At 45.3% G+C, this 144179-nt stretch overlaps 2 protein-coding genes across 13 annotated transcripts in view; one reads left to right on the plus strand and one right to left on the minus strand.

The window, feature by feature from the left end:
- Positions 1-6377: 6377 nt before the first annotated feature.
- On the plus strand, positions 6378-75053 carry NMNAT (nicotinate/nicotinamide mononucleotide adenyltransferase). 9 transcript variants are annotated; one of them, XM_087378051.1, is made up of 12 exons: positions 6378-6567; positions 6759-7172; positions 7372-7464; positions 7684-7735; positions 7882-7955; positions 31950-32035; positions 56282-56365; positions 56536-56620; positions 56914-56993; positions 57259-57360; positions 62331-62386; positions 71814-72168. In XM_087378051.1, exons 3-12 carry the CDS (start codon positions 7380-7382, stop codon positions 71911-71913), a joined length of 804 nt encoding a protein of 267 aa, XP_087234177.1. In that variant the 5' UTR covers positions 6378-6567; positions 6759-7172; positions 7372-7379; the 3' UTR covers positions 71914-72168. The 9 variants fall into 9 exon arrangements, with proteins under 9 accessions (XP_087234177.1, XP_087234182.1, XP_087234183.1 ...); XM_087378056.1 differs by lacking the exon at positions 71814-72168 and adding an exon at positions 74580-75053 and having other exon boundaries at positions 6378-7172; XM_087378057.1 differs by lacking the exon at positions 71814-72168 and adding an exon at positions 74628-75053 and having other exon boundaries at positions 6378-7172.
- A 17602-nt stretch (positions 75054-92655) lies between these two features.
- LOC147899401 (uncharacterized) overlaps positions 92656-144179 on the minus strand; it is a 63969-nt gene continuing 12445 nt past the window's right edge. For all 4 annotated transcript variants that reach the window (XM_087378619.1, XM_087378616.1, XM_087378618.1 and 1 more), the window contains exons 2-4: positions 140117-140445; positions 93220-93322; positions 92656-92949 (exon numbers count right to left, since the gene is read on the minus strand). In XM_087378619.1, coding sequence (XP_087234745.1) covers positions 92879-92949; positions 93220-93322; positions 140117-140389 — 447 coding nt within the window. In that variant the 5' untranslated portion in view covers positions 140390-140445 and the 3' untranslated portion in view covers positions 92656-92878. The remainder of the gene's footprint in view (positions 92950-93219; positions 93323-140116; positions 140446-144179) is intronic.

Raw genomic sequence — 144179 nt, forward strand, 5'->3', positions numbered from 1 at the left:
ACACGTGGTTTTACAGTGACAACATGGACCATACCTAGAATATATGCTCCTCGATCAGAAATTCCCCAACCAGAGTTCCACAAGTATGGCCAGTAGCATGTGGAACCAATCTTGCTAGAGGATGAGATAAACTCCCTAGAGACGGGAGGATTTGTTCTACACAAAGTGATGATAAAGTGTCATTCGAATGCATCTACACCAAGATATCGACCAGGAGTCTCGGAAGCTACAGCCTACAAGGATCAATTCCGCCCTTGCTCTAGAAGCAATAGTAAAGGACCACACAATATTGAAAGCCTTAAACCATGAATTTTTAAAGATAGAGACTAAAAACTCTAGAGTGATGGGGGAAAGTTATAATGTCGATGTTGCCAAGAACCCAACATGTAGTTGTTGGGATTTCATGGATCGAGTAAGGCATTCCTTGCATGCAAACATTTGTATTTTGTGTACCTCCATGTGTTTGGGATGGATGCCAATGCAAACATGTTCATACACCAACCCATGCTTTCAAATTACAATTTGAAAGTCATTTTCGGCAATAGGAGAACATTTCCCAGAACCCCAAATATGTAGCAAAACTATTTATTTGCTTTTTTCCTTGGAACATAATTCCACGCGCAATTATGTATCATACACCAATATCGTGGAGAAATTTGGAGTATTGTGTCCTTTGTTATGTTGGGTTTGATTCACCAAAAAGATGTGTGATTAGCATGGACTTGAATGCATTGCTTGTTCTTCTTTCATAGAAGTATTGTTGTTCTTAATGGTTTCTTCTTCTTACACAAAACTCAAGCACAAACCCTAAACCATCATTATTAATTGGCCAATGATTGTTGCAAAACCCATCATGCAAAAATAGAATGCAAGGCTTTTGAGTTTACAAACCACATGCCGTGTACAATTGCTAAATACCAAAGAGAGAGAGAGAGAGAGAGAGAGAGAGAGAGAGAGAGAGGAGGGAGGGAGGGAGGGAGGGAGGGGGGGATAGAGTTATATGCACGCACATGCATGCATGCACACACATGCACACGCATGCACACACACAGTTTCACACACACAAACGCATACACACAAAGGGTTGGGGGGAGGGGAGAGAGAGAGAGAGAGAGAGAGAGAGAGAGAGAGAGAGAGAGAGAGGGGGGGGGGGGGGAGGGAGGGAGGGAGGGGGGGGAGAGAGAGAGAGAGAGAGAGAGAGAGCAATTTTAATCTGGTAGGAACAATCCCAAGATGCCTCAAAGGCATATCCCACAATCTGTGTTGAACCCAGGTGGACTCAACCTTGAATAGTTGAGAGAGAGAGAGAGAGAGAGAGAGAGAGAGAGAGAGAGAGCAATTTTAATGTGGTAGGAACAATCCCAAGATGCCTTAAAGGCATATCCCTCGATCCAAGTGTTGAACACAGGTGGACTCAACCTTGAATAGTTGAGAGAGATGTCACACACACACACACACACACAGAGGACTAACTGGAATAGGTGGAATAAGAAATAGTGGGTTGCCCAAAAAAACTTGCTCCTCGCACATACTCGAGGAGAAGAAAGAAATCGTTCCAAACACCCAAACCTTTGAGGAGTAGCTCCTCTAGGCAGACCAAGCCAAGATGGATGAGGGAGGTCCAGTGCAAGAAAGACACCCTGTTAGAAAAGAAGAAAAACCAATAGTCTAGAGATTTGAGTCATAAATAGAGAAATGATTCTACTCCCTTAGAGCCAAGAAAAAAAAGGAGACTTTCCAAAGGGTTTTGTTATTTCGCCCATGGAAAGTCTGATTAAATTCAAGAAAAAAAGGAATCAAAACACCAGCAATAATACTTCAAGACAACTCAAAAGATCAATTTTCTTTTCTCAATTTGAATGTACATGGCCTCACAAATGATCTTAATCTGATTATTTTAAAGAGGTGGCTCAGGTTTTTAGAAGTTCGACCGAATTTTCTGGCCTTATAGGACGTCAAGGTAGGAGGAGATAAACTTAGATGGCCACTAAGGTAGGTAGATAGAAAAGGGCTGTGGTTTATATCCAAGCACACGGCTAGGAAAGGTGGAGCGGTACTAGGAGTGGTACACAGTTTGGAAGATTTTGTCGACCGACCCATTCCCATATTAGGCCCGAGCAAAATTGAAGACATGTATTCACCTCCTCTCTCTAATCTCATGACTTTGATCTTTATGCCTATTTGGTTCTCTACCATGGCTTTGAATTCTTGAAATCTACAAAAGACTTCAAAATTCTCTTTCAGAAAGTAGAACCAACAATATCTATTGTAGTCGTCGATGAAAGTCAGGTAGTAAAGTGAACCATTAATGTTGTGGGTCTATGCATAACCCCATACATCTATATGTATCAAATCAAGAATACATCTTGCTCATGAGGTGCTTCTACCAAAATTAGTTCTCTTTTGTTTACTGAAGCAACACACTTCGCAAACTTTTCCAAGAAATTGTACCATTAGATGATTAGAACTTCAGGCCTGGGATGAATGTAAGGAATGGGGTGGGCTGGTCAATGCTTTAGTTGACACCTCGTTCATGTGGTGCAACAATCAATGTGGGGATTTTAATAGGAAGGCCAGGATTGATAGATTTTACTTACCAAAAAGTATTATGGATGATTCCTTGCTTAGTAGGTGTGTAGCCTTTTCCTCCCTCCCCATTTCTGACCACCACAAGCCCATTTTACTCAGATTGGATAGGGTGTAGGCAAAAAGTTCAAACCATGTCTCAAAGGAAACCCTTTCTTTTTCCAGCTCCCTTATGTCAAGGAAAAGATAACTAAGATTTGGAGATCAAGTTTTGGAGGGACAGCTACCTATACAGATAAATGGGTAATAGCAATTGAGAGGACTACAGTCTTTCTTAAATTGCCAAGAGAGCTAATGGAGCCCTCCGTGATAGGAGAAAAAATATGAAGGATAGAATACAAGCTTTAGAATATGACTCTTGTGTAGAGGGTAAGGCTAAGCTAATAAGATTTTTTGCAAGCTTCAATTGAGGCGGCCTAACAAGCCCGACTATATACTAGAGAGTGGTGGCCCTTGGACAGGGAAGGAAGACTCGCCAAATGAGGACATGTTTAAAATTCTGAAGAAGAAACACGCTTAGGAGAGCATGGAGGAGCTTATAGTCGAGGGAAGACTAGTAAGAGAAGAGACAGAATTGTTGAAGGTAGTGTCATACCGTTTTAAAGGTATTTTGGGGGAACCAGAGGTGTTAACAATTGAGAAATTGGTGGGCTAGAGACCTATGTCAGAGCAAGGCCCTCGATAGTGTCAAATATTGATTCCCTTTACCTGGATAGGGATCTAACACTAGAAGAATTGGAGGGACCTGTGAAGGAAATGGCCTGGAAAGGGGAAGATGGGCTACCTATAGAATTCCTTCTTTGGCAAGAATCCCTTCAAAAAGGCCATCTCGACCCTCGAATTAATATGGGCATGATCAAGCTCATACCCAAAGGGAGTCAAAAAGAGGACCTAAAAAACTGGAGGCCTTCTATGCTGAACACTTGCTATAAAATTTTCACCAAGGCCTTAGCACTCAAATTAAAGTAAAAAATGCAGGACCCGATTCGGGAGGAACAGAAAGGTTTCATAAAAGGAAGGCACATTGTGGCCAGGTCTAGAATATGCAAATGCATAGGGACAATATATTTACTTCCTCAAGCTGGACTTTGACAAAGCATATGATAGGATGGAATGCAGTTTCATTCTGGATGCTCTTGAAAGGATGGGGGTGAGACCTCGATTTCAGTTCTTTGTTGTTGATGTGCTTTTAAGGCAGACAAGGGCTAAAGTGGAGATCAATGGCATCTCTTCCCAACCTTTTTAGCTTAAGAGGTCTATCAAGTAGGGTTGCCCGCTCTCTCCTCTGTTGTTTGCCATTGTAGCGAATGCTTTGGGGTGGCTTATCCAAGACGTCGAAGTGGATAGAGGAGATATCCAAGGCATTGTTGTTGAAGGGGGGAAACTGATTATTAGCCAACAGTTTGCAGATGATACAAACCTCACCCCCTGAAATGATCCTCAGTCAATTGGGGCGGTGCTCCAAAGTTTACCTTCTATCTTGCTTCACCGTCGAAGATAATCATAAGAAGGCCAGGTACTATAGGACAAAAAATGAACCCTCGAATGTCTTAATGAATGAAGGGTGTTAATTACATGAATGATTAGCAAAACAAGTCAAAAACATTTCTTTGTACGAGAACTCATTTTATTAGCATTGCCGCCATAGGGGGTGGGCTATTGCATAAAAAAGGCTAGCCCTTGAAATTTGTGTTGGCCATCACATGGAAAGCATCCACCTTGTTAGCACTGTAGCTGTCTATGCAAGCTTTCACTTTTACGCGTATACTGACTTCCACACAAACACACAAAGTTGGTAGACTAATTGCTAGCTTTGATGTTTGATGTGTGCCATATATTTCTTTCTTTTGTAGCCGTAGGGCATTGAAATCTGAATTATTAGATTCACCGAAGGTGTCAGTACTGACACTACTTGTGGCAACCACAATGTTCTCATCATTCTTGTTGACTTCACACGGATCTAAAGTGCTCTTGACCTATGCAAGAAGTGGTGAGATTAAGCAAATAGATGAAGCTCACATTGTTGGAGCTATAAATGCACCTAGAATGAATGTCGACAAATGAGAGTTAGGGGATAGCACTAGAATTCCTAATCAGTAATGAAACCTTTAGGGAAAATGTGAAGTAGCTACTATTTACTTCACCTGCCTTCATCTTGAATGGCAATTGCCATGGGTTTAGGCTCTCATCGTAAGTGCAGCATCGAAAGAAAGAGGGTTCATACTTTACTACCTACAACAATAAAGAAAATTAAGATTTTTAAAGTTCTGAAACTTTGTTCCAGAGAAGAACATATCCATTTTCGTGTCACTCTTGAAGGGAAGAAAGTCATTGTCATAGTGTCATAGTAATACAAGTCATCAGTATCGTCCATCTACAACATAAATTAAGCAAACAAGGTCGGGATAGTAGCACAACTTCTTGATGGAAAGAGTGCCAAATTAAATTTTGAATATTTTTTTTTGGAAGATAAGCCATTTTGTTTGGGTGACTTAATTAACAACCTCACTTGGGTGTCGCTCAGATTATGTGTGGATGTCACCAACATTCACATCATCTTGCAAACAAATTTTCTGTGGAGTTACAATAACAAAATCGCTTTGTGAGTTATTCGAAAAAGTTATTCAATCAGAATCTACAAAAATGTGAAAATCGGTTTCGACTTATGTGAATACCTCACCTTATTTATCATCATGATTCAGTTCCCTAGCACCAACTATCAAGGTCTTGCGGTTGCATCCTTCTTTTTCCATTTGCAAAACTACATCTTCTAGGAATAGCCAAGGGTTGGCATTCTTGTTGCCATAGCCCGCCCCTTTTACGAGTAGTGCTAAGAGGTTGCTCTCGCTCATGGCTAGTTGAACGGGAATGCCTTAAAATGCATGCGCTCGCAATGTGCCTTAAAATGCCTGCACCACATTGTGGAATTGTTGAAGATGGGAAAAACAGTCTCCAATTGTGCATTTCGGGACTGGCAATTTGTGTCCACCTTTCAGCTGGTGGACTAGCAATTCTCAGAGTAGGAAACTTTCTAGCCTACTCGCTTCAATGTAAAAGCTTCCTACATTCAGAGCCAGTATTCTCCCAGCCGGTGGTGTGGGCTCCATTGCTACCTTCACGGTGTATTTTGCAGGAACATGGATGCAGCGGGGATGGACATCCAAATATGCCAAGAATTTTTGGTGGACGTCCTGGGCTGCTCGGCCAAGCGGTGAACCCTCTGCCCAAGATTATCCACAAAGACCCATTAGACCCTTAGGGTAGGTTCAGATAGGGTGGTGAGTGATTTGTAGCAAGCTCACGTGACATAGAAGATTTTCGTTTTGATAGAGAAGCTTGTCCGGCTAATCAAAATTCGAGGACATGAAACTCTAAGGTATGGGATGAATGATCATCCTCTGGCAATATCTGTAGTCGCCCCGCCTCGTCTGAACATGGAACAACGATGACCATCGTGCGAAAGGGGGCTTGGTCGTGGCCCCCATCTAATGTTGAGTTTTCACACCGACCTGTTGTCGGCCATCCTCCAAGAGGTAAGGATAAGCCACTGAGACAAATGACACAAAAGATTTGGATGACCTCCCCAACACGCAAGGTAGGGATGAGTCACTCAAGGACATAAAAGATTTGTGTGTCAAGAGCAAGTTCGGGTGACACATTCCATGTAGGGAAGTGACACATTCCAAGTGGGGGAACTCACACATTCCACCTGGTGGAAGTGACACATTCCATTCCATCTACACAAATCACAAGTTGGTGACATAAATTAGCTCCATGGACCCATACATTTATCAATGTATTGGTTGGGGACATACTACTTCTTCTTCTTGGGCCATACTCACGAACCTCAATGAAAAAGCTTCCTTTTCAGCAGACAAGCTTTCGTCTCCCCAACGATTTGCAGCCGAAACTCACACAGATCGCCTGCTGCCGTCTGAAAGAAGCTCTGATTACGAGAAACTACTTCCGGACGTCTGTGCGGTGAGCTATTGAGTAGCCAAGTCGAAACCTTTCTATTGCAGCAATGATTGCTTGGTTTTCGCTTTCGTTCATTCAATCATCGCCCAGCAACGCTTTACCTGGAAATCGAAACTGAACGTTCGGTGGCAGCCTGGAATATAGACACTCGTTACGCAGGCCACTAAGAGAGATTCTGCTTGCCTTGGCCATAGCTGAGGAATAAATTTCAATAGGTTTCATCGATGCAGTCTGGAGAAGAGGCCATTGCACAGCGGAGCACTACCTTTTCCGGATTAGACCTAAGCAACATAAAGCAAAGCTTACTCTTTTCGGAGGACGCGCTTTCAAACCGTTTTTGAGGCCTCAATCCCCCGATGCTCCCACTGCAAGCTTCAGAATCGATTCCTCCTTCCTTAGGATTGTGCCCTGCAGCTTCTCCAACATCGATGCTTGATTGAGACCTGAAGCCCTGCACGAACTTGCAAGGCGATGCATCATTGTTACTCTCAAATGCGACAAGCTTTGAGACACATTGTTTAATTCTTCTTACCTTCCTCTAAAGGGGTCCCTTCTCTCCGCCAACCTACTCTTGGGAGAATCTTGCAGATTTGGTTGGATTTCAGATTGTGAGTTTTTTGCTCTGCTCATTACAGTGTTCAAGTAATTTTGGGCCAACTTTTCTGCTCTTTATTTATAGGATTTAGGAATAGAGAGGGGATTTTTCCGTTGCTACACACGTTACTTATCGAAGTAGGATAAATACATAATATGATTGTTATTGACCACATCAACCTGGAGTTGATATGGCGTTTGAACTGGGTGCAGATTTCAATATGGAGGTGAAAAGTGGTGGGTGCTCACATATTGTGGAAGGGCTGGAGGAACAGGGGAAGGAACTGGTATCCTTCGAAGATGGAGGTGATAGAGGCCTACTTTTTCCTAATAGTGACAAAAAAGTGTGCTTTGAGTAAATATTAGACTGACGATTTGTGTTTAGTTTTTGCGAAGGACTTGAGGTTAAATATCAGTCTAAAACATAAAACAAAGTTAGTTGTCTTTTTTTCATGGTGATATTAAATTCAAGCTAGACTCGGCTTTTAAGCAGTAAGTTGTTGTGTATTTCATTGCATCGGTCAGGTCTACATGTTCCATTGCCAATCAACAAGCTCAATCAATCCAGCTTAGAGGGGTAATCCTCTTGATTCATTGAGTCTTCCATACATTGAGATAAAATATCGCTATCGGACATGGCCTACTCGTTATGATATCTTTTGTTTGTTCAAACTTCAAAGTCCTTTGTATCTACATGCTTTTTTGAGCTCATATGTTGTACAGAACAAAATCGCAAGTAGCTTTGGTGGCAACAGGCAGTTTCAATCCACCAACATATATGCATTTGCAGATGTTTGGTATGTTGACATATCCTACATTTTAGCTATTTATTTCTAGAAATCTTTTGCTTTCTTTTGCTCCTTGTTAAAATTTCATCGCATAGCACTTCTTTTTTTTTTTCCCAAGATAGCACATCTTTTATCATTCAAGCAATTAAATAAATAGGTGACACCTCAACTCTGTCTTACTCTACTTAAACTTGCAGACTTAGAAGCTTAAATGAAATAAAACATAACAGTCTTGCTAAATTTTCAGATCGACTACAGGATCAGCATGACCATTTAGTATATTAATTTCTGAGATGATGAGGGGTTTCTAATAGCGAGCTGATAGCTCAAAGTTATCCATCCAAAACATAGATAGTTACCCTGTGTCCATCATGATATTGTCAGATTTTCCAATCTTGGGGTGCGACTTGACATTTCCATGAGACATTGTAAGGTCTGCCTACCTCTGCCCTTTTTGTGGGCCCAGCTCGTGGGCTGTCACGATCCCCCATGTTGGCTTCTGACTCTGTAACCCTTTCCCTTTCCTCCCCTTTCCCCCCTACGGCAGCCTTGCTTCACTTAGTTCTCCTTCCTTTTACCCCATCCTCTCTCCATCATTGGTAGCAGATAGCAGTTGTTGTTTGTTTAAGGGAAAGATTTTCAGACAGTGGCCAACTGTCTAGCCAAAGGAGCTCTTATGGCAGCATCTTGGAATCCCATCACCATGTGGATCTCCCTTGTTAGCAGGCAATTCAAGGACTATAGGATAGTGCCAGAGTGGGTTACATGTCAATCTCACTCCTACACAACACCGATGGCTCATGTAATTGGCACTTGAGGGTAAAACATCCAAGAGGTCACCATTTCTGAGAGAGGGGTCTTCCTTTTCAGCTCACTTCACCGGATATCTTGTCATGTAGAGGCCCATGTGCCTCGGCCCACACGGGCATTTTTCATCCCCTAGTACCATGGTTTCACTATGGATGATATGAATCGACACATCATGTACCACAATTTCCAATCTTGGTCTCCCTTCCAAGTGTCCCCAAGGACTACCAATCCATCCTTCCACCCATGAGTGAATGCTTTGGCATATTTTAGAGGCTCCTACGACATTGTATTCAGTGGTCTATGAGGGCGAGTACTGAAGATATGCTCAATTGTTGAGGATTCTTATTCCTGCTCCAAGGAGGTGATGCCGAAGACCCTGAGCGGAGTGGTATTTTACCAGCGAGTGGACGTCTCAAGATTACCATGGCACTACGTACAGTGTAGGGAGATGGGAAAGGCCTACCCTCATTCTCCATGTAGGAGGTGACTATAACTGATCAATAGCTTGTTTCTCTCTTGGGTAAAACACTTCTTTGATTTGAAATGGACCATAATACTTGACCACTAGCCTTACATGCTGAATGTAGTGGCTTCCAAAAGTCCATATATGCTCCATTGATGCCAAAAGCATAATTTTTTAAATGAAAGAATTGTTTAAATGCTCGAGTGAGATAGAGGGAGAGTGAGAAAGAGAGCTCTTAAGGGGGGGGGGGTTGGGGGGGAGAGAGAGAGAGAGAGAGAGAGAGAGAGAGAGAGAGATGTATTAACGTCTGCGGAAGACTTCACGTTCCTATGGGACAAGGTACAAAGTACACCAAAAGGATGATCTCATACAAGCCGCAGTGGGCAGGAGCAAAGGGTGCACTAAGGCCCTTGCTGAGTGCTAAGACTGCTAAACTGATAAGCTGATAAATTGAGAACTCTACAGAGCTCAATAGCTCGAGCAAAATCAGATATATAACCCGGAGACTATCTGAGAGCTGTAATATGCTGAGATCTGAAATTTGAGACTCAGGCTCAGATACCAAAGCCCGGGACTGTGGTGGCTTGCTTGTGAGCGGTGAAAATGTCTAGGATCTGCATTTGTCGGGCTGTGTCATGTGGTGGCGGAAATGTAGCGATCATGTGGATTATCCGTGAAAGCAAGAGAAACTTGAAGCCTCTCCACTCGAGTCCAATCTGTCTCTGAGGGGTTTGGCCCCAACAAGGGCTGCCATACATACCTGCTTGGCAGACCAAGGAGTTAAAGAGAAGAGACTTGGTCCAGGGATCCTAGAAATGAGAGTGAAAGAACTGTTGCTAGAGTCTAGCAAGTGTGGCGTATCCCCTGCTTAGTCAGGGATGCATTAAAGATCGTAACCTTGGTTTACCAAGGTTGACCTTCAAGTCATGTGTCTCATAGAAAGTTTGAAATGCATGCAAGAGCTAGTCCGCCCTAGGGTCACAATAAAAGTCTCAAGTTCGTCTATATAGAGGCCAAACAACCTACACCTGTCCGAAGCTTGTCTAAGACTCTCTCATAAAGTGCCATAAATGCCCATATGATCTCTTGATCATACCCCATCTCTTGCAGACATCTGATGAGTCGAGCTCTCGACATTGTGTCAAAAGCTTTGCAAAAATCCACAAAGCAACAATAAACCCAGTCTTTGTGCCCTAGCCTCCTCAATGAGACCTCTAAGTGTGAGTATGTGATCCATGGTCCTGTGATCTCTCCGGAAAGCAACCTATCCCACGGATCTGAGTACTTGAAGTTGGCTAACTCTGTGTCAAGCACTTATGCATAGATCTTGGACATAACATGTCCAATCATAATGGTCCTATAGTTTTCTGGGCTCATGCGATCCATTGCTTTGTGAATGGGGCGTGATGGTGTTAATAGTCTAGTTGTGAGGAAAACTAGTGCAAGTTGCTTCGTTAAAAAGCTTTGCTAAGATGGGGCCAAAGTATTAATTCCATAGGCAGAGCTCGGTACTAGTCCCTCATGATCCTTCGCCTGGCCATTTCGAAGCTTCAGGGCTGCATGCTTGGCACCACTGGCTATGAAAAGTGTGCATGTAGTAGGGCGTGGTGAGTACAAGAGATCAGGTGCTGGCTGGTTAGGGACATCGTATAGCGTGCGTGCATAGGGAGTGACAGAGTTTGGTGTCCGTGGGAGGGGATGGGGCTCGTCGCTTAAGGAACTTCCCACCAAAATTCTTTAGAGTTGCTACTAAACAAAACATTTATTAACTCCTCATTTTGGCTAAGGAAAGCATGCTTCTTCTGGCGTACTAGACGACCGTACTCACGCATTGTCGATGATGCTTAGCCTCGTATCCGAGTTCTTGGCTTAAAGCCTTACACTCATAATCATATCTGTTACAAGTTACCGAGCCAAAAGGCAGCGGGCGTGTGGAATGGGTGTGTGCAAAAATGTGTAGGATGGCTGACACATCCCAGCACTCCTGAAACCCCTGATCTGCAAACAAACCACACACAACATCAGATCTGAGCAGGCTGCTCACCACCCAACCATGACATCTACGGGATGTGTTCCCGAATTAGAAGATGTCCCCTCCGAGCCACGAGCTGAGCTACTGGCACGAACTCCCAATCAGATCCAAACCAGCCTGGTGTCCCATACCACCCGGTGGCGCTGTGAAGCCCTGGATCTGCCACTGGGCCTTGGGCTACGCTAAGAAGCAGGCGCGCGTCCGCGACTCAATCCAGGATCAGACCTTGCACCTGGGAACGAGACTTGCTCCCAACTGCACACTGATAACTGAACCCCCTGGGCCTCTTTTATAGACTCGGGCCCCGACGCCAAAAATAGCGAAGACCTAAAAATAGTTCGTACCCTTGCCACTCAACCCGAGAATCAAGCCTGCCTAGCTCTAAGCCTCCCCAGGCTAACCTCAGCTAGTTCTGTGTACCTAGTACATGTCAGATACCAATCCGTGCACATGACATACTCCCCCTCCTCTAAGAACTCAGTCCTGAGTTCGCTAAGAAATCTGGAAATGTTCTTTGGAGGTTTTGTAATGTCTCCCATGTTGCATCCTCCTCAACACGATCCTTCCACTTGATCTTGTAAACTTCTCAAATACAAGTGTCCAAAAGGTACTTGTAAACTTTGAGTCCCTGTCACTGACTATGTCAGATGGCAAACCATACAGCTTGAACAAGTGGTCCACAAACTCGTGAGCCAACTGAACAGCTGAAATGGTTGTTCTTGTAGGTAAGAATCTAGCCATTTTTGTCAAATGGTCTACTATGACCCAAATAGAGTCATGACCCTTGCGCGTTCGAGGCAAACCAGTAATAAAATCCATGGAAATACTTTCCCATTTATTACCTGGAATCTGTAATGGCTGTAATAAGCCCGCGCTTCTAAGGCGTTCTGCCTTAGTAACCTGACAAACCCGGCAACCTACTACATAGTTCTCAATAAATGCATGCATCTTAGGCCAATAAAAGGTATGCTTCACAAGAGACAGAGTCCTATGTATACCTGGATGTCCCGCACTAGGAGCATCATGACACTCCCAGAGAATCTTGGATTTAAGGTCCAGAACATCAGGCACACAAATCTTTTCATTCCGGAACAGCAAGCCGTTCCTAATCATCCACTGACCTCCCGCCGCCTGTATCCTAGGTGGCACAATCCCTGAGTCTTGGTCAACCATGGAGCTCCCATCCTGGACTCTCTGCCAATAAGAACTGAAATGACTATCAGTTGCGTATAGCCCTCTCAAGGATTGAAATAGGTCTGAGGATATTTCCGTAAATGACAAAGCATTTACAAACTTAACTCTACTTAAGGCATCCGCCACACTATTCAATGAACCCTTACGATAACGTATTTCGAAATCAAAATCCTGCATTAATTCTGCCCATCTAGCTTTCCTTCCTCTCAATTCTGAGCCATCACACACATACTTAATTGACTGATGATCAGTCAATACAAGGAACTTCGAACCATACAAGTAGTGTCTCCAAACCTTAAGAGCATACACTACAGCATAAAGTTCCTTCTCGAGTGTGGGCCAACGATATTGAGCGTCGTCTAGCTTCTTACTCTCGAAAGCTACAGGTCTGCCCTCTTGGAATAGAGCTGCCCCAATTGCATAATCACTCGCATCGGCCTCCAAAACATAAGGCCGGGTAGGATCGGGTAATGCAAGAACGGGTGCTTCCTTGATAGAAAACTTAAAGGTTTCAAAAGCCTTGTTCATTGCATCATTCCAAGAGATTGGCTGGGTAGACCTGCGTCCACGACCTTTCAATATGTTGGTTAAGGGTGCCGTGATATGTGAATAATCACGCATTGACTTCCGAAGAAATACCGTAAATCCTAGGAAAGAACGAAGTTGTTTCACAGTCTGAGGGATAGGCCATTCTAAAACCTTCTGGATACGATCCAGATCAATGCTAATACCTTCAGAAGAAATCTTGTGTCCTAAGTAAATGATCTCCTTCATAAAGAAGTCACATTTACTCATCTTGGCATAAAGCTTATGCTGTCTTAGAACAACTAAGACAACCCGGAGGTGTCCTATGTGATCCTCAAGCGTTTTACTATATACCAAGATATCATCTAAGAACACTGCAACAAATTTGCCCAGATAATCTATGAACAAATCGTTCATCATCTGCTGAAAAGTAGCAGGAGCATTGGTCAAACCAAAAGGTAATACGAGGAACTCGTAATGACCATACCTAGTCCGGAATGCGGTCCTATCTATGTGTTTAGCATAGATACGGATTTGGTGATAACCCGTACGCAAATCAATCTTAGTGAAATACTTCGCTCCGGCCAAACGGTCTATCAAATCATCGGAACGAGGTAAAGGATAGCGGTTCTTAATTGTGACTTTATTTAATCGTTTATAATCTATACACATTCTCCAGGAAGAATCTTTCTTCTTTCTTAAGAGGACAGGTGCACCCGAAGGTGATTTACTTGGGCGGATATAGCCCATATTCAGGTAATCCTGAAGCTGGGTAGCTAACTTCTCCATAAACTCGGAAAAGATCATGGGAACCAAACAACGAAGTATTGAAAGTACAATTACAAGAGAGTGGGCAGGTAATGACATTTACTGAAATACCTGTCATCGCGACTTGGTTTGCTCCCTTGGCTGCGGTACGTGGACCCGCCTGGAGCTTCGGTCCTAGCACCAACTTTTGGTTCTTCCGCTTAGGACACTCATTCTTTGTGTGGCCCCGCTCCTCGCAATAGAAGCATCGCCCTTCTTTCTTGAGCCTCAGAGTGCGAAGGAAACGGGCTTTATCATTCTTTGTTGGAGTTAAGCTTTTCCTGGAGGCGTTGTCCGTAGACTTCGTCTCCGCAATACCAGTCGTATGTTGAAAGAACTTGCGTTTGTTCTTTCCACTCGTATCGGTAACTGTGGTTGCCTTGGTACCGGCCATGGTATCATCATATATGCGTGCATATGTCATGGCCTCCTGCAACGTTGTGCACTTATTGTTCTTTATCTGCAACTTGTAGGAGTCTGGCAAACCATCCACGAAGAAACCTAACAAGGTCACTGGATTTATTTTAGTGGCCCTGGTTTGCAGATCCCTAAATCTTTGAAGATAAACTTCAAAGGTCAAGTTTAATTTTGACATATCGAGGGCCTTGAGCTTGCCAACGATATCGTAGTCATCCTCCTTCTTCACTCAGGAACTCCTTCCTGAAGATGCCCTCAAAATTTGTCCAAGTATCAGGCTTAGGCTGGAGTTCTTTCCACCATAGCAAGGCTTTACCTGACATAAACCCTGCTACAAGCTGGATCTTTTTCTCATCTGGATAGGGGTGGAATTGGAAGTGTACCTGCCACTTTTGTAACCAAGTGTCAACTACCTCCTTTGTTCTTGACTTTTGGTCACCCGAAAAAGGATCTGGAGTTATATTCGGGCCTAGCACTGAAGCCATGGCATCCACATGCGTGAGTACCTGTACAGTGCTAGCCAGAAGGGTGAGAGTTGCTTGTATCCCCTGGAGTTGCTGTGTCAACCCCGATTGATTAGCATTGACCTGCTCGAATTTGCCATGAAGAGCAGTCGTAAATTCACTGAAGGCCTTTTTGGTTATCAGGTCGTCATAGAGACCCTGATCCTCCTCTCCCACAGGAGTGTAATCCAAGTCCTGCTCTCCCATGGTGAACTCGGGATTTGGAGCATCAGACATGGCTGAAATCTGATTTGAATACGAACTGAGAGAAATAACTGACTGAAACGAAGCACAGAGGAGAATGGAGCAGAAGAAAACCGTCCCGAAAGATGATGACGGAAGGAGATGCTGGAACCTGGCGAATCGGAAGCCCACAAATCCCGAGACCCCTCCGAACCCGCAACCGTATGCGCGTGCTGCTGGAGTAGCTGTACGGTCTGCTGACGCAGGCCGTATGGTCTGCTGACGTGGCTGTACGATCACTGACGTGGACTGTACGGCTGCTGATGTGGCTGTATGGCTGCTGACGCAGGCCGTACAGATGCTGACGGAGGCCGTACAGTTGCTGACATGGCTGTACGGCGTCCGTACAGTCTGCAGGTACAGGTGCACAGATAGGGTTCGCAGCAGCAGATGCAGGGCTGACGCAGGTATTCCATACAATTCCGTACGGTGTTGATGCAGAGCCTACGATGGCTGTCGGAGGCTGACGCTGGCTGGGTACGGATGCAGAAGACTGCTCGATGCAGGGCAGCGCTGGCACAGGCAGGGTCGGATGAGGCAGGCTGGCGCTGAAATCGAGGTGCTGCCTCGAAGCTGTAGGCTGGCTTGTGGGTAGGCTGGTACCTTGCCCCCACCTATATAGGGTGCAGGGCAGCTTATTTGGAAGCTATGCTTCCAAAAAAGGCCAAGCCCCCCTAGCTTTGGGGGGGTGCTTTTTTCGAAAAAAGCACCCCCTGCGCAGGCTGCACGCAGCCCTATGCGCAGGCTGTACGCAGCCTTCTGCGCAGGCTGTACACAGCCTGTTGTGCAGGCTCACGAGCCTCTCTTTGCCCCAGCCTACTCCGTACCATCACAGGCGCCTGTTCCACGCCTCCCTTGCTGCTCTTTTCCGCCCCTCTCTCTTGCTTTTCTGCTCTCTCTCCCCTTCCTCTAGCCTTCTCTCACAGGCCTTCATGGATCTCGATTTTTCTCTCTCCTATTCTTCTTTCTTTTCCAGATATCTCTCCACCCCTTCTATCCCAGGTAGCCAGCAAAAACGCAGCATCAGATTTCGAAATTTAGGGCATACCTGGAAGAGAAATCCGTCAAAAATTCTCGCATCAGAAGTTCCTACCTCAGGAGTTGGCTCTGATACCAACTGACACATCCCAGCACTCCTGAAACCCCTGATCTGCAAACAAACCACACACAACATCAGATCTGAGCAGGCTGCTCACCACCCAACCGTGACATCTACGGGATGTGATCCCGAATCAGAAGATGTCCCCTCCGAGCCACGAGCTGAGCTACTGGCACGAACTCCCAATCAGATCCAAACCAGCTTGGTGTCCCATACCACCAGGTGGCGCTATGAAGCCCTGGATCTGCCACTGGGCCTTGGGCTATGCTAAGAAGCAGGCGCGCGTCCGCGACTCAATCCAGGATCAAACCCTGCACCTGGGAACGATACTTGCTCCCAACTGCACACTGATAACTGAACCCCCTGGGCCTCTTTTATAGACTCGGGCCCCGACGCCAAAAATAGCGAAGACCTAAAAATAGTTCATACCCTTGCCACTCAACCCGAGAATCAAGCCTGCCTAGCTCTAAGCCTCCCCAGGCTAACCTGAGCTAGTTCTGTGTACCTAGTACACGTCAGATACCAATCCGTGCACATGACAATGGCCTCATGGAGGGAGAGTGTGACCAGGGCGGCTTGATCCTTTAGGAGCGGTATGTGGTTGATGTATGTGAGTAGAGTGGAGAGGCGTGCATTGTACTTGGGTTTAGGGTTGTGATCAAAGTGTATGTTGTGATAAGTAGTGTGTGTGAGTGGTGTCGTGGTGTGTGTTGTAAGCCATGTGATGGATATACTAAAAAATAAATAGGTGTGATTTGCTCCTGGGGACGGTGGTGAGACAAAAAATATGAGACATGTTGAAATGGAGGCAGGGGATTCCATGAGATAGTTAACTACATTGGAGACCCCCCCCATGTGGGAAACAAGTAAAGCCACCAAGGAGGGCCAACGATCCAGGCCATTATAGATGTGTGCCCTACCCATGTGTAATAGTGCATGACCATAAGTTGTGACTAGAGCTCGTTTGTCTATGGAGACTCAAGGCATCACAGGCTTGTCTAGATTAAAATCTAGTAATAGAATAGAATCACACGAAAATCTAGAAGTGATACTCGGCATGTACCTGTCCCCGCGTTGAAATTCCCAACAAGGAGAACTTCCCCGCGAAATCCATGATGTCTGGGTAGAGGGCTGTGTATGATGAAGTCTCAGCCTTCTCACACAGGTCTCAAGCAAAGTGTAAAGTGTTCGGAGGGAGGTAATAGACTGCAATGAAGAGGTCCTCTCGGGAGGGTGTCGGATCTGAATCTATAGAAACCTTGCATGTGTTTCTTGCCTCATGATGGATACCACCTTGGTAAGGGATGATTTGTATAGTATTGCTGCTCCTCCCGATCCTTGGACTCCTTGGACTCCTCCTGTCTCCCCAGTATCATCCCGCCTCCCATGTGTATCCACTGACTATCGGCAAAGGCCGCTCTTGACTCTGATGTGTCACTGTTTAAAAAGCTATGTCTCGACCTATGTAAGATTCCGAGAAGTTCCTTGGATTTTTACAGTTTCAAACACTACAAGTTAGGGTGTCGGTGCTCTGAATCTCCTATCTCGCTACTATGTGAGGGAATGCCTCTCCTCTACCATAGATGTGTAAGGTCCTCATCCAAATAGATCTTTGGGTAGTCATGTAGGGCTGATTGTCTACGTAGTGCTGCAAGGCAAGCCTGAGCGTCCTTGAAGCGGATGATGAGAGGCTGCTCTCGGTTGTGGTCCCGCCCTATATGCGAAGCCCCTGGATCCCATGCTCTTGGACTCCTAGGGTGGAAGTCACGAAGCTGGTCGATGGGAGTGGCAGGTGTGCGGGAAATTCCTCCTACACCGACATTGAGGGCCTTACTAGCTCTCTGTTGCTGCTCCAAAATGGTGCCTAAAACGGTGCCACTGTAGGCTCCCATTTCGTAAAATCCACCCATCTAGAGTCTTTGCGATAGCCGACTGCATGGTGGCAATGTGTGCCTCTACTACTGGCCCACTGACCACCAAAACCTCTCCCCCCCATGTGTGTTTTTGCATTGCACATCGATGTCTTCAAGAACCCCGTGATTTCTGGGGATTCATTTCCCTTGTGCTCAAATGTTTCCAACACTATGAGTATGTCTATCTCCAACACTTCATCTTCTAATGCAATGACCTTGTCTAGATTCCATCCTTCCACATTCCATATTTTGATCCTGAGGGTCTCGTATTCCTATTTATCCTTTTGTTTCTCTCCCCCTTTGCTCTTTGCTGTAATTACTGCTTTCCCATCCTTCATATAGGCATTCTTTCCTTCCTTTTTTGCATTCCCAATGACTTCCAGCTCTTTGAGTTTTTGGGCATATTGATTTCTCGTGAGGTCTTCGTTTATCCATATGGAGTGCCCTTTGAGATGATGCTTGCAAGTCAGTACTTTGAGGCGGGACTGTGCATCTTGAAATTTCACTATGATTTGTCTTGGTTTTTCTCCCTTCCTTCCCACTCTGAATGCATCTTGCCATTTTGTGGCAGATATGTGCATGATCCTTTGAAAGACGTGTGTGAGGACCTGTTCAATGTCCTCGTTTTCACTCTCTTCCACCCCCACAATTCTGATGTTTAGAGCTTTTTCTTGCTGCTCTTTTTGCTCCCTCATTCTACTATTGACCAACTCGTCAATGGTGTTGATGATGTCTTCTTTTTTTGGCATCTATTGTGCAAGTTTCTGCTTTGTCTCTACCTGCCCTTTTTGCTCAGATATTTCCTTTTCTATTTTCAGTTCCATGCTGTGAACTTTGGCATATCCTTTTTCTAACTGGCTGTCCATTTTCTGTTCTATGCTCAGAACCTTTGCATATCCCTTCTCTATCTTGCTGTCATGATTAGCATTTTCTAGGCCATCTCATTCATGTTGTTCTTCAACTGTTGAACCTCTTGGTTCAGCAAGGTAATTTCTTCCTTCATCTTGACCATAGTCTCGTACATTTGCCTTCTTGTAGTCTTGTAAAAACTGGAAAATGGGGGCATTAGGGGCCCAATCCTCATAGGGGATCTTCTGGGAGTGAACATTTTAGAAGTTGGGGTAAACATTGTGTGAACACCCCTCTGTGACAGTTTCCTCTGTTTTAGTATCTCCTTTGTGATGCACCCTTTTGTGTAATATCCGTGTACTTTGATCCGATACTAACTGAAAACTAACTGCCTGTAATTCCGATTACGTTTGTGCTGGAGCCTATCTGCGTGGGTTGGTCGTCAAACGTCAAGCACCAAGCACCAAGCTATGCATGGAGATGCATCGATAGCGCTAAGCGATTGAAGATTACTTCGTTAGCTTCTGCCCTTCCCACGCGTCGTTCCAGCAAGTTCCAGCTTCCTCCGTTAGCCCGTTGCTTCTGCCGTTTCTTCCGTCACTCCTTCCATTAGCCCGTTTGGAAAAGCTTGTCGCTCTTCCCGTTAGCTCGTTATCATGTCAATCGTCCATCTTTGATCAACCATTGCTCTCTCTCTGATCGTCCATCAGGGCCCATCAGCTGCCCACCTGATCATCCGTTGCTCGTCACTGTTGTAGACTGAGAGAGAGTTGCATTAACGTCTTCGGGAGGCCTCATGGGCAAAGTACAATCAATAAAGTAACTCATACAAGTCATTGTGGGCTGAAGAAAAGGACTCACTAAGGCCCTTGTTGAGTGGTAAGCTAATGATCTCAAAATCTCAACAAAACTCAGACATGCAAAGCTAGTGCTCCAAATACATATCCAGGGGAAAAGGTGGCTCTTTGATGAGACACGAAGATATCACGTATTTGCGTTTGTCGAGCCGTCTCTCATTGTGCAGGGGGCATGGTCTCAGTGATCTTTGTATCTGGTGGGCCTTATCAAGAGTGACATATCTACTCAAATGGTCTCTTTCGAGTAGAGCAGCAATGGGTTGGACCTCTATCATGCGTGCTCTGGTCATCCGCTGTGTCGTTGACTCCACTGCTCCGTGTCGTTCTTACAAGTTCCCGCTGATCCATGTTGCCCTCATGGCAGCTATCTCCTCCTCTACTCAATGTGCCTTGGGGCTGACTGGAAGACATAGAGATTGGTGGCATGTCGTTGTCCTTGATCTGTCTCCTATGTGTTAGAAATGACCCAACAGAGGGTACGCACAGCGGAAGACTGATAGTAATGCCCAGGAGCTCACACAGTGTGATGTGAAGACATAGAGATTGGTGGCGTGTCGTTGTGCTCAATCTGTCTCCTATGTGTTAGAAATGACCCAACAGAGGGTACGCACAGCGGAAGACTGATAGTAATGCCCAGGAGCTCTCACAGTGTGATGTGGGTTGTGGAATCACAAACTTCTTAACTTATGTGCATAGATGTGCAAAGTAGTAAATAGACAATGCTCAGAGACAAATATAGAAGCAACACTTTATATTTCCGTCCGTCCAGAAACTAGGACATGATACCATACCAAAAGGTTCTTCAACTACAAGCCTGGCACTTCTAGATCTCTGAGCCCCCGTGCTCCACCTCGAGCATATGTAGACTCTCTGTCTAGATCCCTTCCGCCTTGCTGTCTGGAAGCCAGCCTAGGTGGGCAGCCACGCTAGCTCAGTCTGCAGCTTCTCCTAGGTCACCTTGTCGTCCTGAATGTAGGCCTCCTAAGGGCTGCTCCAAGTGATATGTTATGAGGCCAAATGCCTCTCCTTTTATAGGCCCCAAGGGGGCTGGCAAAAACCGACCAGCCTGCACCAAAATGGCCGACCAGTCTGTGGCTGGTCCAGCCCTATTAGGGCTCACAAACCGGGGCCTTTTGGGCCCACTCTTCTAGGGCCTTGGCTCTCCAATCAAGGCAAAGGCCCAGCCTATATAAAGGCAGGTCCCTGCCTCATGGCAGCCTCCTTTGCTGCTCCAACAGGCCTCATCCAGCCCCGTACTGCTCCGTACAGTTGTGCGCCACCTGTCTCGGGTCTGCACACCCTTGCTGATGTCAGCACCACCTGTCTGCCTCTATTCGGGGCCTGTTCCAGCCCGTACAGACGGCCCTTGAAGTGCCTCTGAAAGGCTGCTGTGCTGCGCACATGACAGCTCATGTGCTGCCCATGTGGCAGCCCCTTATGGCTGTCTTTTCCCTGTGAGGTGCTGCCTATGTGGCAGCCCCCTCCCTTATCTTTTCTGCCTAGGTTCACCCCCCCCATGCTCTCCTCATATGGGGGCTTACAAATGGGGAGGTGACCATTCCAACACTATGGCACTGTCACCTCCTACTGTTTGATCTGCTACAGTGTCTGTGATGTATGGAGCTGGAGTAGATCCAACTGTATGATACGGTTGATCTCATCTCTCGGGATTTGGAGGGACGGGGCATCCGAGCTGTACAGAAAGGGGGGGAGGTGATCCATCTGAATACCTTGTTTGTCAAACCATTTGGATATGCGTGCGTATCAAGCTTTGCTAAACCCACTGTCGGCTAGTTGTCTGGATGAACGATGTCATCAATCTAAAGTGGTGTCGTAGCAAACTCTACCTGCATGATTTGATGGGGTACCGAGGGCCTACTCCGAGTCATCCTGGATCCCATAGTCACCTGTAGCCTCTCGAATCCCTACCCCTCGGTCGCTTAGGTCACTCCCCTAGAGGGGTGATGCATGCATGGCTGTCAGCCTCACTAGTGTATCAAAAAACCATCCCTTTGTCGGAGGGTCCTAGAAGTGTGCATGGAAGCACTATCTCTCTAATCGAGCTAGAGCTCCCTGCCCTCGTGTGAGTCGTGCCCTAGCTGTGTAAGTCATCCTAAAGATTGGCCCTGCGAAGACTGCTCCTAGATAGGTGTATGATTGTACAATCTCCACCGGCTCTCCTCGGTAAGTGAAGTTGTGTCGATGAAGCACTGTCCGTAAAGTGTTGAAGATCATAATCTTGGTCTTGCCAAGGTTGACCGTCTGGTCTCTCTTTGTGTAAAATACCTCTAGGGCATCTAGATGTCTCTATAGGCTTGCTGTTGAAGAGGAGATGAGGACTATGTCATCTACGTATAGCAGCATTTGTATTATCAGATCAGCCAGCAAGGATCCCTCCCCTCCTAGGCGATCAATGGAAGTTGTGATTTCATCAATGTAGAAGAATGTCTGTGAGAGGGGGCATCCTTGCTTTCCTTTGATTATGCGTTCAATCTAGTCTGATGTGCCACTAAGGGCACACACTCTTCCTCTGTCTGACTCATATAGGCTCATCACCCACCAGATCATGACTCCCGATATCTCCTGGAGTCTCTAAATCATGCAGGCTCATACCTCAAGTTGGGGTAGATTCAGCTTAGTTTCTCACCTTTTGCTTCATTGAATAATATAATTGTTAAGCACAGGTATCCGATGGCTCGGATCGACGACTTGCTAGATGCATTACATGGAGACATAATTTTCAGCGAGATAAATCTTAAGTGTGGCTACTATCAGATCCACATTAGAGCCGAGGGCGTGCATAAAATCGCTTTTAGAAGGAAGTTTGGACATTATGAGTTTTTGGTAATGCCATTTGGACTTATCAATGCTCCAGCTACATTCATCATGCTTATGAACAATTTACTACGCCTGTATATAGGGAGGTTTGTAATACATTTTATCCTTGTTTTCAGCAAAAGTATTGTTGAGCATCATGAACACTTAAGGATAGTGTTCAGTACTTTGAGGAAAGCCAATCTGTATGTAAATAAAAAGAAAACTATGCCGTGCATGGTAAGACTTGAATATTTTAGGATTTATTATTACTCCTGAGGGGTGGAAATGGATCCAAAGAAAGTGGCTGCAGTACTGACTTGGCTTGTCCCTCAAAGTTTGACTATTTTGCGATTATTCTTGGGATTTTTTCAATTTTATCGAAGGCATATCAAAAGGATATTTTGAGATAGTATTGCCATTGATTGATTTGATCTCAGATAAAGTACCTTTTATATGGAGACAGAATCGATAAGTTTTAACAACATAAAACAAGCTGTGATCTCAGGACTGGTGTTAAAAATAGTTGATCCCCAGAAACCGTTTTTCATAGAAACCAATGTAAGTGGCATTGCAGTGAGAGCAGTTCTCCTCCAAGAGGGAAGGCCAGTAGCCTTTGAAAGCAAGAGGCTTTCTCTCTCTCAACGAAATTTGTCAACTCATGAATTAGAGTCGTATGCCATTGCCCATGCTTTGAAAACATGGAGACATTATTTGTATGGTTCAAAGTTTTATGTTGATGTTGATCATGATACTCTAAAACATTTATGTAAACAACTTGACTTGAGAGGCCACTAAGCTAGGTAGGAGAAGTCATGCAGGAGTTTAATATGACGATTCGGTACCGACGAGGGAAGGAAAATAAAGTTGTTGATGCATTATGCATAATATGAGTTTCACGGTATAGAGAGTGCTCTAATGGCCGAGATTAGAGAAACTCTAAAGGTGGACGCGTTCGTCCAGAGCCTTTGGCCTAAGGCTTATGTGCTTAAACCCGAGGAAAAGGATGACTTGACTTCAGAAAAGGACAAACTTATGGAAGATATACCATAGCGGATGGTATGCTGAAACGAAATGGCAAGGTAGTAGTACCTAATCAGAATGATCTCAGGCAGAGACTTATTCATCAGTGCCATGATAGCTCGTGTGCGGGACATCTAGGTGTCAAGAAGACATACGATCTCATTAAGTGAGATTTCTTTTGGCAAAAAATAAAAATGAATATGTGACACGTTGTTTTTCGTATGAAGTGAGTAAGGCAGAGAGGGTGAAGCCACCTGGCCTTTTATAGCCCTTGGAATTACCACTAGGTGGGTGGGAGAGAATTTCCATGAACTTTATAGTTGGTCTTCCTACGACACGTCACACAAGGTGGATATGATTCTATCCTTATGGTGGTTAGTTGTCTTACCAAGATGGCTCACTTCATTCCGACTAGGGAGTTTGTTAGGGTCGCGCAAGTGGGCGGATTTGTTTATTAAACATATATTTCGTCTGCATGGATTACCCAGATTCATAGTGTCAGACAAGGATGTTAAATTTACCAGTCGTTTTTGGATTGTAGTGTTTGAGGCACTAAGGACTGAGTTGGGAATGAGTTCTGGGGATCATCCTGAAACGGATGGTCAAACGGAGAGACTTTAGAGGATATCCTTAGAGCATATGTTTCATGGAGGCAACGTACGTGGGACAAGTGGTTGGCACTATTAGAATTTGCCTGCAATGATATAAAACATTTCTCTATAGGAATGAGTATGTTCGAGTTGAACTATGGTTATAGACCAGTAAATCCAACTACAGTTGGATTATGTTGCTCAGATGCGGGAGATGCTAGCACTTGTGAGAGCTAACATCCGTCAAGCTATGGATAGAGCTAAGGTGTATGCGGATGAAAATAGATCTGCTAGAGAATTTAAGGAAGGAGAAAATGTTTTTCTCAGAATTCTTTCACACTCTTTGACTGCAGGAGAGTGTGCTAAGTTATCATCCCGATATTATGGGCCGTGGTTAATTCTTAAAAGAATAGGCAAGGTAGCCCATAAGTTCTAATTGCCACAGGGTTGTAAGGTGCACCCAGTAATTCACGTTTCTCGTTTAAAGAAGTTTTTGCATCCAGGTGACTCACTAATCGAAGGTGTTGTCTTGTTTCAGGAGATAGAGGATAATGTAAGGCGCAAACCCACAAGAATCTTGGACCGAGGAACAATGCAATATGCAATTGGAAGATACCCATGGTGTTGGCTGCATGGCATGGTCTACCTCTATCTGAGGCTACCTGGAAATCCGTGTACCAGATGCGGAGAGCATTTTCAGATTTCATCATCGAGCCTGAAGAGGGAAGGAATGATATGCTCAAGCTTAGATATCATGACCTCAAAAGGGTCGGTGGACATGTTTGTTTAGAGGACCAACTTTCGTATTAATTTCATTGCGCTTCAAGCATATGGTTAAAGGAATCAATGTCAAGGTCCTTGGTGAGGGCTAGATGATTCTAAAGGTCAGGGGTCTAGGGGCATCAAATTATGTAATTGCCAAGGGAAAAATGGAATTTAATGGTACTCCAAGAGAGGGGTAAATGGTGCACCAAGGATTGACCCTAGAATTGTGACATGTGGCATGTAGAATCATCTGGGGCTTTGTGGGCTTTGTGCATAGCATGCAGCTGAACCACACGTAAGTGATGAGAGAATACGAGCTTGTTGTCATAGAGATTGGCAAGGTGGAACAATTGAGTGTCATAGCCCGTGATTTACTTGAATTTAGTTGTGGTTTGTGTCAAAGGATGTCTTGGCTAGTGATCTATTTGGTGAATTTGAGAAGGTGTGCCTTCCCTCTATTAGCCAGGCCACCATCCCCCAAGTGAAAACTCGACAGATTCTCGGTACCTTTGGCTAGGATCCTAAGGGAGCCCAACCAAATCCTGGAAGCCGTAGGGCAGCTTCATTAGCAGCGTGCTATCATCTCCAGGTCCCATGCCTCGCACACCAATGATATGTCTCATCCCTTGGCAGATGTATTAGGAAAATGTTGATGGATAGGCCTCCATGGGTTGAAGCCAAACATAAAAGGAGATCTTTTTTTGTGAGGAGGTTGGTCCAAAGTTGAGACCCAAATTTGGAGATAGCTTCCACGGAGATTTGTTGCTCCACTTGGTGGCGCTCTCCGGATGGGCTCCCTGTATCCGTGTGGTGTAGGAAAATAACTCTCTTACATCTTGTCAAAGCTTCCCACTTAGGAAGGCCGAAACCACTCCTTAGGATCCCACTAGATCTCTCGCAAACATGCGGCCCTCCGAAAACCACAAATGCCACTGAAAGAACTTCTCCTTGTGGCGGGGAGTGGGATTAATAGCCCAACATGTCCCTTCTCACCTAGCCACTAGTATCCTTTGCCACCCCAAAGAGGCAAGTCAATCATTGTCTTGGTGGTCAGTGTTCATTGGATCTAACTCTAGCAATAGTTGTCTGACATGGCCAAAAACTAGTTAAGGATCACCATGTTCGTCCTTATAGAGTACTTTGATAGTTTTGTGAATTGATATCTTCCAAGATGTAGGATGTTGAATTGCCTAGCGATGTTAGCTACAATAAGACTAATTCTTATGTAAACTAACATGTTCACAAAAATCTCACCTCTTCTCAAGCACATAATTTTTATAGATTTAAGTCATAGCCGTAAAGCTTCTTTGGTAATCCATGGGACTAATGACTCATAAGAGCTACGTGCTTTTAATGACAAGGTCTTTCATTTGGGCGCACATCAAAACCTTGGTTGGATCTAGTGCATCCACGATTGATCTGTGTCGAGGAGAGTGATTGGGCACCATTGTTGGATGTAGGTGCCATCTGACAAATCCACCCACGGGCTTGAGACTGAGGTAGCTGCCCCGAATCATAGATCCCTTGAAATGTTAGACCCTGTGGGGTGGCCACATGCTCCCAAAAGGTGTAGAGGGAGAGACTATCTTCCTAGGCGCTTTTTTATCGGGGTGGCCTTGAGGGACTCCAAAAGCTCCTCATCCTTGAAGGGGGTCTCCAACATCCCATCATGTGAGGAGAGACCGTAGAAGGGATGTGGGAACACCTCCTCCCTCGCAACCCGCATTGTAGGGGCTCCTCTTTTGCTTGGAAAAGATAGCTATAGAAAGCAGTGGACAGCTCTGGAATCTCTGGGCTATCTGAGTGAACACATTCTCCCAGGACGTGGTCTTGAGATTTGGTCCCTGGCAATTGGACACAGTGGTGGAGTTTGCATCTCTGTGGGTCTGGCTTGGCTGTAGAAAGCGGTGGACAGCTCAAGAATCTTTTGGCTATCTGAGTGAAGACAGCCCCAAAGACATTTATTCCCAGGATGTGGCCCCGCGATTTGGTCCCCTGCAATAGGACATAGTGGTGGAGTTTGCATCTCTGTGGTTCAAGCCTTGGCTTTAGAGGTTTTTGACCAGGGTGAGTTGATTGGGTGTGGATGGGCATTCAGGTAGGGCATCTTTGTATTGGGGTCCTCAACGCTTATACATTAGTAGAGTGGCCGTGTGTGAGATAGCTCTTGGACTGTCTTCCAGAGGTGGACTTCTAGATTGTTGGAGGAGACAATAGGCAGGGACGAGCTTCCTTCTCTGGGAGGTAGCATATAGGGATGACACTCGGGAGGTAGGACTCGTCCGAGGATTGGGAGGAGTGGCAGTACTATATTGATCATCCCTTAACTGGGATGATCTTCATTGAGAGACGAGATCCACATGCCATGTTTCTATGGGTTTGGATCCGATGGCCTCCCCGTGATGAGGACCTCTTAATTGCAATCTACTACTTCCCTCCCGAGATCTCACATTTTGCTAGGGACCTACGTGAGTAGGCTGAGACCTCACTGTATGCAGCCCTCTACCAAGACATCATGGATTTTTCGAACCGTTGGGGACTTCAATGCGAGGATCTTATTACCAGAGGTGGATATAGATGAGGCTGGGATGCCTCAAGTCTTTGCAAATAGACGGGCCTTAGTCACATCCTATGGACACACACCACTAGACATGGGAAGGTTTCATGATCTTATAATCTATAATGGCCTGGATTGCTGGCCCTCCTTAAGTTGGTTCACTTGTTTCCCACGTGGATGGAGCGCCAGCTTTCTGATCACACGATCTCTCCATGAGACTGCCCTATACACTTTCTCGCACACCACCTGCCCCCTCTTGGCTCAGTACCCTGCAATAGCTGGTATGATGACAAGTGTAAGGCTTTACATTGACAACTCCGACTCAAAACTAAGCATCATCTCCCGACTGAGCCAGAGAAGATGTATGAGTACCACCATCTGGATCACTGGAAGAAGTAGGTTTTCGTTCTCCGAAACGAGGAGCTAATAAACATTTTGTTTAGCAACAACTCTAAAGACTTCTAATGGAGGTTCTTTGAGCAGAGACCCCCACCCCCTCTCACGAACATCAAACCTGGCACTCCTATGCACACACACTATATGATGTCCCTAATCAACGAGCACCTGATCTCTCACATGTACCATGCCCCACTTCATGCACACATTTCACAGCCGGTGGTGTCAAACACGCAGCCTTGAAGCTTCACAACAGCCAAGCAAAAGACCATGAGGGACTGCACACTGAATTCATTGCATACGGGATAGATACCTTGGCCCTGATAGTAATGAAGCTCTTCAATGAAGCGGTTTGCACCTACTTCCCATACACTTGGATCCTTAAAACCAACACCCCCATACACAAGGCAAGAGATCCCATGAGCCCGGAAAACTACAGGACTAGTATAATTGGACATGTCATGTCCAATATGCATCAATACTTTACATGGAGGCTAGCCTCGTTGCAGAGCTTCAGGGATTCAAAGCCATGGGCCAGGCAAGCTTCCGGATAGATCACATGACTGTGGATGATATACTTACACTCAGGGGGGTTATCGATGAGGCCAGGGCACATATATAGAGAGCCTTTTGCTGCTTTCTAGATTTCCGTCTCATCAGATGTCTACAAGAGTTGGCATACAATCAGGAGATCACCTGGGCAGTGATAGCACTTTATGGAGAGTCTTGGGTAGGGTTAGGACAGGTACAGGGTGGACAAAGGAGGTCATGACTACTATTGGGGTCAAACAAGGTTGTTCGTTATCACCAACCCTTATTCGGACTCTACATAGATGAGCTTGAGACCCTCTATTGGGATCCTAGGAGGGATTGATTGCTCTCTAGCCGGATCCTTGATCCAGATTCTCTTGTACGCAAATAACGTGGTTCTATTGTCTTCCTCAACAGAGGGTCTCCAGCGGCACTTAGATGCACTCCAGACATTCTGTGAGACACATGACTTGAAGGTCAATTTTGGTGAAACCAAGGTCATGATCTTCAATGGGTCTCAGGCAGCCCTTGGATGGGTTGCATGTGGAGGTGGTTGCATCCTATACATACCTAGGGGTCCTTTTCTCCGGCCCGATCTTCATGATGTGACCAGCATTACAGGCTTGACTGAGCAGGGAGTATGCCGCATTGGTTAGACTCAAGTGAGTTGAGAGGCTTCATGTTCTCATGCTTTTACGGGTAATTCACAGTAAGCCTTCAGTCCCACATTAGATAGTCCTGGCTGAGTTCGAGGCATCCCCACTACAGCTCGATGCAGCATTTCAGGTCATCACATATCTTTACCGCATTAGACAGCATGGGTCTTGCACGACAGGGCAATGTAGGCGTCCTTGGTTGGCCTTTTCCTCATCCATGGCACTGGTGGCAGAGGGTGACTAGAGGTGTTGGTATGCATGTACATGCAGTTGGCTTGAGAGTCCGGGGCTCCACATAGACATGCTACCTCCCTTCTAGTACATTGTTGAGGCCCGCTCCATCCTGCTCACATATCACGAGGTGAACCAGGTCATCTGATGGGATCTCTTATTCAGGACTTGGTTGGCACCTCGTGAGCTCCCTGTGAAGCTCAGCTTTTACGTAGACCACTGCCTATGAATTCGGATACACACGGATTCACCTCCCTCACTGCACCCTATGCGATTACTAAGAGATTGAGTCAGAGGAGAACTTGGCTTTCAGATGCCGTGTGTACTATGAGATTGGAGGTGGCTGGCACTGTCTTTTGTGGGGATGGTTTCAGACCCCTATCCAGTCTTCTATCCTACCCAAATCAGAGATGCGTGTTGGCCTTCCTCCATGAGGCTGTACAACACATGGCACATAGGGGAGATCAGCAGATTCCACTCATAGCATGATCACGGAGTTTTTCTAGCTAGACAGCACCAACCAGCAGGGCTAACGGAGTTGGTGGCTGCGAGAACCCGAGCCAAAGCCAGAGATACGTAAGAGTCGCCAGTGGACCGTGGCACTTGTTCGCTGCAGGGCTATAGCCAGGAGACCACAGTGGACCACACGTGTCGACAGTCAGCAACGCTCTGTCACAGGTTTTATGCCACCACAGCAGCCTCACACATCAACGCTCCCCTCCCCGTTTCCCCCCAGCCCCCACTCGATGAGCTTGGAGAGTTTTATCCCTATGTATCAATGCGGATATTGCTTTTGATCAGAAACTATCAGAATCACAATTCACTGGTGTCACAATTTAATTTAAATCCTCTAGGAATTGCAGTCTCGCAATAACCCAACTGCAAGCTTGCTGACTTCCATTTTTTCTACTGCAGCACTTTTAGCTTTGTGGCCAGCTAACTGATGCCTACACAAGCTCTAGGGTTCGGATATGATATACCTTAACAGGAGCTGATGCTTTCTGATTCCAGCTGATACCTGATTTCGTTTTTTGTTGCCTCTATCCCAAAATTGTCCTGCAGGAGGAACACCGTCCTCACAGGCATAAACTCTCTAGCTGGCTTCATCCTCACACAACTCTGTGTGAAGAATCAATGTTCATGTTGCCTCCAATTGCAAATGGGAGAGCCAATCTCAATTCCAATGGTGTTTTCCAGAGCTATTTCACTGTTGAGTCAAGATCTGTCTGTCTAGATTGTGATTCCGGAGCTATGTTACTGAAAATCACAATTTTGACAATTCTGAAGGCCCACAAGATGAAATCATTTATTGGATGAAATTCGTAAAACAATCGAGGCTGAATCTTATATTCAGGGCGACCTTCTTGAGTAGGAGTCTGACCATGCAATGCCATAGGCTGCATAGAAGACGTGTTTGCAACATGGAAACCCCAGAATGGGGAATCCACTACTAGAGGATATGCTCTTTCATGAACAATCCTTATGGAGGGGAGTATGGAGCAATGCAAGTTTGAATGCATTACTCAAGTAAGCTTTTAGTTTTGTAAACATGGTGAATTATGCTAATGGATCAATTACTAGAATACTTTCTCATTTACGATCTTCATGTGTAGACTATTGTCTAAAATGCTTTCGAGGGAACTTTCATCCATGTGAGAAAGGTTATTTAGTGCTTTCTTCTCTTCTTGAGAGGAGAAAATTCTATTCATTCCATTGGGATTTGAGAGCTGCTTGTTTGAGAGCATTCCAAACCATTTATGAGTGCTTAGTTGTTTAGGATTGAGAGAAAGAGCTAGTTTTCCGAAAGAGATAGGGACTCTTATAGACATCTCTTTGAGAGATCATTACGGAGGTGACCATCTCGACTTGTTTCTCCATTAAGTCTCTCTACTCCAACAGCCCTTGGCACCTGCTAAGTCTCACAGCGCATCAAATGACTGACTGTAGTAGCCTCTACTCCATGCTGCAACAACCTCTAGCTCTCTCGATTAGCCAAGCTCCTGCAGCCTGAGCCATAGGCCTAGATATGAGAACCATGTCTGAGCTTGAGGTCTAGTGCGTCCATGGGAGCTCCCCTCACAGTGTGTTTTCTTGTGTTTTATAGAACAAGAGTTCTTAGTGTTGTAGGTAGTGCTTTGAGAATATCTTGTTCCTCCTTAGGCAACCTTGGGAACCAAAGGGGTCAATGCAAAGCGCAGGTCATGTTGCTTCCTCTCCATGTCCATGACTATGAAACCTTAATACCCTGGAAGTTCAAAGACTAACTCAGAATCCAAGTACACTGAGCTTCATGAGAGTCAAAGCGGGGTGGTCTTCCCCACAAAAGGAGGCGAGAACTCCACCCCGTACAGTCTAGAGTTTGGACTAAAAAAAGGGCCTTGTCTTGGTCTAAGCGGACATCCAATGACTCTGATTTTCTACCATTCTTGTAAGTTTTGATCTGTGCCATCAATGAGGTGGAAGAGCCTTAGATGCTGGCTTTAGTCTAAGAGAAAAAATGATGAATCTGGCCAATGCCTTAGGAGAGGAATGGGTAGACCAAATAGAAGTGTGTCTCCTTCAGCATTTGAGCAAATATGTACCTATTGACTACTGATTGCACCTTGGATTTGTCATTAGATGAACTGTCTTTACTATAGGAAGGGTCACATTTCATAGTATTCTAGGTAAACTTACTTTCCTTTACTGTACCTTTGATATGAATCGATTGTCTTTTGTCTTTCACCAGAGTTAGGAAGGGACACACTCTTGGCACATGGCTTTCAGGTATTGGGTGGTTATATGTCACCTGTCAATGATGCTTACAGAAAACCAGTAAGGTCCAGTTTAGTGTGAAAATTTATTAAGTTTGGATAAAAAGCTCTTTTAATGGCACATCCTTCAATGTGATAAGCTTCATCATTAGTATTGTTAGTAACATCCAATTAAATGCACTTATGGATCATGACACTATTTTAAATGAATTCATGTGATAAGGTCCATCATTAGTATTGTTCAAAAGCAAGAATGGATTACCGCACTATTAAAAATGAATTTGACAAAAAAATTCAGTGTTTGGACTTAGAGAATGTAGTCATTTTAATCTAATCATTGAGCTATGTTTGGCTAACCAATTTTTAGCTAGGCCAACACAAAGAGGAAAATTGATAAAGGGATTGAATTGTCATAGGTGAAGATTTTTCCCTTTAATTCATCTCTTGTCTTACTTTATTGTTTTTCCATGTAAGTAACATTTTTACTACCTCTTTTCTTTTAAAAGTACAATAGGTTGAAGAGCCACACTTTGCAAACAATCTGAGGAAAACAATGGTCATTGCTGTATAAAAATTGATTTCAAGAATGTACATCAAGCGGGGGGTGCCAACTTCTTTGAGTTTTTGTTGTTTGTGAACCAAGTCCTTGTGAATAATTAATTAGGAGATTTGAAATGCCATACTTCAAAAGAAATAGCATGGTGTAATAGCTTTGGAAAGCCTAAAATTTGATGCCAAAGAGCTCAACTAGCATGTTTATGATTAGGAAATGTTGGCCATTGTACATGCCTTGAAAAACTGGCATCACTACCTATACGGGAGCAAAATCAAGGTCAAACGTGATCATAGGACACTTCAAAATTTTCCTCACACAGCCCAACGTGTTCGCCAAGAAAAAGAGATGCTTGGATTCAATGCAGTCCTATGATTTTGACATTGAGTACAAAAAGGGGAAAGAATGTGTGGTTGCAAATGCCTTCTTCTCCAGGATGTGGGCTTGCATGTTGTTTGCAGCCTCTACCATTTACCACGATTGGATACATGGCATTCAAGAAGATTACATGCAGAATTCAAAGACGCAGTGAAACTTTTCAGAATTGCAGGATCCCTCATGCCAGGCTCATCCTGACTTTAAGGTGCATGACCGGCTGTTGTGGTTCCGAAACAAAATCTACTTGGTTCGAGACTCACAATATAGGTTGGGGTTGAGGGAAATGCATTCTTCCCCTATGATAGGACATACAGGTGTCACAAAGACGTATGAGAGGGTAAGGCAAAGTTTCTTTTGGGAAGGTCTATGGAGAGTGTAGTCCAATATCTTGCTGAATATTTGCCATGCCAGCAAAACTAAGGGGACAGCAAGTTGCTAGCTGGTTTGTTGCAGCCGTTACCTATTTCAGAGGGCAAATGGACATACATGCAGCATCTATGTAGTGGTGGATAGGCTGACAAAACAAGCCCATTTCACATCCATTAAGACCCGATTTCTGCATCACAGTTTGCTTGGCAGTTCATTGGTCGGGTGTTTAAGCATCATGGATTCCTCACGAAATTTTCACTAATAGAGATGCAAAATTTATGGATCATTTCTGGCAGGAATTATTTACAGCAGTGAGACTACGTGAGGATGAACACTCATGGCAGCTAGAGAGCATTGTCCAGGACTACGCCTATCTTTTATCATGCTGATCAGCATCATTTTGCTGTCTTAGCACCCTTCTTAACAGCCTCAACATGTAATTTTGAAGGCAAAATTCTATGGGAAGGGATGGCTGTAATGCAGGGTGGGAAAAAGGCAAAATGTCGGTACCCTATTGGGAATTGGAGGGAAATGTGGATGGGTTGTACTCTACACCATCCTTGGAGGGGACATCGCCATCATCTCTAGCTATGGCATTGTCAGGGGCAGCAGCAGATTTTGTTGTACATCACCACCGTCAGTGTTTGGACTGAGGTGAGCTCCTCTTGGCCCAACCCACTATGACCCTCCCCCCCATTATACATCATCCATGTCACCTTTACCCCTTGCCCAACCACCTTTCGCCTCATCAGTCGGCCTCACTACACCCACGTTGCAGCTGTTTCCCCATTAGTCTCCACTTCCAACCTCCGCTATCCAGCCCCCCTTCACACCGCATCCCTACACACGTCATGGCCTCACGATCCCATCAGACTCTTGGGATCATGTCCTTCTAGAGATACGCCGCCTTCGTGGGACAGCTCCACACAGCGAACCAGTTATAGAAGCACAGATAGCTAGTATGTAGTTAGCCATTGAAGAGACTACCAGGTGGGTGGATGTTGCGAAACGGGAACTTGCTAAGGCCATTATTTCAACCATAATTCTAGAACAGCAGCAGAGGGCCAGCAAGGCTCTCAATGTCAGGGTACGTGGGATCCCTTGCACAGCCACAACCCCCATGGATGATGTGATTGACTTCGTGACCTCCACCCTCTCGATTCAGGAGCAGGGATTGAGGGGCCTGACGCATTGGGTGAGATCCCAAGCAAGAGAAGCCTTCCATCATCTGCTTTTGAGACACCCAAGCTTGCCTCACGACACTACGCAAATGCTCAGCTTTACGTACCCACCTCGAGATCCACTTAGATGAGGATTTCTCACCTCTTCAGGTAGAGGAGAGGCGTATCCTCTGACTGCAACGAGATGTCGCCGGAGTGAGGGAAAGTGGTATGTAGTTTGAGATGGATGGCTTTTGATTGGTCCATGATGGGCACCTACTGGCCTCCTTGCGTAAGGGAGGCGGGGTCTATGAGACCGAGACCCTGACTTGCAGTGTTTGGAACTGCAACAACGGCACTTTATGGTTTGATTCAGGGAATTTCTCGGAATCTTACATAGGTCAAGACATAGCTTTCTACACAAACACACATCAGAGTCTAGAGCGACCCTTGCCTATAGTCAGTGGATACATGTGGGAGACATCATACCGAGACGGGACCCAAGAGACAGGAGTAGCTCGGAGATCGATCGGGAGGAGTAGTAGTACTATATCGATCATCACTCACTGGGATGATCTCCATCTAGAGGCGGGATGCACATGCCAGGTTCTTATGGGTCCGGATTCAACGACCTCCACGTGAGAATCTCTTCATCGCAGTCTTCTACTTTTCTCCAAAGACCTCACACTTTGCCAGAGACCTACGTGAGCAGGTTGAGACCTCCCCATATGCAGCTCTCTATCCGGATATCATAGACCTTTCGAGCCGCAGGGAAGTTCTCCTAATTGGGGACTTCAACGCGAGAACAGGCACTCGTCATGTATTTCTTTTGGATTTTCATGACGATTCTATCTTACTACCAGTAATTGACGTCGATGAGGGTGGGATGTCTCTGAGTTTCTGCAGACAAATGGGCACCTGTCACCTCCTATGGGCATGCACTATTAGATATGGGTAGGATACATGATCTTATCGTATATAATGGGCCGCATTGCTGGCCCTCCTCAGGTAGATTCACATGTTTTCCTCATGGAGGGGGTCCAACGTAGTTGACTATCTCATGGGATCTCTTGCCTTTGTTTCACATATCATTGACTTTTCCGTCTCACCACCACCACCAAGAGCAGACCACACTTATCTATTCTTTAGTATATCCACTCCTCTACTCAGCTCACACACTTCGTCGCTACCCACATACACCACTTACCGTGATATACACTTCGATCATAAGCTAAAGCCCAGCGACTCCGCATGCCTCTCAAGCATGCTTAGAGACATTGCCCGTGTACCACTGCTAGAGGATCGGGCTGCCCTGATGACACGTTCTCTTCATGAGGCTACCTTACACACTTTCCCATATACCACCTGATCCACATGCCCTCCACCTCTTGGCTCAATTCCTTGCAATAGCTGGTACAATGACAAGTGTAAGGCTTTACGTTGACAACTCCAACTCGAAATCAAGTACCATCTCGCGGGTGAGGCAGAGGTGGTATGTGAGTATCACCGTGTGGTTTGTAGAAAGAAGTAGGCCTTCATCCGTCGGAACGAGGAGTTATTAAATGTTTTGTTTAGTAACAACTCTTAAGACTTTTGGCGGAGGTTCCTGGAGTGACGAGCTCCATACCCTCTCACAGACACCAAAATCTGGCACTCCTATGCACGTACACTACATGATGCCCCCGATCAAGCCTACACCCAATCTCTCGGACATACCGTTCCCCACCTCTTGTATACTATTCCACAGCCGATGGTGTCAAGCAAGCAACACTGAAGCTTCATAACGGCCGAGCTAAAGATTCTGAGGGACTACGCACCGAATTCATTGCGGGATAATTGCCCTAGCCCCGATCTTAGCAAAGCTCTTCAATGAAGCGGTTTGCACAAGCTTTCCGCACACCTGGACCCTCAACTCCATCACTCCCATACACAAGGTTGTAGATCCCATGAGCCCAGAAAACTACAGGACCATTATGATTGGACATGTCATGTCCAAGATCTATGCATCAGTACTTGATACAAAGGTTAGCATGACCGTAGAGCTTCGAGGCCTCGGAGCAGTGGGATAGGCAAGGTTTTGGGTAGATCATGGGACTATGGACCATGTACTTACACCCAAGTCGGTGATTGAGGAGGCCAGGGCACAGAGGGTTTATTGCTGCTTTGTGGATTTTTGCAAGGCTTTTGACACATTGAAGAGAGCCTAACTTATCAGATGCCTAGAGGAACTGGGGTATGATTAGGATCTCACTTGGGCAGTTATGGCACTTTATGAGAGAGTATTGGGTAGGGTTCGAACAGGCATAGCATGGACACATGAGGAGGTTGTCCACTATCACCAACCTTGTTTGGTCTATACATTGATGAGCTTGAGACTTTTATTAGGACCCTCGGAGGGGCTGGTTGATCTCTAGCCGGATCTCTACTCCAGATTCTCCTTTATGCAGATGACGTGGTCTTATTATCCTCCTCAATTGAGGGCCTCTAGTGGTGTCTAGATGCACTCCACACCTTTTGTGAGACACATGACTTGAAGGTCAACCTTGGTAAAACCAAGGTCATGATCTTCAACACATCCCGGACAGCCATGCACAGAGAGCAATTCACGATGGATGGGCTGCTAGTGGAGGTGGTTGCCTCCTACACATACCTAGGGATCTTGTTCTCCGGCTTAATATTCATGATGCGACCAACATTACAAGCTCAATTGAGTAGGGGGTACGCCGTGCTGGCTAGACTCGAGTGACAATGCTTTCACTCTCATTTCAAAACCCTCAGACCAAGGCTCTTCTCTTTGACTTTGGTCCGACTAGTAGGTATGTATGGGAGCTTGTGTTGGGAACCAGACCTATTAGATATAGATTGGGTCCATTTTGAGAGGCTTCAGGTCCTTATGCTTCACGGATGATTCGTAGTAAGCCTTCAGCTCCACATCAGATAGTTCTAGCCGAGTTCGGGGTATCCTCACTACATCTTGATGCGGCCTTTCAGGTGATCACATATCTTTACCGCATTAGACAGTATGGATCCCACACCATAGGACGATGGATGCTTCCTTGGTTGGCCCTATCCTCTTGCATGGCATTGGTAGCAGAAGGTGGTTAGAGGAGCTAGTACGCATGTATGTGCAGATAGTTTGAGAGTTTGGGACTGCACATAGATAGGCTACCTCCCTTCTAGTACAGTGTTGAGGCCCCCTCTATCCCGCTCACCTATCATGAGGTCAACCAGGTCATCCGAGAGGATCTCTTGTAGTTACACACATTCAGGACTTGGTTGGCACCTCATGAGCTTCCTGTGAAGCTCAGCTACAGGGACCACTGCCTACGGATCTCCGTTGAGGGTTTTTTCCATCGACCAGGGTATACACAGATCCACCTTCCTCGGGCCTTGAGGATATCTATAGGGCAGTTCCGAGTATCGTCACATCGCCTCTGTATTGAGAGTGGTTGAGTAGAGGGGATGCCTAGAGAGGGCCGCATCTGCTTCCCGTGTTCACCAGACCAGGGGACCAAACCATAGGAGTGACGTTAGAACTCGTTTATCACAGGGCTACAACCAGGAGACCACAACGGACCACACTTGTTGATAGTTGCCAACAACCTATCATAGGCTATATGCCACCACAACAGCCTCGTACATGGACGCCCCCTCTGAGAGTTGATGCTCCTTCTTGTTCCCACTCCAATTGCCCATAGAGCTCTCACTATGTCTTGATGCTATTATGATTCATTTGGGTTTCCTTTTGTACTCACCATGGGTGTTGATGCTTGCTTAGTGGCTCCACCCTTGGCTCATTGTATCAGTTTCTCTATTTGTCTCATAGACCCGTCTGGTCTTCCAAAGACTTCTAATAAAATTTCTTTCTTTCTTTCTTTCTTTCATTGTCTCATAGACCCATTGGTCTTCTGAAGACTTAAATAAACTCTCTCTCTCTCTCTCTCTCTCTCTCTCTCTCTCTCTCACTCACACACACACACTTTTTTTTTTTTTGTGAGAAGAAATATTTTATTGCTGTGAAATAACTACATTCATAGTTACTTCCAAAGTGGAGTAACTACTACTCAACTGAAAATCTCAGTATAAGCTAGATATATACATCATGATCAATCAAACGAGTCTAAAAGCAATCATAGAATGATTGCCGCAGAGATCGTTTAAAAAAAACAAAAGATGGAAAAGTAGGATCACCAAAGACTCTATGATTTCTGTCTATCCATAGAGTCCAGAGTGCCCAGTAGCGCACCCAAACAAAAAATAAATCAAAACCCTGTCTAGCTGGATGAAAACCAAATATAACCAGAAGAACCTGCCAAAAGTAGCAGTAGGAAATCTTGTCGAAGCCCCTGTCATATGAGAGCGAGGAAATCACAAGTGTGGGGACAGTGCCAGAAGATGTGAAGCACAGATTCGGCAGAATGTAGACATCTGTGGCAAACTGCCGGAGCAATATGTCTATGTGCGAGTAACTGCTACAGATTTCCATCTACCATAGGATTTGATTGCATGTGACAATTCCCTCTTAGTAAAAGGTTCCTCCAATTCCAAAGATTGAGTAGTAGATAATAGGAGAAACATGCTGTAAAAGTAAATTTCTGACAGACAAAACTTGCTGCAAGGGAGGATCTGCAGAACCAGACTGCTGAGAGAAATGATGTACACAAACAGAAGCAAGCTGTGACCGTGATGTAGTCCATGAACCATCAGGTAGAAGCACCCTGCAAATGTTTGTTTTTAATCTCTTTTGATGCAAGCTTTTAAAAAATTGTTTGGAAGAGCAGCCTTTATCTGTAAAAGCTCTTTGTCTTGCTCTAGTCTCCCATTTACCCAGTTTCCTTTGATCATTGATTTGAAGACAATGTTTAGCTTGGCATAGTGTTGTTTGCTCATGCAATGACAACAGATAAAGATGACTGAGTTCAATGAGGTCTTATGCATTATCAATATCAAAGTGGCTCTGAGAAGACAGAGAGTGAGATGCTTCAGTAACCATGGCCTTGAAAGCAACATGCTGCAAATAGCTATTGTTCACAATCAGATGTCGCCTTTGAGGCAGTCTATCATCTGGCATATCATAAAAAGATAGCCTCAACCATAAAGGTGCATGATCTGAATGCACAAAGGCATAGTCAATCCACATTTTGCATGTAAAATCATCATTTTGTTGTGGAGCTACACTATACCAACGATCCAGACGTGCCTGATGCAAGAGTGAAGCCATACATTGCGGGAAGTCTACAACTTCAACCCAGACCGGACAGTGGTGTCGGATGAAAGCCTAAGAATCCCTTGTGGGAGACCATGGCAAAACGTGCACCATTTGCTGCCCAAAAAAGAGGGGCGAATGTTCCAAAAGCATTTGCCTGTGAATCTCATCTACCATAATGACCTCAAAAAAACCTCTGGCTGCATAGTGTACCTTCCGAATAAACGAGCCAGCCAGTGTGCGGGTCAACCAGTTGCCTACCTCTGCGGCAGGTGGCATCCGACCTGGGAAAAATAAAATAACTGCATTTTTGGCATATTCTCTAACTGGATCCACAATTTCATCCACTTCAACCATGAGACCAACCGAGGGAACATAGTTTTTCCACTCTTTCCTTGTGTCTGCAAATCCTTCATGCATGACATCATAAACCAATTGTGCTTCAACAGAATCATGCATTGGGTCATGCTGACCTTTAACCTGCTTTTGCTTTTTGCATTGAACTAATCGATCCTTTTGAAAAGTTTTTTCATAAGAATATTCAGCCATTTCTTCAGAAAAGGATAGAACCCAAAAAGGGGGTACCTGTAAAGTGATAATAGAGAAAAAACAGTCCCAAACAAAAAAACTGCCTACAGAGAATAGAAGAATAGTGTATTTGCAAGGAGAGTAAGGGGAAAGAGAGATGTAAAAGACAAGTTCTGTAGAAGAAAAAGAGAAAAAAACCAGTAAAAGTTCCCAGATGAACTATATTTCAGAATAAGAGGGGAGAAATCGGGCGATGGAAAGAGTACACAGGACCCAGAAACCCAAAAGGAGAGAAAGGGGATCAGAGAGTCTTCAGAACCAGCGTGTAAATGCAGTCTGTGAGCAAAACCCAGCTGTTAGAGGCAGCCCGTAGGTAAACCCGGTAGAATCAGCGACCCACGAGCAAGAAAAAAGCCGGCAGCAGCAGCTTGGAGAAGGCGGAATGGGCCGTACAGTATGTACACCTGTACGGAACTGTGGCGAGCTGTATGGCTGGTAATAAATGCTCCAAAACACCTCTTATTTTGACACTGATAAGGCGCAGCAGGTAGCTGAAGCAAAAGGGCTGGTCTGGAAAGGCTAGGGAGTTGATGGGAGGGCTGGAGCAAGGGCTTCAGGTCCTCTCTCTCTCTCACCACTCTCTCTCTCACACACACACACAAATCCAATGAAGAGGCCACCCCTCAGCCACCCGCGCCAGCCTTTAGCCACCCTCCAACTACCCCCGCCATCCCTCAGCTACCCCTCAACTACCTCCACCACCTATCAGCCACTCCAGCCTGATCTCCGACAGCTCTCAGCTACCCCTGCCAGCAACTAATCAGCTCTCGGAGCTGGCTCTAGCGTGTGCACCTTCAACGAACCTGTACTAGGTACCCAAGCCCCCCCACAACTTGCAAGCAGGGCCCCAAGGACCCCGGGCTGCTCGCAAATAGCGCTAGGGCTCTATGCCCCCCATGAGCTCCTTGTGCGATCGAATCCGGGGCTCTATGTGTTGGGATATCTCAAGGTGTATGCCACAGGCACACCTTGGGTTCTATGTGTGTGTGCTAGAGGCACAGTTAGGTGCCCATAAGCACTGTTAGGTGGTGGTATTGCCCTCACCCTTCTTCATTCTATAAGCATTCTCTTGTTTTGTGTTCAGCTCCATGCTTTCCTTTCACTTCTCCAACATGGTATCAGAGTGTTATGATCCTCCTTGAGCCCATTTATGCCACGTCATCACCATCTTCTTCTTCTTCCCCACCTTCCTCTCCATTTTGCCCCTTTCTGGCCAACCACTTGGAAGACTGAATTCTCCTCCTACAGGCAACCTCTTCTAGAGTCCTTTTGGCTGGCGAGACCCTTCGTATAGACGACCTTCCACATGCAAGGAATTAGAGAATGATCGTTGCTGCTGGTCACCATTCCCCGAATTCTGTCGAAGCTCTCTTTCGCGAGAACGGAGCAAAAAACCAGTCGACGTTGATGAAGTTCCAGCTAGCAACCTGCGCGACCATTCCATACACCCTCTACTCCAGAAGTGCGCCTATATTAGAGCTTTCATTTGAGCCAAAAAGCCCTATTTTCTTTGCTCTAAAGAAGGAGATCTAAGCTCTCCAAGATCAGGCCTCTGTTTTGGACAGTTTTGACAGTATTATGAATTTGGTGCTACATTAGATGCTACTTTGGCATTTCTGATATTTTAAAGTATTGAATAGCATCAATACAATTGTGGCTACAACTTTCCTTTAGGTTGCTATACCTGGATTTGCTTGGAATACTTTCATTTAGCCACCTCTATGAAGCATGCAAGTTGAAGTATCATTTCCACTATGATTTTTATTATGGAATTTGGTTACAAATCTTTGCTACACCAAATGCTTGCTTTGAAGCTTTTCAGTTTTTTCTAGCCTTGTAAGAGAGTAGACACTGCCCAATTCTTGGGTTAGACCCTCTCATGGTTTGCTTATGCAAAATATGTGGAAAGCCAAATCATGAAGCAATGTTTTGTTATGCTCCAATGGAAGAGAATGCCAACATGGCTTCCTTGTTGCAGATTGCCAAGATAATAGTTGCCAAGAAGGAAGCAACTACAAAATCAGAAACTGCCAATTTACTTTCGGTTGATGTGCCTTCACAAGATGAGGCCTCCTATGATGATTATGCTTTTTGAACCAGCTCCACATATGCTCGTATCTCTCTTTTATTTTGAGTCAAGGTACTCTGCCTGGATAGTCCTCCAAAATGAATGGAATAAACTATTGTGTTCTTTGTAAACACCTCTAGTCACCATATGATGTAGGCCATGTGTATGTGTTTAGCTCCATGGTACCTCCTGCAGACATTGTGTGCATGTACATGCAGGGGAGATAACCATTGGGGGGTCTTATGTATCCCTTTGTTTGCCTCACACCCTTGGGAACCCTTGCTAGCATGAGATCCTAGCCATAGATTTATCCTTGACCACCATGAGATGGCTTGAGACACTATGTGACTAGATGTATCCTTGACATAGCCTGAGGCATTCCCTTGAGGGGGGTTTGTTGGGATATCTCAAGGTGTATGCCATAGGCACACCTTGGGTTCTATGTGTGTGTGCTAGAGGCACAGTTAGGTGCCCATAAGCACTGTTAGGTGGTGGCAGATGCCATATAGGCTGATTGAGAGATTCTAGGAGCTGATTGAGGAGATGATTGTGGAGCTTGGTGGCTCATGTAGAGGTGCCTACATATGGACCTCACCCTTCTTCATTCTATAAGCATTCTCTTGTTTTGTGTTCAGCTCCATGCTTTCCTTTCACTTCTCCAACACTATGCCCCTTGTGAGTGCAGTAACCTGCGCCAGGGCTTCCAGCCCCCCCTCCCGTGAGTTGCTGCTCCCGACTGTTTTCTTGGCAGCTCAAGGGTTGCTATGGGCAGCCCTTAGGTCGTGGACAAACCCACAGAGTCCAACCAAGAAGGACTTGCAAAAAAGAGTAGAAAAATCAGTAAAATCTGCTTTTTGAAATTGCCAGAGAAGAGGACATTTGGGATGCTATCTTTTCCTTAATTATATCTTTTTGGAATATGAGATAAACATTGAACAGTGAACAGCAAACGCTCTATTGGATCATGACGACACGGAGCTATGTAAAAGCTCTTGAAAGTGCAATGACAGTCTACATGGCAGGTTCACCACCCAAGAATACTTCCGAGGTCTTGACTCACCTCGGTAAGAAATCATCAGCTCTATTCAAACAGCAAGAAAAGTGAATTCTTCTTGGAAGAAATCCATTATTTGGGGCATATAATATTCAAGAATGGGATACACATGGATCCAGCAAAGATCCGTGCCATTCAAGAAGTTCTTACTACAAAAGGTTTATCAGGCATTTTGCGGATATAGCCGCTCCACTCCATGATCTTACCAAGAAAAATGCAGCTTTCAGATGGGAAATTCCTCAAAAGACAGCCTTCACCACACTCAAGAAGAGACTGACTACAGAGCCAATCTTAATCATTCCAGATTTGTATCAATCACTTGATGTGGATTGTGATGCTTGTGGGGAATCTTTTGGGGCTGCATTGCATCAGAATGGTCATGTAGTGGCTTATGAGAGCAGGAGACTCCGGGATGCAGAAACCTGGCCTAACTTATGCCTCTTCCCGTGCCTCAGGCACCATGGGAAAGTATTACAATGGACTTTATTTTTGATTTACCAAGATCAAAGTCAAGGAATGATGGGATTTGGACTATCATTGATAGATTCAGCAAGCAAACTCATTTCATTCCGGTTCGCAAAACTATAAAGGCAGATCATATGGCTAAGCTTTTCATGGCACAGATCTTTAAGCATCATGGTATGCCTAAGTCCATTGTCAGTGATCGAGATCCCAGAATGACCAGTCTATTCTGGAGAGCTTTATTTGATAACATGGGGACAAATCTGAATTTTTCTTCTTCTTTCCATCCCCAGACAGATGGTCAAAGTGAAGTAGCAAATTCTACAGCATTGGATATGCTGAAATGCTACGTGGGTGACCAAGGTTCAGACTGGGAAAAGTACCTACCATTGGTAGAGTTTGCTTACACTAATACAGTACACAGCTCTACAAGGAAAGCTCCCTTTGAGGTCATTTATGGGAAGGTGATTCTGCCACCTATCGTGAGGACCAAGGATGAAATATTTGCAGCTGATCAGTTTGTGAGAGACCTCTAGACAGCTTACAGCCAAGTCCGGACAGCAATCGAAAGGTCTCAAGAGAAACGTAAAAGAGCTGCAGATAAGCATAGGAGACAATTAGATCTCAAGGAAGGGGATTGGGTACTTTTGAAGTTTGAAAAAGCTAGGCTCCGCAAGTTTAAAGGCAAACAGAAAGTGTGTGCAAAGTTATCTCCCAGATACTATGGCCCTTTCAGGGTTACAAAAAGAATAAATGAGGTTGCATACATGTTATCATTGCCAGAGCATTGGTGGATTCACAATACATTCCATGTGAGTCTTCTAAAGAAATTCCAGGGGCCAGAGCCTACAGAGCCAGTATCAGAGGATCCACCAGAAGTGGATGAGCTGGAGGAGGTCCTTTAGCCAAAGCAAATTGTGTACCATACTGTACGCAAAGGCCCTCAGGGCAAGGAGTTTTACAGGTATCTTGTAAAATTCAAGAATTATACGGTATCAAATGCCAAGTGGATGGATGAAGACATGTTGTCCGATCATCCACAGCTTTTGGATGTTTACAAGGAAGCTTTTCAGTTGAGGTCAATTGAATAGAAGCCGAGGGCATGGCACCATCATGTAAATATCCTAAGTCAAAGTACAGTTGCCCATTTATTTGATCATAATTAAAGAGTTTTCATATGTATTAATTATGGTCAAAGAGTTTTTTTTATGGTCAGGGAATTGACTACGGTCAAAGATACTTGACTCTGGTCAAGTAAGCCTGACTTCGGTCAGGAAGACTTGGTTTATTACCAAGAGGGTTAACTACGGCTAACCAAAGAACTACAGAGCTGACTACGGTCAGAGAGTGTTGACTTCGGTCAACGAGACTTGGCATGCACCAAGAGGGTTAACTACGGTTAACCAAGATGTGCCAACTTCGGTTGGAGAGACTTTGCTATAATTAAGGCGCCTCGACCCTTGGTCAAAGCTCCTTAATTATGATCAAGAGCATTGATTTCGGTCAACTAGAGAATAAATATATATTTTTATATTTGTTATGTGTGCACATGTGTTCAGTGGGGACGCCCACCGTGACTAGAACTAGTCCACAATGTGTTGTTTGCATGCAAAGCGCTAACAATTAATGGGTGCCATGGTGGTGCGCTTTAATTAATTGTTGCAGGTACTAGGAAGAGTTATTTTCCTAAGCGCTACGGGAGCCTAATCAGAGTCTGGGAGGCGGTTCGCGTGATCAAGTGCTTCGAAGACTCCAGAGTTGCCCTTAGTGGCATGTAATTAGGAAAGTAATGTAGAAATTGACAAGTGGCTTTTTGCCAAGAAAGGGAGCTTGAGAGCTCATGTAATGATTCATTCTTTTTTTTTTTTCATGTATGAACAGCTCTACGCTGAACTATGTACTTCATCTTCTCTCAAGTAATAAAATCCTTCGGGGGGGTCCAGCCCGAGTGTTGTCCTAGGCCCTAGTGTCTCTGTTGAGAGAGGGAGAGAGGGAAAGAAATGAGAGAGTCTCTGCTGTCCTTTTCAATGGAAGGTTTACAGAGGGCTGCCCAATGTGACAGGATACACATGGGAGTCTGCCCATAGGAGGGAACTGAGGAGGGATAGTGGAGTACGAGGCTCTTGGGGTGTGGCTGTCCTCTTCCGACTCTCAGGCCACTCCTTTCAATGGTTAGAATAGAGGAACATGCACGGCACATGTGGATTAGAGTTCAAATACCAGAGGCATGACCGATCTTCATTGCGGTGTGCTACTTCCTCCGGATACATCATCCTATGCACATGAGGTTGCCACAAAACGGAACAGCCTGTATGAGAGTATACATGATGATATCACAAACAGGGTGACACCCTCCTCCTTGGTGACTTCAATGCACGCACAGGGGACAACCAGATGGGACTACTTGACTTTGCATCGGATTCCCTCATAGTACCAGAGTTAGATGTAGTTGAGCTCGAGATAGTGAGACACTCGGCAGATGCTCCACACGTGACAGGGTATGGGCGGTACCTACTTGCTATGGGAGCTGTATATGATCTGATCATATACAACGGCTTTCAGAGATGGCCATCATCCGGTGGACTTACTTGTTTGCCACATGGAGGGGGGACAAACATTGGACTACCTGATGGGCTCCCTTGCCTTCGCATCTCAGATTCACGACTTTGTAGTAGCCCCTCCCCCACTCGGGACTGATCACTCATACCTAACATTCTGTATTTCCACTACCAGGCCAGTCACAGAGAGAGTCCTCCATGCGCCCACTCGGACCTTGTTCACTTTGACCGGACTCTCGATCTAGTTTACGTGAGTCACTTAGCTCAAGAGCTTCCAACCTACACGGAGCGGCAGTAGACCTTGCTCAGGTTTCAGCCACTTTGGCTTTAGTGGTACACGAGGCTGCCATCATATCTTTCCCTACGACTCGACCCACACATGCCCCGGTTGGGAAGATGTCTCGAAACCCTTGGTGCAATGATGTGTAAGGAATTGAGAGCTCACCTCACACATGAGCAGGCCTTGGGACACCTGACCTCATCTGAGGCGCATCGCATCTCACGTCGGAACCCTTGGTATGATGATGAGTGTAAGGAGATGAGAGCTCACCTCACACGCGAGCAGGATCTAGGACACCTGACCTCATCTAAGGCGCAATGCATCTCACATCAGATGACACGACGTAAGAAGCAAACTTTTCTCACTCGTAGGATTGATGAGGTGGTGGGATCTTTTCGAGGAGGAGACCCGACTATCGGCTATGGCGACTCCTATCAGAGGGGAAATGGTTCATTCCCATCAGGCACCTAGAGATTTGGCACAGATATGCATGCTTCTTATATGACATCCCAGGTCAAATGCCACTAGATATGTCCTCTATGCCCATACCCACTACTTGTCACTTGTTCATTGCGCAGAACGTTGTGTGGATAAAATTGTAAATATGTTTTTCACTTGTTGCATGCTGACGAGTAGGTACATAGCTATGCACATAGCTAGTGGGTGGTGGCTTTGAGTTATGGACACTCTCATAAAAACTCTATACTGATGTAGAAATCTTCTTGAGATTGTAGATGATTTTGCAAGGACTCTCGGGATATGATGATAGAGCAGTGTGGGTGCATCAGGCACTCCAGAGCATTTGGTATCCATTGTGAGGTGTTTTTGTTGTGGGATGACATGTCTTTCATTGTTGTCCTGTATTATGTTTATCTTGCCATGAGTGGTTTCCGATTTGTAAGTCATGTGAGCATCCATATCATGGGTTGTGGGCTTCATGAATGTGCGGTCATATGTGGCAATCAAGCACTAAAGTCTTTGCTCAAAGGTTGTGTATACAGGTGTGCTTAAAGCCTAACGTTGGGGATTAATTGATTGGACCTAAGGTTTAAGAAAACCTTTGAGAGTACTAAAAAAGCATTGGATGACGTGGCAATTTGTGAGAGAAGGCAAGCCATGCATGCAAGGGTGGTTACGTAAAGGTAAGAGGAGCTTCTGGATCGACGACCAAGTCACATACGTGGAGATGGAGGGGGTGCATAAAGGAGGAGAGTGATCTTAAAGGAAGGGGATGCTGCCTTAGAATGGTGGTGAGACAGAGACGGACGACGGAGGCTGGAGGATTTTGATGGGGGCGCGGTCGTGATTTGCTGAGGGGGTATTCCACTAGATAGCCGTGGGCTGAGGCTTTTGGAAGAGAAAGAAAGAAAGAAAGAAAGTTTATTGAAGTCTTCCGGAGACCGTGAAGGTCTATGAGACTAAAGAAAACAGATACAATGAGCATAATGGTGGCGGTCTCAAAACGGGCCAGCCAACCGTTTCTACAAAAAAGAGGTTATGAAGGACGGTGTGTCTAGTCCTGATACAAAAAATATGTATCTACCTCCAGATGATACAAAAAAGAAGGGGGGGGCACCAAAAATGGGGCAAAGGGGGGAGATACAATATATATGTGCAGGTGGTGATCGTCAGAGACCAATCATAGAGGGGCCGTCAAATGGGAGGCCGGAAAAAACCTTGCGATAGATGATTGGCCTCTGACGTCACGCGGCAGCTCGGTCGTCGGGGGCGGCGGGTGGCCCTATGGATGAGGGCAACGGTAACCCCGGTGGGGTGGGCAAAGAGCAGAGACGAGATGTCATGGACCCGGATGTGTGAGTCTGTCCGCTGGCGCAGCTGTCGTGGCTCTGGCTCTCGCTCACGTTCGCGTCGTCGGCTAGACTGAGGAGAGGTATCCTGTGACTGGAAGAAATCAGTGATGGGCCGCTAGGTGTCCTCATGCTGTGTGTGCTGTGCGTGTCACCGTGCTTGGAGAAAGGTATCTCGGTGGCGAGTCATCTCATGTAAGAAAGCGGCTAGGCATCGCTGATCCGGGAATTGCAGCATGTGTGGGAGGGGGCTGAATCAGTCGCGGAAGAGGCAGTGGTACCGGCCTCGAATGGCATAATAGATAGGACATTTGAAAGCAAAGTGCTCCTTCGACTCGATCTCCTGCAAGTCGCAAAGTGGGCAAAGGCGGCCCTCTCGTGGGATACCCTCTGCGCGTCCGCTCTCGATCCGTAATCGGTGTGACGAAATCCTAAACTGACCGAGGGAGATCCGGAGCGCATGTGGTAGATGAAGCTGTGTGTAACCCGAAGGTGTGATGAAGCCCTCCTGTGAGATCTGGAGGTAGTGTCGGCGGTAGAAGTCGAGCTTCATAGGAAGCTCGGGGTGAAGAAACCATGTCCGCTAGGTGTGGAGCTGGAGTAGATCCGCTCAAATGAGCCGGTTGACCTCCTGGTCAGTGGGGGAGAGGGGAGATGGTGGAGCGTCGAGGCTATATTGAAAAGGAGGACCAGTCTAAGTCGAGGCCTAGTCAGGTGAACCAACTGGAAAGACGACTATACTAGCATCGCTGGTTCCCATCAACGGAGTGATGGAGCTGTGGGCAACAGAAGCGAGAGCTCTATGATGCAGAGGAGAAGCTGCAAGGATGCAATTACTGTGTGAAGGCAGAGAAAGTCTATGTGTTGTGAGAAGACGAATGTGCAAGCTTGGGCGACAGAGAAGGGGAACTAATAGCGACAGGCTGGGAGAGCTTCTTGTGCGAGCTGAAGAGTACCTTGGGCTATAGATAAGTGGCGATCTCCATGAGCAGGAGGTTGTGATCATTACGTGAAGACCAATATCAGGTGATGGGAGCGCTGCAGCAGAGAATCTAAGCTATGGACTGTAGGGGGGGAGAACTACCGACGACAGAAGGCAGGGTCAAGAGCTACTGTGGAGACTTTGGCTGTGGGAGCTTGGAGAAGCCATGAAGGGCTAAAGGATTCGACGGAGGAGGAGAATGAGAGAACCTTGGAAGGCGATCCCCGAACAAAGGCAAGAGGTGGAAATGAAATAGGGGGTTGGCCCTGTCCCAAGGAATGGGGCCGGGTATGGTTTTTTATATCATTAAGAAGAATAAAAATGAAAAAAGATTATCGTATAATAAGAATTAAAACTCCAGATGTGGGGCGAAACGATTGTAAGATGGAGACTCTAGGAATCACAGCGTGAAGAGGGATGGCGAGCTGTGATACGGGAGCTTAGCGCACCTCAAACTTCCGTGAATCCCTCTGGGAGCTTGTGGGTGGTAGATAGTATTGCCAATAGGTTGCTGGCAGTACGGTGGTTAAATGTGAAGGCAGATAGGTCGTTCATGACTTGTGTGAAGCAAGTTGATCAAAGAAGAGGTCGGGCTGTTTGCTCTTGCTAGAGTTTTGAAGAGTCTTGGCTATGGCGTCGCTAAGAAATAGGCCGGAAGTGTCTTGATTGTAGGCAAGGGTGGATCTAGGTGCTTCTGAGCATTTGGATGGGCACGGGTCTCTTTGATACAATTTTGGAGGACCATGGCAAGGAGGGTGCTCTATGAGTAGAAGAGATACTATAAGGCAGATATGATTGCGTGAAGGAGAAGGGTGATGGAGCTGCTGTATGGAGAGCAAGAGCTGGTCGCGATCTGTTTGGTGAGCCCACAGGGCTGTTCTACAACATATGCTGCTGCGAGATGCCTTGAGTAGTCTCCTACAGGTTGGGCGACAGCAATTATACCCTGCTCGCTGGATTTCGCACATGGCTGACCTAAACATGAGCTGTTTGAGGCTTGTTGCTGCATGAATTTGCTGTTGGGTGTTTTCAACCACTGCTTGGAGGCTAGACGACTGCATATATGGCTTGAAGCAGGCCGATTTGCTTGCTAGTGTATGCCTGTGTACTTGCTGGAAATTGCAAAAGTCAGAACTGATTTTGAAGATTGGAAGTGCTACTGACTGGGAGAAGAGATTCTGAGCAAGAAGTGACCCAGAACAGGAAGAAAAGAGAGGATTTTGAGGCTGATCTGTTGGCTGCAGCAAATCAGAGTTTTCTTTGTGCTTGCCTGAGAAGTTTGAAGTGAAGTTAGGGGAAGGAAAGCTGAACTGAGTTCCCAGTGTTAGTAGAAGAAACTCAGACATGTTTATTGTCTTCGAGGTGGACAAGAGGGGTGTACAGGAGATACATTTTGGAGCTAGTATGCATGCTGAAATGTATTTCATTCTAGATATAAGTTCTGAGATAAGACAAGTGGAGTTTGGATGGACCTTTCAGTATGAGACAGTTTCTCTGTAAAGGCAGATGGTATGTGGCATCTTATTTTGCATGTGGATGATGATGAGTGGGCTGATCTGAAACTGTGGGATGAGGGAAACCTTCTAGAGGAAGTGTACTACGTGGGTTCGTGTAGAGACGATGAACTGGTATAAAATGTGCATTTTTGTAGTGTCTCTTGTTTTCAGTAGTATGAAATGTGTTATAAAGGCATATTAGGCTCTGCTGTTTTTGTTCATCCAACATGAGGAATGCCCTCCTTTGTCTGCACAACTGGAGAGCACTAGACCATGAGGGGCTACGTACAGAGCACTTCGCACATGGATCTTGGCCCCGGTTGTAGCGCAGCTGTTCAACCATGCAGTATGTCACGGGTTCCCACCTACTTGGAGCAGTACCACCATTGTACCGATACATAAGGCAGGGGACCCCATGGACACTGGGAACTACCGCACTCTCATGATTGGCCGCACTTTGGCTAAGATTTGTGGATCAATACTGGAGAGGGCGATCAGTAGTCATACAGAGGATCATGGACAACGGGCTCTTGGGTAGGTAGGCTTCCAAAGATAGCACTCCACACTGGACCATATTTTTACCCTGAGAGCCATCATCAAGGAGGCGAAGTCGAGACGCCAGAAGGTCTACACTTGCTTCGTGGACTTTCGGAAGGCTTTTGACACAGTCCCTCGCTCTCGCCTGATCAGGCGACTACAGGAGCTGCATCTCCCAGAGGTCATGATCTGGGGAGTGATGAGTCTATACGAGTCCGTTAGAGGGCGAGTCTGCGTTCCTGGGGGGCTATTAGATTGGGTTGAGAGCACCATAGGGATGAAGTAGGGTTGCCCTCTCTCACCAACTCTCTTCGGGCTATACATTGATGAGGTCACATCCTTTGTTGATCACCTAGGAGGAGAGGGCTCCCTATTGGCTGATTTGATGGTACAGGTACTACTATATGCAGATGACATAGTCCTCATTTCGTCCTTAGATGAGGGTTTGTAGAAACACTTGGAGGCCTTGGAGATGTTTCGCAGAGAGAGGGACCCGATAGTCAACCTTGCGAAAACCAAGGTTATGATCTTTAACACATCCCAAGCAGTGTTTCATCAACATCGACGTCAACATAGTTTCACTTACCGTGGGGAGCCAGTGGAGATAGTGTAGTCCTACACGTACCTAGGGGCGGTATTCACGGGACCGGGCTTCACAATGACCCATGCCGCCAGAGTGCGATTCATGCGAGGGAAGGGTGCCCTGGTCCGATTAGAGAGACAGTGCTTCCAGACGCATTTCCAAGATCCGCCGACGAAGGGCTGGTTGTTTCCCACTCTCGTGAGACGATTACCATGTCAACACCTTTTTGGGGGAGTGACCTTTTAGCTACTGAGACTGGAAGGGATTCGAGAGGCTTCATGTGATCATGGGATCCAGGATGATTCAGAGTAAGCCTTCAGCTCCCCATCAGATCATACAGGAAGAGTTCGCCATGACACCGCTCTAGGTGGATGCCTCTTCCAAACCGTGACGTTTCTCTACAGAGTTTGGGCCCTGCCTGAGTGGAGATCACCGAGATCGGCACTGGAGTCATCCCGACACCTAGCAGAGAGAGGCTTTGATACAGCATGGTATGCGTGAGTGTTCACATGGTTTGATAGTCACGGTAGCCAGATGGATAGGCTCCCTCCCTTTCAATTAATCATGGATGCACCAATGGAGCTCCTTCCACATGATGAGATTAACCATATCATACGGTTAGACCTTCTCCAGCTTCACACATCTCAGGCTTTGGGGGGGATCGAGAGTTCCCCACCAAGACCCAGTTCTATCATGACCACTTTTTGAGGATATCGGAGCATGGTCTCATCATCAGGCCCCAGTACCTCGAGGATAGGAGAGTCTCACACGCCTTGCGGATTGCTATCGGACAGATACGAGTCTCGTCCCATCAGCTCCGGATTGAGGCTAGGAGAGCAGCCAGCATACCTAGAGAGCAGCAGGTCTGTAGACTATGCACGATGGGGGAGGTCGAGACAGAGGAGCATTTTCTATGTGTTTGTCCGGCCTACTATGAGATTCGAGGGTGATACCACTGTCTCTTTCAGGAGGGGCTCGGCTTCGGACCACTCACATGATTGATACATTTCCCTGACCAAGTTTGCATTGGGCTCTACCAGATTGAGATGCGGAGACACAGAGATTCCCTTGTGCGGCAGGCCAAAGAGCAGCTACAGTCGATGCCTCAAGACACCGAGCTAGATAGAGCACAGAAACGCGTCATTGATTTTTACGCAGTCGAGCCAACGCCAAATGAGATCGAGGGGAAGAGCTCGAGGAGACCAGAGCACTATGAATCAGCAGTGAGACCCATCGTCACCATGATATGGCTGGACGAGAGATGCGGAGACCACACACGACACGTGGGGCGAAGAGAGCATGCACGATTGAGGCTTGACCTATCTCAGCCCTCCTCAGAGGGGACAGCCAGAGATGAGGCATTACTCTCGATGTAGCCCATCGGATACAGAGATCTAGGAGAGTGCGCCCCCCACTACCACGAGAGACAGCCTGATAGACACAGATACGTGAGCTCTTTGCATCACATCAAAGGGCCATCAGGGAGCCGGGCTATATAGAGCCTCCACATGTACTTGGAGCTCTGGTTATGAGCAGTTGATTGCTCTTTTTTCCTACTGTTTTTTGTACTAGTTGTACTAGTTTTTTGCATTCTTAGCACTTAGCACTCAGCAAGGGCCTTAGTGAGCCCTTTGCTTCAGCCCACAGTGGCTTGTATGGGTTACATATGTCTTGTATCTTGTCTCATAGACCCGCGAGGTCTTCTGAAGACGTTAATACACCTTTCTTTCTTTCTTTCTTTCTCCCCCCAACCCCCAAGCGATGTATGCAGGTCTATCTCTAGTTCAAGTTTGTAGCTGAGGGCCCAGTTCCCAGTTGAGTTTGGCAGCCCACAAGAGCAGGTCTAGTTTCTTAACACCCACTCCGGGTTGGGCAGAAACCCCTCAATCCAACTAGGGGGTTAACGATAGTTTTCCAAATCCATATGGAGTTGCCCAAGTGGAAGGCTTTGTCCCCTCAAGGCTTTCTTACTCTACTGTTGCACGTTTTGCCCGACTCTTAGCCCATATGGAAAGACATCTCGAAGAATGAAGCCTATTTTAGATCCATGTGAGCGGTTTATTACCTAGAGCTCGAAGTCCGAGAAGTCTAGCTCTGGCTTGCAGCTCCTGAAAGGAAAGTTCATGATATGGAAGGGCAATGAAAAACGGGAAGTTATCCATGAAGTACTACACAAATGTAATGCATCTCTAGCAACACCACAACTGGTTTCTAAAGACCCACTGTATAGAGGAATCTAGGGCAAATCTCAAGATCCTAGTTTGAAGATGTTGAGTGAAATCAGTAGTTTAATGGCCAACATTTTATTTATTTATTTTTCAAAAAAAGGTAATTCTATTAATGCTTGAAAACACCATACAAATAGCTTCCAAAAGGAGCTGTTGATGAAAATAAAGGAGAAAACAGGTTGACGGCTATAGGAAAGCCACCTGTTTTTGGATCTCACGGCTCACTGACTAGAGAGATTCTGAAACAGAAGCTAGCAACCACGACTGTGATCCATACATCCAGCGAATACCCCACACGGAAAGGGTGTAGAAGATTCCTGCCGGCCACACTCCCGCCTTTCAACGGCCACTCTTGAACTTGGAGTACCGCGCTCTCAAATGGCGCACAAAGTGAAGATGATATCTTGCCAGATGGCTCCTAAGGTAGCCGTTGGAGAAACTGGCTGGCCTCCCATCTCCTGGCCGCACTGAGCGACTCAGATGTTCCAAGCAGTAATGCTGTGTTGGAAAGGTTACCTCCCCATTTGTAAGCCCCCAAATGAGGGGAGGGAGACCCAGGGCAACATGTGCCCGGAAAAGAGACACATGGGCAGGGGACAACCCCAAAGTATTTCCCAAAATGTTGCCAGCCCGAGGGAAGCACATAAGTCCACTAAGGAGGTGTTGAGGCCGGCTGTCCACTCTATGCCAGCCCAAGGTACCGAGGTCACACTTTGCAAAATGCCTTGACGCCCAGTCGTACCCCCACACCTTGCTGTAGCTAAATGACACCCTGCCCGCACAGTGGGCAGGGCCTTGGAGGTTGCTTGGAGCAAGGATGCCGTCGCGGCAGCACGGGCTGGGAGTGTAGGACGAGCAGGGCCGGGGGGGGAGCGAATGGGAGCCAGAAATGGCCAGACAAGGCTGAGGGGGGGGGGCGCAACAGTCGCGCTCCCTTCTTGCAGGGTCACGCTGCCGCACACAGCCCCGGTTAGGGGCTTGGAGACAAGCAGCCCCACTAGGGGCTCGGAGCTGATGGGGAGGAGAGGGTCGAGGAGGGGGAGGGGAGGGGGTGCAGCATGCAGGTAGAGATCAGCCTTGAAGTTCTCAGCTGGACTTATGTTAATATGGCCAACATTATTTATTATGGTATGTAAGCTTTTGTAAGTTATTTTACAACACTTTGATCTGAATATTTGAAGCTAGGAAGGTCCATATATTATTTTGACAATTGCCTTGTCTTTGTAATGATATAATTGGTCTAGGTGTTCTTAGTTCATGACACCCCCGTGTCGAACTTGTGAAATAGTACATCTGGATATATAGCTATTACAGAGAGTAAACAGTCCTCATGCTGCCATCCTAAACTGTCCTTTGCCATAACCATGGAGTACTTGCTTACTGCTGTGGCAATAATTCCCATCGTGCCAGTGATATGAGCTTTTCTACATGTTTAAGCAGTGCATAATAGAGCCAGAAAAGTTGGCACACAAATGTTTTGTCACACCCCAATCACCCTGGTACATCGCCCAGAAAATGAATCATCCACTCAAGTATTATCATCCAAACAATAACTCTTGTTGTAGAATGCCATTTCGATTTGAAGGCCAACCGGCTTTGTCCTGCATGAGTCATCTAGCTAAGAATAGTTTGCTTTTCTCATGTTATAAAATAAGATGGAATGAAAAATGGCCATGCCCTGTAGGAAAGATGCTTCAATATCCTGCACAGCCATTGAGGATTATATTGCCTGCTGCAGAAGAGAATTTACTAATGTGAAGAGGTTTTCTGATACCAAACTTTTTTGAGCAAGATGGTAGCGAAGGTTTCCAATGCTCTTGGGTGGGGGAGGTTTCACAGTGGACTTTAGGCTGCCTGCTGGATTTTTGGATGTTCCTTTTTGGTGGTGAATTAAAAATAATATAATCTGAAACTCTTGCTTTATTGCATATGAGTTTTCCTTTGTTGACGTATTAATGACATGTTAATACATATGTATTAATGCGTTTTCGAAATAGGGTTTGGTCTCTGCAGAGCACAGGATTAGAATGTGTCAGCTTGCAGTTGATGGATCACCTCTGATCATGGTGGATCCTTGGGAGGTATGCAGACAAAGGGAATCTGTCTAAATATTGCATTTTTGCAGTTATCTGTTCATCATTTCTCTTCTATACAGTTGTAGTTGATCAGGTATGCATTTCTCATAGTAGCTCCTTCCTGTGGGGAATACCAAGGGTTTGGTTCTAGGTCTTATGAGGGGTATTGGATGCAGGCCTTGCAGCCAGATTACCAACGGACATTGGCTGTGTTAGCTCGAGTGGCAGATGCATTGCGCCATGTCGAATATGTGAATGCTGGTAGATATAGATGTGCATATCATTTTAATGCTTTGGTCTTCAGCAGTGTAGATTTGTTATCTCATGTACTGCAATCAAGGTTGACCAATGAAATTTCTGGTAATACACATAGGCAATTTGTTTAGAACAACAGGCTCTATGGCTGAGGACCATGACATGTTAGGTTCTTGGCTCATTTGGGGCATTGTTTAAATTTTCTGATTTGTGAGGGTTGAGCTTTCTAAAAAACTTGTCCCAGTATGGGGGTCTTATTTTGGTTGTGTTAATTCCTGTCTATCATTCTGTGTTTGTAGAAGACGTACGCGTTATGCTACTTTGTGGTGCTGATCTTATAGAGTCTTTCAATATCCCAGGGGTTTGGCTCCCTGATCAGGTGAGAAATTTGCCAATCTTGAGCTGCTAGATGAGTTTTAACTGCCTTCCTCATGATCCTGACCAGGCACCCAAAAAGGAGAAAAATAAAATAGTGAAAGAATGAAAAAGGAAACATTCCCTTCCATCTTTGTTCAGAGGATCACTCCATCAATCACTCTTTGATTATCAAGCTACACGAAGGACACTGATTTTCGATTGAGGACCTACAAAACTGTCACGTGCAGAACTCTGATTGTTGTGTGGCTTTGTGGATGGGCTTGCAGGTGCAAACAATTTGTCGGGACTATGGCATTGTTTGCATTCATAGAGGGGAGAGAGATATTAAAACAATGATTTCCAATTGTGAAATGATATCTGAGTATAAGGTACAAATTTATGTCCTTTCTTAATGGTGGCCAAAGCAGTTGTTCGCTTAAATTCCATTTCATTATACTCTCCTTGACATTATTGAATCCTTTCTATTGCAAGGTTTCCAGTATCCCGTTCATATATTTGCATTTTCTAAATCCTGCTCTGTTAACAACTGCTCTATGGGTTACTGATCTGGGATCCAAGAAAGGACCCCCCCAACCTCAGAACGATACTCCAGCTCCAAGATCCTGCTTAAAATCCAAGGCAGAACAGTTGAAATCCAAGAACAGGACCCCTCAACCTGGAAAGTCGACTCCAACCCCAAGAACCTGCTTGATTTCAGTGCCACCAGTCCTAGACCTCTGCAACTTGTTTCCTGGCTGTTTTCTTGGCTGCTGGACCTCCATTTGGCTGCTGGCCAGATTGCAGGAGCCCTCTTGAGTCCACCAGATCATCAAATCATTCCCACTCAAACGATGGAAGGAAGAAGGGCTGTACACCCTCTCCCCTTGCATGAATTTCAGCAAGAAAATATTTTCTGTCAAGCAAAAAATGGGAAAACAGAATAGGAGAAAGGAGAAATGGCGAAAGGGGATAAGGAGAAAGAGAAAAATCAGGAGGAGGAGAAGCAACAGAAACACTCGTGATCGAAGATGTGAACAAGTGCAACAAGTTGATAGCACTACCACACAGAAGTCAGCCAACAAGGTCTCTGCCAGAGTCTAGAGCGCCCTTTGCCTATAGTCAATGGATGCACATGTGAGGCAGCATATTGGGATGAGATCCAGGAGACATGAGAAGTCTGAGGATTGGGAGGAGTGGCAGCACTATATCGATCATCCTTTACCAGGACGGTCTCTCGAGAGCACCTCTTCATCACAGCCTACTACTTCCCTCCCTAGATCTCACATTTTGTTAGGGACCTACATGAGGAGTTTGAGGCCTCACCGTATGCAGCCCTCACACACGAGGCAGCATACTGGGATGAGATGCAGGAGACATGAGAAGTCCAAGGATTGGGAGGAGTGGCAGCACTATATCGATCATCCTTTACCAGGACGGTCTCTTGAGAGCACCTCTTCATCACAGTCTGCTACTTCCCTCCCTAGATCTTACATTTTGTTAGGGACCTACGTGAGGAGTTTGAGGCCTCACCGTACGCAGCCCTCTACCTCGACATCATGGATTTTTTGAGCCGCAGGGAAGTCCTTCTTGGGGACTTCAACGTGAGGACAGGTACACACCACTTCTGGATTTTCATGATGATTCTATCTATCATGAGTCTCGAGTCTCCACGGTGAGACGGGCCCCAGTCACATCCTAAAAACGTGCACTACTAGACATGGGCAGGATACATGATCTTATCATCTATAATGGCTTGGACCACTGGCTCTCCTTAGGCGGGCTTACTTGTTTCCCACATTGGGGGGACTCCAACGTAGTCAACTATCTCATGGGATCTCCTGTTTCACTTAACATATTACCGACTTTTTTGTGTCACCACCACCTCTAGGAGCGTACCACACCTATCTGTTTTTTAGTATATCCACCGCATACTATGACACCACTACCACACACTACTTATCATGACATACACTTCGATCGCAAATGAAAACCCGAGTACTCCGCATGCCTCTGAGATTTACCACTCTTAGAGGATTCACAAGATGCCCTCATCACATGCTCTCTCCATGAGGCCGTGCTACAACATTCTCACACACGATAGCTGGTATGATGACAAGTGTAAGGCTTTATGCCGACGACTTCAACTCAAAACTAAGCATCATCTTCCAAGTGAGGTAGAGATGATACATGAGTATCACCTTCTGGTTTGCTAGAAGAAGCAAGCTTTTGTTCATCGGAACAAGGACGCGTTAATAAACGTTCTATTTAGTAACAACTCTAAAGATATCTAGCGGAGGTTTTTAAAGCAGCAAGCCCCATCCCCTCTCACGAATACCAAACCCGGCACTCCCTTGCACGCATGCTATATGATGTCCCTAATCAGCCAGCACTTGATCTCTCACATGTACCACGCCCCACTTCATGCACACATTTCATAGCCGGTGGTGTCAAACACGCAGCTCTGAAGATTCATGACAACCAAGCAAAAGATCACGAGGGCCTATATACTGAATTCATTGCATGTGGAATAAATACCTTGGCCCCAATCTTAGCTAAGCTTTTCAACGAAGAGGCTTCTCACGCACTTGGACCCTTAATACCATCACCCCCATCCACAAGGCTGGAGATCCCATGAGCCCGGATTATGATTGGGCATGTCATCTCCAAGATCGAGTTGATACAACACGATTTATTTTCAATTTGTGCAACAAAGATTCAATCAAGTCATTCCTAAAAGATCTCCATTTGTAAGGATTTCCAAAGGGCAACCAAAATGGGCACATATAAACTCCTTGAGAAATGATGCCACCGTTGTTGCTTTGTTGTTGAGAGTAGCTTTTGCTTCTGCCTGTCTAGTTGCATAATCAGTCGCAACTAATATATAATACTTCCCTTCTGAAGAACGAGGAAGGGGACCAACAAAATCCAAACCCCACCTCTCAAATGGACCATATGTTGGAATGGGATTCAAGGGCCCAAGAACCAATTGCTTGCGTCCATATGCTTGGCATACCTCACAACTTCGGCACCACTCATGGACATCTTTGTTGAGTCGGGGCCAATAATACCCTGTGTTAAGGATCTTTCGAGTAGTGCTAGCTGAAGCAAAGTGACCTGAACATTCATGACATAGCTCCAAGGATTGTATAGAACATCCCCAAGGATTGTATAAGGACGGGCCTTCCTTATGAGCCTCTGCTTTTGTTGAGGGGTCAATCCATGAGGAAAATATCCTTCATCCAAGTAATATTGAACATCTTGGAGCTCTGGCCAACCTGTATCTGTCAATGCAAGAGTAGCTTCAATCAAAGATATGCATCAGTTTTGACACAGAGGTTATCCCGTCATAGAGCTTCGAGGACTCAGAGCCGTGGGATAGGCATACTTCCGAATAGATCACGTGACCATGGATCTTATACTTACACTCCACATATTCCCTTCCAATACATTGTTGAGGCCCCCTCGATCTTGCTCACATATATCGAGGTGAACCAGGTCATTCGAGAGGATCTCTTACAATTACACACATTTAGGACTTGGTTGGCACTTCATGAGCTCCCTGTGAAGCTAATCTTTTACAGATACCTATGGATTTCAGCAGAGGGCTTCATTGATATGCTTGGATACACACAGATCCACCTCCCCCAATTCTTGAGGATATCGATGGGATAGTTCCACGTCTCATCACATCGACTCCGTATTGAGAGTGGTCGCACAGAGGCCATACCCAAAAAGGGTCGGATCTGCACCCTCTGCGATCACTAGGAGATTGAGTCAAAGGAGCACTTGGCTTTTAGATGCCTTGTGTACTATGAGATCAGTGGTTGCTATCACTGCTACTTCAAGGATGATTTCGGACCCCTATCCAGTCTTCCTTTCATATATCAAATCATGATGCATGTCTTTCTCTCCAAGTTTCTAAGACATTTGGATAAAGATCTAATTGTAAAGTTGGGATCGCTTGGCCATAATCCCACTGCAAAGTGTCTAGGACCATGTGTGAGCATGCCTGTCAATGATATTGGAAGGGTCATCACTTGGCTAAGTGATTTAGGAACTGGAGCCACTCGTGGCATGCATGTCAAGTTTTGGTCCATTTTGTCATGAATGATACATAGATATTTTGTTGGATAGAGCTCTGAGTACATCCTCCAAGCATAGTAAACATTTTGGCAAGTTATTTGCTGCAACATATGTGTCCTTTCTTGCAGCGAGACTCAAGCACTGCTTTTTCCTATCACGGATTGGGCAATAGGACAAGGCAATGGAGGTTACCCTTCTTCTCCTTTAGTATCTACATCGATAGTAGAGGCCGGTCGAGAGGCAGGACCAAATCTGGGCAAGGATGTCACATGGCAATTGTTGCTTCAGTCAATGCTGCTCTCGTGGAGGGCCTTGGGTATGACGAGGTGGGACATGCCATTGCTGCAAGACAAGAGGCCTGTAGATGATTGCCCATTGCTATCATGCGGCTCAAAGATACGGTTGTGCTCACTCAAGATTGTTGCTAGGACATGGAGGGTTTGGTGAGCACTGAGTATTCACCTGGGTCTGGTCACCTAGCTGACAGATAGGTGGCATGCCTATTTGGATGATCTCCTGGCCTACTTGATAGTTGGAGAGAGCATCATTAGTCTGGATATCTAGGATTCGCTGCCTCCTTCCCATCGGTGCTTAGAGTGGGGCTAGCGTATGGGAGATTGTTGTGAGTTCCGTTTGGAATAGTTGGACCAACACATTTCGGCCTAGTGATGGGGGGGTAGTAGGTTAGTCCTATGGCTACCCTTGTCAACATCTGGCATGACATCATTTGCACACTGCCAGCCGTATGGACGCAGGGCACTAGGAAAACCACTGAGAAGTAAGAGCATTTATGCAAGGCCTGGCCTACAAAGTATCCTCTACTCCTTCACGGACTGAGGAATCCATTGGTTTTATAGGCCTCCACTCTAGGTACTTGAGATGGAACCCCGAGAAACAAGCTCAATTAATGCCTTACAGATAGCTGAGGCTTTTGTACAAATTTCAAACTTTAATAAAAGCTAATTTTCTATGGCAAAAAAGGAACAACTCACAGAATATCTAATATCAACTATCATATCATCTAATTACATGTTTCATATTTGTTCAACCAGCATGATTAAGAACCCAAATATATCAATAAATATAATGATATAGTGGCAAGGTTTGTTGGGTCACGTCTCTATCACCGGGCTTCTTCAAAACAACATTTTCAAATGTTTTTCCCCCCAATGTCAATTCTAGCTCATAAGTACTCATGTTATCAGAGTTGAATGTCCCTCTAAAATTGTGGAGAAAATCTTCTAATGTGGAAAGCTTGTAATTGGAAATTTTGCAGGAAAATATATTTATTGTGGATGGTTTTGAGTGGGATATCAGCTCTACTAGAGTCAGGTTTGTACATCTTAATGAGAGTTTATGCATTAAATAAATGTTTCTTATGATGCATTTGTATCCCATGCTAGGTTCTTGTACTAGTGTTAGTTTTGCTAATAAAGCATTGGTATGATGAAACCATACAGAGGACTGAGGAAAAAATACTACCCAGTTTTAAAAGTGTTTGAGAAAAAACCTAAAGACAAGGGATTTGATGTGCACTATTTAACGTTGTGTCAGAGATCAAGTGCTCACTGTAGCACCTGTATGCCGCGGAAAAACAAACGTCATAACAGCAGAAAGAACTTGATCAAATACTCGTCTATTCATCCACTGATGTGGAAAAACAAACTTCATAACAACAGAAAGAACTTCATAAGATAGTCAGTCTATTCATCTGCTGATGTGGGACCAGGAGTAGCTCAAGGGTGAGTACAAAAGCTCCAACTGTTGCTAGGTAAAGCATAGCTAAGTGTGGCTCACCAAAGACTGAGGGAAGAAGAAGACTGCTGCTACTTGTATATGCTTATGCGTTCCTCACAATGAGGGATTTGGAGGGACATGCAAAGGGGCAAATGCCTCCTTTATATAGGGAAGGCCAGCCCTAAACCTGGCCGACTAGGTTCAGTCAACCAGGCTGTAATAAGAGCCGACCAGATCCAGGATGAACCATCCAGGTTCAGCCAACAGATTATGCCGACTTGGGCTCAGCCAACCTGGTCAAAGGTTTGGCTCGATCAGCAAGTCAGATATGCTGACACTATCAGATCTGCTGAATGCAACAGTCAATTGTACATGCCTTTCAAGTGCATGATCCTGCTGCAGGTCTGATCTAGGTCTGATCTAGGTCTGCTCCTGCGAATGGCTGCAAAACTGCAACCCTAATCTGGTGCCAATCGCCTCTGTCTGATGTCTGTAGCAGCTGCTAATCTTTGCCTACTCTACTTAACCCTATAGATCTACTGCCCTTTTATCCTCCTCATATAGGGGATCACGTGGGGTCAGCAATCTTTAACATCCTCTCTCACTGACTCATTGCCCTCAAGTGTTAAATGGCATCCTTCATCTTATCACAAGAAAGAGCTTGGGTGAATAGGTCAGCAGCGTTTTCTTTTTTGGGCAATAGATCGACTTGACCTGTAGAACCTCCATGGCTTGAAGGATTTATTTGAGCTATAACGACTCACATAATACCATGCAGGCTGCTCTGTATTCCGTCAAAGTGTGACCATTGGCTGCTTCGTACTGAGCCAAGAAATGATTCCTGACCCTAGCAAGAAAAGTAGCCAGTTGTGGAATGTTGAGTGTTCCTGTTATGTCCATAACTGGACTAACTAGGGCCTAACTGAGATTGGATTTTCTAGAATGAAGGCCAGGCTATCCTATGATCTTGGATTTGATCTAGAGTTATGGCGTAGTCTTGCGAGCGGAGGGTATTGCCATGATCTGGAGGATGGCGTGACAATGTAGATGTGCCAAAAGGTGTCTGCCAATCATGAAGCAATCGAGTAGAAAGGGACACCCAGGAATGCGGCCATGTAGATGTCCAAAAATAACACCTGATATAGCAAGAATCCAATGGCCAAAAACATCAGTAAGAATTGAGACAATCAGACAAGAGAGCATAAGTGTCCATAGCTGACGCTGGCGGCTGCTCCAAAAAAGTAAGCGTGCGTGCACACACACACATTTTTTCTTGGGGGTGAAATCCATTTGTTATTATATTACAAGGAACAGTCCCAAGGAAAGGGACAAACAGCTACAAACATAAGAAGATGTCATTATATGACAAGAAGGCAGGATAATCTAGATCTCCCGCATGTAGACAATCATGAAATGATTGTCATAGAGATGCTCGGAAGAACTCATATTTAGCCAGAGAGGGATCACGAAAGACGCAATGATTGCGGTCTTTCCATAGGGTCCAAAGTGCCCAATAATGTACCCAATAAAATAGAAGATCATTCCCTGCCTCACATGATGAAAACCAAGCAGCCAGAATTTCTTGCCAAAGCAAGCACTAGGGAAACGAGCCTGAAGCCTCTGCTGCAGCAAAAGCAGGAAATCATGAGACTCTGGGCAATGCCAAAATAGATGAGGCATACCCTGGCAGTCCAAATTTGTAAGACGATAAGTAAGCTCTGGCTTTGGTACGGGTAAAAAATATTGAAGCATGTGGGTTGAAATCACACACACACACTCTCTCTTTTTTGTTGTAAAAGGAATTTAAGCATTTACATTCATAGCTGCCCCAGAGTGGGACAGAATCACTCACACACACACGCACACCCCCCTATGTGTGTACGTGCACATGTGTGTGCATGCACATGTGCGTGAGCATGTATATTGTTATTTAAACATTCGAGTTTTTGTCCACTGGTTTGCATATAAGTATTTGCCAAAATCTAGGTTTGCCTCTATTATGCAGGTTCAAATTGTAGCTAGACAGCAAGTAATGAACAAATTGATAAAATTACGAGTTGTGCTTAAATGAGGAGTGGGTAGTGGATTTAATAAATGAAACCTTACAAGGAAACGATACCAAGATGTTCTACTAGGCCCTACGATGATTTGATCACATGCAATCTAAAATTACTTTTGAGGTCCTAGTATATAAGTAGTAGTAGCAAAACATCACAAATTGTCACTCAAGACTATGGTCTCATGCTTGGTGCTCATCCGTGTTCAGCCTCTCAAGCTCATCTACACTCAAGCTCTCAATTCGGTTGATGAGTTATGAATCATATAATATGCAATATATCAGCTCTCAACTGCATTCAGATCTATAGTATGTACTGAGTGTTAAATTTATCTGGCCTCATCCCTCATGGATCAAGGCATTTTACATTTTAATAGTGCATGCTGATCAATGATGGCAAGTTTATTATCCTGACTATCATCAAGCTCTCAAATAGATTCCATTCCACTGTGTAGAATAGTTCACTTAATAGAAGAGTTCAGTGCCTCAACTTTCGAACCCCTTCACAAATGTAGAAAACCACTGCAATTGATTGGCCAGCCATGCTAGCTCCACTTCCACATTGAAACCATGCAATGCCTAATGGACTTCATGCTTTTGTTAGCTGCCACGAACCAATCAGAGCACACCAATCACAGTGCACCTAAATCAAGAGGCCCGGTTCTCCATAGCTCCCACATGATTAACCATGCCCCCCAATGAGGATTTGCCAACATTCCCCTCCAAAAGCGAAAGGGGGGGGGGCAGATCAATCAACAATACAATGAAAGATTATCGTGGATTCTCAACACTCTGGCCACCCATAAAGGGCCAGACCAAACAGGAAATTCTACTGTCAAACACAGGATAATTGAGCCAAACAAATAACTCGAACAGTCACCAAAAATGATATACTCACTAAGAGTCAAGATCATAACAAAACTACTGCACACCCACTAAGAGCCAGAGCAGTCCTAAAACACTATTGAAGTTCTAAAATGCTCCATCCGGTTCATTCATATCAGCTGCAACAATGATAAGCGGCTCCAAAGATCACAATATTGTGCACCGATTGAAAATCGAAGAAAGGCTTCACGCCAAAAGCACAACGTCCAATCGTCATTTGAAAACTTTCATCTGCAACTGCAATAAAAATCATGAACTCTGTCGATGCGAAAAATCTCCAATCTTCTGCGCCAACTCAAGATTAAAAATCTCTGACAAAAATAGTGTGGCTTGTTGAATTGATTTACTTAACAGAGAACGACCCCAGTTCTTTTGCCAAGTTTCTTCCATCAACCGCAGGCCTCGATATGTATACTACAACCACAAATCTATGTCTCCATTCAAACAAGTTGAGTGCCTTCAGCTAAGGAGGGTACCGCTGCACGAGAACCAAAACCACAAGCCTCTTGCTCAGAGCTCTGACTTCCAAGGTCATAGATTCTCCACTATTCACAGATATTCTCAAAATTTCAAAAACCTCTAGAGCCAGACGTTTAAACTCTCAACATCTCACAGATCCTCAGGTCCTCTAGAATCAGGCACTCTGATGCCAATTGTTGGATTAATTGACAAGTAGCCCTATCGGAATAACCAATTGAATCTTGCATAAAATAATAGTTACAGTCCGCTCTCTCTCTCTCTCTCTCGCAAATTCATACACAACATATGCTCATCTTTTGCAATTAGAATCTCACATGGAAAACAAAAGGATCTCATATAATTCTCAGGAGGGACAAGCTCCAAAAACATAAACCATCGACTACTGCTGATGCCTACAGGCCTTGTCGCAGTTCACATGTGATACGACTCAATGCAAACTCGACTAAGGACTACCTACAGGGAGCTGCCCTACTCCAACACTTGACACCCAAGACTACGCTGAAGGAGATAACTCTCGTAAGAGTAGCTCTCACACACAAGCTCGCGGCCTGGACAAAAAGAAGATTCCACTGTGTAGAATAGTTCACTTCATAGAAGACTTCACCACCTTTTGCCCAAAAAAAAAAAAAAAAAGACTTCACCACCTCCCCTTCACGCATGTAGAAAGCCGCTGTAATTTGATTGGCCAGCCATGCTAGGTCCACTTCCACATCAAGACGCCAAATGGACTTCATACTATTGTTAGCTGCCTGAACCAATCAGAGGACACCAATCACCGTGCACCTAAATCAAGAGACCTGGTTCTCCATAACGCCCCACACGATTAACCAAGGCCCCCCAATGAGGATTTTGCCAACAAGGCACATGCAGGAATGGGAGGTGGTCATCACATCGTGCACTGCTACAGCACAATAGATTACGTAAGCAGGATTCCAGGGCCCAAATACTTAAGTGGTTTTGATACTTGCATCCACTGGTGTGATGCATTTATCTGTGTTTCAGCCTTTGCTGAATGGGATGTGTTTTGCAAATAGGTCCACAATCAGCATTCTCTGATCGCATGTTAGCAGGACTGAAGAAGAAAAGAAAAGATTTTAAAGACTTTGCCTTGTGAGATATATGGCAAGGAGGAACTACCATTTTTTTCTATGATAAGAGAACATTTGTTACTATTGTTACTAAGCCACTCTTAGTGTTTCAAATTTCCACAGAAAACTAGAAAATCAGCTTTCTGCAAGTGGACCCAACATCACTAATGGCACCACTTTTAGGCATTAAAAGACATAAGAAAAGTGGACCCAACATCAGTAATGGCACCATTTTCAGGCATTAAAAGATCTATCATTCCAACTCAAAATGTAGAAAGATTTAGACCTGTCACTCATAATCAAGATCTAGAGAAGATTGTTTGTGCTGTTGCATGAATAACCCCTGGAGCTAGGGTGCCTTGAAAATACAAGGTTGAAGATATTCCAGTCTGGAAACCTAGTGATCAAGCTCTGCTCTGTTGACAACCCCGTTGTCCCTCCAAAATATCTCGTCAATTGGGGCTGCAAGCAAGAGCAATTGCGAATGCTACTATTGCTACTTAAAAGTTGCTACTTACACTAAACACACTATTCATATTAGATGATACTCTTAAAAGTCGCTAATGATATCAAACTCACTGTTCATCATGGTTAATAGCTTAAGTGCTATTTGTTTCAGTACTAATGATATTAATCATCCTACCAGCCGAGGAGAACCCTAACCTGTGGAAGCATGGACAACAGCAATGAAGAAGAGGAGATTCCGGTTATTGGGAGGAAGGAATCTTCTTTTGGAAAAAGATCATTGCTGGCTCAAATGGTGACCTGCTAGAACATCCAGTGCACCATCGAAGCAAGAAGGGGGTAGCTAAAGCAAAGCACTCAACATGGACAAAATGAACCAGCAACAGAGACCAAGAGTGCTTGACCAGCTCTCTGAGAGGAACAAATCAGAAGCCATGTAGGCATAATGCCAGGAGGTATGGGCTAAAAAAGAGCGGTAAACAAAACGCAAAGCAGGATGCATTAAGTGGGAATACGGATGGAACGAATTGAACGAACAAAAGTATAAGAAAGGGGTAATGGTTCCCATGAGTGCAAGACATGTAAGCATCTCAAGAATGAGAGAGTGGTGAACACTTGAACTTAAAAGCAGTATAAGGTGATGGCACACCATTAAACAAAAGTACTGATGCATGCCTGTTGGTCTGTGATGGGGCAACCTCCTAGCTGCTGCTTGCAATCAGAAAAACCAGGACTTTATTATTTTCTGTCCCGAGCTGCTTTCAATAATACGACCTCCTATCTCGAGTCTCAAATGCACATTCGATTCTGCCAAAACTGCTGACGCTGAATTACAGCATGCTTAGCATGAGCACAAAAATGGTAAATGCAGCGTTTGATCACAAGTATGGAAGAGAAGCTAAAGAGGAGGGGAGAGAAAGAGGGGAGGAGGGTGCCACCAAGCTGGGGCCATCCAGGCATCCAAGATGGCCAGCGTAGTGCACGCTAGTTGCAAATAGAAAGACATCACAAAGAGGAATTTGTGACAGCATTGACCAGTGATGTAGAGCAATGTCAATTTATCTTTGATCCTTAACAGTAGTTAATAAAATGCACTACTCAAAAGGTCCTCAACTTGGCATCTCATTTCTTCTTGTTGAGGCTGTGTGAGACAGGTAAGGAAATCACTCTGACAGTATCTCAAGGAGTTAGTGTTGACTGACTACTGCTTTGGAAACAGGGTTGACTTCAACAGCATACTTATGAAAAATCAAACAGGCATGGACACTTTGTCAGAGAATCTTCGTTTCAGTATAATTTCCCATAGAAATAGTTTCTCTTTACTCCAGCCTGGATCTCCACCGGATGTCAGCGATGTCGGATCTTTGTCTTTTTGCCAAAGCATGCCAAGGATCACATATGACCCCTCAAGATTTGCAATAAGAAAATTTTCTTAGTCCAGATAGCCTAGGAGCTTGAGTCTCAATTTTCCCACATATGGAACCATTGTCTTATGTCGTGAGGTAAAGGTTTCTTTAGTACTTCATGGGTTTTTGGGTCTTTAGTTCCTATTTCAAAAAACATATTCTATAAATTGCACCTTCCAGTGCTCCTCCAATTGAAATGTTCGCTTCCTTGAGCTCTCCGACATGTGTCTCAATTTCAAAAAGCCTCAAATTGAATTCATACTCTATTAGTAAGAATAGTAAGTACAATTGAGTTCTCATGCACCCCCCAAGCTATGAGTAGCTCCAATGCCTTGTCATATTTTTCAAGGGAAGCTTGTTAGTGCAAAAAACCTTGGCCAACTCATTCATTGGTTATTGGCTAAAAGTATGGAACTCCATATTCCTTAAGAGCTTCCTAATGGTTCCTTCTTCTCATTGAAAATGACATTCTAGTGTAGTATTATGCCACTAGCTAAAAGCAGTAAGGTATTCCATGGCAAAGTTATCTTGGCAAGGTTGCACCTAGGGGGACCTATAACATCGAGCCTTAACACCTTATGAACTGTGTTGGTATTTATCCGTTAATTCTAAGATACGGTCACACACCTCAAAACCCTTACCCAATGTGGATGCACCAAATTAGAGGCTATCTAGCGATACCACGTTTTGGTGCTCAAAGAGATGTGTAGGCAAAGGTGTGCACTTGGTAATTATCCCAATTACCTTATAGGTGCTAACCCAAATAGCCTAGGCCAGTTGGGTCACCTAACTAGATTTCAACCCCAAAGTTACCAATGGGTTGGATAGCGAGTCTCCAAACCCATATAATATACATTCAATTCAATAAGAAAATTTTAAATTAATTTTAGAAAAACAAATACTTGAAAAGGATATCTTTTCTATCTAGTTCATGACATAATTCTATAACAAATATAATTATATGCATCACACTCTTGCAACCTCAAGTTATATTTATGAGTTGTCAATATTTTATTGAAGTGAAGGCTCTTTGGTGCAATACTTATGTTATGTCATTTGTTGAAGGCAACAACAGAATGTTATTAATAGGTTGAGATACGTGTTTTAATAGATGAATTATGTTTATTGTAGAACTTAACAATTAATTGGATGCAGTCAATTGATTGAGACTTGTTTAGCATTTTATGTCATTTTTTGGGTAGGGAAAACTTGGTAAAGGGCATCTCAGTGGAGCATTTGACACCACCTGGTGTTATGAACTACACCGTACAATGTTAATGCTCATTAGGTGGGTGGCAGATTATACAACATTGTGACTGCAGTTAGCATATGAGAGGTTTCTATACTTAAATCAGATTCATAACAATATCTCTAGCAGTTCAAGCCCACTAGCCAAAAACCAATCTCACACGTGTGCATGTGCACATGCATGCACGCGCGTACACACTTTTTTTTTGTGAAATCTTTAATTGATTATATTATATAAGTGGCAACCTGAAAATAAGATGCTATAATTACATCAACTAAAAATTTCAGTACATGCCAAAAAGACCTCATGATCTATGCAGCAGGTCTGCAAGCAATCAAAGAAACATTGTTGTAGAGAACGCCTAAAAAAGCCAAATAGAGAGAAAGTAGGATCACCAAAGACTTTACAATTCCTATATGTCCATAAAGTCCATAGTGTCCAGTAGCAAACCCAAACGAAGAAAAGATGAAACTATGGTCTGGATGGATGAAACCCAAATAGCTAGAACTTCCCAAACGAAACAGATGGGAATGTCGCTCGCAGGCGTTGTCGAAGCCGATCAAAAAACTCACGAGAGCATGGACAATGTCAAAACAAGTGAGGTAAAAGCAGTAAGGTATTCCATGGCAAAGTTGCTTTTAAGGGTGGATTTGGACAAAGTCCATGGGCACCCTTGTGCACTTAAATGCGGCATTAAATGTGCAATTAAATGCATAATCTTGGCGAGGTTGCACCTAGGGGGACCTATAATATTGAGCCTTTCCACCTTATGAAGCGTGTTGGTATTTATCTGTTAATTTCAAGATACGGACACACACCTCAAAACCCTTACCCAATGTGGATGCACCAAGTTAGAGGCTATCTAGCGATACCACGTTTTGGTGCTCAAAACGATGTGTAGGCAAAGGTGTGCAGTTGGTAATTATTTCAATTACATTGTAGGTGTTAACCCAAATAGCCTAGGCCAGTTGGGTCACCTAACTAGATTTCAACCCCAAAGTTACCAATGGGTGGGATAGCGAGTCTCCAAACCCATATAATATACATTCAATTCAATAAGAAAATTTTAAATTAATTTTAGAAAAACCAATACTTGAAAAGTATATCTTTTCTATCTGGTTCATGACATAATTCTATAACAAATATAATTATATGCATCACACTATTGCAACCTCGAGTTATATTTATGAGTTATCAATATTTTATTGAAGTAAAGGCTCTTTGGTGCAATACTTATGTTATGTCATTTGTTGAAGGCAACAACATAATGTTATTAATAGGTTGAGATATGTGTTTTAATAGATGAATTATGTTTATTGTAGAACTTAACAATTAATTGGATGCAGTCAATTGATTGAGACTTATTTAGCATTTTATGTCATCTTTTGGGCAGGGAAAACTTGGCAAAGGGCATCTCAGTGGAGCATTTGACACCACCTGGTGTTATGAACTACATCAAGTCAAAAGGCCTGTACAATGTTAATGCTAATTAGGTGGGTGGCAGATTATACAACATTGTGACTGCAATTAGCATATGAGAGATTCCTATACTTAAATCAGATTCAGAACAATATCTCTAGCAGTTCAAGCCCAATAGCCAAAAACCAATCTCACACATGTGTGCATGTGCATGTGCATGCGCGCACGTACACACTTTTTTTTTGTGAAATCTTTAATTTTTTCCCTGTGGGCAAGAATATGCATATGAATATCTGTGATGTTCAATCCACCATGCATCTTGGAAGAACAAATGTGGTGCATCGAAAGCAGCCTGAGACTTTTTCTGCCATGTTTGGATCGCTAGAAGATTTTCATAAAGACAGACATGAAAGATGTAAGATCTGTCTTATTGAACATGATCAATGGCAAGTAAAATTGAATATATGCCACAAGGATGGACTGCACAATTCGAAGACGAGCGTTCAAAGGCCAAGTTGCCAGTTTTTAATACTCAAGCTTTTTTCGAAGCTTAGCCAAAATCCAATCAGTTTGTTGTCAGCGAGTGAGTTTCCACTCCAAAGGGTAACCAAGATGACGAGCAAACTGAGTAGGTGGAATGATATCCTCGGGCCATGATAGACTGTCAGTTTTTGGAATGCAAAGGGAGCAGCTTAGACTTCCGAAAATTAACATGAAGACGAGTTCCAAACCATAAACAGAGAGGGCTTGCATCAAGGCACCAAGATCATGGGGCGTATTGTTCAGAGTAAAGAAAGAATCATCAGCATAAGCTTGAGCAACCATGCTGCAATTAGCATCCAATTTCAAGCCATGAAGTGATCCTGTAGTAATAAGATGATCAATATATTAAAGCTTGTGTGGAGAGAGAGAGAGAGAGAGAGAGAGAGAGCATCCTCACCCACGTGGAGAAAATGCCCTCCGTAGAAGACCATCTTATTATATGCTGTTGCAAGGGGTTTTTATAAATGTGTGCCTTTCCATTGGTCATTGCAAATGATCTGATAAATATCTAGTTATGTGAGATTTAAGAAAGGGATATCTCATAGGCAATAAATTATTAATGGACATGTCTTGCAATTGAAACCATCTAAGGCACTTGTGTATACTTATTTATAGCAATGTTCATCCACCTCAATTGCATGTTGCATAGTTGATAATAAGATTGTCCATGGAAGTCTTTATGGGCTTATTTGTCTAGTCCAATTGTCTAACTCGATCTAGGTAAGTAATGATCTAAAATGAGGCATTCGTGTGACCTAAAGTCTCTCAAACCAATCCATTAATCCTCTTTGAGGCTAAGGGCTTGCATATAGAGCAACTACTCTAGCTAGAGTGTCAAAGAGAAATGATTTTGTGTTCGCATGTTGAAAGTGTGCTTGGATACACTCTCTCTAGTCTTCTAAGCATGCGTGTGTTATTGGTTTCATGGTGAATTTGGGGCTTGTGAAAATGCATCCTAGGTAAATATGAGATTCGATTATAGTGTGAAAGCCCTCATTGAAGCTGAGTGTCACTAGTGTTGAAGATTATAACCTTGGTTTACCTAGGTTTATCTTTACGCCTTGTTTATAAAAAACCTATAAAATTGTCAAATACATTTGTAGATCGTGTGTCATATTGGAGATCAACAATACACCTTGCAAATATGTGAATTTTTGGTTGGTTGGAGGCGAATCACCCTTATGCCTGTCATTTACAAGATCATCACTAAAATTGTGGTGGATCGAATTAAAGGATACTTACATAATGGCTTGCACAATATGGTTTTATTCCTCGTAGGCACATCACTAATAATATTGCAAAGGCCTACATGGGAATAGAATATGCTAAATATACTCAACGGGAGGTTTTATTATTGCAAGTTGACATTGCCAAAGCATTTGACACGATCAAGTGAGACTTTATTTCGCAGACTATGCATGCATTGGGCTATGGGTCGAAATTGTAGCATATCATTTATTGGCTCTACAGTGATAGCAAAGTTGCTTGCATACTGTTTGGCGATGTTTTTGAAGTGTGGACTCTTCGTTGTTCGGTTCAGCAAGGCTGTCCATTTATTGCACTTTTATTTCATAGCCACTCATCCCATGCTTCAATACATGCATCATCTCATAGCATCTGATGAGCTTCATGGTTTGGAAATTCAAGGGAGCAATACTTTGATTACTCAAGCTTATGCAGATGACTTCTTTTTACTCCTTAGAATATGGAGTAGGACCTATCTTGCCTAATAAGGTCTTATCTTTATATGGGTTGGTGACTGGTCTTCATGTTAATTTCCAAAAATCTAAGCTGTTGCCTTTGCATTCTAAAGAGTGGCATGCTCTCTTATGGTTTGGAAAAATTAATCCACCCAATCAAATAGCTCATCATTTGGGCTATCCCTTGGTTTGGTCCATTACTCATCCCCAACAAGCTAATTGGATTTTAGCAAAGATGGAAAAAAGCTTGAATATTGGAAGCTGGCAACATGGCCTCTAATGTCAGGCTACGAATTGTTCAATCTATTCTAGTGGCTTATATTTAATTTTATTTGCCTTTGATAACGTTCAGCAAGGTTGATCTTTCTTCTATTATGTCTACTGTTTTGGAAACTTTTTGGCGTTCAAAATATAGCAAGAAGAGTTTGAAAATACTTTCACTACATTATCTTTGTTCATAAAAAATGCATGAGGGATTGAATATCCTTAATATTCAGGTGCATATTCTTGCTCACAAAGGAAAGATGATGATGCAGTTTTGGCAGGGTTCTCAGCCTTGGATTGCTATGATACACCATTGGCTTTTACAACTCACGATTCCTGCTTTTGGATGTTGGTAGCCTACACAATGGGATTTTATTTTGGGTTGTATTGATGGAAGAATCAAAGGTTGCCCTTTCGTCTCTAGTATGTTACTGGATTGGAAGCATGTCCTCTCTCATTTGGAATGGCATGGTTGAGATTCCTTGCAAGGCAACTCTCTCAGAGCAAAGAGTATTCATTGGTCGAAAGCTTCTGTTCCTCCATTGGCAGTGGAAGAGCCTAGATGCTCAAATTTTCTTAGTTTAAAGGGGATCCACTCAGTTGAAGATGTCATTCGGGATGATGGATTTTTCCTTCCTTTTCCTTTGGTTGCTGTAAAATTTAGTCGTGGTATGCATTACAGATCCATTTGGCAGACTATTACTGGCATGCTTGAGCCTTTTCAATCCATAATACCTTTGGAACTTCAAGACCATCTTTAAGACTGGACTCTTTCTTCTTTAGGATCATCTTTACGTCCTCTACGGTTGTCACATATTACAGTCTCTTCACTATTTAACGTGCTTTTGCCTCCACCATGGGTTTTTCACAAGCTGAATTAGATTTGGCAAATGAATCGCACAGCAAAGTGGTGGCATAAGAGATTGAGACAAATTTGGATTTTTAAAATTCCACTTCGACAACAGGTCTTCTTGTGACAAAGTTTTGTTGGGAGTTTTTTGATCTGGACAACTTTTGGTACGTAGGAATATTGCTCCAGCTGCTTGTCGTAGATGTTTCGCTCCACGAGAGTCGGTGTCCCATCTTCTTTGGCATTGCTTCCATACTCGTGATTTTTTAAGTTTCCTTGGGCAGCGCTTACGAACTCGATTTCCAAATCAAATCATACCTTTGAAAAGTCTTTCTGAATCTTTGGGATACACCTACCTAGACAGGGTTTGATTTATTTTTGTTTGGGTTTGCTATTGGGCAATTTGGGCTCTATGGAAGGATAGAAATCATAGAGTCTTTAGTGATTCTACTTTTTCACTTTTTCCTTTCTTTAGGTACTCTTTGGAGCAATCCTTCTATAATTGTTTGTAGACTAAGTATATAGATCATGATGTATATCTATCCTATGATGAGGTTTTCTCTTGATGTATTTTCATCATCCTATTCTAGGATGGTAATTCTATAATATAAAGCTACTCAAATTTTTATCCCAAAAAAATGTGTGTGTGTGTGTGTGTGTGTGTGTGTGTGTGTGTGTGTGAGAGAGAGAGAGAGAGAGACTAGATTCCCAAAGGGTTTCTCATTGCCTCTAAAGCATGTTAGAAATTCATGGTATGCTCTACTCCAGTTAGGTTGTTGAGTGCATGTGGGTGCTGCGAGATAGCCATGCAGTGTGATGTCGATAGGATGTTACCTATAATGGTCGAAGAGCGTGAGGACCTTGTGTCCAATGCATATGAGTCTCACATCCCTTCAAAGTTGAGTGGTACCTCTCAATTCTTTTAGTGTCTCCATCATATAGGCTCTCTGGAGAAAGTATGCAATCACGTGCTATCGAGATCAATGTCTAGTTGTGAGCCTCATGAGTTACTTTGTGTGCTTGGTTATCTTGAAGCAACATTGTGCCCTCAAGTGGGATGTGACTCTTAGCCGCTGTGATGTCTACCTATGTAGGTTGTCTAGGAGAATTTTTTATTTTCTACAATATATGCTCTATGGGAGAAACTTGTGGTTGTCTACTATCAAGTTGATGCTTGTGTTGCAACTCCCATGAGTTACCTCTATGCATCTCGAAGTAGCATGGGATTGTTCTTGGTAATCAATGATATGACTCATGTTGAGGGTTCCTTGGGGAAGGTAGCAACCTTGAATCTAATATCACCCAAGGCATTTCATCACCACATCATCGTCAATCTCCACCTCTTGTAGATAACATATTGTGGTTACTCACACCTAACATATTGTGGTTACTTGTAGATAACATATTGTGATTACTCGCACTTAACATATCTGTGTGGCTTGCCTCAATCTAAACAATATGCAAGAGTAGTACTTTGGTGCAAACCAGTACAACTCAAGTTTAGGAAGCTCTCTTAACACCATCTGTATCAACACATGATCTGCTTCTCTACATATATGTAGTGGTCTTCTTGGATGGATGAAGATGAAGATGAGTTCACTTGTGTAAGTAGCAATAAAGGCAAAGTCAATTCCATAGATGGAATGGACATGCACATGCATGCGTGCACACATTCACATACATGCATGCATGTACATGCACATGTTTGCAAGAGAGAGAGAGAGAGAGAGAGAGAGAGAGAGAGAGAGAGTATCCACAATGCTCTAATCAAAGAATTATTTGCATGCCTCCAAAACATGTCATTTCCTAATGCATTCTTATATCCCTTCAATTGAAATCTAAATACTTAAGCACTTTTAGTATGTCAAAACTGAGATTCAACCTGAGCAACATTAGCAAAATGAGGCTTTTTTTGACATTTTCGAAACTATTTTTGAAAGGAAATTCAATGGTGTTAATATTGGTAAAACATATTGTTGATATTAATGTTAGTGTGTTGATATTAACATTGAACTTTTCTTCTATTTCTTAAAGCTGTTCTCTTCATGTGGGTTGTGTATTTGTGTGCATTGTTGCCATCAATGCTCTAGCAATGTGATTTGTGGCTTTTGGTTAGCTTATTTTCATTTCATGGTCATATGAGCCGAATAGGGCATATCGGCAATATGGTAATGTTAATTAGCATCCATATTTAGCAATCGACAACGATTCTAATTGGATAGGTGAAAATGAAAGTAGTCGCTCTCTCCTTGAGCACAATGATATACACATACATAATGGAGACATGGATGTTGAAAATATTAATGCAGCAATCAATGTTAAGTTATTAATAAGGTTAGGGGTGCTTTTATTCTCATTGAGGTTTTTTTTCCTTAACCACTATTAGTAGTTGAGTTAGTTATTTGTAAGGCTCTTAATCCTAATTAGGGTCACACCTTAGGATTTTAGGGTGTGATACCCTTGTACTTCATTTTAGCCTCTCATTCTCAGTGAGGATTGCATTCACAATAAAATGCACAGATTTTAGATTTTCTTTTTGCTAGAAATTGTTTATAATTCATAGTGATGTTTGCACTCCCATGACGATTTCATCCTTGGGGAATCATCTCTACTTTGTCACATTTATTGAAAATGAGTAACTCATGGAAATGGCAAGAAGCATGGTTCAAGCATTGAGGTTGCTACACAAATTTTGGATGGAAGCATTTTTGTGTGCCAATCATGCGTTGAATTGCTATCCCACAAAGTTGCTACACCTTATTAAGCATGGTGTGATAGAAAACCCGAGGTTGATTATTTTTGCGATTTTGATTGCTTAGAATATCCACATGCACCTCAAGAATTGAGGGGAAAGCTTGATGATAAAGCTATCAAGAATTGAGGGGAAAGCTAGATTATAAAAGCTTTCAAATGCATTTTTGTGGGCTATAGCATAGAAAGCCAGGGCTATCGCTTCTACAATCCAAGTAACGAAGAGGATTTTTGTAAGAAGAGACTATTTTTGTAGAAAATTTAGAGGTGACCCTTGCTAAACTCAATAAGCAGTAGAATCATGGTTCTTTTAATATGTTCGAAGGGCTATTGCTCATAGCTTTTGTTGCAAAATATGATACACCAATTGAAAATCAGATTTTGCAATAGGAACCCAAGATTGTAGATGCCTCAAATTCACTTATGGTTGATCATATTACTCAACAAGATGTTGATGATGTTATTGCATAGGAAGGTTCAACCTTGCAAGGAAGGTTCAACCTTGCAAGAAGCAAGAAGAGTCCCACGATGGCAATGTCGTACTCTCCAAGAGAGCAAGCTTTCTACTCCTCTTGTTGGTCAGAGATGCAAAGATACTAGACACAATAATGAGAGCAAATTTTTAGATTTAGCTTGGATTAGCAATCTCTTTGATGATGCTCCTTTGAGGATGCATGAGGCAGTGTGCATTGGGTGTAAGCCATGCAGGCTAAAATAGATTCTATTTAGAAGAACTACACTTGGGATTTGGTGGATTTGCCAATTGGGAAAAAGGAAATTGGCAAAAACAAGTGTGTGATTGCAATGGTTGCACATTTTGGTTGGTTAATGCATCCATTGAACAAAGGATAGCCTTTTTGAATAGGGACCGACCCCCCTGATGGCTTTAGAGCCTTAAGCTACAAATGCTCACAGTTACAATCAACTCACTCACAAAGAGAGATAACACAAATTTATTTAAGAAGATCTTCTACATCAAACGACTCAGGACGGAGCTCACCTCTACCGAGTTTTTTGGCTCATACAAAAGACCTCAGATGATCCGATTAATGAACCCTACAATAGCATAAACTAATAAGCTCTCAAAGAGCTCGACACTAGCACGAAGCCTGATTTGACAAAAGGGCCGAGAGTAGCTTCACGAGCTCTTCTTGTAGAAGATCACCACCACAAACACATGCTGATCAACCGCCATGAACTGGAGTTCTAGAGAGGTCGCCATGCTCCACGTAGGCTCCCATGCAGTCCACCAATCACCATGCACGCCTTGCATGGTCCAATGACAAGGCTCTCAACAAACACCTTTCTCAAACCTTAGTCTCCACTAAGTCACCCCATGAGGACGATCATGGAATCAAAGAATTCCTTCAAGCCCTCCCTAGGTTGATGAGGTGATGCTGAAAACAATAACACAGAAACTAAACAAAATACTGAATTTCTCTGAGCATCGTAGCTCAGTTCGGAAAACTCTCCCCAAGCATCGTGGCTTAACATTTTGGCAAACAAACAATCAACAGTCATGTTTTCAAAATGCCCAATCCTGATCTGGCATAGTATCGCATACCAGTCCAGCCATTTCTTTAGATGTCGACTCCTCGATCATACAAGCCTTGGTCTTTTCCTTCTTCATCTCCTCGTCCTTTTGCTTCTTGACACAGAACCTTTCGGTGTGTCTCGGTTTTCCACAGTAGTAGCATGCGCGTGCTCCTTTGGTCGTATTCCTTCTATCTCGCATGATAAACGTCGTATCACCACCATAGAGACTCTCCTCTCTCTTTTCTTCACTCATCAGTAGTCCCACACAGTCCACAAAGTCTGCTTCATCGTCCATTCTTAGTATCCATGCCATCTCACTGAACCTGGAAGGAAGACTCTTTAATAGAATTGCCTTCTGATCATCGTTCTCGACTTTGGCACCGACTTCTAGAAGTTGCTTCAAAAGTGCCGATTCAGAAAGGTTGCCAGGTCTTCGTTGTCACCCATATGCAGATCATACAATTGTTGTTTGAGATTTGCTTTCGAATGTCTCATCTTGGTCCCAAACAGAGCCTCAAGAATCGTCCAGTTTGCTGCGGTTGACTTTGTCATCTCCAGATGATGGAAGTATTCCTCCCCCAAGGCTCGTCCCATCATGCCGATTGCCTTGTCGTTGTTCTTTCTCCACGTCTTTTTTTCAGATTCTCCCGTTGTAGGTTCCTTCTCAGTCCCTGACATGACCTCCCACAGGCCCTTCTGCATAAACCATAGCTTGGTTGCTAACTAGCAACTTGCAAAATTCTTGCCTGTGAATCTGATCACGGACGCCTCTGACTTCGTCTGCTTCAAATCCATTGTTTTATGGTAGAATACCGAGATAGTCTTGGAAGCAGGCCTCCGTCAACACATCCAGACCGAGCCTTTCTCTTCGACTCTGTTTGCTTCTAGGTCTTCTAGTATTTCGTGGAAACACAAGTGGTGTAGCAGCTCTTTTCGGACTACAACTCTTCGACATGCATGCAATATCTGTGACCTTGCACCGTTTCTTCTCGAAAAAGATCATCGAAACAAAGAATCTCCGATCTATTCATCGGATACTATAGAGGCTCTTGCCTCCACCAGCAAGTGGAAACCCTGGCCTCCACCAGCATATGGAAAGACAAAGTCATTCAAGCCTCTCAAGTGCACCTTTTGTAACAAGCTTGGTCGTACAAAGGATAAATGCTACCAGAAGCTTGCCAAACAGCAAACTCAGGACCATGCCATTTGGGTTGCAACTGCCACTAGTGATGATGAAGATGACGACCCTTGACACAAGTTCATGCTCTCACTACTCTCTCTCTTCCTCTAGAGGACAATGGAGATAATGATCCATTTGTTTTATAAGCATGTTGTATTTGGGTACTCTTGCCTTGGGGATGAATGCAATAAATCATGTGTGTTGAGTCAATAAAGCTTCTCTGCCTTGGATAGTCCTCCTAAAATGATGTATGCGTTTTCTATGGCGTGTGGATCCATATCCCTTAGTAGGCCGTGGAGTCAAGAGCCATGTTCTTGGCTTTGATAGGTCTATTTATCAAGCTTGGCATGTGAGTTCTAGGATGATGGTGCATTGGTCTCCTAGATCTCTGAGTTAGTCATGCATCCATGCATGATGAGCTTTTGAGCCATGCTAGGTGAGCCTCTGAGTCTATACCATGCTCACTAGCCTCTGAGCCATGATCACTTGCCTCTGAGTTAGCATGGTAGCCATGTCTAGTTCTAGACTGTCATTGCATAGTCTAATGATCGTCATTGTCATGTTCTGTCCTTGGTTCCATTTGAGTAGTCACTAGCCTTTCCTCCATGAGGGGGTGTTAGGAAATGGAGTCAAGTTGAGTCATCTTTGGTTTGTTCTAGTGAGTCCTAGTGTGAGTTTTATAGTATTGGGAGTTATCCCATATACATTAGGTATTGTGTGTGTGTGTGCCTATCCTATAAAGGCATTGTACATGTCACTTGTCAAATCACTCAACTCATTCAAGTACAAGCTACTTTGGTCTACATGTGAGTATTTGTTCATTGCTTTCATTTCATTTCCATTTTATTATGTTTGCTATCAGGTTGCTATCTTTCCTTCCCATTCCTAGTGTTAGCTTGCTTCTCTCCCTACCACTATGTTCCTTCAATATGCATATGGGTCTAACCATGTTAACCCACCACGCTTTTTGTGCTTGTAAGCATTGATAAGATACAATGAGTTGAAATCACACACATTTGAAATTGAATTGTCATTTTTAGATATTTAATTAGTAATACTCTTTTACTACTACGCTAAAGTAATTACTTCACACATGGCCATGCATGTCAAATAGCAACGTAATAGTATAATGTCTCAAAGGGAACTAGGCTTATGATGGATCAAAAGTGGAGGAATGGGTTGGGGATTGGGCTAGGATCCATGGCGGGCAAAGGTTCTGGCCCACGATTGGGGTTCAAAAAGCTTTGCAACTTTGGAGAAGTTGAATACGTTGGCACTTCATGATGCCCCAGTGGAGACAAAGATTCTATGGTTGTCATTGTTGGAGGCTAATAAAGCAACTAAGGCATCATATGGTCTTGTCTATGTGGATCATATTTATAAACAGTGGTGCTGGTGGAGCATTACTTTATGCTTCACTAACAATGGGTACTGTCTAAAGGGTTGAAGATAAAAAGACATTGGTTTGGTCAGGTGGGCATGCTGAGGGTCCAAAATGTTTAACATCTAAGAAAAACATTCTCAAGTAAGAAAAAGAGGACAACTTGACTCACTTTACTTGGGTTTAAAAGAAGACACATACTTACCTTGCCCATACAACCCCCATATCTTGTTGACATCTCTGAAAGTTTCTTCTCTTAAACGCTTTAAACTCAAATGTCAACTTCACATGCTCATGCTTTTTTTATAGTGCTTGAGTGATTTGAACCTAAAAATAGTGTTCACCACTCAAGAACGCTAGAATAGAAAAAGCAGAAAGGAAGGCAATTGGGACTATTTGTCCTGATTAAAGAGTGGAGAAAAGCCAGTCTTGTTCTCTGACAATTTCTTGAATGTGGACCTCTTTGAAGTCGAGTCAACGTTCTACGTATTTTGCCTAGTTTCAGTTTGCAGAGAGTGGCATCTAAGGCAAACACTTGTCTAGAGACCAATGCAAATGGCTAGCCCTCTACAGTCAAAACTCCCAAATCATTCCATGATAACTCTATTACTTAGATCCCAACGTGGTACTTTGCCACTATGTGCCCTTGCATGGAAAGAAGCTATCTTGTGAGAAGCCCATGGAGGCATGTTAGCTGGGACATTTCATTGGAGTAACCGGTTAGAAAGTATTACAAGTAGGCCCTGGTTGCCAACAATGGCCCGACAATTTTGACAAGCATGCCAAACAATGCGACACCTACCAGTGATCAGGGCAACCAAGGATCCAATATCAAATGACGCACAATCCCATCCTTCTCCTTTAATCACTTCGAAAATGGTGGTTAAACTTTCTTAGACAAGCTGTCCAACAAGAACCGGTATAATTTGGTGACCACATATTACTATACCAAATGGGTTGAGGCATGAGCAATGCGTGACAGTTTAGCAGCCTCAGTTGTGCTAAGTTCCTATATGAGATGATAGGATATTGAGGAGGTGGCAGAAGACAAACAAAAACACATCGACAACCTCTACTAGCAACTCAACGCTGTGCGTGCCCACCTCAAAACTTTAAGGAGCTAGAATATAGAAACCCCAGGTCCTTTCGACATAGCATCTAATTCCCCTCCCACTCTGAAAAGCTGACCTCTAAAGCCACCTTCGGTCCAAACCTCACCAGGTCCAACCCCTGCAATGCTATGAACTTTTGGTCATGGTGGCCTAAATCTCAATCATGAACTTAATGGCAGAGAAGGGGCAAATGCACATGGAGATGGAGAACCTACACATGGGAAATTTGAAGCTGAATCAAATAGACACACCCTAGTATAGCAATTGCTGGAGACTCAGTGTTGACTTGATGCTCGGAACCAAATCATCCACAACGTGTGCATAGGCATTCAAAGTCTCATCTAGATAGTGGCGATGATCCAACTACCACAACCTCAATGGTATCTCAGCCTCTTCAATTTTGTGCAATGGTGTGCAGCCTTTGAGGCTTGGCAAGGATGGTCTCCGTGGCTACTATAGAGTCGCACTTGTAAGAGTTGGAAGGGTCAGATGCCTGACCTACAATAATAAAGTATGCCAAAAGCAATGGCTGATCAATATGGAGATAAAAGTGACACTTGTGAGGGTGTATGCAAAGAAATTTATATTGGTGGTGATTGAGGAAGGCATGTCCGAGGTATTTTCATGGGTTGTTTTCATTGAGCAACATATTGATGGCTTGAAAAGAGTGGCTATTTTGACAGTTGCTACATGAAGTACACTGAAGGCATGTATTCCTTGCATAGGAAACATGTTGGTAGTAAGTGATGAAACAAAAATGATGAGTCTTTATGAGACAACATTATGCCTATAAGTGTAAGGTTAAAGCAATGCCTATGTCCACAAGCACATCTAATAGGCATGGCAAAGGAAGCATGGACATGACAGTTTTTATGCCACGTGGCTACCAAGAATGCATAGCAAATGGTCATGTCTAGTTGATCATGTGGCCACACAGATTTAAAAGCTAGAAAAATGGAATCAAAGAGGTGAAGAATCTCCTTAGGCATAGCAATATGAGTAGAAAATCTGTACATCAACTTGTCAAAGAGATTATATTAGAAATGGCTAGAGTTGACATGGAATTGAAATCTTTACTAGCAAGAACCTCTCTAGATTTAAAGCAAAAGATTGAACTAGAAGTCACAATTGGAGAGTACTCCAAGACTTTGGCACTCCTCAACATTAGAGAAGATAACATAAATGTCTCTCTCGTAGGTTATGCATCACTTTGCATGCATCCTTGATTTTAACTAATCTTTGTTGTTATCATTCTTGACTTCAACTATTCTCATTAAGCAATGTTTAAACTTGGCCCGTGTTGTGATTTTTTTTAATGGGATGAATGGAGTAATTAGAGAATGTGTTGGAGCTACAATGCCATCATTATATTGCTTTAGAGATGATAGATGGCATACAAAATAGCCACCATGCCATGATTGTGCCATCCACACATCTTGCATGACATGGAGTCAAGGGATGAATCACAATCAAATGCTACTTGTAGGGTTGTAATAACTAGTAGCATGGAGGATAATACAATCTTAACATAGGAGTGTGGGGTACAAGCTTAAAGAAGAGGGCAAGTGTGCTTACAAACAAAAGAGGGGAAATGAAAGAGGCATGATATTCAACAATAAGACAACATGCAAGGGAGAACAATGACATCATTGGGAAGGGGATGAGAGGAAAGACAAGAGGAATCGAATGGGAGAGAAGAATCCTTGGCAAAGAAAATCAATCCATCATTATATTGTATATCAGTTGTCCTATAGTAGGGTATCAATTCAAGAATTTGCATATATGTATTTGTGCGTGCGTGGGTGTGCACGTGTGCACGTGTGTGTATGCATGCATGTGTGCACAGGTGTGTGTGTGTGTGTGTGTCCTACTATCATAGTACTACTAAAGTCATTGGACTGGCACCCCAAGGCAACTCATTCATAATCATCACTTTTCCTTGAAATGGATAAGGATTATGACATGCATAACATCCATTATTTGAATGATAGAGTACCCAATAAATCAAACAAGTTTCTGTGGCACATGGACCCCGAAAGGAGTACAATTTTATCAATCATCTACTATATCAACATAGAAATGTATAACAAAACCATTATCCAGTAATGGTGTTCCGATCATAAGTGGTGGCAGTTGTTATCCCTGTCACCAATACAAAGAAAACAACAAATGAGACTAAACGAGATCAACTTTTCCTTTTGTATACCCAAGTGGGAGTTAAACATGATCAAACATAATCAATGAATGAAGGACCAAATCCAATTTGAACTTTAATTCCCATTTTGATTCTAAGACTTTCAAACTTTTAGTCCCTTCCGATGATCAAGACTATCTAGGGAGTTTCAGAAATCTCAGGGTTAAGTTCATCAAAAGATAGTAAACAACAAGCTTATATTACTGAAAGGAAGGGCAGGACATTATTGTATCCCCTCCTCATTATATCTCACCCATTCTTGTGGAAATTAAGGAAAGTCCACAATTGTGGAAATCAAGGACCCCACGGCCCACATACGAGAAAGTCTTCCTAGAAACCTTCATGGTTCCTTGCCCTCCTTACTTTGAGTTTCTTTTAACATTACCTCAACCATGCTGGGAAAATAATGGAGGCTAATGTCTCACATTAAACCTCGAAGAAAAATACCTACCCAGGTCCACCAAGACTCAAGACCCCGCTTCTATTGGCATGTGCATAAGTAGCACACTACTTGCAGCAAAGCGTTGCATTACCTGGCTTTTGTTAGTCCCTATAGCAGCCTCACATATGGGCTTATTCATGTGTCTTGTGCTAGCCAAATTTCAGCCCATGTGCTGCTAGAACCAACCAATATGTTGCCAATGCTGTAGCCATGTTGCTGCCCACATGGCAGCTCTTGAGCTATTCATTTGTATTCCTGCAAGTGTCAAGGCCCTAGGTGGTCTACATGCTATGTATCCAATACCAAACAGAGAACGTAATATGTGCAAAATTCAACCTCAAGGGTTCTGTTTGCCAAGGACAAAAGAGTCAGGGTAAAGGATAGAAAGAGAACATTATAGAAGTAAGGAAGAGTTTAAGTATGTAGGTAAAGCACCTACGGAATTGCATAAAAAGTATATAAGAGCTTTGATAAGAAATGACAATGTTTTTGCAAAAAAAATTGGAGCTTGGTGAAGTCTTGATAAGCATCTTTTTTTTTTGAAGAGGAGAGTCTGCATACTTGCCACCATCCAACAAGAAAACATGGTGTAAGAACCAGCTTAACTTTAATTGGGAAGACAGGTGTCATAAACACCCCTCCCTTGTTATTAGGGTCACAATAAAATAGTGGCTTAAACACATACTTAAACAACTTAATGTAGACTTTAAAGGTGTAAAAAAAGGAGCCTAGAGAGAATTTGAAAAAAATAAAAAAGGATTTTAAAAGTTAGTTTTAAAAAATTAATAAAAATAATTGGGGAAAAATCAAGTGAAATTAGGAAAAATTATGGGGAAGGAAGAGGGAAAAATAGGGAAGAAAATAGGAGAAAATTGGTTAAAGATATGGGGGTGAGAGAGAGAGAGAGAGCTTTAAGAAAGAATTTTATTTTATTTTTATTTTTTTTAAAAGAAGGAATAAGGAAAAATTAGGGAGTGTTTGTGAGATAGAAGGAAAAGGAATTAGAAAAAATAGGAAAACAAAAAATTAAGGAATTAAATGGATGCAAAAGAAAAAGAAGAATAGTAAGTGTGTGTGTGTGTGTGTGCACGGCAAGGTTGCCCTTCAACTACCTAAAGCTCAATCTTTGTTGGCACAGGCATATGCTTGACTCTTTTTTCATGCCCCAAAATACTCCTGTTGAACTTAGGCTTCTCATGAGTACTCTTTCTGATTTTGGATTGGCTACTAGTCTGCATATTGATTTTGACAAATCTAAGCTTTTGCCCTTGAAAGTTTACGATTGGCACTTGTTTCTTTGGCCTAGTCAAATTTTGCCTCTTGATTAGATTGTCAGGCATTTGGGCTATCCTGTGGGATGGAATTGTGGGATGGAATATTACTATTAAATAGCAAATGGTATTGATATCTGAGAAGCTTTATTAGAAATTGGATTACTGGAAATTATCTACATGGCCTTTGTATGTTCGCCTCAAAATTGTACAATCCATTGTTATGGCTCATGTTCAATTCTATCAGCTGCTTTTACATTGGAATTCAAAAGACATCAATGCTTTCATGTCGCATATGATAGAGCTTTTTTGGACGACAAAATCTTGCAGGAAGGGTTTAAGGCTATTAAGAATGCCTTATGTATGTTCTCTCAGGATGCATGGGGGTCTTAATATACTTTTAAACATTCAGTTTCAGATGTCGAGGATGTTGAAGGGAATATATTATCCTTTTCGGATGCCTATCGTCATTTTCCTCTTGGTATGCATCATTGATCCATATGGAGGAAATAAGTGATCTATTGCAGCCCCTTCTCCCAATTCCTCCATCTAATGAATCTCATAGACTTCAAGATTGGCACCTCATATCTGCTACTCCAAAGGCTTACGCCCACTTTCTTTGCAGGCTATTACTTCTATGAAAGTTTATAGGTTGATTTTGCCTTCTCCATGGATTGCTCAGCATGGGAATACTCTATGGCATTTGCATAAATCTCTTTCCTAGTGGAAGTCAAATATTCAATAATTATGGAGAAATAAACTGCCATTACAGCAAAGATTGTTTCTTTGGAGATGTTTGGTGGGTGTTTTTTCAGTGGGTGTTATTTGGCTAAGCGCAAGATTACAAATCCTCATTGCCTAAGGTGTTTTAGTTCTTCTGAGACTGTTCCACATCTTTTATGGCTTTGTCCTCAGCCCAGAGATCTCTTGGACCATAGTTCTCACTGTCTTCGACTACGTTTCCTTGGTCATCGTTTTGGGAAATATTTTTGGATCTTTGGTAGGCTTACTACAATATAGGCCCAATACTCTCTCTTTTTTCATTGGGCCAGATTCTAGGCACTATGGACCATTTGGAAGCAGAGGAATCAGGTGTTCTTGGGGCAGCCATTGCTCCAATCTTATGGGTTTTTTAGAGCATCGTTACGGCAATCTTTGTAAGATGCTTGTCATCATGATGACTTGGATGTATCATCTTTAGAGGTGTTTTCCCATTGCTTTTGATTTTTTAGAATAGTCTTTTCTTTAGACTATTCTCATTGTAAAAACTTTTCTTGATATAAATACAGTGGTTTCACCAAAAATGTGTGTGTGTGTGTGTGTGTGTGTGTGTGTGTGTGTGTGTGTGTGTGAGTTTATTTCTTGCTTGAAGCTGCTCTGGGATTTGTTGCCACATGTGTACTCATTTAGCTTGACATTTTTTAGATTAAAGACTAGCCATCAAGTTTGAATTTTTGTTCAGATTTAACCTCAAAGTTGTTGATTGTCACTCGTTCATCTGATTGCATTTGGGTTACATATCACCCTAGATTTTCCTAGTAAGGTTTTATCCTTATTTTTACGCTCTTTTGGAACCGCTTTTGTAGTATTCTTGCTTACATTGGGCTGTTTTTGTTCTATTCTTGGTTACATTGGGCTCTCCTGCCTAGGGGATTACTTCAAGTACATGCACTTGTAGTGTTGTACAGGACCACAATTTGGCACTTAGATCTTTGGGAGCAGTTGTTTTTGGACATTGGTTTAGTGAAATTTTAGGGATTTGTCCTATTTGCCTCTGTTGCAATGATGTCTTTGGTATTCTTGCAGTAGGAGAACTACCAAAGAGATAAATTGAATTGCAATTAAAATTTAAAAAATATGGAGACTGTGTACCAAATAATGAGTAATGTATGACTTACCCCATTTGCAATTGGTGTTGATTTTTGAATTACAAGTTGGATTATGGCATGGTGGGGAATGCATCTTTGTTAGGGTGACGGCAATGTTGACCATAAATGGAATTTGTGAGTGGGGTGTTAATTTGAGTGGGTGCATATGATGTAAAGATTACATGTACACTCTCTTTGCTTTCACGAATATTCTTGTGAGGAGTCATCTACAATGTTGCATGTATGTTTATCGTGCTTTGAGTATCCCTACAAGGGTTTTCTCAAATGGCACATGGGATTTGCATGTACAGCATTGATTTGAACATGTATGTGTGTGTGTGCATGTGTGCGCTGATGTATAGGTTAGACCATATGCTTTGTGCTTTGGAGTATTCTTGAAAGGGTTTGCTCAGATGGTACATTGAATATGCATGCGAAATATCTATTTGAACATATGCATGCAACCAAGGCAAAAAGAAACAAATACTCGCAATACATAAACACATTGCAAAACATTGCAACCAGAACTTAACTAAGTGACATGGAGCTAATTTATTTGAAGTAAAATTTAGAGTATTCCTATAAGACTTGGCTCAAATGGCACATTATTTTAGTGAGAGAGATAAGTACTCTTCTATAGATTTGCTTAGAAAATTTCATGTATGTTTTCTATACTTTGGAGTATTTCTAAAAGGGTTTTCTCAAATGGCACATGAAATTTGCATGTGGAGTGTTGGTTGGAACGTGTGTATGCACTAAGGGTTTGATCAGATGCTACATGGAATATGCATGCAAAGTATTAAGTTGAATGTGTGAGTGCGCTCAAGGCTCAAGGAACCCAAAACTCATGGCATGGCAAACGCTTTATGGAACATTGCAATCAAGACTTAACCAAATGACATGAGATTAAGCAATTTAAATTGAGAGCCATAAGGGTTTGCTAGGCACTGTATGCAATTTGTCTCAGTTCTTGCCTGGACTTGTGGGTATTTGCCATGCACTTAGTGGGCATTTTGAGGGAATAGCATTTGATATAGTTGAGCATATGGTTCAGGGCTACCCTCTCTTTAGTTACAACTGTAAGGCTAAGTGACTTTTCTTTGAGTGTTGGGTGCCTCTCGTGGGGTACCGTCATTTCCAAGAAGTATATACCTGTGATGGCAACGATGTCCTACCTTGGGGTTGTGAAGACAATAGATATTAGTGATAAGTATGCATGGTGGGGAGCACCAACTTTTACGAATGCTCAAAACGAGCTTGTTCTGCATGTGCCTAAGCAAAAATCTAGGCTCTTTTGCAGCACTAGGTATGTCAAACAAGGCAACTTTTTAACTATGAAAACATTTACAAGCACTTGTAGTACCTCACCTTGACTTTTGCAATGACTCTTTGTAATGCATTCTTGTGTATGTGGTGTGGGTGCATAAGCTCACATGAGAAAGGGAATTTTTGGGAGAGGCATTCCTTTGTGATTATAGAATGAATTTTTATAACTTTTCCATGTGTATGATTTTGTCACATTATATATGCAAGTATAGGGTTTCACTCATCGTAACCATTGGAATGAGTCTTTGTGATGTTGCATGCATAGGTTTGTATGAGAAAGAGAATTTTGGAGGGACATTTCTTTGTGATTATAAAATGAATTTGCATAAGTTTTCCATGTATATGCTTGTGTATTGCATTAGTGCTTTGATTTAAATCTACAAGTACGGTTTGATTAATTTGCTAGTAGGTACTGTTTAGGATTTTCTCAAGCCAATTGAGTGCATTCTGTAATTATAAGCCAAATTTATGTAACTTTCTCGTCTTTATGATTGTTTGTGGCATTGCTTCTCATGTTATCCATGCTTGTGCTATGTTATAGATGCATATTTTCTTTCTTACAAGATAAAACGATTTTCCCAAGTCTTTGGGCATGTTCAGTGATCCATGTGTAGGCATGGAAACTAAAAATGACACGAGGAAATGGAAGACGGTAGTTGCCTATGTGCAAAGGGAAGTGATATTAGTTGTCTCACATATGGATGATAGAATGATTTGAAAACTTGAGTTGGATGGCACTTTACTGGATGCCTTCAAGCAAGTCATTGTAGCAAAGAATGAGCAAAGAAACGACATATTAGCTATACATTGCCAACTAAAGGACCTAACAAATGAAGATTAGTGAGTTGATTTGTGCAATCAAATTACAACATTGAGCATTCACACCATATTTCAATGGAGGGACACAACACAAAGTTAGGAGGCTTCAATGAATTGTAGTTTTGACTTGGATGTAGAGAAAGAGAACTCCAAGAGAATAAGGCAAGGAACATTGATCCTCACAATTTCATGTGGCCAATTGAGGAAATTGATTGCAATATAGACTTACTGTAATATTTTGATCTAGTACAAGTACTTGGGGCATAGATATTTGGCTTTTGTTATTTTGTTATGATTAAAAAGAAAGACTCAACCATTTGTTGTTCTTTCGATACTTTACTTGTATTTGCTTGAATATGCAAAGTTATGGTGCATGTTGATGTTTACCTTTTGGATGCTCTGTTATATTTAACTTGAATCTACCAGTTATGGTATACGCTAATGTCATTAGCACCTTGACAAAGTCCCGAGGCCTTGACAGTTGCACTTTATTTCTACACCCTGTTAAGGAAATATTTTTTGTTTGTAATTCCAGGTCTCAAGCACTAGCAAGGTAGTAATCTTAAGCTCATAGTTTGAGATAGCTTTATATCCTGTCAGATATCAACGTAGAAAAAGGCATTCCATCTTAACTACACAACACATCAACCATTATTCATAATCATATGTACGAACAGTAAGTGTGATTATTATTTGACGCATGTGTACTTCAAAATAAATCTCTCTTGGAAGTACACTTCTGTAACTAATATACTTGCACTTACACGTCGAAATTATTAACCCTATTGTTGTCATGCACTGTTTGTCTATCATGGTGCACCACCTTCTATGTCGAGCTTTGTATTACAAGTTATTTATGGAATATACTTATAAAGTATGATTCTGTCACGTGTTTGTGGAAAGTAGGCAAATACATCATTTGAGCAACGCTATTGATAAACTCACAGTGGTTAATAACCAAACAGACATGTAGCTTGCAGCTTGCATGTCATTTTGCATTTTAAAGAGTACTTCGAAGCTTTCCAAAGCTATAACTTAACAAAGAATTCAGGTTCATTATGAAAACCAAGGACTAAGAATTTTGATAAGAATCTCAGGATTTTTTCAAATCATGAGCTCTCTATAGGAAGTTTATGCCTATATCTCGATGAAGACGTTCAGCAGTAGATTTATGAAAAAGGCTCTCTTTAGATTGAGAAAAGATTTCGGTAGCTCCTCAGCGAAAATATTTGGATGGTCTCTTCATAAATGTTTATAACTCCAAAAATGGCATGCTGCATTACAAAGGTGGCTTACAAAGAGACTGGCTGGCAACATATTGAGATGACCTTGTGCATTTGTGATTTAGCATTATGGCAAACTTTATAAAACCCTATCTATATATGCATTGGAGAATACACACTCCACACCAAACAACATGCTCCTCAGGGGTTAGCCGTACACAATCAGCCAAACAAACATACATGCTAATCACCAAGCTTCAATGGTATAGAAGATTCAATATCAAAGCAAGTCCAGAAAAAATTAAAGAATTGCTTCCTTTTTTCCACATTGAAGGCAAGCAAAAACCATACTCGATCAACATTGGAGGTGGCAAACTAATGCATATGACAAATTGATAATCAAGGATGTAGCTTGATTCAGATAGTAGTACCAGTGACAAATCATACCCCATTACCACAATACATAGAGAGAATGCGCTCTCTCTTGCCTCTTGCATCATGAGCTGGTTTTTGCTAACGACGTGCCATCCTCTCTTGATTGTATTGACTTCAAGTGCTATTCCCAGTTTTTTGATCCAGCTAGACGAATTTGTCTTGCACCAAAGCCAGCTTTCTTGTGCGGTCCCTAATCAGCTCTTCCAAGATACCTCCTGCTTGATGGAGTATGGCTTCAGTACGCACATAAAATAATCAAAGCATGTGTGGCCTGATGCGTTTCAGATCTAGATTTGGAGAAAGAGACGGTACTTTCAATCAAGTGAGATCGGGTCACCCTTTTCACTACGAGTGCGGGTTAAGTATAAACAAAGAGTTAAAGAGAACATTCATTTCTTTCTGGGGAGGCAGGCTGACTCTGAGATTTATAGCAGAAAGCAGACAAAAGGATGTCGATCTGGGTATCATTAGTATAAATAACAAACCTATGGCTCGTAAAGCTGTCACAGGTAGAATTTCTTCTAAGCATTTGACTCCAGTAGTGGCCAAACGCTCCATTGCCAACTCCTTGATGCTCACAACTAGATCCTACATCACAGACATGGCTGTTTACCTTTGAATAACATTTTCGAAGAAGCAAATAATACATTAGTTTTCAAGAACACGTGAATATAGCAAACAAGCAGACGTCCAATCATAAGATAGACTATACAACCAAGGGGATGTGTGTGAGACCATACTTAGAACCCCTTTAAAATAAAAAGAAGATGCCTATACCAACTAAGTCCACCAAGGATCCAATGCTCAACCTGAGGTGATAATGTACAAAACCTGAATTCAAGATAAAAGTATGTCCACCATCCTGTGTGACCTGTATAAAGAACAAATGAGTGGACAATTGACATCCCATGAAATCTTTAGCCTGCTGGTGAAAGAAGCTACAGACTTCCCAATGTGTTATCACATGGAAGTGTAATTCCAAAGACAAACAAGACAGTAGAAACCATCTACAATGGGCAACTCGACATGGCTAAGATGGAAACTGAATTTTGGAGAGCATGGATCCAAGAAGGGGAACTGGAGATATTGGAGGAAAGAAGAAGGCCAAAGGAGACCCAAGACGAGGATGGGAAAAGAGAGAAGAGTTTTGGACGAAGGGAGAGAGCGCCAGGGGAAAAGAGAAGAGGAAGGCTAGGATACAAGAGTGCCAGGAGAAGTCTCAAAACTCCAACCTTGCAAGAACTGAACTGCTTTGAAGCTCTGTGCTGTTGGAGTGCTCTGGCACGAGAGACTCCATGGTTACCCTCTGCATAAAATTACAGCAACAAACCACCGGGGACCTCCCAAGAGACTCAAGTGGCTTCTAGCTTCATACTACTGGCTTGTTCAAGCACGAGTCAACTCCACAGATCCCTTCACTCTCTCTAACAAATTCCAGAGCAAACCACCACCCACGATCAGCTGTTACAGAATTTGTAAAATGTCCTCAAAAGCATAAAGTTGTACAAGACCAGAGACTCACACATACACACATATCCGCACACCCATACCCACACCCACATGAGTATCCATCGACATAAAGGCCTTTGTAGTGACTCTCTGACAACATTGAACAGCAGACTCAGTCATAACAAAGGCTAGCACTAAAGCAGAAGGGTATCAAAAAGTAGCTCACATTTTGCTAATCCACTTACAGATTTTCGATTATGCTCATCAGTCTGAGTAAATGTTGAGGCTCATCTTCATCCAACATCTGCATCATGACTCGTGAGAGCTACGTTAGAAATCTCCCTCAGCAGCTGTAAGGTAACTGACTTCCTTTTAGTGCCACAACAGTAATGGCTTTTCTTCTCTCTGAAGATAGCATCCCTACTCGTAATGATTTGCATGTCTCAAGCTATCCAGCCTGTACCCTTTGCTTTGCTCAATGAAAATGCATTTCCTTGCCTTGTCATCCAGCTTCTACCTAAGCTCTTGAACATATTCAAGTGCAAAACACTTGGCTTCCTGGCTGACCAAGCAACTTATGGAGTCATGTCCTTCACTCCTCTTGCAGTACACTTATGCTAGTGGGATATCTATTGATAACACGAGCTGCACTAAATATAGCATCAGCCCAAAAGATGTTAGGCATTCAGATATTTTGGCTACCTGAACAAGCCACCTATTTTCCTCTCAAAAACTATTTTTCTGAGTATAAGCAGTTAAAATTTTACCTTCTTGATGCAAAATATTTTCCCTTGTATATACCCTGTTTATCACTTCTCAAGATTTTTCCCTTTCTGCAACCTGCTTCTTAGGACCCCAGCTCTAGGGTGTCACGGAAACGCTTGCAGTAACCAGGGTGGGGGGCTATGCAACCAGTGGATTCCTCAATCCATGACAGTGTAAAAACTGCCTGCAGGCCATGCCTTGTAGAAATGCTTCTCCCTTTCAGCAGTCTTCCTAGATCCCCCTATGCCCTCTTCCCAAGTGGCTTGCAGGGTCTAGATGACACCAAGACGTTAGGCATTCAGATATCTCTGGCTACAAACACTCTATTTTTCTGAGAAGTATAAGCAGTTAAAATTTTACCTTCCTTGATGTAAAATATTTTCCCTTGTATGTACCCCGTTTGTCACTTCTCAAGATTTTGCCCTTTCTGCAACCTGCTTCTTAGGACCCCAGCTCTAGGTTGTCACAGAAATGCTTGCAGCAACCAGGGTGGGGGGCTATGCAACCAGCGGATTCCTCAGTCTGTGACAGTGTAAAAACTGCCTGCAGGCCATGCCTTGTAGAAATACTCCTCCCTTTCAGCAGTCTTCCTAGATCCCTCTATGCCCTCTTGCCAAGTGGCTTGCAGGGTGTAGATGATTCCATGCTACATGTTGATGAGGGTGGATGAGCCTGCTGCCCCCGATCACTAAACTGCAGATTAGACAATCTCAATGATGAAAGCATGTTGTCCCTCTTTCAACCAAGCTGCCATGCCCCGAGTGATGTCCGGTCTGCTGTGCGGACAAGTCCACAGTACTAACGGACCCTATCCACCCCAATCTGCTCCAACCATGGGCTTACGAGAAACCCTCCATGAGCTACCAAGAATAAGAAATGGGAGATCTCCCTAAAGGGAAGGTTAGTAGTCCAGAGGCGGTCACAGAGCTTGGTAAGGACCTCATGCAACACCTACTACTTGAGCCAGTGCTTCCCTCATGAGTGAGTCCACACTGATGCATCCACTTGAAGCTGTCTACAGATGTGGGTGGTGTAGGAGGACACCTCTACAATCAGCTCATAGGGCCCTATCTTGGATGGCCAACGTAACTCTGTCAAGAACAATCTCAACATCATGTAAATACAACGTGCACGGATTGTCAAGAGTGTGCAAGAGTAGAGTGATATAGAGTAAGGTCCATATTAGGGAAAAGCTAGGGCAAATGGGAAGCAACCCTAACCCTATTCCCAATTGTATGTAATTGTCAATTTCTCAATTTTTCAATAGAGTTTAAATTGTAGGTTTCTATGGTGTACTCTATCTCTCTCACTCTCACTCTCTCCCTCTCCTCTCCACTTTAACATGCTTTAAAGCCCTAGCACCAATGGGATCTATACTCTTGATGAAGTTGGTGTTGGAAGCTGGAAACTAGATGGGGGTTCCATAACTCCCCTTTCCTAGGAATTATTGATGTTTTGTTCATGCTTGATAGCACTTAACAAAAAAATTTCACAAATTGGTTTAGCCATCCAAACACCAAAACCTTAAGTGATGAATGTCCTCTGGTCTAGCCAAATTATAGAAATCTCTCTTACCAAGTCTAGGATTCGAACTCGAACACAGTAATCAGTTCTCTCTAGTAGTGTAGATTGTATCCCCCCTCAAGCCACAATTCGGTTGAGCTCCTAGCTCTAAAATTCCCAACCATGCCTCTCATACCATGTTGAAAACGTGAAACTAGATGGGGGTTGCCCTGCCTCCCCTTTCCCATGGTCACCCATCCTAGTTTTGTTCATTCCTGAGCGCACTTAACCAAAGACTTTCACAAATTGGTCTAGCCATCCAAACACCAAAACCTTAAGGTGATGAATGTCCTCTCATCTACCCAATTCGCTTAACCAAAGACTTTCACAAATTGGTCTAGCCATCCAAATACCAAAACCTTAAGGTGATGAATGTCCTCTCATCTACCCAATTTATGGAAATCTCTCTTACCAAGTCTAGGATTTGAACACGATAATTGGTTCTCTCGAGAAGTGTGGACTGTATCTCCAAAAGTTGGAAGTTGATTGTGGAATGTGTGAGCTATGTATGTGTTGCCATCCATATGAGCTTGTGTGTACTCCATTCATAGATGTCTTTGCCTTCCAATGGGGTATTGCACATCTCTTCCATCCATCTTGTAGAAGGTGATGTCCCCTCCATTATGGCTCAACAAGCTCCTCCTTATGCTTCTTGGAGCTTGAGATATTGCATTTTGAAGATTATGAAACTCTTATGAAGCTTATCAAGCAGAGAGAGCTTATGTTCAAATATATTATGTATGAGACCTTGAGCATTTTGAGAGAGGACAAGATTTGTAAGCCTTTGGAGGTAAAATAAAGGTTTTATGAGAGAGAGAGAGAAAGAAGACAAAGAAAGATGCATTTTGTGGCACAAAAAGGAGGCATGCTTACAAGCTCTCTGCCTAGTTCGATAACATTCATCTTGCAGAGAGAGAAAGAAGACAAAGAAAGATGCATTTTGTGGCACAAAAGGAGGCATGCTTACAAGCTCTCTACTTGGTTCGATAATCTCCATCTTGTAGAAAACATCAACATTCTTGGTTGAGTAGTCATTGCCAAAGAGCGAGGTTGCTGTGGAGGCTAATGTTGTCGCAAGACTACCACAATCTTGATTTGATCCTTCATTAGGCGTTTCAAGATTCTCTCCAACTCAAAGCTTTCCAGACTCTCAATTCCGACCACAAGAATGGCTCTCCGCTTGCTTCCAAACAAAGGGCTCACTCACTCAGTTGTTTCATTGATCGATCAACCAGTGTTCTAAAACTGACATAGAGGACCGAGGAGGTGACTTGAGTGCCTAGCTCAAGCAAAAGGCACCATTCTCTAGGCAACAAGAGGACTCGCAACTTGTGGCTTGGGTGCTTAGTGAGAACTTCAAGAAAGGAGATGACAACAACGAACCCGTGGGGAGGATCCCACACAGTTTTAAAAGAGATGCCATTGCAAATTCCTCCACTTCATCAAAGATGTTGAGGAGGACCCAAGCAGTTTCTTTGCAGCCTTCTTAGGAGCCTTCGAGACCTTGGAAGGTATTTCTTACTGAGAAACAAGCACGCACATGGAGGTGGCAACAAGCAAATGGGACATGATGATCATGTTGAACAATAAGTTGTTAAATCACTATAAACGTGGCACACCTAGCTTTGGTCAAATCTAACCCTAGGTTCAATCCTAGGTTAGGTCAAGTTCGCTGAGGTTAAACCTAACCTAACCAAAGCATCCCACTACATAACCACCTAGTTTGGTTGGATGCCCTAAGACCTGAAGAACTTTTTGCACAAGGACTCAAACTCTAAAGTCTATTCAAGTCCTAAAGGACACACAAAAAAAGCATCATTTTTTCACCCAACTTTCAAAGGCCATATCTCATCCATTTTTACTCCAAGTTGAATACTATCAGAATCCAAGAGTCACACTAGAATGCCACCTTATGCACACACTTTTCATGACTTTTGGAACACTATTGGACATCTTCTAGGGTATTGTATCTTGATCAGGGACTAGACCTATCTCTTCGGCAAAAGCACTTGCTTCCACCGCAATTACAGCAGGTAGTGCTACTGCTACTACAGCCACTTCTAGCTCTACTACCATTGTTCTACCAGATCCTCCTACATCGGAAAAGGCCCATTGGGATCAGAGGCATACCTAGGCACATGCCTTGATTGCATTTCTATGCAAGAGATTCATTATCCCTCACATCAGATCTTGCAAGACAGTCGAGGATGCACGGGATGCTTTGGTACGTTTGTATCAAGTTCGTATTTAGGCCAGAATTGCCTCTTTGAGAAATAGCTTGACGATATACACATAGAAGCCTATCTCACCACAGCAAGCCCAAACTTTCATTTGGCACCTCATCCTCTTCTTCCCCTATTGATGGCAAGAAGAAGAAGCATTGTAATTATTGCAGGAAACCAGGCCTCTTATCCTGTCCAAGGAATTCGATAGGTTGAGGTTACTTCTATGTCAGGAAGTGTTAATTGTTCCAGGCATCAAGAAAATGTTGATTTCTAATAAGCCATTTCTACCAATGGATTCAGGTTTGTCTTTGATGGTATCGTTGTGCCATTTATGACAATCAGCATGATAACTGCATTGTACTTACTGGGACACTTTCAAGAGGTTGTATCATCTAGATGCATATGAAAAAAAGCGAGCTATTGAAGCCAATGCGTTTGCCTATCTCTTGAATCTGTAATTTCAAACACATACTCATGCCGTGAGAGATTGGGACACCTCAATTATAATAGCCTGGTCAAAATGCATTCTCAAGACATGGTTTTAGATCTTCCAAAGATGCATGCACTTAAACATCCCATTTGTTAGGGCTGCTTGTTGGACCTGCGCCAAGAACTCCCCGCGGGAGCTACAGCAGGGCCCCAAGGCCCTCGACTTCACCTTCAGGGGCTTCCCGCTCCCCTGCCAAGGTACCAGGGCCTCCATGGCCTATCGCAACCTGCACCAGGGCCACTAGACCCCCCGCAACCTATACCAGGGGCACACAGCCCCCCCGTGACCTGTGACGGGGCCTAAAGACCCCCCTGAGCTGAGCTGGACTGTGCCAGGGGCCCCAGCCCCCCCCCCCCCCCCCGTGAGCTACTGTCCCCACTCAAACACCCCGGATTGCTTAAAAGACTATGGTCAAACCCACAGGAACGTACAAGAAGGACCTGCAAGAAAAGTACAAAAATCAGTAAACTCGGTTTTCTTTTCAAATCTGAATTTCGATTTTCCAAAGGAAAGGGACTACTTACTGAGCAAAAAACAAGAAGAGAAACAATGGCGAAAGGGGGAACTGGAAAAGATAAAATCCAGAAAGATGAGAAAGTCATGAAGCAGACAAGGATTGATGATGTGAACAAACGCTTACATCGCAGTGGGGGACAGCACAGCGACACACAAGGGATCTGCCTCGCCTCTAGCAACTACCACATCTATTTCTACATCAGCTAACTCGAGTACGACTACTGCAGAGTTGACCCCCACCGGTACACCTGCCCCGCCACTATCAACAGCCACCCACCATGGGATACCGTATCCCTTGCCTTCGCAAAGACGACCAAGGGGGTAGATGTGGCAAAACGGGGGCCTGCAAAGGAAACCGTTTCAGCCTCCCTCCTGGAGCAGCAGCAGAGGGCCAGTAAGACCCTCAACATCAAAGTTCGCAGTATTCCACATACGGATACCATTCCTGTGGTCGATGCGATTACCTTTGTGACCACCACCCTAGCGGTCTCAGAGCATGGCATCGAGGGGGCCTGGCGTGTAGGGAGAGATCCCAACCAAGAGCAGCCCCTTGTCATACGCTTCCGAGACACCCACTCACGACTGGCGACACTCTGACGTAGATAGGCCCTGCATGATCACCCTGTGATATCCATGGATGAGGACCTGACACCCCCTGCAGATCGAGGAGAGGCATGTTCTCTTACAGCAGCGGGATGTGGCCCACAAGGAGAGGAAGTGGCCTATGGTCCAAGACGGCCGACTTCTGATGAGCATTGCCTATGTTCATGTGGTAGATGAGTTGAGATCCAAGTTGGATCCAAAAGCTGAGAAGTGCATCTTTATTGGTTATTCTCTACAATAGAAAAGATATAGATGCTATAACCCTTCTACTCATAAGTTTATAGTGAGCAAAGATGTTGTTTTTGATGAGATGAGCAGCTGGTATAAACCATTAAATGTGATTGATGATGTAGATGCACAAAATGGTAATGCTGCACAGAATTCACAACAGCAATCACAAAATATTAGTGGACCTGTAGTGTCCTCTAGCAGTGATTCACATACTTTACCATGGACTGGTAGATTGAGATCAGGAGAATCTCCTTAAAGCAATGCAGATAGTGGTATGCAAGTATCATGAAAAGGAAAAGAGAAAGTAGATCAGGCCCCCGTCGAGCACCTACCCGCTCTTTTGCATAGGGAGACGGGGTCTATGAGACCCAAGATACGGAGTCCCTTTCATGCACCATCTGAAACTGTAATAGTACCCTATGGTCTGATCCAAGGAACTTCTCGAAATCCTTTGCAGGACAAGACATAGTCTTTTACATAAAGACACACCAGAGCCTAGAGCGCCCACTGCCAATCGTCAGTGGATACACATGGGAGTCAACAATCAGGGCTGAGACGAGGGAGATGGGCGAAGTACAAGGATCTGGAGGAGTGGCCGTCCTATACAGATCTTCTCTCATTGGGGTCATCTCGATCGGGAGGAGGGATGCACACTCTAGATTTGTCATGACAAGAGAAATGATTATTTAGTTAATTAATAGTCATTAGAACTTTATTATTGTTAGGTGCCAATTTGATGGTGCGGTTATATGTTTGTATTTATGATAGATCAAGCGGTGTAAATAGTACCGCCAAAACTATGTAACATTGGCCAATGATTAGTAATAAAGATGTGCACACACGTGTCTAGGTCCTAGGGGCAATAGGAAAGGGAAAGGGTGCATTAGAGTGCATTGAATGGTAGGTGCATGGGTCATAAGCTAAGGGTAGGTGTAAATGGGAAGATGGAACTTGAGTGATCTCAAGGGACATTAATGAAAGGGTATCACCCTTTCATTGTGAATCTCACGTAGCATTCTTTCTACCACATTGCATTCATCCGTCATCTCTCTCCCACCTTGCATGTAGGTCGAAAAGAAACAAGTACTCTCACGAGGGCGCTCTTCCCCATTGGAGGGCCAATCGGCATTCAAATTCTGCATGCATTGCACACATTTGCATTTTCGAAAAGCGTGGATCTTCACATTTGGTATCAGAGCGGCGACGATCCACGAGCGGGACGAGAAGAGGGCGACAGTTGTGAACGACGGAATTCGCAAGAGAGGTTGGCGGAAAAGGATCACGATCGACCGATCTCGAGGTTCTTAGACAAGGGGGTTTTTCTGAAAAATTTTGGCCTTCAACGGCGAACGGCGAACGGGGTGTTCTCTTTTGCCCCCCCCCCCCATGTGAATGTACCCTTAAACCGTGAGAAAAAGGGATTCCCGTTCTACCCAACCGGAAGTCGGATCGGAATAAGATTTTAAGGGAGTGATCCACCCATCAAGTAACCCCTATAACGGTATCTAGAGCTCCAATCCGCTCGAAACAAGTAGCCCAAACGGAGCGTACCAGTTTACAGCAGAAATACAAGAAGAAAAGCTTCAAAGAGAAGGGAAAGGAGGTCATTTTAAGTGTTTTCTCAACACAAACGAAGCGGGAGTCGGATAAGTACCACCACCTCTACAACACTTGAAGTTTGCTGTAAAATAAACCTTCTTTTTTGAAATTACAGCAAGACATTTTCTCTCTTGTATTAATAAAAGGAAAGAATGGAAGGGGAAGGGACATATAACAATGAACTTATTCCTTTTCCTCCATTACCCCAAGGAGAGAGAGAAAGAACACCTTCACCCCCTCTTGAAGAGGATGGATTAGGTGAGAGTTATACACATCTTGAGTATGATAACCCACAAATAGATTTACAGCAGTCTCTCCTTCAAGAACCTACTGATAGGGAGTTCTCCTTTCGTAATGAAAGAAGAAATGAGACCAGCCAAGAACAAGGTGATGAGTTCACGCCTTTAACTCAAAACCCAATACACATGGATTCTAATCCAAGTGCAAGAGGAAGAGAGGAGACTCTTGTTGATAAGCTGGTTTTCCAGCTTAGCAATATGATTGAGCAGTCCATTATGACAAGATTAGGGACTAAGAGGACTTTAAACTTCGGGGATGAAGAGTTGAGTAACCCTTCTAAGAGGTCCAAATTCCAACCGCGAGAGAGAATTGAGTTCCCCAAATATGATGGGGCAAGGGAGGCTGACAAAATCCTCAATTGGATTCGTCATTTTGAGCTATACTTTGCCCATCAAGACAAGACCGAGCAAGAGAAGCTTGCTCTTGCCACATTGCATCTGCAGAAGGATGCTCTAATGTGGTGGTCCTTGTCACAAACAGGAAAAGAGCCTATTCATGAATGGGCTAAATTTGTGGAGCAACTAAAAACCACTTTCATGCCACCGAGGCATGAAGAGAACCTAACCTTTCGTTGGGAGAGGTTTAGGCAGTTTGATAATGAGAGTAATGCAGATTTTACAGCCAGATTTTGGAAACTCTCTCTAGAGTTACCCGAAAAGAGTGAGGAAGATAGGAGAAAGAAGTATTTAGCAGCTTTAAGCCCAAAAGTAAGGTACGAGGTTGAAATGTTTAACCCGACCACGCTTAAGGACCTCACTAAGCTGGCTGAAATAGCCGAGAGAAAATTGAATCCTCGTAAACCCTTCAATAAGGAGTATGGGTCATCATCTAAGACCAATAATATACCCACTTTTAGGAAACCAAACCGGTTCAAGAATAATAAAGGGAAGGGTAAAGCTCTTGTAAGGAATGTGAATAGCCAATCACGTCCTGGATGGGTGCCATTTCCTTCTATGACTGACGAAGAGAAGAGGAAGTTGATTAAGGAAGGAAAATGTTTCGGTTGTAAGAAACATAAGCCAGGGCACGTATGGCATAAGTGTCCCGTTCTCTTGGCTAAGATTGCCAAGACAAATTCAGTAAAAGGGAAAGCCAAGGCATCCAAGCAGGAGGGTGAGGCTTCTACCTTGTCACCCTCGAAATCTACTGTGACTATTGAGCCAATAGTGAATGCTGTCCATTCAGCCAATACCTTTGGGCCTCATGATCTTTTCAAGGTGTATGGATTCGTGAATGGACAGAGAATAGTGGTTCTCCTAGATGATGGATGTAATTATGACTTAGTAAGTGATAGATTGGCAAAATTACTCCATCTTAAACCAGAACCTATAAAAAACATGTCGCTTTCAGGAGCTTTTAGGGGACACAATGAAGAAGACACATCGATAGTACGAAATATTCCTTTTCGTATACAAAAATATAGAGATCGAAGGGATTTTCTAGTAGCCCCTTTACAAGACGTTGACATGATACTAGGTAAACCATGGCGGTATGATTTTAACCCTGCTATTCATCCTCATACTCATCATTGTTGCTTTGTACATAAGGATGAAAACATAAGGATCGTAGGGGATCGGGACGTGTATACAATTCCATTGATTACTCCTACCCAAGCCAAAAGATTGGTAAAAAGAGGGGTAGATTGTAATCTTGTGTATATACGGGATTCACGAGATCTTCATATCTCAAAAGAAGATCGGAAGAGAAATGAGTTCCTTAGAGCTTATGAGGATCGATTTTCAAGAGATGACTCATTCGAATTGCCCATGGAGAGAGAAGATGATCATGCCATAGACTTAGAGCCAGGAGCTTCCCCTCCATGTAGAGCCCCATATAGGATGAACAGGATAGAAATGGAGGAGGTAGAAAAACAAATTGAAGATCTGTTGCAAAAAGGCCTGATTCGACCAAGCAGTTCTCCATTTGGAGCACCTGTATTATTGGTTAAGAAGAAGGATGAATCATATCGTATGTGTATAGATTACCGTGCTTTGAATAAACTTACGATTAAGAACCGGTATCCGATTCCAAGAGTGGATGATTTATTGGATATGCTTAAAGGTGCTAAAGTTTTTAGCAAATTGGATTTGAAATCTGGTTATCATCAACTTCGTATGAAAGCTGGGCATGAACATAAGACAGCTTTTCGCACTCTCACTGGACATTATGAGTTTTTGGTCATGCCTTTTGGCCTAACTAATGCTCCAGCCACTTTTAGTAGGCTGATGAGAAGGGTTTTGGGACCCTACTTGGGAAAATTTGTCATAGTCTTTTTTGATGACATTTTAGTGTTCAGCCAGAATGAGGAAGAGCATAAGGATCACCTTGCTAAGGTGATGGAGCTCCTAAGGAAGGATCGATTGTTCCTAAATATCAAGAAGAGTGAGTTCTTCAAGACAGAAATAGAGTATTTGGGACACATTGTGTCTGCCGAGGGAATTCGGGTTGACCCTAAAAAGGTCAAGGCCATAATTGAATGGCCAATACCCAAAAACTTACATGAGCTGAGATCCTTCCTAGGGATGTGTAGTTATTATCGCAGATTTATTAAGAATTTTGCACGTCTTGCTTCCCCACTAACAGATTTGTTGAAGAAGCATTCCTTGTATGAGTGGGGAGAGGTTCACCAAGTAGCTTTTGAGGAGCTTAAGAGAACTTTAGTGACTGCACCAATGTTAACACTTCCGGACATGGACAAAGAGTTCTTTGTTGTATGTACGGATGCTAGTGGTACCTCGATTGGGGCAGTGTTGATGCAAGGAGGGCATCCCATTGCTTATGAGAGTAGAAAACTTCAAGGGGCTGAATTGAAATATATCACGTATGAGAAGGAGTTATTGGCAGTCATTCATGCTCTAAAGTTATGGAAGCATTATTTATATGGTTCTGCTTTCAAGATTAAGACTGACCATCAAAGTATCAAGCACTTGTTCTCTCAACCCATTGTCTCTTCAAGACAAATCAAATGGGCTGAATATATTCAATCCTTTGGGCAACCAAATATCGAATATCAGCCGGGAAAGGAGAATTTAGTAGCTGATGCTTTGAGTAGACGGCCCCAAGTTAATCACGTTTCTGTGATTAAGGAGAAATCATTAGGAGCAATGGTTGAAGCTTATCCTTTAGATGAGGACTTCGCTGACATTTATGGGAAGATTCAACGTAATGAGGTTGGGGATTTAGAGGCTTATTCCATCGTGGATGGATACTTATTTTTGGGACGTGCCATATGTGTACCCAAAACATTTCGGTATCTAGTCATGAGTGAGTTACATGCGAGTCCATATTCTGGACAGAGGTATTAGAGGAACCATTGACAATATTGAGAGATACTTCCATTGGCCTAAACTTCGCAAAGAAGTTTCGACCTTTGTTCAACAATGTGACGTATGTCAGCGCATTAAATCTGACACAAGTAAGACTGCTGGTCTTTTGCAGCCTTTGCCTATTCCTTCGGAAAGGTGGGAACACATTACAATGGATTTTGTGTCTGGTTTCCCCAAGGTTGGTCAGTTTGAGCAGATTTTCACTGTTATAGATAGGCTGAGTAAACAAGCTCATTTTATTCCCTGTAAAAAAGAGTTGTCTGCTCCTGAAACAGCAAGGTTATTCATTAGGGAAATCTTCAGGTTACATGGGTTACCAAAATCCATTGTATCCGATAATGATGGCCGTTTCATTAGCAACTTTTGGACAGCTCTATTAGAGAATCTCAGAACCAAACTGAAATTTACTACAGCCTTCCATCCTCAAGGAGATGGACAAAGTGAGAATGCCAGTCAAACCATAATTACTTTACTTCGAGCTTATGTCCATGACCAACCTAGAAGGTGGCCAGAGTTCTTACCCATGTTAGAGTTTGCTTATAATAACACTGTACATACTTCCACCAAGAAAGCCCCATTTGAAATCATCTATGGGCAATGTTTACCCACTCCAATAACACACTTGGGGGAGCGAATTTTTGCTGCTGACCAGTTTGCTGAGGATATGTCACAGGTTATTGAGCAGGTAAAAGAACATATTAAGAAGGCCCAGGTTCAACAATCCAAGGCAGCCAATAAAAAAAGAAAAGAAGTTTATTACAAGGAGGATGATTGGGTTTTATTGAAGATTGATAAAAGAAGAATCAAGTCAGTGAGAGGAAGTACCAAACATGTCAAGCTAGCACCGAAGTTTTATGGTCCATTTCAGATTTCAGTAGCTTTATATCCAGAAGAAGGATCCAGAGCGTATGAGCTGAAGTTACCAGCCCACTGGCGTATGAAGAACATCTTTCATGTGAGCAATTTGAAGAGATACCGTGGCGATACTTCTGCGTTTTTGGATACTCAGCAGCAAGAAGAGCCTGAACTTGAAGATGGGACTGAAGTTCTTACTCCGGAACAGATCGTATACCATAAAGAGAAGAGTACTCGTGGAAAGAAGAGATATATGTATTTACTGAAGTTTAAAAACCAGCCAGCTAGTGATGCACAATGGATGGAAGAAGAGTTCTTTACAGATTTTCCACAGATACTCGCAGATTACAAAGAGGCGATGCAATGGCAGAAGTAACAAGAGAAAGTGCACATAAGAGGAAGAGACAAGCAATAATCCAGAAGAGGACTTCTGCTCATTCAAGCAGGAGGGAGTGTCATGACAAGAGAAATGATTATTTAGTTAATTAATAGTCATTAGAACTTTATTATTGTTAGGTGCCAATTTGATGGTGCGGTTATATGTTTGTATTTATGATAGATCAAGCGGTGTAAATAGTACCGCCAAAACTATGTAACATTGGCCAATGATTAGTAATAAAGATGTGCACACACGTGTCTAGGTCCTAGGGGCAATAGGAAAGGGAAAGGGTGCATTAGAGTGCATTGAATGGTAGGTGCATGGGTCATAAGCTAAGGGTAGGTGTAAATGGGAAGATGGAACTTGAGTGATCTCAAGGGACATTAATGAAAGGGTATCACCCTTTCATTGTGAATCTCACGTAGCATTCTTTCTACCACATTGCATTCATCCGTCATCTCTCTCCCACCTTGCATGTAGGTCGAAAAGAAACAAGTACTCTCACGAGGGCGCTCTTCCCCATTGGAGGGCCAATCGGCATTCAAATTCTGCATGCATTGCACACATTTGCATTTTCGAAAAGCGTGGATCTTCACAAGATTCATGTGGGTTCGGATCCGACATGCAAGGGACAGTGATCTATTCATAGCAATATGCTACTTCCCACCTGAGACATCTCACTTCGCCAGAGATGCACGTGAGGAGGGTGATACACCCCCATATGTAGCTTTCTTTCCAGACATTCTGGATCTCTCGAGCTGCGGAAAAGTAGTCCTTGTTGGGGACTTCAACGCAAGGACGCGCACACGTCACGTACCGCTTGTGCACTTCCACGATGACTTCATACTACTGCTAGACATTGACCTCGATGAGGCAAAGATGACACGAGCATCTGCACGGACAGACAGGGGCCAGTCACATCATACGAGCATTCACTTCTGAACATGGGTAAGGTACACGACCTCATCATCTATAATGGTCTTGAGCTATGGCCCTCCTCAGGTGGCTTCACTTGTTTCCCACATAGGGGGGACTCTAGCGTAGTTGACTACATCATGGGATCTCTTGCCTTCACATCACACATCAATGACTTCTCTGTTTCACCACTCCCACCTGGGACAGACCACACTTACCTCTTTTTCAACATCTATACTCCCCGTCTCACAGCACCACACACACCGCCAATCACATACACCACTTATCATGACATACACTTTGATCACGACTTATCACCCGCCTACTCCACACGGCTATACACACTACTCACATACATTGATCACATACCCCTTCTAGAGGATCGTGCCGCCCTAGTTAGCGGCTCACTCCATGAGGCTGCCCTATATGCCTTCCCGTACACCACACATTCCACTAGACCTCCACCTCAAGGTAAGTGTATGATGAAACTATCTCAACAAGGGACCCATCAAATGTGAAATGCTCATCTCGCGTGACGGCTCGAGATGTATTGAAGATCATAACCTTGGTTTTACCCAAGTTGACCTTCAAATCATGAGACTCAAGAAGGATTGTAGTGCGTCAAGGTGTCTCTGGAGCCCCTCTGCTGAGGAGCACAAGAGAGCCACGTCATCTGCGTAAAGTAATATTCGGGTCAGCGTGCCCACGAGGGAGTACCCTACCTAACCCTGTGCCTGCATCACTGTCTCGAGCTCATCGATGTAGAGGCCAAATAAGGTAGATGATAATGGGCACCCTTGTTTGACCCCTATAGTGCTCATGATCTCGTCTGTCCATCCTCTCTGAACTCTGCCTGAAACTCGCTCATAAAGTGCCATGACAGCCCAAATGATCTCCTGGTCGTAACCCAAATCCTATAGGGGTCGTATGAGACGAGCTCTCGAAACGGTATCAAATGCGAAAATCCACAAAGCAACAGTAAACCCTCTACTTCTGTACCCTCACCTCCTCGATGATACATCTGAGCACGAGAATATGGTCCATGGTCCCATGATCTCGCCTGAAACCGACCTGTCCCGCTGCTCCTGCTCTGAGTCCTCGACACTCCGCAAATCTGCTGACCTCGGAATCAAGTACTGATGCATAAATCTTAGACATGACATGTCCAATCATAATGGTTCTGTAGTTCTTCCGGTTCACGGAATCCCCTACCTTGTGGATGGGTGAGATAGTGTTGATGGTCTAGGTGCGTGGGAACCCCAAGCAAACAGCTTCATTAAATAGCTTGGCTAAGATCGGGGCTAGGAAGTTAATCCCATATGCAATGAACTCAGTGCATAGTCCCTCATGATCCTTCGCTCGGCCATTATGAAGTTTCATTACGGCATCCTCACCTCCCTCCTAGTGAAGAGGGTGCAGGACGTGGGGCATGGCATATGTGATAGGTTAGGGGCTGGTTGATTTGGAATATCATAGAGCGTGCGTGCGTAATCAATCCACACCTGAGTGTCAATGAGTGGTGGGGCATCCCTCTAGAAATCTCCGCCAGAAGTCCTTAGAGTTGTTACTGAACAGAATGTTCAGTAGCTCCTCCTTATTCCAATGCACGAAGTCCAGTTTCTTCTTGCGTACCAGACGATGGTACTCGCGTAGCATCTCTGGTTCGCCCGAAAGGCTGTTTTTTGTTTCGAACATGAGCCGACGGCATAAAGCCTTACACTCATCATCGTACCGCGTATGGTCCCAGGTGGTGGTGGACGAGTGGAGCACGTGGTATGGGGGAAGGCGTGAAGAGCAGCCTCGCGTAGTGAGCGACTAGGGCAACGCGATCCTCTAATAGGGATATAAAGTCAATGTATGCGAGAAGTATGTACAGATGACCAGAGTAAGTAGATGAGTGATCGCGATCAAAGCGTATATCATGGTAGATGAAGTAAGAACTCAACGGGGTAGAAATGCTAAAGAAAAGATAGGTGTGATCAGCCCCTGGAGGGAGGTGCTACGGTAAAGTTAGTGATGCGAGATGTGAAGGCAGGGGATCCCATGATGTAGTCCACAACACTGCAGCCTCCCCCATGTGGAAAACAAGTAAAGCTACCTGATGCGGGCCATCTGTCAAGACCATTATAGATAATAAGATCATGCATCCTGCCGAGGTCTAAAAGTACCTGCCCATAAGATATGAGCGGTCCTCATCTGTCAGCTGAAACTCGTAGCAGACCTGCCTCCTCAAGGTCAATGTCTGGCAGTAGAATGGAATCATCCCTGAGAGAAGTGGTGCCTAACGAGCCCCTGTCCTCGCGTTGAAGTCTCCAACTAGGAGGACGACCCCATGGCTAGAGAAGTCAACAATGGACTGGTAAAGAGCAGCGAATGGGGATGTCTCATCCTCCCCTCGAGTATCTCTGGCAAAGCGGGAGGTCTCAGGGGGGAAGTAGCTACCTGCAATAAACAAATCCTAGCTATCCATGTGTCGAATCCCGATCCAAAGAAACCTAGAGTGTGGATCTCTCTGTTCCACTGAGATGGCCCCCAAAAGTGTGGATCTATAAAGGACTGCGACCCCTCCTGACCCTCGAACCCCTCTCATATCCCTTGTCTCATCTCTATAGGCAGACTCCCATGTATACCCGCTGACTCCTGGTAGTGGGCGCTCTGGACTATGCTGTGTCTCTGTGTAAAAGACTATGTCGTGACCTATATAGGATTCCGAGAAGTTCCCTGGTTCTGACCATAAGGTACCATTACAGTTCCAGATGGTATGGGATAGGGTTTCGGATGTCTGGGTCTCATAGACCCCGCCTCCCTATGCGGTAGGAGAGGTGGGTGTCCGACGGAGGCCTGTAAGGAGTCATCCATCTCGTACTACTGCCCACTTCCCCTCCTTACGGGCATGATCCCGCTACTACAACAGAAATCACCTCTCCTCAACCTATAGTGGAGTGAGGTCCTCATCCATGGAGATTGTTGGCTGGTCTCGTAAGGCTGACCTACGACGTAAAGCCGAAAGTCGTGCCTAGGCATCATGGAACCGTATAATAAGTGACTGCTCTCAATTGGGGTCCCTCCCAACCCGCCATGCTCTCTCAATCCTGTGCTCAGTTGCCCCTAGGGTAGTGGTCACAAAGGCCTATGCATCTGCCATCGATGTAGCCTCGGTGCGCAGAATCCCACGTACTCTACTGATGCTCCAGGAGGATAGCCGAAACGGTTACCCTTGCAGTTCCCGTTTGGCTACATCAACCCATCTGGACGTCTCCTCGATGGCAAATTGCATGCTCGCAATATGTGCCTCCACAACTGGGGTGCTCCTTGGGACTGCACGTATGGCAATGACCTCCTGTCGGAGCTGTGAGATCTCCTGTCTGAGCCCCTGAATAAGATCAGCCTAGACTTGGATAGCCTGAGACTGCTCCAGTATGATCCTGGGTGAAGCGTGTCTGCTCCTGTGCGAAGCGTGACATCTCCCTCTCGCGCTCCCATCAGCAAGTACTCCCAAGTCTCTGATGGGTCAACTCGTCCATGCTCTAACAAAAACTGAAAGGACTGTGGCCTGAAAGTGTGACAATGAGACTGGAGGCTGGCCTAGAGGAGGCGATCCCAACGGGGTGTGGAAGCGTGGGCTGACTGAGAGGCAAAGGGGAGAGAAAGATCGAGTAGCGTGGGACAATGTATGACCCCTCCAAAGTAGGTGTCATAATCAGAGAGAGAACTGTAGCGGGAGAAGAAGGGAGAGATGGTGGCAGTGGCAATCCCTCTATCCTAGGGGAGGGTGGAGAAATTGATGTCATGGGTAGGGGTGTGTCAGAGCCGGTAGCTGTAACTGTAGGCATAAGTGGAGCTGAAAGTGTAGCTGAAACTGGAACTAGAGCTGACATTGAAGCTGGAGGTCAGGCTGGCACTAAGGCTGAAGATAAGGATGTAGCTGAGACCGAGGTTGAGACTGAAGCTGAAGTTGACACTGAAGCTGAAGCTGTGATTGAAGCTGAGGCAGAGGTGGGTTCCGCCTTTGCCTTGCTGTCCACTCCGAGTCCACTGCGGTTGTAGCGTGTGTTCACATCTTCAAGTTTCAGTTGTGTTTGTTTCTTGGCTTTGTTGTCATCTTTCTTGGCAGCTTTATCCGTATCCTTGCCACCTTTCCCCATTTCGTTTGATAGATAGACCCATGTTCGGTGTAGGTCCTAGTCTTACTGTAGGAGCAGGAGAGGGAGCGGGAGCGGGACCATGTACCCCCTCCATGATGGGAGGAACCCCCAGGGGGCTGAGGGTAAGTGGAGAAGGAGGGGCTGCTGGCGAGGCTAGGCGGGGAGGGAGGGAGCTGCAGGCAGAGGGGATGGGGTGGAGTAGAAGTGAGGGAGAGGAGGCGGCGGGCGGGGTTGCAGGCGGGGGGGGGAGCAGCAAGTGGAGCTGCAGGCGGGGGGAAGCAGCAGCAGAAGCGGAAGGGAAGTGGAGGGAGGAGCACGAGCGGAGGGCCGGAGAAGGGAGCTGCGGGCTGAGGAGGGAGCTGCAGTGGCGGGCGGAGCTGCAGCAGCAGGCGGGGCTGCAGCCGCTGCAGCGCAGCGCGGTAGGAGCGCGGGAAGGAGAGGGAGCAGTGCAGGAGGGAGGAGGAGCAGCGCGGGTGGAGGGGCACGGGGCAGCAGCAAGAGCTGCAGGCTGAGGCACCGGTGGGGAGCAGGAGCGGAGGGCAGGAGAGCAGCGCCGGAGGGGGAGCTGCGCGGGCAGAGAAGGGCGGAGGGCAAGGGCAGAGCAGCAAGGGCGGGGCTGCAGATGGCTAGGCAAAGGATCAGTTCTTAGAGGCTATGAGTGGGAATTACGTAAGGATATATTACACTTGGTTGATCCAGGAACTGTTGGGGCTTTCACTTGGTCTAACAGACAATTTGGTGAGCTTAGGAGGGAAGCAAGGCTGGATAGAGCTTACCCTTCTCAAGATCTCTTGAAGAGCGGAAGGGAAGCAAGGCTGGATAGAGTAGGCTGCAAGTAGGAGGAAGGAGAAGGGAGAGTAAATAGGATTAGATGCCACATCAAAAGTGTACAATGAGTGAGAGGATTAGATGTCACATCAAAAGTGTACGAGAGAGAGAGAGAGAGAGAGAGTTTATTAAAGTCTTCGAAAGACCGATGGGTCTATGAGACTGATAGAAAACTGATACAAATCAAGCAAAAAGGGTGGAGCTACTAAACAAGCATCATCACCCATGCTGAATGCTAAGTGCTAAGTAGTACATAGTCATATCATCAATAGTGACATCATCATCATCGTCATCAACATCCTCATCATCCTCATACTCGGGTCAGTCACCATCAAGGCTGGCTGGCACTAGTCCATGCAAGTGGCCCCATAGAGGTATATGTGTGTCAGGGGGGGTACTGATATGTAGCCAGTGATGGAGCGCTGGCGACTATCTATGGGTGCCGCCCGTCTTGGTCTCCTGGCAATGACTACTCCTGACCAGGGCTATAGGAACTCCTGTGGGCAAAGCCCCAAGGCTGAACAGGGATGGGAGGTCACTCAATGTGATGTGCATGTCTGTCCACTGGTCGACTAAGGTGTGCCTCAGGCTCTCGGTCTCTGCTGCGTCTGCTATCAGTGACTGTAGGGCACGTGCGGTCTGACTGGAAGAACTCTTTGATCCTGCTTTGAGAGGGAACGGGTCTTGTGTCTGAGGATTGTCTCTGTGTCGAGTAAGTGCTCCCTATAGTGGACCACCTCATGGATGAAGGTGGCAAGGCATCCCTGGTCTGGGTATGAGAGAAGTCTGGATAATGGACCAAGACCGTTCCTAAAGAGGCAATGGTATGGACCGCGGATCTCGTAGTACACGGTGCATCTGAACGTGAAGTGCTCCTTTGACTCCATATCCTGTCGATCACATAACCTGCATATGCGTCTCTCCTTGGGTATCCCCTAAGCTCGCCCGCTCTCAATACGGAGTAGGTGTGATGAAACTCGAAACTGCCCGATTCAATGAGTGTGGCAGGTGGATCTTAGTGTACTCTGGTGGGACAATGAAACCCTCCTCAGGTCTCTGTAGAAACTAAGCTTCATTGGAAGCTCCCTCGGCTCCAACCAGGTCCTAAATGTGTGTAACTGTAGTAGATCTTCTCGAATGAGCTAATTGACCTCGTGGTATCCCAGTGGGATAGATGGAGTGTCTAAGCTGTACTGAAAGGGAGACAGTGTGTCTATGTGAAGCCCCAATCTCTCAAACCACCTACATGTCTGGCCATACCAACCTCTCTTATCCCCACCATCTGCGAGGCCCATGGATGAAGATAGAGCCAGCCATGGCAACCGGCGTCGCTTTGCTGTACTGAACCCGTACTGTCTGACGCGGTGTAGATATGTAATGGTCTGGAACGCCGCATCTAGCTACAGTGGGGACGAATGATGTACTGTGGCACTAATGGCTTGCTTCAGATCATCCGCGAGAGCAAGAGGATCTGTAATCGCTCCACCCGAGTCCACTCTGTGTGTGAGAGATCCAGCCCCCAACAAGGGTTGCCGTATATGCCTACTGCTTGAACCAAGGAGTCAAAAAGAAGAGCCTTGGTCCTAGGGTCCTGAAAGTGTGAGTGGAAGCATTCTCTCTCCAAGCGAGCAAGTGAGGCATATCCCCGGCTCAAACGAGCCTGCAATGCTAGTCTCATCGTGAAAATCAAGCCAAAGAAGACGACGCCCAAGTAGGTATATGAGGAGACGATCTCAACCGGTGATCCATCAAATGTGAACTGCTCACTGCACATGACGGCTCAAGATGTGTTGAAGATCATTACCTTGGTCTTGCCAAGGTTGACCTTCACGGAGTTCTTTCAGCCAGATCACATAGACCCCCACAAGGCGAGGCCTCGACATGACCGTGACCCGGAGTCTGTGACCCGACAGCTCAAACAGAGGGTTGACTCACAAATCATACTTGGGGCCATCCCCTCCTTGTTTAGGGTCGAAGCCCGACCGACAAGGGTCACAGTGGCCCTGGTCAGACGCAGAGCTACGACCAAGAGACGTACCAGGACTGCACCCTTGGGGGGGCGACAGTGCTCTATTGCTGACCTCATGCCTCCACTTCCACAGCCCCATCCATCCTGATGTCCTACCGCTGTTGATAATGATGATGATGGTTATGATGATGTCGACGATGATGTTGAGATTGATATATATATATATATATATATAGTCGAGATATGACTATGTTGTACTTAGGATTTAGTACTGTCATTTTGCATTTTCTACATTCTGCATTGGTATGGATGGTCATTTAGTAGCTCCACTACCACAGCTCATTGTATCAGGTTTCTCACAGTCTCATAGACCCATCGGTCTTCCGAAGACTTTAATACTCTCTCTCTCTCTCTCTCTCTCTCTCTCTCTCTCTCCCGTATCTTCCTTCGGCAGACTGTGGCTCTCTCTCTCTCTCTCTCTCTCTCTCTCACCCGCTCAGCCTCCCCTCCCTCACCCGCTCAGCCTCAGCCCGCCCCTCCCCTCCCTCACCCGCTCAGCCCCCTCTCTCCCCGCTCAGTCCCCCCTCCCTCACCCGCTCAGCCTCCCTCCCTCACCCGCTCAGCCTCAGCCCGCCCCTCCCCTCCCTCACCCGCCCCTCCCCTCCCTCACCCGCTCAGCCCCTCCCCCTCCCCCAGCCTCTCTCGCCTCACCCGCTCAGCCCCTCCCCCTCCGCCTCAGCCTCTCTCGCCTCCCCCGCTCAGCCCCTCCCCCTCCGCCAGTCTCTCAGCCCCGCCTCCCTGCGCAAGCCAACAGCTCCCTGCAAGCCTCAGCCCCGCCCCGCCCCTCCCCCTCCGCCTCAGCCTCTCTCGCCTCCCCCGTTCAGCCCCTCCCCCTCCGCCAGTCTCTTAGCCCCGCCTCCCTGCGCAAGCCAACAGCTCCCTGCAAGCCTCAGCCCCGTAAGCCAGCAGCTCCCTCGCTGTTGGGAGGGAAGGGGGTTTAAGGAAAGTCTTAAACTCCCCCCCCCCCCATGTGAATAGACTTACAGCAAGTGTCCTTAAAACAGAAAACAGAGTTAAAAAGGGGCAGTTTTGAGGGCAAACAAAAAGAGGCAGTTTTGACAGTTTTGAAGAGCAGAGAATTCAGCAGCTCCACCATGGCCCTTAGAGGCAGTTTTGAGCAGAGAATTCAGCACTTCCAGGAGTAAGGAGATGCCACAAACAAGGAGCTCCACCATGGCTCTCCAAGGAGCAAAAGTAGAGAAAGATAAAAGCATAGGCAGCAGTACAAGAGCCGAAGAGGCAAGTTCTTCTTTACCCTTAACATCTCCTTCCCCGCCACCTCCAACGACCTCCCTTGCCTCCACCCCAACCCTTTTCTACCCATCTACTTTACTCAATCCTCCTGTGGCTCCGACCCCATCTCCTTTACTTCCATCTCCCCCATCACTTCCGGTTACCTCCCTTGCCTCAATCCCAACCCTTTCCTACCCACCTCCTCTACTCAATCCTCCTCCTCTCCCTCCTTCAGTCTCACCTCCTCCTCTTGCTCCCGTTCATTCCTCCCTAGCCCTTTCCCTTGCTTATTCCTCCCCTCTCCTAGTCCCTACCCATCCTCTTCCTTCCTCTTCCTCCCCTCCCCTAGTCCCTACCCATCCTCTTCCTTCCTCTTCCTCCCCTTCCCTATTCCCTACCCAGCCTCCTCCCTCCTCTTCTTCCCCTCCCCTAGTCCCTACCCAGCTTCTTCCCACCTCTCCCCACCGACCCTCCCTTTCAGCCCCTTCCTCCCCTAGTGTAGGCTCTTCTTCGGTCCCTGACTCCCTACTTCCTTCTACCGGATCTCTCTCTTCAGGACCTCCATTTTCTGCACCCCTCCTTTACTCACCTTCTTACCCTCTTACCCCCTCATCCTTGTACCCCCTCTCCCCTTCACCCTCCACAGCGGAAGCAGTCCTGGCAGATAATCTGCGATTGAGAGATTTAGTTATGCAGTGCATGGAGACTTGCAGACTTCAGGGCGCTGCGATTCAGTCTCTCACAGCACAGATACACACACTGACTGATCAGCTATCGACAGTTGAGAGTCATAGATCTGATCAGGACTCCCATATTCGCCAGCTTCATACCAGAGATATTGATCGGGATATCCAGTTACGGACACATGCTGAGCGCATAGTGCAGCTGGAGACACGCATTCAGGAGCATGTTGTGGCATGCGATGATCGCCTCCAGCAGCTGCATGTAGCTCCTCCAGCTAGTGCAACAGTTGAGGAGAGGTTGGCCACACTGCAGATAGAGGTACAGAAGACCTCAGAGTGGGTGGACGTTGTGCGTAGAGCCCCACAGGCCCAGCAGACCACAGTCTCTGAGACTATTGCCGAGAGTCAGCGGCGAGCTCAGAAGGCCCTCAACATCCGCATCCGCGGAGTTGAGCGATCAGATACGAGATCAGCCATGGATCAGGCGACAGATTTCATATCTGGGACACTCGGAGTTCAGGATCATGGCATAGTAGCTGCATATCGAGTGGGCCGGGATCCAGCACGGCACCAGCCACTTATCATCAGATTCAGAGATGCTGAAGCCCGTCTCGCAGTATTACGAAGGAGATCCAGATTGAGGGACCATCCACAGATTCACATGGATGAGGACCTTACAGCTCTTCAGTGGGAGGAGCATAGACGTCTCATTGCACAGAGGGATGTTGCCCGTCGTGAGGGCAAGTGGGCCGTGATCAGAGAGGGCAGACTTTTGATAGGAGCTATGCGATCTAGACCGGCTGGAGCCCACAGTTGACGACACGAGGCCTATGGGACACGTAGTCTACTAGATAGCTTGAGTTTCGCAGTTTGGAACTATAATGGTTCCCTCACAGCTCAGCCTGGCAACTTACGAGAGGCCTTTTTTGATCAAGACATCGTCTTCTTTACGGAGACCCATGAGAGCCCAGAGAGAGGCTTGCCGCAGGTGACAGGGTATGCCTGGGAGTCTGTCTTTCGACAGCAGACTAGACGATCAGGAGGAGTCAGAGGATCTGGCGGTGTGGCAGTTCTTTATAGAGAGCATCTTAGATCGATACTCACAATCATGAGCAGAGACCATCGGGCCAGATATCTTTGGGTACGGATCAGGAGACCCCCCCTGAGAGACTTATTTATTGCAGTATGCTACTTTCCCCCGAGACAGTCTCGTTATGCCTCAGATGGACCAGGACAGTCACCTTTTGAGGATTTGTCAGCCGATGTATTGGAGTACTCATGCCGCGGAGAGGTCATCCTTTTAGGAGACTTCAACGCGAGGACATCAGACGGAAAGGCAGAGATTTTGGACTTTGCTGAGGATCCAGTCTTAGTTCCAGCTGCCCCAGATGAGAGTTTTCCACGCTTATCTTCAGATAGAGGGGTAGAGGTGACAGATCAGGGACATCAACTATTGGAGCTTCTCTCATCGCACGGCATGGTCATTTATAATGGACTTCGACAGTGGCCGCATTCATCCACAGCCACATGTTTTCCCTTCGCGGGTGGTGGTACGAGCGTCATTGATTACGTCTTGGGTCCCCCGACTTTAATCCCTTTTGTACATAACCTCACAGTCGACCCTTTTATGCCTTCAGCCGATCATGCACGTCTGCACTTTATTCTTACCCAGATTCCTCATGCCCCCCCTTCTAGACATCATGAGCGTCAGCCATACTATGAGGTTCATTTTGACCACCAGTTTGATGATATTTATAGCCAGCACCTGAGTGGTCTTCTCCGTCCGCACCTTCTCGATGCCCTACCCTCCACACAGGATCGGTGGGACCTTGTACATACCTCCATCATCTCAGCAGCCCACAAGTCCTTCCCCGTCACTTGCCACACATCCAGTCCTCCACCAGTCGGTCTTGTGCCTTGTAATGGATGGTATGATGAGGAGTGTAAAGAACTCCGCAGGAAGCTTCGCCTTGAGACACAGGAGAAGTCTCCCCTCCTCATTGAGACCAAGAAGAGTTACAAGCGTTTGGTGCGACGCAAAAAGTGCCAATTTCTAGCCCGGAATGAGGAGGAGCTGAGAAGTTTACTTTTCAGCTGTGATTCCAAGGAATTCTGGAAGAAATTCCTTCGCTTGAAATCTCAAACTCCTCTTACAGACCCGCAGGTTTGGCTTGCCTATACTTCCACTTTATATGATATTCCAGACCAGCCACAGATCGACTTATCCCATGTGCCTAGACCCACCTCCTCTACCTTATTCTCATCCAATAGTGTCCGAGCAGCAGCTCATCGTTTGAAGACTGGGAGAGCTAAGGACCATGATGGATTGCAAGCGGAGTATGTAATCCATGGGATTGATGCCTTAGCTACAGTCCTCTCCCGTCTTTTTAACGAGTCCATTTGTACAGGTCTTCCACCTAGTTGGCTAGAAAATACCATAGTACCCATACACAAGTCGGGGGATCCTTTGGAGGCGTCGAACTACAGGACCATTATGATTGGCCATGTCATGGCCAAGATTTATGCGACCATTCTAGAAGGACATATAAATGACCATGCCGAGGCGACAGGCATGAGAGCTAGAGGGCAGGCAGGATTTCGTGCAGAGCACTCGACTCTAGATCATATCTTCACACTCAGGGCTTTGATTGAGGAGGCGAAGTCACGTAAGCAACGGCTCTATTGTTGCTTCGTGGACTTCAGAAAGGCATTTGACACTGTGCCGCATTTCAGACTCTTCCAGCGACTTCGTGACTTGGGATTCAATGGGGAGATTCAATGGGCGATCATGGCCTTGTATGAGAGAGTCACAGGTAGAGTCAAGACACGGGCGGGGCTGTCGGCGGAAGTACGCAGTACGATAGGGGTGAAGCAGGGGTGTCCTTTGTCTCCGACACTCTTTGGTCTCTATATCGATGAGTTAGAGATGTACATACAGACGATGGGTGGTACAGGTTCTTTACTGGCAGGATCCACGATACCGATTCTCCTCTATGCAGATGACATGGTTCTTATTTCTTCCTCCCAGCAGGGTTTACAGGCACATCTCCATGCACTCCACAGCTTTTGTCAGGACAGAGGGTTGTCTGTAAACCTTGGGAAGACCAAAGTCATGGTCTTCAACACGTCATACCAGGTTTATAGGAGAGGCGAGTTCTCTTTCACATTTGATGGGCAGGAGGTGGAGCTAGTTAGGGAGTATACATATTTGGGTGCCACATTTAGAGGTCCAGTCTTCACCATGACGCATGCAGCACGAGATAGGATCAGTAGAGGGTATGCCGCCTTGGCTCTTCTCGAGAGGCAGTGTGCACAGTCACATTTTCAGCATCCCGACACGAAGTCCTTACTTTTCGATACACTGGTGAGACCTGCAGTCATGTATGCTAGCCCCTTTTGGGCAGGAGATCTCAAGGTTGCAGATTGGAGACGAGTAGAGAGGTTACAGATCATCATGTTCTCCAGATTGATCAGAGCGAAGCCCACGGTACCGCATCAGATTACGTTCGCAGAGTTCGGAGCTACACCCCTAGCGCTAAATGCAGCATTTCAGTCAGTTACGTACTTGCATAGGATCAGGGCGCTCGGAGACTCAGCAGCAGGCAGAGCACGATTACCGTGGCTAGCACTGACATCCTCGCAGATGTTAGCGGAGAGAGGTCATACTTTTTGTTGGTACCACACACTCTCCACATGGCTCACCTCGCTGGGCTTGGATATGGATAGGCTGCCACCATTTCGATACAGCATAGATGCCCCTCGCCTCCCTCTCACTCGACATGAGCTCAGCCAGGTTATCAGGGCAGATTTGTTGCAGCTACACACGTTTCGCACTTGGGTTCATCCCACGGAGCTTCCTACGAAGATGGCCACATATCGTGACCATTTTCTCAGGATTTCAGAGGATGGCTTCATCATATCCCCAGGATATATCGGCGTTCATATGTCGCACTCACTCAGGATTGCCTTGGGCCAGCTCAGGGTATCTTCCCACAGATTAGACGTTGAGGCCGGCAGGATGCGTCGTACAGCTACCGGACATAGACCCAGGCGAGAGACTAGGATATGCCCTTGTTGCACTATGGGGGAGGTGGAGACTGAGGAGCACTTTGTTTGCAGATGCCCTTTATATTATGAGATCCGTGGCAGATTTCACTGTTTATTTGGGCACGGATTTGGACCTCTCTCTCGGATTATGGAGTATGAGGATCAGTATTGCTTAGCGTTGTTCATCAGGGAGATCACCAGATACAGAGAGAGATTCCTCAGAGAGCACCGTCGCATCCCTGCCAGAGACCTGGTTATTCATGAGGAGCAGGACGAGGCGCAGGACCATGAGCACAGAGATAGCCCATCTTGCCAGAGAGCACCGATGGTTCCACCCCGAGGATGTACATATGACATGATTCGGCAGCACCGCAGGATGATCTTACACAGAGGCCGTACCCGTCGCTTTATTTCTAGACGACGGAGGATGATGGCAGATTTTCGGAGGAGATTGCTCCATGGAGACTTGGCACCGCCAGCAGCCCATTTGACACTTGCCCAGATCTTCACACTCATGGCAGGAGGCATGGTCGATGGCCATGACTTCCATCATTTCTTTGGATCACAGACCCCTTAGGGAAGACGATGTTCCTCATATTTCATATTTTACATTTTGTATCTAGGCAATTTTGGTACTCTATTTCATTTCATTTTGTATCTAGGATTTTTGTAGCCATTTTTGGCATCTTAGCGGTATTACGATGAGGCCACCTAGTTGGCGCATCGTTGATGATGTATTTTCCTTTCGGATGATTTTGTGTCCCATAGGCCATGTATGGCCTTCCGTGGACCTTTAATAAAATTTCTTTCTTTCTTTCTTTCTTTCTCTTCTTCTATCATCCTATCTTCCTCCTGCTCGGCCTACTCCCTGCCCACCATCGCTCCTGCTCGCACCGCCATCGCTACAGCTCCTCACAGCCCACCATCGCTGCTCCTCACAGCCTGCCATCGCTCTCCCTTCAGCTCGACATAGCTCCCTGCTTGCACCCGTCCTCCTACTCGCTGCTCACCCGCCCTCTCTATTCGCATCTCCTCCATCCTCCTGCTCCCTGCTTCCCACCTTCACCATTCCTACTCGCAGCTCCCCACCTAGTTGCGCCTCAACCCGCAGCTCCTACTCCGCCTAGCGTCTCAGCCACCCCCTCGCTTGGGGCTGTCTTTCATCCCGCAGCCCCCCACCCACTCCCACTACTCCGCCTACAGCCAACTCCCTGCCTGGGGCTGCTCTTCCACCAGCAGTCCCCCGCCCACTCCAACTGCTCCCCCCCGTGTTAGCTCCTAGTCCCTCCTGCCCGACTGCTCCTCCTCCATCAGCAGCCTCTCCATACACTCCTACTCCCCCCCCCCCCCCCAGGTCAGCTCCTAATGTCCCCTACTCGCTGTTGCTCCACTAGACAGCCCTTAGCTCAGCTGTCCTCCTGCCTACAACACTCTACCCCCCGGCTGCATTTTCAAATCTTGCAAGTCCTATACTAGGCCCCTTTGTCATCCACCAGGCCACCATGGGTGGGAGTCCTCTATATGGCCTGGCCCACCTAAGGGGTCCATTTTCACCCAAGAAACAAGAAATAATAGAGAGTTAGTATTTGCAATGGGGAAAGGGGAGAGAGAGAAGGACACTGACAAAGACAAAGACTAGCTCAAGAAAGAAGACCAACCTCAACACGTACAGCTCGAACTCGAAGATTTCAATAAGCCCTTCAATCGGAGCGGTCTTGGAGTGGGTAGCATTTTGCAGCTCTACTTGGACGCATTTCAGCTTGAGCCCAGGGTGCAAGCTCCTGCAGGTTCAGTAGAGCAAAGATTTGGAGCATTGCCTGGTGCTCGAGAGGAGGGTAGCACCTCCCCTTCCTTGATTCATGTATCTGGAGATCGTTTGGTGGCCCCGATTGTCTCACCCGAGATACTGCTTGCTAACAGTTATTATGCCGTGAGGTCTCCATGATGAGTGTTCCAAACACTTCCCACAAAGGATGCATCAATCTATGGCTGGACTCGCGCACTCTCCTACACCATATGTTCGTTGTTGCGAGGTTGTATTTTACAGATGTATATTTTGGTATGGGCTATTTTGCCTATTTTCTTTACTTTCACTATAAGTTTTCAGCGGCAACCTAGGTAGTTTGCTGTTTTAAGAGGAGGGTACGTCACGGGGACGTGAAAAGTGATGTATAAGTACTTTGTAACTCAACCCGCGCTTAACTTGGGGTTAATCGTGGATAAGTTTGGTAATGGTTTGGCCGTGAGGGACTGGCTAGAGAAAGTGCACACTTCCTAGAAGTCAGGGGCAAAGTCTAGGTCATAGGGGCAAGGCAAAGGCACTAGAGAGGGGTCTAAAGTTGGGCCCAAGGACAACCAACGTTGTGTCATCCTGCTTCAACATGTATCCACTTGCTTGGTACTATTTCTTTTTGTTTTTCAATAGTATGCTTATTAAAGAATGAAATGTTTTTCTACTGTTCAGTTACGGACAATGGGGACTAGGTCTAGCATTTGAGGGTGGACCCCCTTGCTTGGGGTTATGGGCATTAGTGACCCACAAGAGTGATGGCCTCTCTTTGAGAAGGACATCTGGAAACCACACCCCACCTGAGTACCCAAACATGGGACCAATCAAATGCACAGATTGCATACTGACCTAGGAACCATTCAAGAGAATGTTCCCTGAGCTTTGGGTGTGGGCCTGTCAGCATGCCAAGAGTAATGGAGATACAAGATAAGACGACAAACAAATGAGCTCAGTACGACTCAATTATGACCTTAGAGTACGTCAATAGATACTCCAAGCTGTTAGGAACCTGTGGGTGCGATCAGAATTGAATTCTGACAGCTTTGAAATTTTAGGGTTTTTGGGAGTGACACGTAGCAGCTGACACGTGGCAGACTGCCACATGGAATCTGAGCTGGCAGGTCAGTCCACCTGTCCCACACATGTGGCAGCATGCATGGCAAGTGGCAGGGCATGCAGCCCAAGTGTCTCGCCCCAAATCTACCAGATTTGGGGCAGGTTGTGGGCTGTCCTCTTTGGGACTGCAGCCCACCAAAAATCTGGGACAAGTGTCCACCTTCCACTCTAGGCCTGTGGGGGGGCTCAGCCTATAAAAGAAGGCCTCTCCCCTTCATTCCCTACATGAAAAATTCATCACTTTTCTTCTCCTTTTGGTTGATGCAGCAGAACCTCTCCAGCTCCTTGGGTGCAGCCAGCTTCTCCCCAGGCCATTCTCTCACCTCAGCAGCACTTTCTCTCTCTACAACAGCACACTCTCTCTCTACAGTTCCAGCCCCACCTCTCCAGAAATCTGTCCCCTCTCAGCTCTTCTGGAACAGCAGCATCATCCTCTCTCCTTCTCCTAGCCTGGAGCAGCCACAGCCCCTTTCTCTCTCCTGCTGCAGTCTTTCCCTCTCTACTGCAGAATTTCTCTCTCTACTGTTCCAGCCCCTTCCTCTTGCAGAAATCTGCTTCTCTCTGCACCTCTAGAACAGCAGCAGCTCCTCTCTTACATCCTCTCCCTTGGGATCAACATTGGCACTCTCTCTCTACAGCTATCACTCCATAAAGGCTTTCTCTCTCTAGCCTACAGGCTGTTTTTTCTAAGCTGTTTTCTTTCCAGCCCCATTTCCACACTCTCCTCACCCAAGGTAGCTTCAGAGGCATCAAGGACTTCATCTACAAAAGGGTCAAGTCACGAAGGGAGTCTGTATTGTCAAGTTTATCTCATTTACAGCACTATTTCAAGTTGTTTCTACTATCTTTCTAGAAACTAGTGCTTGCCTCTAATGTTGGATGTGAGTGGTGATTGTTGCACGCTTCTTCCTTGTGGATTGGGCAAGCCAAGAGTAAAAACCTAAGCTTCGAGTCCTCCTTTTTGTTGTCTACCTTGCACATATGCTCTTGAGTCTTGTATCTAGGTCCTGAGTTCATCAGTTTGGAAGGTGCATTACACCTTGGTCTTGTATCTCCATTTTCAAGAATAAAGTGAGCCTGGATAAAGGGGGGGGGGGCCGTCTTGACCCCTCAATCATATTGCAATTTCAAATGACGTCACTTTGTGTTTAAGCTGTGTAAGTCTTAATTACACCTTAATTGCAATCTCTTAAGTTCAAGTATATGTGTTTGGCAACTCGCAATCATTTCATTCAAACGCCTCTGCAAAATCCGTTGTTTGAATTGATAGAAAGCACCGAGTAGTTTACATTGGTATCAAAGCTTAGGCAGTGGTCCTGTACTCTCTGCTTTCTCTTGTTGAGTCTCTCCTTCATTGAGTCATCTTGTCATCATGGCAGCCAATGGACCTGACCCTCCTAACCTGCATGAGTTGAGTGCAACATCGCTCAACAGGTTCAAGTGCTGGAAAGCAACCAAGCAGAAACTCATGATATAGGGCCCCAATCCCAAGGAAGAGGCCGTGCGGACAACACCAACTCCAACAAGGAGGGAAGATCATCCTCTTCTTCCCCTCCTCGAGGTAGACGGCCTCATCGGAGTCCATCTCCTTCGAGACATCCACGGAGACGAAGGTATGCAAAGCATAAGGTACCTCTTGGAGATAAGCTCTTCAAGTTTACCAAGTACAAGGGAGAGGACAAGCCCGAGGTCTTGCTGGCCTGGATCCGAGACCTCGAGTATTTCTTTGAGGGGGACAAGTACGAAGACAAGGCGAAGATCCGGTTTGCCGTCCTGCACATGCAAGACCGTGCTTCACTCTGGTGGGCAGCTATGGTCAACACTGGACAGCAAGCCCACACCTGGAAGTGCTTCAAGAAGAACTTGATGAGGCACTTCCTGCCTAAGGAGTTTAAGAGAGATACAATGGTGCAGTGGGACATCCTCCGCCAACGCCAAGAAGAGAAAGTCAGTGAGTATGTTGATCGTTTTTGGGATACTTTGTTAAAAGTTCAAGCATTCAGTAGGAAGGATAAAAAAGAGCAGCAAAGGAAGTTCTTTGCTGGCCTACGGTATGTCGTTCAGCATGAGGTGGACATTGCCACTCCTACTTCTCTCGAAGACACCATCAATATCGCCTTGAAGGTGGAGAAGAATTAGTCTTTCTCCAACAAGCGGAAGTCCCAGGGAACCTCTTCCAAGGAACAAAAGGATAAGGAGACAGCAAAGGACGCACCAAAAGAGCAAAAGTCAGCCAGCTAGCCTCCTTTGAAGAAAGCAGCCCGCACTTTCAGCTCATTGTCTCCACAACAGAAGCAAAAGTATTACTCCGAAAGGCGGTGTTTCAAGTGTGGCGAGCGAGGCCACAACTTCTACGAATGCCCTCAAGCTGCCAAAAACAGTAGCAACAAAGAAGCAGCCCCCAAAAAGCCAGTTTTGGTAGTTAACAAGGTGGAAGCACCTCCAGAAAAGGGAGCTGTAAACAACACCCATAGTTTGTTGAAAACATGGGGTCAGGTAAAGGATCAATCCGCTTTGTTTTTGTTCGATAGTGGAGCTACTCACAACTTTATTTCTCATGAGATGGCACAGAACTTAGGGATAGCCCCAAAGGATAAAGGAAAAGCCTTGGAGGCAACTGCAGCCTTCAAGAACCAAGAAGAGAAGGTGTACCCCATCATCGGCAAGCTTCGGGTACACATCCAGGGGTACTTGGATCATCTACCCTTCATGGTGGCACCACTTCAAGGATCAGATGTAATTCTCGGCATGCCATGGCATAAGCAAGTCAACCCCCGAATCAATTATGTGAAGAATATTCTAACCCTCCAACATAAGGGTAGAGATGTGAGCATTACAACGCGAGTTTTAGGAAACACCATTCCTATGGTAAGTCGTGCACGATCTTCCAATTTGCTTAAGAAAGGAGTATGTTCTTTTCTAGTGTTTGTACGCGATAAGCAACCAAGTGAAGAAAAGTCAGATCCTCTAACAAAAGAAAGATTAGATTTCCTTCAGGAATTCTCTAGTTGCTTCTCTCAGGAACTTCCTAGTCACCTCCCTCCTGAGAGACCAGAGGATCACAAAATTGATATAGTTCCGAGTCTTCACCTCCAAATAGACCCCCATATAGAGTTAGTCAATCTCAACAAGATGAAATCTTCAAGCAAGTCCAAGAACTCTTGGACAAGTGATTGATCCAATCCAGTAGTTCTCCTTTTTGCTCTCCTGTCTTACTAGTCCAAAAGAAGGATAAAACCTTCAAGATGTGCATAGACTATAGAGCCTTAAACAAACAAACGGTTAAGAATCGTTTCCCGATTCCTCGTATAGACGATATCTTTGAACGTTTAGGGGGATTTGAAATTTTCAGCCGCATAGATCTTAAGAGTGGCTACCATCAGGTACGAGTTGTACCTGAGGACATTCATAAAACAGCCTTCCGAACCACATTTGGGCTGTATGAATATATGGTAATGCCATTTGGCCTTACCAATGCCCCAACCACGTTCAATCGGCTGATGGAACGGTTGTTCAGGAACTATAGACAGTTCACTGCCGTCTTCTTTGATGACATCCTCATTTTCAGCAAGAATGAGGAAGAGCATAAGAAACATCTAAAGATTGTATTTCAAATCTTAGCTGAAAATGCTCTTCACATCAATGAGAAGAAAAGTGAGTTCTTTCTTCCTGAGATTCACTATCTTGGTCACATTATATCACCAGAAGGTGTCCGTATGGACCCAGCCAAGATACGGACAATTGTAGAGTGGCCTGACTTGAAGAATGCCCATGAGGTAAGGTCTTTTCTAGGCCTATGCTCATATTACCAAAGGTTTATTTGGCATTTTGCTGAACTTGCAGCTCCTCTACATGATCTCACTAAGAAAAATCTGAAGTTCAGATGGACCCAAAAAGAAAAGGACTCTTTTAATGCTCTAAAGCATGCCCTGCCTACAAATCTTGTACTAATCATTCCTGACTTAAGGAAACCATTCCTAGTAGCAGCTGATGCTAGTGGCGATTGCCTTGGGGCTTCTCTTACCCAGGATGGTCATGATGTGGCCTTTGAAAGCCGACGGCTAAGAGATGCTGAACTTCAATATGATATCTATGAAAAAGAACTCTTAGCTGTAATTCATGCTCTCAAACTTTGGAAACATTATCTTTTAGGGATAGATTTTCTTGTAAAAACTGATCATGAAAGTCTTAAATATTTTCTAACTCAACCTCTAATTAGAGAGAGACATATGAAATGGTCTACCTTTCTGCAGATACAATATACTCCTGGAAAAGAGAATGTAGTGGCTGATGCCCAGACATCTCGTAGCGGTCGTATTGAAAGACAGAGCTCCTGCGAGCTTCCCCTCCCCGGCCGTACCTCTACCTCCCCCTAGCCCCTCCTTGCCTCGCCCTCTCCCGCCCCTACCCCTCCGCCCTCACCTCCCCCTCACCCCCGCTTCGCTCCGTCCCCCTCGCCACGCTCCACCCCCGCCCGCTACCCCCCTCCGCTCACCCCCGCCCCGCTACCCCCTCCGCTCCACTCCGCTACCCCCTCGCTCCACGCCTCCCGCCCCACTACCCCCCCCCGCTCACCCCCGCCCCGTTACCCCCTCCGCTCACCCCCGCCCCCGCTAACCCTGCCCCACTACCCCCTCCGCTCACCCCCGTCCCGCTACCCCCCTCCGCTCCAACCCGCTACCCCCTCGCTCCGCTCCGCTCACCCCCGCCGCCCATTCCGCCCCCCCACCCCTCGCCTTCCGCCCTGCCCCCTCCCGCCTCTCCGCCCTCCCGTTCCACCCCCGCCTTCCCCTCCCGCCTTCACCCCTGCCCCCCCCGTCCATTCGCCCCACCCCGCCCCCTACGCCCCTCCATTCCCCCCGCCCCCCGTCCGCCCCCTCATCCCAGCTCCGCCTCTCCCCCGCCCCTGCTTCCGCTCCCGCCGCCCCACCTCACCCGTCCCCCGCCTCCACGCCTCCACCTCGCGCCACCTCCGTTCCCGCCACACCCAAGCTCCACCCTCCCGCTTCTACCCCCCCCTTTTTTGGGTGGCAGCCTCTTCCTCATCGGAAGCCTCGCAGTTTGTCTTGGCGGTATGGCGGCTCCCTGCCCGGAACCGGAGGCCCAAACGGTCCCTCCCTCTCCAGATGCCTACCGCGTCATCCTGACAGAGCAGCAATCATCTCAGGTTCAGGAGGTTGCCAATGACTTTGCTCTTACCTCTGTCTATGGCAGAGTCATTGGACATTCCCCCTCCAGATCAGCCATCAGGGACTGCTGGCTCCAGTCCACTCTCATGCTCCACTCTCATGCTAGAGGACGGCCATATTGAGGAGGTGGCCCTTATGGGAAGGGGCATCTTCTGGCTTAAACTCTCCAGTGCGAAAGCTGCGAGCAACCTGATTGCTAGCTCCCCCACGTCAGTGGATGGAAAGATTATCATGATAGTCCCGTGGTACCGTGGATTCAGCGCAGCAGATTTTGATGCCCGGTTCCGTATACCTCGCCATCCAATGACGCTAGTTTTTCCTGGTCTTGCTGCTGAGCTGCGGCCGATTGTTAGGGACCTGGGCTCCCACTTCGGCTGGGTCATGCACGATACTTTCGCCGATGCGGTGACTACGGCAGGAGCCCCCCGAGTCCGTGTGGCTGTGGCGGATCCTGCGACTCTCCCGGCAGTGATCGAGATCGTGACAGGTGCCGGCAGCATCACCCAGAGCATGGTAGTCACTGGACAGCCAGGATAGTGTCTGAGGTGTCACGGCTTTGGGCACCTGGCGGCTGTTTGCCCACGTTTCGCCAACTCTTCTCGGCCTCCCCCGCCTCCCTCCTCTCCGCCCCCTCCCCCCCCTCCGGGCAGCCACGCCAAGAGGAGCAGAGGCAGTCGGAGCCCGGACCAGAGATAGCTGGCGGCTGGACTGAGGTTAGAAGGAAAAGAGGAAAGAACAAGAACATTTCTGATAAAGGCAAGGAGGCAGAGGTTACCCCGCCTGTAGCTGCACCTCAGAGACCCGACAGGCAGCCGCCCCAGGGACATGGGAGAGCATCTTCTTCGACGGTAGCCCGCCCTCCACAGCCTCAGGTCCCCCTCTCTTCCTCTCCCCAACCTCTTCCCATCCAGTCCTAGCCCATCCCCCAACTGCACCCCTTGTCTCCCGACCCGCAGTTTCAGCCCCCTCGTCCTCCTCAGTCTTCTCCCCCTCCTTCTCAGCCCCAGTTCCAGTTGCAGCCCCATCCCTCCCCCCCCCCGCCTCTTTCAGCTCTCCCGCAGAGCTAGCTGCTCCGACGGTTCCTCAGCCAAGAGCAGCTCCCGCTCCCCCTCCTCCTTCTCCTCCGCTAGCCGCCCCTGAGGAGTCTGAGCTGCCTATTCCCCAGCCTCCTCCCCCTCCCCCTCCCCCTCCGCTGGCAGGACACCCTGAGTCTACACCACCACCGGAGCAGGCTTCTCCATCCGCTAGCCCCTCAGTGGCAGACTCTGACGGGCCTCAGATTCAGGAGAGAGAGCTCCCCCGCGACTTTTACAGATCTGGCCCCTGGGACTACTTGGAGTGCGCGGATTTGGTTGATTCGGTGGCGCAAGCTTTGCAGGAGTCCAGCTAGATCTGCCAGCTCACAGCCCTACAGGTTCGACAGGAGTGGTGGAGTAGAGAGAGAGCTCTTCGGAGGGACCTTGCCTCCATTCAGCGGCTCCAGCAAGCATCCCCAGGCTCGGAGGAGCTTCGGATCCAAGCCCTTCGAGCCAGAGCCCTTCTTGAGGAGACACTCCAGCGTCGCTCAGAGTTTTCCTATCACGCCTCTCTCTCCTTCTGGGCTCGGAAGGGTGACCGGATGTGCAGGGAGTTCTTCAGGACACATGGCCAGAGAGCTGCAGGTGATCAGCTTCGGAGTCTCAGGACAACGGAGGGACACATCGTCACGGATCCGGGAGAGGTCTTGGGATTGGCCACCGACTTCTACAGGACCCTTTTCCAGCAGGAGCCGCTTGCTCCTCGTACTCATCATACCCGTGAGGAGGTGTGGAGACACACTCCTTCCTTGGTCCAGCCTAGCATGCAGGCCACGCTGTTGGCACCGTTTACCACGGATGAGATGCTGGAGGCCTTGATGGCCATCGATGGACAGAAGTGCCCAGGTGAGGATGGGCTATCCCGGGCATTCTTCACCTCCTTCTGGGACCAGATCCATCAGCCCCTCCTAGCAGCTCTTCAAAGGATTTTCAGCAGCGGTTATATGCCAGAGAGCCTCTCCTCGGGACTGATTTGCCTCATCCCGAAGGGAGGAGATAGACAGGAGATCTGGCAGTGGCGCCCGATCACTCTCCTTACCACTGCCTACAAAATCCTAGCCAAGATGATCAGCGGCAGAGTTCGGCCTCTACTTCCAGACCTCATTCATGACACTCAGACAGGCTTTGTCCAGGATCGCAGTATCCTGGATAATGTCTTCACCTTTTCAGAGGCGGCGGAGTGGGCTCAGCACAACGGATCACACCTTGCCATCCTACTTCTCGACTTTGAGAAGGCCTACGATCGGGTGGACTGGTCCTTTCTGGAGGGGACTCTGGAGCGGCTAGGTTTCCCAGCAGATTGGATTCAGGGTATTTCAGCTTTGTACAGGACAGCCTCTAGCAGAGTCATCATTGGTGGAGGCAGGATGGGTGAGCGTTTTAGCTTGGAGAGATCAGTGCGTCAGGGCTGCCCCCTTGCTCCTTACCTGTTTCTCTTCTTCGCCGAGGCTATGACTTACTACCTCCGGGCAAGGTCTACAGGGATCAGGGGTGTTCGCCTTCCCCTCTGGGAGGACACGGAGCTCTTGGACTCAGAGTACGCGGATGACACAGCCCTGTATGTCCAGGACGATGAGTTTATGCTGGAAAGGGTGAGGATGGCCCTGGAGGTCTTCTGCTCGGCTGCTGGTGCGAAAATCAACTGGAACAAATCAGTTGGTTTCCTCACAGACCCCGGGGCGCGTTCTCAGTGGGGGAGGTTTTTGGGTTTCAGGTGGATCCCGCGGGGACAGACAGCTAGATACCTGGGTTTTCAGGTCAGCCTGGACATCACGCCAGCTCAGCAGTTTCTCCCGGTGCTAGATTCCATCCGACGGAAGCTGGCTTTCTGGAGCACTGCTAAGCTTTCCCTTGCAGGTCGTGCCTTGGTAGTCAACCAAGTCCTCCTTGCCACGGCTTGGTATGTGGCTTCCTGTTGGTGTTTCTCGAGATCCAGTGTGGCACAGCTTAGGAGGCTGGTTCGGAACTTCCTTTGGTCCGGGGAGGATGGCCTCAGAGATACCAGAGCCAGGGTTGCTTGGCAGACAGTTATTCTTCCGCAGGCTGAGGGAGGCCTGGGAGTCATCGATCCAGAGCTGCAGAGTCAGGCCTTGTTAGGCAAGTTAGTCATCCCCGGTTCGACCCCGGGGGGGCAGACGTGGAAGATGCTACTTCAGCAGGGGGTCGGTTCTTGCGTCCCGCGCCGAGGTGGAGAGTGGCTCCCGTCCCTCAGGTGGATCTTCACTTCCGCCCCGCTTACTCAGCCCCGTTCCCCACTCGTTCGTAGCCTCCTCATGGTTTGGAGGCGGCTCCGCCTCAGTCTCATTCAGTCCCCTCCCCGGTGTCAGGAGGAGATCGATCGCCAGCCGCTTATCTGGAATGATCAGGTCAGAGATGCCGAGGGCCTTCACTTGGGGGAGAGATCACATATCAGGTGGGATGGTTGGATGAGGGGGCCAGCCCGGTCCCTTCGAGTTTGGAGGGACACGTACAGACATTTGGAGACGGTTGATCTCACAGACGCAGCTGGAGGTGCACGTGGAGCCCAGGCGAGATGCACGGAGATCGACGGCGCGATCCCAGCTGATTGGTTGGTTCCACCTGAGCCTCAGATCCTCATGCCTGGTGACGACCGTTGGCTGGGACAGTTCACCCCCCGTGGCATCCCACTGGTGGTCGCAGGACGTATGGACGACTCCTCTATTTCTTTCTTCGCGGTTATGGGGGATGGACGACTCAAGAGAGAGGATGCACTCATCGACCCCCTACTCCCATGGCAGAGGGTTCGGATCGTAGGCCTTTTGGGGAAGGTCTGGCGTACCGATCCTAGCATTGAGCAGGATCAGATGCAGCTTTGGCGACTCTGGCTCTGGGAGGGGCGGGCCTTGTCAGAGCTTGATTGAGACCCAGGAGAGTGGAGCTGGCCAGAGGTTGTGACAGGACAGGGGCCGACCTCCTTCTTTGTCTACAGCACGACTTTGGGCAGGCGAGTTCTTGGGAGGATGCAGAGCCGCCCCCCCACCCAGCGGCCCAGTTGGTATGCACAGGGTATTTCCAGATTCTTTTTGCAGGCCTTCTGGAAGGCCTTGTGGGAGAGCTGGCGGCCGCGGAAGATCTCCTACTTCCTGTGGCTTCTTGCCCACAAGGTCTTCCGGTGGGGAGCTGGTTGAGACAGATAGGCCAGGACGGACGCTGTCAGATCTGCCACGAGGTTGAGGAGTCACCAAAACACTGCCTGTGGAGCTGCACTCGCGCCCAGGAAGTGTGGAGGTGGACTTTCGGGATTCTCACTCGCGCAGCACCAGAGCTAGGCTTAATCACGTGGGGCGCGTTCTGTTGGTGCCGCACCGCACCTGGTCTACATCACTTATTCGAGGCATGCCAGCAGGACCCCACTTTCCTTATCACGCAGGGTACATGGGGGCTGCTCAAGGGTATCCCGCAGCACCTAGCAGAGGCGGATACAGGAGTTCAGGAGAGGCAGCCAGTCTCGGAGATTATTAGCAGCATAGCAGGGTGGCACATTTGGACCTCGCGTTGCGCGCAGATCCTCGGTGGCACCTCCTTATCGACTGCCCAGATCATGACTGATATTTGGTGCGAGATTATTCATACCCTCAGAGGCCAGTGGGACCAGATTCAAGGAGATTCCCGGTCCGGTCAAGAGAAGCGGAGACGCTTCCTCCGGGCTTGGAACACTCAGGGCCTCTTCTTCGAGCAGACTTCGCAGGGCCTTCGGTGGCGCTACTCACCACCCCGATGGCTGTTCATTCACACTCGCCTTATCCCGACGTGAGAGAGTGATTTATTGTGTTACCTTTTAGGGCGGTGTCCGATTTGTGAACGCAGCCCGTCAGCTACAAGCTGACCTTTTGTATCTTGTTCTCGAAGTAATATAATTAGCACTGTTTTTTCGGCAAAAAAAAAAGTGGCTGATGCCCTTTCTCATAGACCACGGCTTCACCAGAGATGCTGATTTTGCTCAGCCATGGGCACATTTGAAAGATGGAGGCACCCATCATGCCAACCACATCAGGGATGGCTATTTATTCATGGAGAACAAACTATGTATCACAAAGCAGCTTAGATCTAAAGTGATGGAGGAAAGCCATAACCCACCCTATGCTGGTCATAGGGGTATTGTGGCCACTTTTTCAGCCATGGATAAATTTTTCTACTGGCCTAACATGAAAAAGGACACTGCTGCCTACATTTCAGCTTGTCTCGCATGTCAAAAAGCTAAGTATGAGAGAGGAAAACCCAAGGGTTTACTTCAGCCCCTACCTATTCCTGAGAGACCATGGGAACACATCACCATGGACTTCATTACAAGAATTCCCAGGACCAATCAAAATCATGACATGATTTGGGTGACAATAGATCGATTCAGCAAGCAAGCCCACTTCATTCCTTGCAGAAGAATCTCAAGGCACCTGAAGCTGCCCATTTATTTATTAGACACATCTTTAGACACCACGGCATGCCCAAGTCTATAGTATCAGATAGAGACTCAAAGTTCACTAGTAACTTCTGGTAGGCTTTGTTTAAGAACCTTGGAACTCTTCTAAGTTTCTCCTCAGCTTTTCATCCTCAAACGGATGGCCAAACTGAAGTTACGAATAGTACACTCTTGGATTTGCTGAAATTTTATGTGCATAACCAGCAAACCTTTTGGGAGAAATTCCTTCCTCTTGTGGAGTTTGCTTATAACAACACAATTCATTCCTCCACTGGAAAAGCTCCTTTCGAAATTGTATATGGTAGATCTTTACCAACTCCACTCATGCAAACAAAAGAGAAAATCTTTACCGTTGATCAATTCGTGGAGGATTATGACTCTGCTTATGCCACGGTTCGAGCAACCATTCAAAAGGCACAGGAGAAACTAAGAGCAGCTGCAAATAAAAGACGGAGGGCGTTTGCAGTGAAAGAAGGCCAATGGGTCTTATTGAAATTTGAGAAAGCCCGGTTGAAAACCATGGGCAAAAAGCGCATCTACTTCAAGCTATCCTTTCGATATTATGGTCCTTTTTAGGTGTTGCAGGTAATAAATGATGTCTCAGTCCGATTGAGACTTCCAGAGCATTGGAAGATCCACGTAAGCTTGGTGAAACCCTTCATTTGGGAACCACCTCAAGAGCCCACACTGGACGATGCACCTGAAGTTGAGGACACTGAGATCTTGTTGATCCCAGAGCAAATTATTCTGCATAACTTCGCTACGGGACGTCGAGGCACGACTCGCAAGATGTACCCTTTGAAGTTCAGAGGGCTCCCATCCACCGATGCCCAATGGGTGGACAGAGCTACATTTCACGAGTGTCTTGAAATCCTAGATGCTTATGAGGAAGCATTTCAGTTGAGGATAACCGAATTAAAGACGGAGGGAATGTCATCCAGCTTCAACATGTATCCACTTGCTTGGTACTATTTCTTTTTGTTTTTCAATAGTATGCTTATTAAGAAATGAAATGTTTTCCTACTGTTTAGTTACGGACAATGGGAACTAGGTCTAGCATTTGAGGGTGGACCCCCTTGCTTGGGGTTATGGGCATTAGTGACCCACAAGAGTGATGGCCTCTCTTTGAGAGGGACATCTGGAAACCACACCCCACCTGAGTACCCAAACATGGGACCAATCAAACGCACAAATTGCATACTGACCTAGGAACCATTCAAGAGAATGTTCCCTGAGCTTTGCGTGTGGGCCTGACAGCATGCCAAGAGTAATGGAGATACAAGATAAGACGACAAACAAATGAGCTCAGTACGACTCAATTATGACCTTAGAGTACGTCAATAGATAGTCCAAGCTATTAGGTACCCGTGGGTGCGATCAGAATTGAATTCTGACAACTTTAAAATTTTAGGGTTTTTGGGAGTGACGTGGCGGACTGCCACATGGAATCTGAGGTGGCAGGTCAGTCCACCTGTCCCACACATGTGGCAGCATGCATGGCAAGTGGCAGGGCATGCAAACCAAGTGTCTGGCCCCAAATCTGGTAGAATTGGGGCAGGTTGTGGGCTGTCCTCTTTGGGACTGCAGCCCACCAAAAATCTGGGACAAGTGTCCACCTTCCACTCAAAGCCTCTGGGGGGGCTGAGCTTATAAAAGAAGGCCTCTCCCCTTTATTCCCTACATGAAAAATTCGTCACTTTTCTTCTCCCTCCTTTTGGTTGATGCAGCAGAACCTCTCCAGCTCCTTGGGTGCAGCCAGCTTCTCCTCAGGCCATTCTCTCACCTCAGCAGCACTTTCTCTCTCTACAACAGCACACTCTCTCTCTACAGTTCCAGCCCCACCTCTCCAAAAATCTGTCCCCTCTCAGCTCTTCTGGAACAGCAGCATCATCCTCTCTCCTTCTCCTAGCCTGGAGCAGCCACAGCCCCTTTCTCTCTCCTGCTGCAATCTTTCCCTCTCTACTGCAAAATTTCTCTCTCTACTGTTCCAGCCACTTCCCCTTGCAGAAATCTGCTTTTCTCTGCACCTCTAGAACAGCAGCAGCTCCTCTCTTACATCCCCTCCCTTGGGATCAGCATTGGCACTCTCTCTCTACAGCTATCACTCCATAAAGGCTTTCTCTCTCTAGCCTATAGGCTGGTTTTTCTAAGTTGTTTTCATTCCAGTCCCATTACCACACTCTCCTCACCCAAGGTAGCTTCAGAGGCATCAAGGACTTCATCTACAAAAGGATCAAGTCACGAAGGGATTCTGTATTGTCAAGTTTATCTCATTTACAGCACTATTTCAAGTTGTTTCTACTATCTTTCTAGAAACTAGTGCTTGCCTCTAATGTTGGATGTAAGTGGTGATTGTTGGACGCTTCTTCCTTGTGGATTGGGCAAGCCAAGAGTAAAAACTTCGAGTCCTCCTTTTTGTTGTCTACCTTGCACATATGCTCTTGAGTCTTGTATCTAGGTCCTAGGCTTTCACTGAGTTCATCAGTTTGGAAGGTGCATTGCACCTTGGTCTTGTATCTCCATTTTCAAGAATAAAGTGAGCCTGGATAAAGGGGGGGGGCCGTCTTGACCCCTCAATCATATTGCAATTTCAAATGACGTCACTTTGTGTTTAAGCTGTATAATTCTTAATTCCAGCTTAATTGCAATCTCTTAAGTTCAAGTATATGTGTTTGGCAACTCGCAATCATTTCATTCAAACGCCTTTGCAAAATCCGTTGTCTGAATTGATAGAAAGCACCGAGTAGTTTACACATTGTCCTTGGTCAGGTGGTTTAAAGGTTAATGAAGGGCCAAGTGTCATGCATGTAGGTGCATCCCTTTCGCCCACCTACCACCTCTCTCCCCTCACCCTCCTAGAGGCTAGCAGGTCTAGCAAAAGCTCCCTCTTCAGTTTTTGTTGCATTTGCTGGCTCTTGCTGCTGCTCTGGCTGCTCTTCCATCTCTTGTAAGCTTTTCGAGGCAGCCATGCTGCAAGCACGCATCCCAAGGCTGAGTACGGTCATTGGCACAGATTTCGAGGCAAGGTACAAGGCATTATTGCAGTCTGTACAGCTGTGCAGACTGTACAGAACAGAGGCGCAGCCCTCGAGGCTGCTGTACGGGCTGCTAGGGCACGTTTTTTGGGGCACCAATCCTGAGGTCAAGGCTCTGGGGTAGATCTACAGGCCAATGTCCTTTTCAGCCAACTTCTTGCCCCCTTCCACTCTCTTTCTTCATTTTCTATCATTTCCATGAAGCTGAAAGTCACCTGCACCCTGCTAGGATCCTGACAAGGAATAGGTGCAAGGAACAAAACTTGCCCCTCTGCCAAGGACAGTGGGTATTTGGATTTGGACTTCCATTTGTTTGCTTTTCTTGCTTTAAAGCATTTTGCAGTGCATGTGTGGTGTTTTGCAATCCTTTCTAGTTTCTCTCAGATCCTAGCAAAGCACCTAGAGGCAAGGGTGTTCCTGGGGAAAGACTTGGATAAAGTGGATGCATGTGATAGCCTTGAGGCTGCTTTAAGCATGGTTTGTCAGTGGTTTGGATGCCTGGATGCCTTTCAGTTAGGTCGGTTCAGAAGTGGATGCCTAAGATTGCCTTGCCAATTGGATTCTAGTGGTGCACTTGGTTTTGATGCCCAGAAGTGAGATAGAGGATTTGCAGAGAGGAACAGTGCAGGGGTGAAACCCTGTTGTAAAGCATTTCCAAAACAGAAGCATTAAATAAATACCGAAAGGGGCGCCAAGGCATTTGGGGCCAGTGGGCGTGTTGTGTACTGTCTTCATTGAGCAGGGGCATTCTAGCCTCCCCTTTGTTGTTGCTGAAGTTTATTTCTGAGAATTGATGAGTGGTTGAAGTAAATAAAGTTTGCTTTATGGCTGTAATTGAGGTTTAAGACAGAGTAGAAGAAGATCACTGCCCTTTAGATTCCTGAAGGCCGGTTACACCATCCATTCAAATCAACTTCATTTTTTGTATGATTAATTTTGCAGCACCAGCTCAAAGGCTGCATCTGAAACTTTGCATCTACTTTCCTGCAAATATTCTTCAAAGTAGACATATCTGGGTGTGCCATGTTTCTTCAACTTGGGGCCACTTCTTTGCAAAGTACACCACCTCTTTCCACACGTCTCTTCATCTTCATCAAAGTATGTATGCATCACCTTCAGACATATCTGGGCTGCCCTGTTTCATCAACTTTGGGCCACTTCTTTACAATGTACACTACCTCTTTCCCCATAAGCCCCTTCTTGTATTTCCAGCCAGCAAGTGAATGCTCACCGTATGAACTTAAATAATTTATCAATCCAGCAACACATGGATAGGAAATTTCTTGGATTTTTTCAACATACTTCTGAAAATTTTAGACTAATTCACCCTTGGGCTTGACTCAATCACAAAACTTATCTCTCCTCGACAAAATCACCACAAAACAAGATTCATAAGTTCAAGCATGTCACTAGCAAATACCTAACATAGGTGGATTCACATGTGTGGGAATGGCTAGGCTCAAATATCCACACAGGATCTAATTAGGCCAACACAACATGAAAGCTAGACCACAACACCAGAAAGAAAGTTGGAACTCATTGCAAAAGCTAAAATTACAACAGCATAAACATTCCTGATAGCAACCCCTTATAGAGGGGCTTGGGCTCTGGATAGACAACACAACCAGACATATCTTGAGGCAAGATAAAACCTCACAGAAGATACAGCTATTTAAATAAATAGCTTTGTGGAAGAGGGACCTTTCAAGCATGTATCTAAACCTTCTCTCAACTACCTCCTTACTGTGAACTGACAGGTCACATCTAGAAGCTTCGAGCCTCTTCTACTAACTCTGATGCCCTGTTTAAACTGTTGATCCCTAAGACTCTTTCTCTTTAACGTTCTCTAGCTGCTTTACAAGAATTACAAGGGCCCAAATGAAGTGGCAACTCACATAATTAGAGATTTTTCTTATAAAAGTGGATACAATAGTATACAAAAGTCCACAAGCACACAAAAATATATTCCATTCATAGAACCTCCCCACAATAGTGCATTTGGCGACCAGCGATAAGTCAGTTATGTTTGGCCACTACTTCCAACATAGATTCCTAGTTATCAAGGAGCTTTAGAACCTTCAAGTGCAAACAGCTATATAACTTTTGCAAGATATGCATATACATTGGCACCAGCAACAAAAAAGATATGTATTGCATAATGTAGAACCAATACTTGTGCTAATACAAAGTACACACCACTTCGACTGAAAAAACAGCATCCTTGAAGATCAAAAAGTATCCTTGAACATAATACCCCCAGATGATTAAGAAGGGTCTTACACCTCAACTATTTATAGCCATGGCTTACAACAAAGAAGATAAGTGAGACATCTCACTATTACTTGAACCCACTCGGAACTTATCCATAGCTCTGATAATGGATGCTAGGGGCTACTGACAAAGGCTAATGTGAGATTTCATTAAAACAATATGCCTTGTCATGGACTCTGTGTGTGTGTGTGTGTGTGTGTCCAAAGCTCCACAACACTCTTCTATAAGGTACTGCAAGGCCATAGTTTAAATCCCATAGCTAATGACAAACAAAGAATGAACCATACCAATTGTGCTTCAGAAAGAGACTCTGCCCAAAGGCGATCTCTATCAATGAAGCTGTCAACTTCATCCAAGACTTTGCTGCCACTCTTAAAGTTTTCCTGCATTACCATTTTTTGTTGCCCACGTTCACAATTAGTTACAAAAGTTCCATCATCAGTACAAAGAAAAGGCTCTTGTTCCACGTCAGCAACAGCATAGCTAGTCTCTTCCTCTTTGTCTGTGGTCATAGAGTGTTTTCTCTTCTTGCCAATTTGATTTCGTACGCAATCTTCCATGCCCAGTTTTTTACCGTCTCCCTTGAACAGAATTAACTATTGTGCATGATGTAAATCTGCAAAAGAAGAGTAAAAATGCATAAATGTAATTTCAATCGAAGTAAGACACCGATCCTCGAAAAGTTGATGCCAAGAACTCAATTATTGATACTTTTCATTCTTTGTCATAAGAATGCCACAAAAACATGATGATTCTGAAACCCACATGATAATCAATAGAAAATAACTCATCATGCGCTCCCATTCACAAATACAAAGGCTTGCTCATAATGAGATTGAGTTTCAAGACACCCAAAAAGTGGCATCACAAAAATTTACTCTCTGCACATCTACAAGAGTACACACTAAGGAAAGAAGTTGGATTCGAATTCACCATGTGTGATTCATGGGCACCATACTCTTTGGTTAGCTTCCGCTCGTAGGGAGTGTTGGCCTTAGCAAGCAACCTCCACTCTTTGTTTTCTAACATGATATCAAAGCCCTGAAGGAGATTCACAAGTGGTGGGAGCTCAAAGGTCAAAACCTTGGGAAGGAGATCTCAGTTTATCTTGTACAAATCAACTTCTCCGTCTTAAGTTCAGGTGCCCTTGTGAGGAGAGTGACTTAGATTCGAACAGGTTTACAAAATTCCTAAGCGTATCATGGCTAATCAATATCCAATTCCAAACTTTGGGAAAGCAAGCAACCTTGATAGTACAAGTTATCCTCTCTGAAAAATAAAAGTTCGGAGCTACTTAGTTGTCAAGTGGAGTTGGGAGATAACGACTAGAGTTGAGGTGATACCAAAAAACACAATTGATGCGGCTAGAGTGGTTACAAAAGTGGATCCAGAGCAATGAAGGATTGGGTAACGCGTGATGCGGAGGCCCTTGCCATCATCATTGGCACCATTGTGTACGCATATTCAGCTTGCGGATACTGCTTTTGGTAAATGGACCATCCTCAAGGACATGTAGGAGGTCAATAATGATGTGAGGATTCTGCATACACATATTCAGCTTGCGGATACTGCTTTTGGTAAATGGACCATCCTCAAGGACATGTAATAATGATGCGAGAATTCTCAACCTCAAGACAGAGTTGTACAACATGCAAATGGATGAGGAGAACTCTATTCAGAAGCACAACACCAAGATGGAGGAGGTGAGGGATCAACTCTTAGTGGTTGGTCAGACGACAAATTCGCCAAGGATGGCAGGCTCTTGCTTGGCATGCTTCCCATGAGCTACAAGAGTTTTGTCATGACTATGATTGCAGGCAGCAGTCAACATTGGGGACTTTGGAGGAGCTAGTGCCTTTGCTTTTGCAAGAGGAAGCTCGGGAGAATCAATATAACGGATCTGATGACAACTTAACGTCAAAGACAAGATCAAAAGCAAAGGAAAGGGCAAGTCTAGCGATGGCAAGCCCAAGAAGAATGACGAGTCTGACGATGATGTATAGAATGTATTGCAGATGGTACGGCATCAACAGCAGGTGCAGGAAAGGTGCCTGGAGCAGATCAGGTCGCAGGATAGCAGAAGTAGATGACTACACGGCTTGGGGCTACAACACAGACCTGGAACAGGTCAGAGCAGCATCCGACGATTGGAGCTTGCAAGTGATGCAGCACCTACAATAGGCTGCAGGAACTGTTAGTTGCATCAGCAGGTCAAAGCAGGTAGATCCAAAGAAGCTCCAGGAGATCTGCCACGCGGCAGATTTGGGATTGGTTTGAGCCAGGCAAATACCCAAATATAGCCAGGAACAGGAGTGGCTGGAGGCGGGCCAAAGGTAGAATGCCACATTGCCAAGTCAGGCAGAAAAGCCTGCTGAAAAGACCTACGGCCCAGTCTATAGAAGAGTCAGTTGGTTAATTGACTTGTTGGCTGGAGTTCTAGCCCATAAAAGGGCCCCTTTGGAGGGACATTACTGAGTTCAGTTATTGGGACCAGCAGCCATCTGGAGGATGCAGTTTGCAGCAAGAGGAGATCTCAGGTCTTCGCATATTCTAGGAGCACACTAAGGGGCAGATCTACCCAGTGTAGAAGAGCTCGATTGTGGTGTACCGGAGCGGCAAGGAAGATGGAATCAAGGGAGACTTGTGCCTCACCATTGGGTTGCCTTCACAGCAGCAAGGAAGTCAAGGATCCAGAAACTTATGACAGGCTGTCCAAGGGAGCAGCAGTGTACCATTACGAGGCCCACATAAGCTCTAGGAGAGCAATGCATGCTGATAGCAGAAAAAAACAGTAGGGGAGCAGTGGAAAACCCTCAAGTTAGATATGGCTTTCTGCTTACCAACACCTCTCTCAACCAGCAAATAGACAAGCCTTCAAACAAACAAAGTCACCATCATCATCTTTTCAATTAAGTACTAGTTGCTGTATCCAACAAATAGTCTCAGATTTGGAGATGAAGTCTGGACACAAGATCGGCAGATTTGGAGATGAAGTCTGGACACAAGATCGGCATAACAGTGTGGAGCTCAATGAGGACAGAGCAAAATGCACAAGACCCAGAGCAGGTATCCATGTCACAGACTCAAGACAAGCTCCTACAACAACGGACAGGAACAAAGCACACAAGCACACAGAAATCCCCACGATTCAAAATTTCCCAAGACCATGACGATTTCAGATCAGCTCTAGATACTCTTCCGATGATCAAAAAATCCACAGGGCACCTGCGTGTCAACATCGAGCTAGTAGACACGTTGACAACAACTGACTGGAATAAAGCACACAAGCGCACAGAAATCCCCAGGATTCAGAATTTCCCAAGACCATGGCAATTTCAGATCAGCTCTAGATACTCTTCCGATGATCAAAAAATCCACAGGGCACCAGCGTGTCAACATCGAGCTAGTAGACACGTTGACAACAACTGACGAGAACAAAGCACACAAGCACACAAAAATCCCCACGATTCAGAATTTCCCAAGACCATGACGATTTCAGATCAGCTCTAGATACTCGTCCGATATCAAAAAATGCACAGGGCACCAGCATGTCAACATCGAGCTAGTAGACACGTTCCAGCAACACAATCATTCACGAACACCGCTCAGCTCTCAACACATCTTCAATCCAACGTCCATTTTGACCTGATGAAGGAGCACATCCAATTCCTTTAGGATCTCCTTATCTACATAATCACTGCATGCATGTCTACAACATGCAGCCCACTCTGCCTGTACATCCGTACACAGCAACAATACTCTTCGCTCATGATCCGTGTACAAGTTGTAGGCGTGATCCGAACATAGCCCATGCATGATCCCATTCATAGACGTGGAACAAATATATGCAGTCCATACGTCGATTAGCAAGTAGCGCTCTCCTCTCAGCTCTCTCTGTCAGTTCGTGAGCTCGACTCTACTCTTCACACACCTCTTCTCTGCTCAGCTCCATGACTGCTATCTTTCCCACTATCTCCCCTCAGCCCATCTGTGCCTTCGCGTGATGATACCAAGCATCCTTTCCAGGATTCTCCAGCAGCTACCACCAAACTCATCAATCCAGAAGCATGCAGAATTCAATCACGTAGCCACCTTGTTCCACATGCTCTACTTTCCTCTTTTTCCAGTCACATCAGCACATGAATTTTACCACTCTCCCAATCCTTCACAAAAACGTAGGCCTAGACAATTAATCCCCAAATTCTAGACCTTAGACACCACCTCTTCACACAAGCTTCATGCAAGGCATTTAATGCATGAATGCCCACATAAAACCACACATAAATCAACTCACGCGGGTCAACATCAACACATGACAACAGATGGCAATAAGGGACACACGTCATCCTG

Source organism: Dipteris shenzhenensis, chromosome 8, assembly GCF_047967505.1.
Source record: "Dipteris shenzhenensis isolate YYH24624 ecotype China chromosome 8, Dip_SZ_1.0, whole genome shotgun sequence".
Taxonomy (NCBI): Eukaryota; Viridiplantae; Streptophyta; class Polypodiopsida; order Gleicheniales; family Dipteridaceae; genus Dipteris; species Dipteris shenzhenensis.

Coding starts and splice junctions, on each gene's coding strand:
- NMNAT (XM_087378050.1), top strand. CDS start 7,380: ATGGAGGTGAAAAGTGGTGGGTGCTCACATATTGTGGAAGGGCTGGAG. Junction 56,366..56,535: donor TCATGGTGGATCCTTGGGAG/GTATGCAGACAA, acceptor TATTGGATGCAG/GCCTTGCAGCCAGATTACCA. Junction 62,387..71,813: donor ATCAGCTCTACTAGAGTCAG/GTTTGTACATCT, acceptor TCTTTTGGGCAG/GGAAAACTTGGCAAAGGGCA.